Below are 144,179 nucleotides of genomic sequence, written 5' to 3' on the forward strand. Positions count from 1 at the left end.
GAGGGTTGGAGATGGATCACCCTTTACAGCCAAGAAGACTCTCTACATCAAGTCGGTGTCTTGGATCAGATCGGCTACGTCCTTCTCGAGCATTGGCAATATATGTCTTAGCTTCTTTCTGGTCTCTTCTGATAGGGCTTCACTAGGAGAAGTAGCTGATGATTTGATTTCATCCTCATCAAAATATTCCTCAAAATTGAGAGAATGGCTCTGGGCTGGAAGATTGGATGCCTGTGTACAAGAGAAAACTTGATTAGAAAGTTTGGCTCGATTTATCACAAAGTGAACAACAAAGAAGATATGGCGCCTTCTCTATAGCGGCCTCTGTCAGAGGGGAAGGGGCAGCTAATGATGCTCCAATAACATCTAGCTGAGTCAGCTCTAAACTTCTAGCGTTGGCATCTACAATGATAGGGGAAATTTTTAGTTCACGATCGTCGTGATGGAAAAGACATATAGTTTCCTTACCATCAGGTGTGTGCCAGATTGGGGGATCAACGGTCTGAACACCGACCACATGATTATTCCTAATGTCAATTGGATCATTGCCAATAGGTGAACTACCAGATTCCTGTTCTTGCATGAATGTTTCATCAAAAGATGTCTAGAATAATGAATAGCCAAATAAGAGGTGGGGATAACAATGAATCAAGAAATCAAGAAGGATGCTCTAGTAAATTTCAAAGATGGAACTTACATTTTCTGTCATTATGGGAGTATCAGTTATTTTAGCTGAGATTGGCTCCATTCATGGATCAGCCGATGAAGGTTCAGTTGGGGCTGAATCAAATGCCTAGGATAGCAATTCGGCGCCCAAAGTAGACTGTGACGCAATGCTCGATAACTATGAAGGAACGAGATTAGAAAGTTAAACACCAATCCAAGGAAAAGGCAAATTGATTACCTGAACAGCTGATGGTCTCATTCTACGCAGTCTCTTCCTAATAGTAGCCTTTGGAGTTACCCCTAGAGATGCCTTGCGCTTTGGGGGGTGACGTGTCACAATTGTGGGAGCAGCAGGGGTTCTCATCAACCTCTTCAAGGAAGGTGCGGCTGATCCCATCCTTGAAACTAGGCATGAGGGTTGGTAATCTATGGGACGCCCTCTCCTATCTAGGCTTGGAGGGTCGAACTCGACATCCTAAAAGGATCAATCAGAATGATTGGCAAAAGGATTCGCCAAGTAGTCTATCTAAAAAGGGAAATAAAAGATTACCTCACTACTAGAAGCAAATTCCTCATCCAGAGCTATACACAGAGGGTGGACTGGCCCACAGAAAAGATGGGAACGCCATTCTTACCACCAGGTGTCGAAGAGGCTAGAAGAGAAACTAGCTATGACCCAGTCGTGTAAGGAAAAAGAAGGAAGGTCTGACCCCAATTAAAAGATTCTAGAAGCTTCTAGCACATCACTGACATCTTCCCTCGGCTTCAAGATGTTTTCAAAGAACATGCAGGGGGAAGTTGGCCGAGGCTGAACTGACGGGCCACAAAAGAAGGGTTATAGAACTCATAGGTCGGAGGATTGCCTAGGGTGGAGGAGCCTTTGACCATTTTGCCACGACCATGATGAAATTCGGTCGGAAGAACACAGGGCTTGATAAATGTATTAAAGATTGCGGCCGCTATCTCGTCCGAGCAGCTGGACTCAAATCAGAACTTGAATGGAAAGATCAGTTCATCATCCTCCTTGTAAGGTAGCCAAGTCAGGACGGCTACATCAAACCCTCTATAAAGCTTTTTGAAGAAGTGGCCAATATCAAAGTCAATGGTTATGGCCGATGCAGCCTCACCATAATTCATACACTGACGGGTTCTTCCTTCTTCGCCTCTGTATTCCTCATCAAAATTGGAGGAGGGAAAACTTAGATCTTTGAGATCAGGCCTTACCGACTTATGCATGTACAGATTGAGCCACAATTGTATTAGCCACCAAGGGCCGCTGATAGTCTGTACTGGTTCATTCTTCAGCAGTTGAGCAGCCACTTGGTACATCAGATGATAAGCAGCTCCCAACAAATATTTTCCAAGAGGGATATCCTTACCTAATGCTAGGTGTTCTGCCATAAGTTTGTAATTATAAGTCGGGCCACAAGACGACCCACAAAAGATAAATTTCTCCAGCCACACATTCATAAAGGCCACGTACTCTCGTTCACTAACAGATGATCCATCCTCAACATGATTCAGAATGTAACTCGCCCATCCAGTATAGTCTGCTATCTTGGCCAGTCTTTTGGAACCAGCACTCAAGTACTCATAAGGTTGCATTGATCCAGTAGTTCTAAGGCCAGTCAACATGTATACATTGGCCAGGGTAATGGTCATCGGGCCATGGCAAAAAATGAAAGCATTTAGAGCATTGAACCAAAAATAAGAAGTAGAGATCAGGAGTGAATTGTTTCTCTCCATTTTGGACAACAAAAGTGTTAGACACTGGTTCAGATCATAAAGCTCCCAATCTCCACTCTTCTTTGCGGATACCCTACAAAACCAGTCTCTCCATCCCTTAGGCGCTTTAGGCCAGTTTTTGAAGGGAGTTTTGTTCCAAGAAGACAAGTCCACTATGGACCTTTTAAAAGGGATCTGGTGGGTTTCTTAGCAGATAAAATTAGATGGATCAGGGTCTCCCATCAGCCTGAGGAAGTAAGCATTAGGGACAATAGCCGATGGAATCAAGATCTCGTTCTTCATTTCCTAGAAATTAGATAAAATAAATTCAAAAGGAGCAGAAATATGGGGTAACGATCGACACCTGGAGAACAAAAACTAGAAACATACCTCAGGAACCTGATCATAGGTCACCATTATAGCTGGAGCAAGTTCAGATCTAACAAAGATAGCTCGAATAAATGATTTGACGGAACGGCGGATTTGCTAGGGTTTGGGTCCCCGATAACGGCAGCATCGGCTGTTGAAGTTGGCTCCAGAAAAGAGGGGAAAACAAAAAGGCTGAGTGTGTTGAAAGAGGCACTATTGATGTTATGTGAGGCTCAGGCCAAAAAGTTAGGAGTTATGCGTATTTCTCGGATAAGGACGGTTGCGGCACGGTAAATCGATGAGTCAGAATTATGGGATAAAACCATTTTATCCCAAAATTGGGGGGCATGTGTTTACACCAAAATTTGGGAGAAAGGACGCGGGAACTCGTAGGCTTTCAAGGTTGTGCTAGTCAAGAAAGATCAATGTCAGCTGATTTAAATACAACTCTAGAATCAGATATATTAGGGTGATGTCAGCAGACAACAATGATGAACTACGGTTGGCACCGAGAAATTACATGTCAGACTCTACAAAAAGGGAAAAATTAGAGTCTAAGTTATCTTAAATTAGGAATGTTTTTAGTTTATGCCAAAGTTTGTAACAAATCATGCTCGAGTAGGATTCATGTTTAGGCTCCGTGTATAAAAATACCAAACCCCGGCTATTGTAAGCATCAATCAATCAATTAAATACAAGTCAATTACTTTTTTCGGCTCCGGCCACCCCTTTGGAGTTGGAGTAGAGTAGATCTCGGCGAGTTCTTCGGCAAGTACGGATGCATCGATCTGGTCGACCTCCACTACTTGTTGTAAGTACCATCATGGTTTATACATCTGTTCATATGGCTGCATCGATCTGGTCGACCCCCACTACGGCTCTGGTATAAGCTAGTTATCGACTCTTGTCTAATTCAAGTATGGCCTGTGTGATTCTGCCTCACACCCCACTGCTTGAATTGGATCAAGGTCAAGTTATTGGCTCTATCTTAGACTGACAGTCTTTGGTAGATTCATTAAGTTACCGATATTGCTTATTGCTTTCATTGTTTATCTAATTACAGCAATATCACTCTGCCCGATTGAGATTGATCTTGATTGGCCTTATATCTTGTTTAACTCATCATTTGCTAATCTAGAACTGATCTAATCTACATCTTAAGCGATGAGTTATGTTTTTATTAGCTATTTTGCGTCAATCTTAATCATGCATAGCGTGCGGTTAAGGCATGTTCGATCTTGAGCAGATCTATCGATTAGCGAGAACAGTTTCATGGCCCATCAGCATGGCCTATGGGATTCTGCCTCTCACCCCACTGTTGGCACCGTGAAGTGGGGATCGTTGGTTGATAGACCTGGTCCTGAAAAGATAGGACCTTAACTGTGTGCTATGCCTGAATCGGCTATTTAGCCGATATCAAATGCTTTCATGAATAGTTCACATCGCGAGATCATTGAAGTAGAGATAAGTTGAAAGATGTGTTAGCCCCATGATCTTGTAATTGTATTACAGCCTGCATGATTCTGTCTCATGCCCCACTGATATTAGTAATGAGTTAGGGTCATCGAGTCTATTGTTGTTTCTACGACCTACATGATTCTGCCTCATGCCCCACTGGTCATGGCGATAGATGAGATCTAACATGTTCATTAGATTTATCTTTATTAAATGATTAAGTGATGTTGAATTATTTCTTTATATAAAAAGGAGTTCGGTTACTCATAATCATTGGCTCAGTATGGACCGATCATCATTGATATCTTATTGCCATTGATTAATATTCATTTAAATGATGTTCATCCTGAATGATAATCGATTCTCTTCACACAACCCCATGAGCTCTAACTGACTTATTCTCATGAATATACTGGAATTGGCTATTTAGCCGATTTCCTTTCATATCGGCTCTCACAGCCGTACATTCGGGACTGTCTAGCAATACCGGCAGGTTCCGCCCTTAATTACTAATGAACTTTCTCTCCTTGTCAATTGCAGGGTCAAATTGACTGGCACGCCTTGGGAGGATTGCGCAGGATTGACCACCCCTGTGCTGAAGCTAGGCAGATCTCCTCCATCGAGCGGACCCTTCCGGCTTGCTGCGTGTGTCCTCGACATGAGATGAAATTCTGTGTCGACAACACCATACGTTCACGCTTTTGATCATCGGATGGCCCACCTTTCCACCATCTTCGGCATGATGGGCTCAAGCGATATGACTCACTTTGGCTCGCTAGAGTTTCCCATGCTCCCACCTATTGGGATGTGGGTTCCTCCCATCTTTGAGCCATCCTAGACCTTCCTCTTCGAAAGTCTGGACTTTGTCGCTGACCGGCTCGACGTGCTTTGCCTTCGTGAGGAAGCACTTACCCCGACGCCCATTAGAGGAGGAGTGCCCTCTATCGGCTCTAGGCCACCCGGCAACCTCAATAATGAGATGCATGCGCTTTGCTCTGAGCCCACACTGGGCTCAAACCCTACTCTGAGTAATGTACATATTGTTCTTTACTCACTATTTAATATCTTCCGCTGACTCTCCGGAGGGACCTTGTTGTCCTCATCGCGACCACCATGCGACCGGTTCCCCTTTGGCCTCATGTCCCCCGTGGATACATATGCATGGGGGCTTCAAAAGATGCTGACGCCGCCCCCTCTCACATCCAAATTCATGGGGATGGTGGGCTATGCTCCTATCTCTTTCCACGACCTCATGGATGATGAGGTCAAAAGCGATGGCTCTAGCATCAGCGATGTTGTGGTGCCTAGCCACCCTCTATCCTAGGAGTGTGCTATGGCAGACGCTCTAGGACAGCCACCGGTGGTAGTGGAGTCTCTATAGACTCACACCCCTCTGGACCCTCATGTAAAGGCCCTCGCGCGTGCATAGGGCCACAGCGAGGAGCTATGACAAAGGTGGCAGAGCCAACCACCACCTGCGTTGGCGTGCTCAGCACAGCACGCTGCACCACATGCACATAACCTAGCAAGCAGCGACCGAGGTCGGGCCCACCTGGTCAGTGCAACATCATCGATGGGGGAAATGATCCCCCGTAGTTCACTCGGGCTGGCCTAAACATTGCCGTTGCGGCAATGCTTCTGCGTGGCCTTCCCAAGCCTGATGACCCCTAGGAACAGGTGATCCACCAGAACCTCCTGGTGCCGGTGGAAACCGCCGCCATTCAATAGGCAAAGAGCTCCACGTCGTGACACCGACTCGTGGCCTCTTTCCCTACCGGGATAATGGGAGCGCATTAGTCGAATCGCTCCATCCACTCACCACTACAGTCATTGGGCACGGAACAGGAGGGTGCAGCTACACCATAGCCTAACCCGGCACCCACTCCACACTGACCACCTATGCATGAACGCCTTGGACTAAACCAAGATGCTCGTAGCATCATCAACAATTGGCATCAAGCCTAGTGCGATGATGACGTCCACCATGCGGTAGTGAGAGCGGGCGGCACGGGCCCTAGTCGGACCATCAAGGGGAGCAGGGAAATGCACCCCAAGCATGCTCGTCGACCGAACGACCGAAGCCCTAGCCCAGATGGCCTAGGACCATGGGCCTTCGGCCGTCGCATCTAGAGAGCACCATTCCCATAGTGCTTCCGACCACCTACCAATGTCGCCAAATATACTAAGGAGATGAATCCTGGGATATCGCTTGAAGACTTTTGGCTCGCCTGCTGAGCCGAAGGAGTGGATGATGACCACTTCATCATTCAATATCTCCCTATCTGCGTGGGGGAACATGTTTGAGCATGGCTTGAATTCCTCCTACATAACAGCATCCGTGACTGGGTGGATCTCAAGAGGATCTTCATTGGTAATTTCTAGGGGACGTATGTCCATCCTAGGAATTCCTAGGACCTCAAGAGCTGCCAGCAGGAGCCCAATGAGTCCCTATAGGATTACATCCATAGGTTCTCAAAATAATGCAACTCCCTTCCTGATGTCGTTGACACGGACGTCATCAGCATGTTGCTCTCTGGGACAACCTGTGAGTCCCTGATCCACAAGCTCGGCTATCTAAAGCCTCGTACCACCCATGACCTGCTTGACATCGCCATGAACCACACCTCCATCGAGGAGGCAGTCAGAGCGGTCTTTAGTGGAGGCCGGGACAAGGGCAAGGCCAAGCACGAGGACCAATACAAGGGCCCCTCCATGCAAAGGGGGAAAAAGAACAAGATGGATCGGCGCCGACCATCCAACTCTGCATTAGTCGCTATGGCTGATCGCACAAGCAAGCAGCCCTAGCTGGGCCAGCCCGACCACTTCGACAAGCTCATGGAGGGCCTGTGCACCAACCATGCCTACCCAATCAAGCACCTCTACAAGGACTGTGAACTACTTAAGCGCTTTCTACGACAGGCCGATGGACCAAAAGAGGGAAAGGGCAAGGAGGCAGTAGCCAAGAAGGGAGGTGCAACGGGCAAGGATGGGGACGACTTTCCTGATCCCGAGGAATTCCTTATGATTTTCAGGAGATCTGATGCCATCTACTCCAAGCGCTAGCACAAAGTGCGCTACAGAGAGGCATGTGTTGCCAAAATGGCCGTCCCCTCCTTCCTTAGCTGGTCAGAATCTTCAATCACTTTTGATCAGAGGGACCATCCTTCCCACGTCACTAGACCGGGTCACTACCTGCTCATCATCGATGCCATTGTCCGCAAGAAGCGCCCCACCAAGGTGCTGATGGATGGAGGCAGCAGCCCAAACACCCTCGACACCATGCGCATCCCTCGGTCAGAGATCCACCCAGTGAGCTCTCCCTTCCATGGTGTGATCCTAGGAACACAATCATACCCGCTCGGGTAGATCGACCTACCCATCACGTTTGGTGACCGAGCCAACTTTCGCTCGGAGGTCCTCACCTTTGAGGTGGTGGATTTCCTAGGGTCCTACCATGCCATCTTGGTGTGGCCATGCTACGCCAAGTTCATGGCAATCCCCAACTACACCTACCTCAAGCTAAAGATGCCAGGACCAAACGATGTCGTCACTGTGGGTAGCACCTTTTCGCACACCTACATGTGCGACCATGAGCATTATGAGCTTGCCACTACCGTCATCAACTCAGCTGAGCTCCCTTGGCTTAGAGAATCATCGACCCCAGCAGTCCTGAACTATAACAAGACAACCTCCTCGACTACCTTTCACCCACTCAAGGAAACTAAGGCAGCGGGGATCGACCCCACCGACCCAACCAAGATGGTGCGGATCGAGACCCAGCTCCCGGCCAAATAGGAATGCAAGCTTGCCGACTTTCTATGCACCAATCATGATGTCTTTGCATGGAAACCTTCTGACATGCTAGTCATACCATAGGTGGTCGCCGAGCATGCACTATGCCTCATCCTAGGTTCCAAGCCCACCAAGCAACACCTGTGTCGCTTTAACGATGAGAGGCATAGGGCCATAGGCGAGGAGGTCACCAAACTCCTGGCAGCCAAATTCATCAAGGAGGTATACCACTTCGACTAGTTAAAAAGAAGACTAAGAAATGGAGAATGTGTGTTGATTATACTGGCCTCAACAAGGCGTGTCCATAGAACCATTTTCCTTTGCCACGCATAGATCAGATGGTCGACTCGACCTCAGGATGCAAAATCCTCTCCTTTCTAGATGCCTACATAGGCTATCACCAGATCATGATGAAAGAGTCCGACCAACTCGCAACCTCATTCATCACCCCATATGGTTTGTACTATTACATAACCATGCCTTTCGGTCTAAAAAATGCTGGCACCACCTATCAACGATGCATGCAGCAATGCTTCGCCAATCAAATCAACCTACTCGACTAGCCTAACCAAGTCGAGTGGCCAAAACCAACAATCACTGTCTATGTTGATGACATAGTGGTCAAAATGGCTTAAACTTGCGACCTGATCATGAACTTGGCTGCAACGTTCGTGAACCTCTGAAGGTTCAACATCAAATTGAATCCCAAAAAATCTATTTTTGAGGTTCCAAAGGGGAAGCTTCTTGGATAGATCATGTCCAAACGCGGTATAGAGGCCAACCCCAAAAAGACCATGACCATCTCCAACATGGGCCCTATACGCAACATCAAGGCCATACAAAGACTCATCGGCTATTTGGCCCCCCTAAGTCGGTTCATCTTCCGGCTAGGCGAGCGAATGATGCCTCTCTACAAGCTTCTCAAAAAGATGGATGCGTTTGTCTAGATAGAGGAAGCACAATAGGCTTTGGAGAGCCTCAAGGCATCACTGACATTGGCCCCAATCCTCATTGCTCCCAAATGGGGAGAACCCCTCCTCCTCTATGTCGCTGCAAGCAACCACATGGTAAGCGCCGCCCTAGTCGTCGAAAGGGAGGAGCCGGGACACCACCTTAAGTCACAACGACCCGGTACTTCATCGGGGAGGTACTCACTGACGCTAAGGTATGGTACCCCCTAATGTAGAAACTTCTATACGCCGTGCTGATGGCGACCTAGAATCTCCTACACTACTTCACCGACCATGAAGTCCTAGTCATCACTTCATACCCGCTGGGATACATCATCCGCAACCGTGATGTTGTGTGATGAATCTCCAAGTGGGCACTCGAGCTAATGGGCCACGGCATCAGGTATATCCCCCGCATAATTATCAAGTCTTAGGCTCTTATGGACTTTGTCATCGAATGGATGGAGGTCTAGCTCCTAACCCAGACGTCACCCATGAGTACTAGATGATGTACTTCGATGGGTCTATAATGGCGCCCGGCTCAGGGGCTAGAGTGGTTTTGATCTCCCTAGATGGGAGTAGGCTCCGCTACGTGATCCACCTCCATTTTTTGGCCTCAAACAACACCATGGAATACGAGACCCTCATCAACGGACTACGCATCGCCATCGAGCTCGGCACTATATGGCTCTACATCCACTGCGACTCAGAGTTATTCATCAACCAAGTCATGAAGGAGTCCTCTTGTAAAAGCCCCCTTAGGGCAGCATACTGCCAGGATGTGCGCAAGCTCAAGGACAAATTCTAGGGGATAGAACTACATTAGGGCCCCCAAAAGGACAACAATGCCATCAATTTTCTTGTAAAATTGGCTGCCAGGCAGGTTCTATCTCCAGATGGGGTCTTCATCAACGACCTTCATGAGTCATCCGCCCATATCCTAGAAGGTCTGATCTAGACACACCCCAATGCCAACCTAGTGCTTGGGGGCTCCATCCTCGGTGCCTCTATGATGACATCGCCCACTGACGTTGCCGTGGTAGCACTCAATCAAGCCAACTAGCGAGCGCCGCTACTTGCCTACTTCCTCGAGGCAGTTCTCCCACCTGAAAGGACTGAAGCGCCATAGATCGCTCGATGCACCAATACGTTCGCCACATTTGGTAACGAACTTTACAAGCGAAGTCTGTTAGGAATACTCATGAAGTGCATCCCTACCGACCAAGGGAAACAACTCCTCCTCGAGGTCCATGCTAGAATCTGCGGACATCATGTGGCCCCGAGGTCGCTGGTCGGAAAAGCCTTTCACCAAGGATTTTACTAGCCCACCGCGCTACAAGATGCAGAGGAGGTCATCCGCAGGTGCGAGGGATGCCAGTTCTATGCTCAGCAAACTCATTTGCCGGCACAGGAGCTTCAAACCATCCCCATCACCTGGACATTCATGGTCTAGGGCCTCAACATGGTAGGACCCCTCAAAAAGGGCCTGGGCAGTTTCACTCACCTACTCGTAGCAGTGGACAAATTCACCAAGTGGATAGAGGCGAAGCCCATCACCAACATTCATTCGGAAGAGGCAGTCAAGTTCTTCCTTGACATCATCTACCGTTTTGGTGTTCCTAACTGTATCATCACTGACCATGGAACTAACTTCACTAGAAAGAAGTTCCTAGACTTCTATGATGGATACGACATCAGGATCGACTGGTCCTCAATCGGACATCCATGTACTAACGGTCAGGTTGAGCAGGCCAATGGCATGGTCCTCCAAGGAATCAAGCCACGCATCTTCAATCGACTCAATAAGTATGCCAGGCGATGGGTTGTAGAGGTCCTAGCAATCCTCTAGAGCCTAAGAACAACCTCGAACCAACCCATAGGGTTCACACCCTTCTTTCTAGCCTATGGAGCTGAAGTAGTGTTGCCCTCCGAGCTCAATCATGGCGCCCCAAGAGTGAAGGCCTTTGACTGAGACCAAGCCATAGAGGCTTAGCAGGATGCAGTCGACCTACTCGAGGAGGCTCGCGAGATGACCATCATCCACTCTGCTTGTTACCAGCAAACTCTCCGTAGGTACCATGAAAGAAAAATCAGAGGAAGGATCCTTGAGGTTGGAGACCTCATACTCCGAAGAACCCAATCAACCAAGGAGAAACATAAACTATCTCCACCATGGGAAGGTCCCTATACGGTGACCAAGGTGACCCGACCAGGTGCCTACCGACTAAAGGACAACAATGGCAATGTTCTCACCAACACTTGGAACATCAAATAGTTACGTTGTTTCTTCCCCTAAAATTCGGTCTTACCGCTTTCTTTCATTCAACGTTTGCTCCTACAAGCACCCTAGCCTGAGCACTCTCGGCCAAGGTCGCTCGGGGGCTCCACAAGGGTGCGATACCACCTCTCTTTTTTACTATCATATAGTAAATACTTTTTCACCCGAACAAAAGGGTAGTCCGTTCCTTTAATTACCCTACATAACTTTATTTTAAACTCTCGACCGATCACACCCCGCCATGACCTACGGTTACGAGCAGCTGAGCCTCGTGGGCCATGTCTGGGTTCTTAAGGTTGTAGCCTATGGGTCGAATGGGTAGGTGCAAAAAAGAAAGGATAAAAAACAAAACTATGCTAGGGTAAAAACAAGGAACGAATGGGACAAGCTTGCCCTTATGAAGTGATTCCATCACAAAAACAAAATTAAAGTATTCATGAATACAAACAATTGTTCACATAGGGGCTCCCCCATGAACTTATCCTTTACATTTGCTAACTATTTCTGCCCTAAACTCTATTATAGCCACTTGGCGGCATCGGATGATGGCGCGACCGACGAAGATAAAGGCTGCTTGCTCTCTAACGTGGCGATGTTTGGCTCGGTCAGAGGTGGGACAATGCTCGCTTCCGACCCGACCTCCACTCCATCCGTGGACAGGATGACATCTTCTTGACGCATGCCTTCAGCCATGCTTGCACAGTGAGCCTCCATCACCCACTACACGAAGACTTGCTCGGCAACCATCTGTGCGCATGGCACCAAGCTCTCCCCGAGCGCATGGATGGCATTCGCTCTCTAGCTGTCGGCATACCCTCTATAGATGGTGGTGAAGTCTAGGTCCGGGTGGTGCGTCACCACTGAGGTCAGCCCCCTGACATCCCGTAGAACATCCCATTGGAGATGAGCGCCCGAACCTCGTTCGGGACCTCCACCAGCTGGATGGCAGGTGTGCTGGTGCTCGATACCGACCCGAACACCTCCAAAACAATGACCTGGGCAACATTGCTGATCTAGTCGAGCTCTTCCTCAAGAGCATGTCGATCTTCAAGGGACTTTGCTAGCACCTCCATGCTTCGACCAATCACCGCCTTGGCTATCTCCAGCTCCCGCTCCAGAGATCCAAGTTTTCCGCCCAGTTCTAGAAAAAGCACGACAAGTTTAGATGCAAGGGAAAGGAAAAACCAAGACATCAACCATAGAAGAAACATGAACATACTAAGGTGGGTGTTCTCAAGGACGGAGAGTCCTTCCTCCTGCCGGGTCACCTTCTCGAGCAGCCAAGCGTTCGACTCCTCCATCCCAAGCACCCACACCTGAAGCACGAGCACTTCTCGATCGGCCTCCGACCAGGCCTTCCACTCCATCTCTAGAGCCTCTAAGGACTTTTGGAGCACCCCTCAGTCTCTGCCAGGTGGACATTCACTGCGTCGAGTCCCCACTCAGCGGTAGTCGCTTGTTCCACAGCGAGCAGCTCCGCCGCCCACGCTCCCATCGCCTCGAGACTCACAGCGGGCAAACTCTAGCTGGTGCTCAAGCTCGTCAACCCGCTATGACATCACGGCCTCCCACTCCATCTGATCATGTTCCTCTTGGAGGAAACAAGACTTACGGATCGATGTCACCTCCAACTCCTATAAAGCGAGAAGCAGGCATGTTGAAACAAGCAATGGAAGACCAAGGAGTCAAGGACAAACACTAAAAACATAGAAAGCTTACCTCGATGGTGTGTGGCTGGTCAATTGAGACCACCTGATGGATGAGCTCTACCCGCTCCAATGCCTCCTTGAGCTTCGCCTTGGTTAGGGCAAGATCAAACTCCATAGACAATCCTCTCTCCTCCATGAAATGCCAAAGTGCCACCTCCTCCCCATCGTGTAGGATGAACCGAGCCTTCCTCGGGTCGCTAGGGAAGGGCCACACCAGCTCGTGGGTCACCCCCAACCCACTAGAAGATCCAGCCACCGCAACATCATGCGATGACCGAACCACCGCCTACTCCTATGACGTTGGGATGGCTGGCAGCTCCACCCTAGCACCTGCCTCACCAGAGTAGGGGATCTCCACTACCTCGACCCCATGGCCCGCCAGCAGATGTTCTACCTCCGGCCTAGCCGTGTCCCCTACCGACACCTCTAGCTCTGACCAAGAGGGCAAGCCATGTGCCCCCCCCATCGTGTGAGGCAGGGAGCCCGGTCTCCCTCCTCTCTTTTGCCATAGCTGGTGCAGGAGGGATTGCAAGGGTCACCTCCAACCCAGCCTCCACTATCACCATGGGGATCACCGCCATCACCGCCGCTACCACCATGCTCCCGATCGGCCAGGAGTGCGCAACCCCTAGAAGGGAAGGTCGCACCTCCACTAGCTTGCTTTCCCCACCACTCATCACAACTCGCTATAGGATGGGTCTCCACTCCTCCTGCAAGGGAGGCGGGGCGATGCTCAATCCTATCAATCCCTATCCGCTGTGAAAAAATTATAGGTCAATCACGCTCAAAGAACTCAACTATGATATCAAAAGAAACATAGGTGCATACCTAGATGAAAGGGGTAGGGCCCTAAAGCCCTAACCCATTGGCAACGAGCTCGCCAGATGAGGACCGCTCACTAGTCATGACCTGTGCCCCCTCACATCAACCGAGGGAGGACCGCACATGAGGCACTTGCCGGGGCGACTAATAGGGCATCTCCCCATTGTGGGTCACGTGCACGCACCAACCCCGAAGACGGGGGTGCGAGCACGCTCCTCCGACTAGGTGACGTGCCCCACCACGCTCGGAGCAATGGTGTGTGAAGCCAATGACACCTCCAAAGGGCACGGCAACCATGCCCACTTCACCTCTCACTCTATAGTGGTGTCTGAGCTTGTGGCGTGCTTCCTTGATGTTGGAACGTTGCCGCACCTCTCTGCATCCCACCCACCACTAGCAAACACGGCCACAGGTGCATGACACTCCACCAAGGTCACAATAAGGCCCTAGTCTCTGTCATCCTCAGAGATGCTCATGTCCCCACCTATCTCCATGGGCTCCTCCAACTCAAGCTCCGCCTCCATGTCGCTCTAGTTTTCACTGGCCCGCACCCGCCGGGCAATCTCCTTCTCCTTCTCCTTCTCGTGCCTCCTCTGAGCCTTCTCAGCTCTCTTCTTCTTCTTGGTGTTCACCGCCTCCTTTAGGGTAGCTTGCCGAGCTATGCCCACCTGCCCCCTTAGAAGATGCGGCTGGGATTTGTAACCAGCAAGTCCCTATGAAATGGATGACTCAAAGTCAAAATACAGGAGAGCAAAAGGGAAAAAGACATGGAATAAGGAGAGGGGAGCATATCAGAGTGGATAGCTTCATAGCGTGAAGGGGTTTAGGCTTTCCTTCAAGGGACTCTTGGGCCCTCAGTTGTAGCACCCGGTCGAGCCAGCTCCAGACCTCGTCCTTCTCCAACTGCTCTAGTGACGTGCGGTTGGGATCTACTAGGCCAAAGTAGTTCCACATCGGCTGCCTCCTCTCCGCTAGTGGGGTGACTCAATGGCGGAAGAAGGTGTGGAACACCCGCAGCCCATCGAGACCATGTTGCACCAGCTTCTAGAGCTCTACCTCGATGACCTCTAGCTTGTTTTGCCGATTGGAGGGCCCCCATGACCAGCTCTCCCACCTCTCTGGTCTCCTTCTGGTGAATGGTGAGAATGGCACCTCCACTGGGTTCCTAATATAGAACCACTTCCCATGCCACCCCCGATTGGAGTCACAGGGGAGTACGTGGGGTAAGAGCTTAGTGACCTTGGCTTCTTCTACAACATGAAGCCCTCAACCAGCGTAGTCTTGGGTGGCTTCCCCTCTGACAAGGCTCGCCCGATGAAGATCTGCAAGAAGAAGTCCATGTGTGGTTCCATCCTGAGGAAGGCCTCACAGACGGTGATGAAACCAGCGATGTACAGCACCCCAGTCAGATTGAGGTGCTATAGCTCTAGGCCCCACTCATTGAGGAGCTCATGCAAGAACTAGTGCGCAGGATATCTGTTGCACCCAATTTTAAAGATAAAACCAGATACACACTATATGTGAGCCTAGGAAGTCAAATCTCACATATAGCCACAAATAAGGGTAATATCAAAAGACAATACTTATTACATAATGTTGGGTTCATAAACCTAGGGTCCCTCATGGACCAGCTTCCCAACAAAGGCTCAGCCCAAGCAGACAACGCGCAACTCATGGGTCAGCCCAAGTACCTAAACAATAGGCTAGAAGGGTGATCCAATCACCGACCGGAAGGTCTGGCTAAGGAGGAGCGACACCCGTTCTCTGACTCTGGCCCACCTCTTTGACTGGACTACTCACTTTGGTCTCTAGCCTGCCTTTGGATGGCCTCTCCGACCAAAAGGCCTAGCCAAAGCACTACTTCTGACTCTGACCCCACATCTCCGACTGGGGTACGCAAAAACCCTGCTCACTGCTCTTCTTCGACTGGCGCAATCAGAGCCGACTGGGACCAACCGATCAGGGATGCCTGCTTGGTAAGAACCAAGAAACGGACGGAGAAAGTAAGGCAAGACGCACAAGTCAAACCGCAATACTAGGGACCATACTCTGTACACCTGCAGAAACTGTACTCTGCAACCTCCCTGGCACAACAGAGCCCAAACAATGTTGTAGGCATCAACATTTTCCCCTATAGTATTGTGGGCGCCATTAACTCCCATATGGTGAGGCCCCCCACATGCCTCTAGGCATCGATAGTGTTGTGGGTGCTGGCTTTTACCGTATTGGACGAACATGGTAAAACCCCTTGCATGCCTCCAGGTATCAATAGTGTGGCAGGAACCGATGTCTGCCATACCCAAAGAAGACAACACCACCTCCCAAGTGCATCTGACATTCAATAGTATTATGGGTGCCTACCATCATCCTGTACCCGTCAGCATGGCAACAAGGCTCAGTAGCATATGTACTCTCTCCCTCTCACTTGTAAGGCCATCCCCTTCATCTATAAAAGGGGATGTGCTCTCTCCCAACAAGGTAGATTCAAGTCATTCTAGATTCATTAGATTGATCAAGTTCACTAGCACACAATAGTAGAACCACCAGGTTCAAACCACGAGCACATGCTCGAACACTTAGCTCATAGTGGAGCTCTTGTCACTCTTGGCCCTTCAGACTGGAGTCCAACCGCACCTCTTGTACCCCCATCTTTCTCCTTCTCGTTTGTAACCCCACTACAAACTTCGAACACTTGGGCTCAGGAATAAAGTCACTGACTGACTCAAACTAGACGTAGGGCACATTGCCTGAACTAGTATAAACCCTATGTCATTTAGTGCTAGGCCACCTTCGATCACAACGTACGGCAAAACTATAAATATTTACTTGTTGGTCACTTTCTGCACCGACAGTTGGCGCCGTCCGTGGGGAAGATGCTGTACGTTCAACGCTTTTTGGTCATCGGATGACCCACTTTTCCATCACCTTCACCATGGTAGACTCAGGCAATATGACTCGCTTCGGCTCATTGTAGTTTCTATCACTTCCACCTATTGGGATGTGGGTTCCTCTCATCTCCAAGCCGTCCTAGGACTTCCTCTTTGGAAGCCTAGAGTTTGTCGCCGACCAGCTCGGCGTACTACACCTCCACAAGGAGGCACTCGTTCTGGCACCCATCGGAGGGGCATCCTCCATTAGCTCCGAGACACGCGATGATTTCAACAATGAGGCATCTATGCTTCATTCCGAGCAAACTCTCTACTCAAACCTCGCTATAAGTAATGTACATGTTGTTATCTACTTACTATTCTCTATTTTCCGCCAATTACCCAGAGGGACCCCGTTGTCCCCGTCGCGACCACCATACGACTGGTTCCCCTATGGCCTTGCGTCTCCCACGAACACGTACACCCGGGGGCTCCGAAGGATGCCAATGCCGCCCCCTCTCATGTTTGAATTCGTGGGGATGGCGAGCTATGCTCCCACCTATTTCCTCAACCTCATGGATGACGATGTTAAGAGTGATGGCTCCAGCATTAGCGGTGTGGTGCCTAGCCACCATCTGTCCCGGGAGTGTGCTATGGTGGATGCTCCTGGATAGCCACCAGTGGTAATAGAGTCCTTGCAGACTCACTCTCCTCCGGACGCTCATGCAGAGACCCTTGAGCTCACATGGGAGCATGACAAAGAACTACGACAACAGTGGTTGCACTAGCCATTGACTACGCCAGCGCGCTCGGTGCACCACACTATGCCCCGTGCACATAAACTGGTGAGCGACGCCTGGGGTCACACCCGTCGGGTCCAGCGCAACACCATGGACAGGGGGAATGATCCCCCATAGTTCGCTCGGGCCAATCAGAACATTGCCACTATGGCAATGCTTCTACGTGGCCTTCCCAAGCCAAATGACCCTTAGGAATAGGTGATCCACCAAAACCTCTGAGCACTAGTGGAGACTACCACTGTTCAACAGGTGGAGAGCTCCATATCGTGACACCGACTCGTGGCCTCTCTCCTCACCAGGGGAATGGGGACACAGCAGACGAGTTGCTCCACCCGCTCACTGCTACAACTGCCAAGTGCGGCACAAGAGGATGCACCTACGCCTCATCTTGACTTGACGACTGCTCCGCACAGACCGCCTGTGCACAAGCGGCTCGGGCCAAACCAAGACGCACGCAGCAGCGACTAGAGTCCTAGCCCGAATGGCCTAGGACTACAGACCTTTGTCCAATGCCTCTAGTGAGCGCCGCTCCTGCCACGCTCCAATGGAGGCCAAGGCAAAGGCAAGGCCAAGCGCTAGGATCATTACGAGGGCCCCTCCACATAGAAGTGGAAAAAGAATAGAAAAGATCTCCGCTGACCGGCCAACTCTGCGTTGGTCGCCATGGCTGATCACATAGGCAAGCAACCCCAGTAGGACCCTTCGGGCCACTTCCATGAGCTCATGGAGAGCCCATGCACCAACCACGCCTACCACATTAAACACCTCTACAAGGACTATGAGCTCCTCAAGCGCCTTTTGCAATAGGCCGATGGGCCAAAGGAAGAAAAAGGGACAGAAGCAGTGGCCAAGAAAGGGGGCATAGCGGACAAGGATCCGGACGGCTAAAGGTTGAAGTGATCCAACCGGATGTCTACTGACTGAAGGACGACAACGACGACATTCTCACCAAATTGTAACACCTCGGGTGTTAGCCTTGCATAACTTGACTTGCATAACATGAGCATGATCATCACGCATTCATAAACAAGCATTTACAATTGAAACATTTGATTGAAACATCTGCAACATTTGCTTGTTATCGCATGTTTCATTATCATATGTAACCTTTCTCGTTATTTCATGTCTCCATGTGTGTCTGCAAATGATCATGAATGAAAACATGTACTTGGTAGATGTGAGTCACAAAAACATGTAACCACAATTGGGTTAGCAATTAGAGCATTGTTCATGAAAATCACTTTTCATAATCAAGCCTTTAAGTCATGTTTCATGTGATTGCCCTAACTAGCTCTATGAGTGACTACTACATAAAATGATTGAATGACCTTGCAAAGTGCTTAAACATGCTTAGGATATCTTTATGAACAACTTTGGTATTTAGGGCTAGGGCTAATTTGGTCATTTAGTCATGGTTTGAGTAAGTATCATCATTTCAAAGTGACATGTTTGACTAAAGTTGAACTAGGTGCTAGGGACCTTGCATGGAGGAGCTCACTAAAGCAATGTTGTAGTGTTTGACATAAGGAACAACTTTGATTTTTGGGTCATTGACTGATTTAGCTTCTAACATGCTTGAATTGATCTCACAAAAATCATCAAATCACTGATTTCAACACTTAGCAAATTTCACCAAGTCTTTTTCAACTGACAGACTGACAGCCGATGTTTGAGCATGATTTTTGTCTGTTTCTATTGTGAATTAGAGCAAGTGCCTTGAACAAGATTTGTAGCTGGTACTTAGGTCTACAAAAGTTGTTTAGGTCAGTTATGAGTTGGAGCCATGGATTAGCCGTTGCATCAGCGTGAAAACTTGGCGTTAGGCTCGGTTTTGGTTCACAAAACGAACTGAATCAGCCAGCTCGGTGGTCGACCGGCTCAGAGCCTACGCGCCGCGTGGTGGCCAGCCATGGCCACGCATCGCCGGTGCCCTGCCCAGCGCAGCAGAGCCAGGCCAGTGCGTGCCTTAACCTTCCCAGCGCCCGCCCACACTCAGCCGAGCACCCCATTTGCTTCGCCTCGGTTTCCTTCGTCGTCTCATAGCGCCAGCAGCAGCCACTGAGCTCCCGTAGCTCCGCCGTCGCCATAGTCGCGCGCAAGCTCGCGCCTAGCCACTCCATCACCACCGCAGCACTTCATCGCCACCTCAGCAACCCCTGCCTCCTCCCATGCCTGCTGACAGTGTTTGGTAAGCGCCAATGCCATGCTAGTGCTCACCGGAGCTTCCCCGCCATGTCCGTCACCGTGGCCGGGGCGCGTCCCTCCACCATAGACCGCATAGCCGTGCGCATTAGGTTCGCCTGAGCCCAGGGATACTCATCCGCACCCTCTTTTGCTTCGCCATGGCCTCCACCAGCATACCGCCGTGGTCCAGCCCCGCCGCTCCGCCATTGCCGCCGCCGTCATCTCTAGAGTCGGCAATAGGTCCGGCCATCTGGCTCATTAGGCGCGCTAGGTTGAGTAGAAGGTCTGGTGAAGATGTCACCGCTGGCGAAGCTCGCTGTCGACGAGCCGTAGCCGCGCAGTGCCAAGCAGCGCCGCTGCTCTGTTTTGTCTCAATGACACGTGGGTCCAACTGACGTGTAGGCCCCACCGGTCAGCGACAGCAGTGTTGAGGGCTAGTTCAAAAAAATTCCAGATTTAAGTGTGATTTGTGATTTTTGTATCTTTAGTTTGGTAGCTACTAAAATTGTGAAATAAATTTTGTAGTGTTCCTTAGGAAGTGTATTATTTAGGAAAAATATGTTCTTGACTTGTACAGTAGAGATTTTTGGAGAATTAAATAGGGATTTGAAATGTGCTTTTGAATGCATTCAAATTTGTTTATTTTATATCTAGAGTTCTTGTGCTCCAAAAATTATGAAATGTTTGTGGTAAGCTAGTCTTAATATATATGAGCTCTGGTAAAAAATTTAGGACCAGTGCATGGGTAGATTTATAGTTATAGATTTTTCTTTTATGGATAGTCAATCCTTGCATGAATTTTCATAAATTAATTATGAGTCCAAAATTCATGAAATTTGTTGGAGGTAATCCTAGTACCATATGGATGTTAAGAAAAATAGTAAATCTGTTGCTTGACACCTTTCAATAGGATTTTCCATTTATGCTATTTCAAGCCTTGCTTCCTTGTCATTTTTGTATAGAATGTTCTACTTAATAGAATGACATGAAATTTTTATAGTAGTCCTTTGATAGCATTAGTAAGGCACTGTAAATTTTTAAGAATTTATTAAGTATATCTGATATATGTTTATTATTTAACCTAAATATCTAAATAAAATAATAAAGGTAATTAAATAAATAGTTTGGGCTTCACCATTATATTACCTTAAATGTATTTGGTGTGCTTAAACTGTTGGTAGATTCTATGTTGTCAAATTTTGAATGATTACATGAAGTAGAAGTATTATTACTTTATATTGCATATTAAATAGTTTCCGGACAGATTCTAGAGTGTGATGAGTTACATGTTGAAACTGATGTGTACTGTAAAAATAGTTAATAACAAAGTTGTAGAGAATTTGATAAGCTTTCCAGAAAGTCCAAGATCACTATTTTTGGATTAGTAGAACTCCAGTTATGAGTAAAACAAGTAGCTTCTATTTTATGATATAATTGATGCCTTATGGAAGTAGATAATTAAATAACCGAGAAGAGATATGCACCTACTCAATCAACATGATGCACTTGTTAACATATATGCATTCGTAATACTTATGCCATACTCATGCATCTAGGATTGGAGGAAGAGATCACGTTGCTGGAATTCAAAGAAGCAGAGGAAGGGAATCAGCAGGAGGATCCGCAAGCCGCAGCTCCCGAAGGCGTGGAGCAGAACCCTGAAGAGCTTTCGGAGTGCCCTGACCACCGCCCTACTTCCTTTCTATGAGGCAAGCCCCAGAGCATTATAAGTCTCCCCATAATTTGCAAATGTTTACTTACGTATTTATGATTAATGCATTAGGTTATAAGAGTTGAATGAAACCACTTGATGCATGTACATTCCTTGTCCAAATATTACACCTTTACCGGTATAGGTCCAGGATTGAATATATATGCTTAGCCATGCTAAGACCGGTAGAAGTTGGGTGATGTCCTGTCACCTGCAAGATATAGGTGGATACCGGAGCACGGTTGGCTATATTTGCTATCGTGGAACAAGAACCATGGGGTAAAAGTAAATCGAGACCGGACGGGAAGTCGATAGAGAAGCGACAAGACATGGAGGTCTTGGGTGTGGATTTATCCCCGTCTGTGTCGATTAAGGACCATACCGTTGTTGGCGCTTCTGACAAGATTGAACGCATGCCTCTCACTTAGCTGGCCGGATAACTCGTTCCGATCGCGAAGCCGAGTAATTCAACTCAGGCCGGGAACCGTTCTGTTGTGCGCTCCTTCTGGGGAACGATCAGACTGAGCCCAAGGGCAGGCTTGGCCTGAGCATCCTGGCATCTGGTGTTCCAGATTGTGCGGCGCAGTACGGACCCACGAAATGTGTATCGGAGTTGTACCAAAGGTGACCTAAGGCTATTGTGGCTAGTAGACCTAGGTTTTCTGTTAGGAATAAATTCCCAGCTGGTTGAAATTGATTCGAATCGTCGTCTCTCCTGGATAGTGAGAAACTTGGCTAGTCCCAACATCATAGCAACTGTGTTATGAAACATGATGGTTCGGATAAAAAGTGAATTACAATACCTGCTATGGTTACTATTGTATGCTTCTAAATGACATACCACCTGTTTGGCACAGGATAGTTGCTAACCTAGAAATGGATAGTTATAAATAACTTGGTAAAGAATTTGTAACTGTACCATGATTTAATTACTTTTATGCAAAAAATGTTGTCAAGTTACGTCCACTTTTACAGCCTTGCATAATCCTTGGAGTCATTTTATTTCTAGTTCATGATGGGTAAGTCTAGCTGAGTACCTTCTCATACTCAGGGTTTTATTTCCCATTGTTGCAGATGGCACTGTGTATCATGGGTATTGCAAGAGTTGCTTCTATCCTGCTGTGGATGAGGAGTAAGCCTTGGGCAGGCTTCTTTAGTAATTCCTATCTTTGCTTTTGGGGACCGTGATTTGGTTTGGCACTGTATCAAACTATATTGGAAACTTTATCTTCAAACTTATTTGCTTCCGCTTTATTTATCAAACTTGGTTTGTAATAACTTTTATTCATACTCTGATGATGAAATGTATCTGTGAACTTTATGTAATATGTGGCATATATGTTGAATCCTGTACAATCTTGGTTGTTGTAAATCGTTTATCGAGACCTGTCGTGGTACTCAACGGACTACCGGGTTTATATGGGTTCAAGTATGATAGTGCGACCGCTTGTGGATTGCCATTGTACTTGTATTCTTATAAATTGGTCGGTTCTGCGATAGCTGGTATCAGAGCAAGATTCAACATCATTTGTCACAAGTGTATTTAAAACAAAAGTTTTTGTTTTCAAAAAAAACCTTCACTAGCAACTAATAGTGATATAATAGGTATTTGAAATCTAAAGTGTGCCAATGATCACTTTCCTTATGCCCAAATTAAGGACTATTAGGTGGCTATTTAAGTACTAACATGGGGTTTTTTACTTCATCGTCCATACGACGTGCTATGGTATGGATGCCATTCACTTGAGTGGTAATGTATGGATCAAATGCCTCTACGCCAAGGTAAGGTGAGTGTATGACCGCAAGATGTGAGCGTGCGGTCGGGAAGAGTTAACTTTGGTACGGCTATGTATGCATGCTTGCATGTGTATATGGTACGTATTTAATTGTGGGTTGAAATTATTGTCGGGTAGATTGATATGGAAGTATATGTATGGGTATACATATATGGAAGTATTTACAATTACATTCTGCATATTCATTATGGGTTTAGGGCTGAAATGAAATTTTATGTAGGTACACTAACAACGAAATGTGTAGCTCGACTAGTTACGTTATTTATGAGAGAACGTATGTATGCCACTGTGTCTACCGTTAGAACCAAATTTTTTCCTAAGTTTGTGAGGACGTACGGCACGAGCATGCATCATGTTAAATTACCATTCACATAATTACATTGTTCCTCCCCTTATAAAATTCTTACTCGGTTATGTAACTCTTATCCATTATGGCATTGTCTCACCAAGGAGTACATGTTAATGGTGCAGATGGCACGCACCAAGCAGACTGCTCGCAAGTCCACCGGAGGCAGAGCTCCTAGCTATCAGCTTGCTCCACGTACCCGTCAACGTCACACGTTCCTTGGAGAGTTTGGGTTGCCTACACTCTTGTGGAGAGTGCTAGGCTATGTAGGCTATCCTGATGGAATGGAACCCCGCTACTTCTGGGCGAATGAGCGGTTGGGAGAAGGTCTCTTAGTTACTGTGGAGGCCGTTGTTCGTCCTTGAGGTGATGATTCCGAGTGGACAGGCTGGTGTTATGAGTCAACTGGCAGGACTGTTGAAGAAGCAGCTGGTAGGGTAGCCTTTGGGATCCTGAGGGATATCATGGATCATTTTCCTTAGGAGCTGTCAGCCGCTTTGGTAGGAGTCTTTCTGAGGGGCAACCCCTCCACTGACTCATGGCAGTAGGCAAGAGGAAGACCCTTGGAGATTGATGCAGCAGAAGGGTAGAACAGTGATAACCCTGCCATGAGCACCATGTTTGCAGTGATGAGAGTGTTAGATGGAGTAGAAGGTAGCCTCAGACGTGTGTCTGGTGCTCTTGGTCATGCCCACGAAGACTGACATCAGCTTCAGAGGGAGCACGATGCTGAGATTGAAAGGCTCACTGAAGAAATGACTCGGTTAACTCACCAGTGGAATGCAGCCTAGTCTAGGGAAGATGTCCTGAGAGCTCGACAGTTTGAGCTAGGACAGTAGCTGGCCAATGCGGAAGAATACAATGATAATCTGCATGAAGAGGTTCATCTACTGAACAATCAGCTCCACCCTTATGTCCCACCTGGAGCCGCGGAAATGGATCTAGAAGGGTACGAGGAAGGAGAAGAAGAAGTGGAGCCTGAAGAAGAAGTAGAACCTAAGGAAGGAGATGATCCTGCGTTTGACCTCGATAGTGATCATGATGAGGATTAGATCGCTTAGCACTTAGTGGAAAGACTAATGTATCACCTTTATTCATGTAATGGACCTATAGTTTGAAGTTGGCATTAGTAACCAGACTATCATGTAATGTTAATCGCACGTTTGGATGAACATCAATGCAATTCCAGTCCTTTGTCGGTAATTACGATTTAAATTTACATGCGATATGAGCGTGATAAGTGGTCAAATTGGTGATGCCATGTTGCGAGAATGAATTGTTATGCCTCTGTTTTTATTGTGCTTTTGAGAATTTTCTCCAGTAATTGCAGTTTGGCATGAGTACCTAATTCATCTGCAATCTCTTGACATCAACCAATAATCGCTTATTGTTGCAAATTCGCAGATGACGCGCACCCGTGCTGGAGCTGGGGGCAGCCAGGATGGCAACCATGATGACTTGCCACCCCCACCGCCACCGTCTGCTCAGGAATTCTTTACCTAGTTCCTAGGGAGCCAAAGGACAATGGAGGAAGCTTTGCACCTCATCGTGCAAAACACTGCTCATGGCCACCCACATCAACCAGGGGCCGAGCCAAATCAGCACAGTACATTCAAGGAGTTTCTAGACGCGAAGCCTCCGATCTTCAAGGTGGCTGAGGAACCACTGCAGGCCGATGAGTGGCTGAATACCATTGAGCAGAAATTCCATCTGCTGAGGGTCATGGAGCATCTGAAAGCAGAGTATGCTTCTCATCAATTGCAAGGACCAGCAGGGATCTGGTGGACACACTTCCTGTCGTCTCTGCCTGCTAATGCGTGAGTGACCTGAGAACAGTTTAAGCTGGCTTTTAGGGGACACCATATTCCCCCAGGCCTGATGCGCATGAAAGCAGCCAAATTTATGAGGCTCACTCAAGGAACAAAGTCACTCATAGAATATATGCACGCATTCAACAACTTGTCAAGATATGCTCCTAGTTTCATGGATACCGAGGAGAAAAAGATAGAGAGTTTCAAGCGAGGTTTGGGTACTAAACTGATGAAGACTATGGCAAATTCTTGATGTGCTATGTACAATGAGTTTATTAGTGATGCCTTGACCCAAGAAAACCACAACAACATGCATGCAGTTGCTAAAGGTCGCAAGAGGGCATATGAGGCCGGTGCATCTGGATCCTTCCAATCAAAAGTGCCTATCACATCTAGGCCACAATTCCATCCACCTGCACCCAAGTTTAGGCCTCCACCACCTAAAGCTTAGAATAACAGGGCACAAAAACCATTCCATAAGGCGTTCACTATTGCCTTACCAAAAGGAAATGGCAATTAGGACAGCTCCGCTGGATTCAGAAGTAATCAACCATGTTTCAACTACAACCAACTAGGTCATTGGTCCAAGGAATGCCCCCACCCCAAGAGGAATAGCATCCAGAATCAAAACAATCAGAGGCAGGTGAATGCCAGGGCATGCCAGGGACAAGTGCATTATATCGCTGTAGAAGAGGTGCCCGCTGGAGAAGTTGTCACGGCTGGTATGTTTCTTGTCAACAAGCATCCCGCTGTTGTTTTATTCAATTCAGGAGCTTCTCATTCATTTATGAGTCAAGCATTTGCATCTAGACATGATCAAGAAATAATTGAAGTAAGCAAAGGGGGTTTTAACATAAGTTCAGCAAGGGGAACTGTTACTACCAAAAAGATAGTAAAAAATGTACTCATCTTGATACAAGGGAGGGAGTACACAATAGATTTGATAATATTGCCAGGGTTGTCGATAAGTGTAATCTTAGGCATGAATTGGATGAAGTATCATGGTGCTCTTATTGACACTAGCACCCGTACTATCATGTTGAGAGAACCCACAGGAGGGAATGCTTTTCTAGTACCACTCTCCTACAATTTCGAACCCCAACATTTAGCCTATGCTATCCAAACCACCACAGTATGTGATATTCCCATGGTTTGTGAGTTTTCGGATGTATTTCTAGAAGAATTACTAGGTCTACCACTAGATAGAGACGTGGAATTTAAGATTGAATTAGTGCCAGGTACTGCACCCATATCCAGAAGGCCCTATAGAATGCCACCCAATGAGTTAGCAGAACTTAAGGTTCAATTGCAAGATCTGTTGGACAAGGGTCTTATCCAACCTAGCTCATCTCCGTGGGGATGTCCAGCCTTGTTTGTGAAAAAGAAGGATAAGTCACTGAGATTGTGTGTAGATTACAGACCACTCAATGCTGTGACCATCAAGAACAAATATCCATTGCCCCGCATCAACATCTTGTTCAATTAGCTAGCGAAGGCAAAGGTATTCTCCAAAATTGACTTGAGATCTGGCTACCATCAGATAAAGATCAGACCGGAGGATATACCTAAAACTGCTTTCTCTACTAGGTACGGCTTATACGAGTATTTGGTTATGTCTTTCGGACTAACAAATGCTCCAGCCTATTTCATGTACCTGATGAACTTGGTATTCATGCCCGAACTTGACAAGTTCATGGTCATGTTTATCGATGACATATTGATTTATTCAGAAAATGAGTCAGATCATGAAGAGCATCTAAGGATTATCCTATCTAGACTGAGGGAGCATAAGCTATATGCCAAGTTTAGCAAATGTGAATTTTGGATGAGCAAAGTACCTTTCTTAGGTCACATTTTATCAAGAGATGGAATCTCAGTAGACCCATCAAAAGTACAAGAGGTCATGGATTGGAAAGCCCCAAATTCGATTCATGAAGTTCGGAGTTTTCTAGGGTTAGCAGGGTACTATCGTCGGTTTATTCTAGATTTCTCAAAGATAGCTAAGCCTATGACCAGACTACTTTAGAAAGATGAGAAGTACAAATAGACACCAGAATGTGAAATAGCTTTTCACACCCTTAGAACTTTGTTGACTACCACACCTGTGCTAGCACAACCAGGCATTGAAAAGCCTTTCGATGTATTTTGTGATGCATCTGGAATAGGTTTAGGATGTGTACTTATGCAAGAAGGGAGAGTAATTGCATATGCCTCTCGGCAATTGAGAAAACATGAAGTCAACTACCCTACACATGATTTGGAACTTGCAGCAGTTGTCCATGCACTAAAGATATGGAGACATTACTTATTGGGCAATGTATGTCATATCTATACTGACCACAAAAGTCTCAAGTATATCTTTACCCAGCCAGAGCTAAACATGAGACAACGAAGATGGTTAGAATTGATTAAGGACTACAATTTAGAAGTGCATTACCATCCGGGTAAAGCTAATGTAGTAGCCGATGCACTCAGTCGGAAGTCCCATTGCAACACTGTGGAAGCATTATTGGAAGATGGATTCAACTTGCTACACCCTGCTGTGCTATACAATATCATGATTAGTTGTTCACTTGAGGGCAAAATCATAGAGCTACAGCAGACAGATGTAGGAATAAGTCACATCAAGAGAAAAATGCAAGAGCAGGAAACCAAACATTTTAGATTGGATGAAAGAGGTGTATTATGGTTTGAGGACCAACTAGTGGTACCAAAAGACCGTGAGCTAAGGAATCAAATTTTAGAAGAAGCTCACTCATCCAAATTGTCTATCCATCTGGGTAGTAGTAAAATGTATCAAGATTTAAGAATCCATTTTTGGTGGACTAAGATGAAGAAAGAGATCGTAGCCTATGTTGCTAGGTGTGATAACTACAGTAGAGTGAAAGCCGTCCATATGAAAACCGCTAGATTACTTCAGCCATTGCCTATTCCAGGATGGAAATGGGAGGAAATCAGCATGGACTTTATCACAGGCCTTCCAATGATGCCGAAAGGTCACGATTCAATCTAGGTCATTGTTGATCGCCTCACCAAGTCAGCACACTTTATACCCGTGAACACACGGTATATAGTTGGGAAATACACTGAGATATATGTTTCCTAGATCGTGAGACTACATCGAGTACCCAGGACTATAATCTCAGATCGAGGACCATAGTTCATAGCTTGTTTCTGGGAGCACTTACACCAGGCTTTGGGAACCAAGCTAATCTGAAGTTCAGCTTATCACCCGCAAACTTCAGGACATACAGAGCGAGTGAACCAAATCCTAGAAGATTTACTTAGAGCTTGTGTTATATCTTCAAAAGGTTCATGGGAGAAATGGTTACCTTTAGCTAAATTCTCCTATAACAACAGTTATCAAGCGAGTATCAAAATGGCTCCATTCGAAGCCTTGTATGGTAGAAAATGTAGAACTCCTTTGAATTGGATTGAGCCCGGTGAAAGGAGATACTTTGGTATTGATTTTGTCAATGAAGCCGAAGAGCAAGTACGTATCATCCAACAACATATGAAGGCAGCTCAATCAAGACAGAAGAGTTATGCCGACAAAAGAAGAAGACCACTGACTTTTGAAGCGGGTGACTATGTATACTTGAGAGTATCACCCATGAAAGGTGTGAAAAGATTTGGGATGAAAAAGAAGCTTTCACCAAGATATGTAGGGCCATACAAAATTTTGGAGCGAAAAGGAAATGTTGCGTATAAGTTACAACTTCCACCAGAGATAAGTGTAATCTTTGATGTGTTCCATGTTTCTCAGTTAAAGAAATGTCTTCGAGTACCGGAAGAAGCTATTGCACCCACCAACGTGCAGCTTCAATCGGATTTGACCTATGAAGAAAAGCCAATTCGAGTACTAGAGGAGATGGAGAGAGTAACAAGGAGTAAGATTATTAAGTTCTATAAGGTGGTGTGGAACAATCATAGTGAACAAGATGCTACATGGGAAAGAGAAGATTATCTATGAGAAGTTTATCCCGCCTTTTTCCAAGAATGGTAGGTCTTGCAAATCTCGGGATGAGATTTTTATAAGGGGGAGGGGCTGTAACACCTCGGGTGTTAGCCTTGCATAACTTGACTTGCATAACATGAGCATGATCATCACGCATTCATAAACAAGCATTTACAATTGAAACATTTGATTGAAACATCTGCAACATTTGCTTGTTATCGCATGTTTCATTATCATATGTAACCTTTCTCGTTATTTCATGTCTCCATATGTGTCTGCAAATGATCATGAATGAAAACATGTACTTGGTAGATGTGAGTCACAAAAACATGTAACCACAATTGGGTTAGCAATTAGAGCATTGTTCATGAAAATCACTTTTCATAATCAAGCCTTTAAGTCATGTTTCATGTGATTGCCCTAATTAGCTCTATGAGTGACTACTACATAAAATGATTGAATGACCTTGCAAAGTGCTTAAACATGCTTAGGATATCTTTATGAACAACTTTGGTATTTAGGGCTAGGGCTAATTTGGTCATTTAGTCATGGTTTGAGTAAGTATCATCATTTCAAAGTGACATGTTTGACTAAAGTTGAACTAGGTGCTAGGGACCTTGCATGGAGGAGCTCACTAAAGCAATGTTGTAGTGTTTGACATAAGGAACAACTTTGATTTTTTGGGTCATTGACTGATTTAGCTTCTAACATGCTTGAATTGGTCTCACAAAAATCATCAAATCACTGATTTCAACACTTAGCAAATTTCACCAAGTCTTTTTCAACTGACAGACTAACAACCGATGTTTGAGCACGAGTTTTCTCTGTTTCTGTTGCAAATTAGAACAAGTGCCTTGAACAAGATTTGTAGCTGGTACTTAGGTCTACAAAAGTTGTTTAGGTTAGTTACGAGTTGGAGCCATGGATTAGTCGTTGCATCAGCGTGAAAACTTGGCGTCAGGCTCGGTTTCGGTTCACTGAACGAACTGAATCGACCAGCTCAGTGGCCGACCGGCTCAGAGCCTATGCGCTGCGTGGTGGCCAGCCATGGCCGCGCATCACCGGCGCCCTGCCCAGCACGGCAGAGCCAGGCCAGTGCGCGCCTTAACCTTCCCAGCGCCCGCCCACACTCAGCCGAGCACCCCATTTGCTTCGCCTCGGTTTCCTTCGTTGTCTCACAGTGCCAGCAGCAGCCGCCGAGCTCCCGCAGCTCCGCCGTCGCCATAGTCGCACGCAAGCTCACACCTAGCCACTCCATCACCACCGTAGCACTTCATCGCCACCTCAGCAACCCCCTGCCTCCTCCTGTGCCCGCTGACATCATTCGGTAAGCGCCAACGCCATGCTAGTGCTCGCCGGAGCTTCCCCGCCGCGTCCATCACCGTGGCTGGGGTGCGTCCCTCCACCATAGACCACATAGCCGTGCGCATTAGGTTCGCCTGAGCCCAGGGATACTCGTCTGCGCCCTCTTTCACTTCGCCATGGCCTCCACCAGTGTACCGCCATGGTCCAGCCCCGCCGCTCCACCATTGCCGCCGCCGTCGTCTCTAGAGTCGACAATAGGTCCGGCCATCTGGCTCATTAGGCGCGCTAGGTCGAGTAGAAGGTCTGGTGAAGATGTCACCGCCGACGAAGCTCGCCGTCGATGAGCCATAGCCACACAGTGCCAAGCAGCGCCGCTGCTCTGTTTCATCTCAATGACACATGGGTCCAACTGACGTGTAGGCCCCACCGGTCAGCGACAGCAGTGTTGAGGGCTAGTTCAAAAAAATTCCAGATTCAAGTGTGATTTGTGATTTTTGTATCTTCAGTTTGGTAGCTCCTAAAATTGTGAAATAAATTTTGTAGTGTTCCTTAGGAAGTGTAGTATTTAGGAAAAATATGTTCTTGACTTGTACAATAGAGATTTTTGGAGAATTAAATAGGGATTTGAAATGTGCTTTTGAATGCATTCAAATTTGTTTATTTTATATCTAGAGTTCCTGTGCTCCAAAAATTATGAAAGTTTTGTGGTAAGCTAGTCTTAACATATATGAACTCTGGTAAAAATTTTAGGACCAGTGCAGGGGTAGATTTATAGTTATAGATTTTTCTTTTATGGATAGTCAATCCTTGCATGAATTTTCATAAATTAATTATGAGTCCAAAATTCATGAAATTTGTTGGAGGTAATCCTAGTACCATATGGATGTTAAGAAAAATAGGAAATCTATTGCTTGACACCTTTCAATAGGATTTTCCATTTATGCTATTTCAAGCCTTGCTTCCTTGTCATTTTTGTATAGAATGTTCTACTAAATAGAATGACATGAAATTTTTATAGTAGTCCTTTGATAGCATTAGTAAGGCACTGTAAATTTTTAAGAATTTATTAAGTATATCTGATATATGTTTATTATTTAACCTAAATATCTAAATAAAATAATAAAGGTAATTAAATAAATAGTTTGGGCTTCACCATTATATTACCTTAAATGTATTTGGTATGCTTAAACTGTTGGTAGATTCTATGTTGTCAAATTTTGAATGATTACATGAAGTAGAAGTATTATTACTTTATATTGCATATTAAATAGTTTCTAGACTGATTCTAGAGTGTGATGAGTTGCATGTTGAAACTGATGTGTACTGTAAAAATGGTTAATAACATAGTTGTAGAGAATTTGATAAGCTTTCCAGAAAGTCTAGGATCACTGTTTTTGGATTAGTAGAACTCCAGTTATGAGTGAAACAAGTAGCTGCTATTTTATGGTATAATCGATGCCTTATGGAAGTAGATAATTAAATAACCGAGAAGAGATATGCACCTACTCAATCAACATGATGCACTTGTTAACATATATGCATTCGTAATACTTATGCCATACTCATGCATCTAGGATCGGAGGAAGAGATCACGTTGCTGGAATTCGAAGAAGCAAAGGAAGGGAATCAGCAGGAGGATCCGCAAGCCGCAGCTCCCGAAGGCGTGGAGTAGAACCCTAAAGAGCTTCCGGAGTGCCCTGACCACTGCCCTACTTCCTTTCTGCGAGGCAAGCCCCGGAGCATTATAAGTCTCCCCATAATTTGCAAATGTTTACTTACGTATTTATGATTAATGCATTAGGTTATAAGAGTTGAATGAAACCACTTGATGCATGTACATTCCTTGTCCAAATATTACACCTTTACCGGTATAGGTCCAGGATCGAATATATATGCTTAGCCATGCTTAGACCGGTAGAAGTCGGGTGATGTTCTGTCACCTACGAGATATAGGTGGATACCGGAGCATGGTTGGCTATATTTGCTATCGTGGAACAAGAACCATGGGGTAAAAGTAAATTGAGACTGGACGGGAAGTCGATAGAGAAGCAACAAGACATGGAGGTCTTGGGTGTGGATTTATCCCCGTCTATGTCGATTAAGGACCGTACCGTTGTTGGCGCTTCTGACAAGATTGAACGCATGCCTCTCACTTAGCTGGCTGGATAACTCGTTCCGACCACGAAGCTGAGTAATTCAACTCAGGCCGGGAACCATTCTGTTGTGCGCTCCTTCCGAGGAACGATCAGACTAAGCCCAAGGGCAGGCTTGGCCTGAGCATCCTGGCATCTAGTGTTCCAAATTGTGCAGCGCAGTACAAACCCGTGAAATGTGTACCGGAGTTGTACCAAAGGTGACCTAAGGCTATCGTGGCTGGTAGACCTGGGTTTGTGTTAGGAATAAATTCCTAGCTGGTTGAAATCGATTCGAATCGCCGTCTCTCCCGGATAGTGAGAAACTTGGCTAGTCCCAACATCGTAGCAACTGTGTTATGAAACATGATGGTTCGGATAAAAAGTGAATTACAATACCTGCTATGGTTACTATTGTATGCTTCTAAATGACATACCACCTGTTTGGCATAGGATAGTTGCTAACCTAGAAATGGATAGTTATAAATAACTTGGTAAAGAATTTGTAACTGTACCAGGATTTAATTGCTTTTACGCAAAAAATGTTGTCAAGTTACGTCCACTTTTACAGCCTTGCATAATCCTTGGAGTCATTTTATTTCTGGTTCATGACGGGTAAGTCTAGCTGAGTACCTTCTCGTACTCAGGGTTTTATTTCCCATTGTTGCAGATGGCACTGTGTATCATGGGTATTGCAAGAGTTGCTTCTATCCCGCTGTGGATGAGGAGTAAGCCTTGGGCAGGCTTCTTTAGTAATTCCTATCTTTGCTTTTGGGGACCGTGATCTGGTTTGGCACTGTATCAAACTATGTTGGAAACTTTATCTTTGAACTTATTTGCTTCTGCTTTATTTATCAAACTTGGTTTGTAATAACTTTTATTCATACTCTGATGATGAAATATATCTGTGAACTTTATGTAATATGTGGCATGTATGTTGAATCCTGTACGATCTTGGTTGTTGTAAATCGTTTATCGAGACCCGTCGTGGTACTCGACGGACTACTGGGTTTATATGGGTTCAAGTATGACAGTGCGACCGCTTGCGGATTGTCATTGTACTTGTATTCTTATAAATTGGTCGGTTCTACGACACAAATGCTTGGCATAGCTATGCCATTTTTCTTTCCCTAAAATTCAGTCTTACCATTGTTTACTTAGCATTTGCTCCCATAAGAGCACCCCAACCCGAACACTTTTCTACCTGGGTCATTCGGGGGCTCCATGAGGGTGCACTACTACCTCTCTTTTTTGTTTATTATCATATGGTGAAACTCCTTCCTACCCGAACAAAAGGTTAGGTCGTTCCTTTAATTTGCCTTACATAGCTTTGCTTTAAAATATTCCGACCGATCGCACCTCGCCTCTACCTACGGTTACAAGCATCTAAGCCTCACGGGCCATGCCCTGGGCTCCTAAGGTTGTAGCCTATGGGACAAACGGGCAAGTATGGGAAAAAAATAAAAAACAAAATTATGATAATGTCAAACTAAGGAACGAAAGGGACAAGTTTTCCCGAACGGAGTGACTCCATCATAAAAAATGAAACCGATTGTAGTCATTAAAACACACAAGAATGTTTACACAGGGGCTCCCCCACAAACTTAAACTTTTTTCATCTACTAAACTACTTATACTTTACAAAGCAATTGGGGCAGCTCGGCGGCATCCACTATCAGTACGACCAGTGAAGGCATGGGCTACTCACTCCCCGGTGGGACCACATTCGGCTCGGCTAAAGGTGGGACGACGTCCACTTTTGACCCAAGCTCCATGCCATCCGTAGGCTGGGTGATGTCCTCTCGATGCATGCTTCTGACCATGTCTTCATGGCAGACATTCATCACCCACTATGTACAGACTTGCTCTACCACCAACCTTGCATGCAGCAGCAAGCTCTCCCTGAGCAATTGGATGTCCTCTATGCTCAAGCCATCGGCATACCCACTGTAGATAGTGGCGAAGTCTAGGTTCAGGTGGTACATCACCACCAAAGTCAACACCCCCATTGCTCCATAGAACAGCCCGCTTGTGATAAGGTCCTGGACCTCATTCGGAACCTCCACTAGCTAGATGGCAAGCGTGCTAGTGCTTGGTGCCGACCCAAAGACCTCCGAGATGACAAGTTGGGCAACATCGTGGATCTAGTCAAGTTCCCCTCGAGAGCACGTCGCTCTTCAAGGGACTTGGCCAGCTCCTCTGCATTCCGACCAGAAGTCGCCTTGACCGTCTCTAGGTCCCGCTCCAATGACTTCACCTTTTGGCCCAGCTCTAGAAGAAGGGCAACAAGCTCAGAAACAGGCTGAAGGAAGAAACCCACGTGATAAAAAATAGAAAAGGTACGTACTGAGGTGGAAGTTCTCAAGGGTGGAAAATTCCTCCGCCTGCCGGGCCACCTGCTCGCATAGCTAGGCGCTCGCCTCCTCCGTCCCCATCACCTGGCCCCGATGCATGAGCATTTCCTGGTCTGCCTCCAACCAGACCTTTCGCTCTGACTCTAGGGCCTTTTGCACCGACTCCATGGTGTTCCTCTTTGACACCAAGGTGCTTTGCTCTGACTCAAGGGTCTCTAGGGATTTTTGGAGTGCTACCTTGGTGTTCGCCAGGGATTTCCTCAACCCTGCCTTAGTCTCTGCCTGGCGGGCCTTCACCACCTCAAGCCCTAGCTCGGCGATGGTTGCTCGCTCTGCTACACGCTGCTCCTCCGTCCACACCACGGTCACCTGGCCGCTCAGTCTAGGGACTCACAGTGGGCGGACTCTAGCTGATGCTTAAGCTCAGCCACCTAGGTAGGCTCTATCCGGAGGAAGTAGGACTTGCAAGATGACATCTCCTTTAGACCCTATGAAAACAAAAAGCAAGCATGCTAAGGCAACTAAAGACTCAGAGGTCAAGGACAAATACGGGAAACTCACCTCCATGGCGAGCTACAGGTTGACCTTGACAAACTACTTGGTGGACTTAACCCGCTCCTAGGCATCCTCGAGCTTCACCGATAGGTTGGCAAGTTTGGACTCCTTGGAAAGTCCTTTCCCCCAAGGATGTCCTAGAGCTAACACTCCAGGGAATCCCAAAGCATGAACCACACCTTTGATGGGTCCTCGGGATAGGGCCACTCCAGATCACCCTCTGATAGCCCATTAGAGGGCCCAACCTCCGACCAAACCACTGCCAGCTCCCACGACGTCACCGGCAGCTCAACTGTGTCATTTGCTTTGTCATCGGATGGGATCTCCACCACATTGTTTGCACGGGATACCGATGGGCGTTCTGACTCCACCCCGGCCGCATCTCCCCTCGGCATTTTTAGCTCCGACCATGAGGGTGAGCTGTGTAGCCCTCCACTCAGAGAGGTAGGGGGCTCAGTCTCCTTCTCCTCTTCTGCCGTAGCTGGTGGAGGAGGGGCCACAAGGGACACCACCGGCGAAGCCTCAATGGTCACCACTGAGATCGCCGCCAGCACCGTCATCGCCGCTGCCACCATACTAGCAATCGACCTAGGGAGCACCACCCCTAGAAGGGAAGGGTTCACTGCCACCACCCTGTTCCACCCACCACTTGCCACGACATGCTATAGGGTGGGCCTCCAAACCTCCTGCACAGGAGTTGGGGCGATGCTCAACCCCATCATCGCTCAGCCGCTAACAAAGAGTATGGGTCAGTCATACTCCAAAAAAGAAACAAAGAAAAACATACCGGGAGGTATGTGGCACAACTCTGAAGCCAAGACCTAGCATCAATGGGCCCATAGGGTGATGACCGCTCCTAGGTTGCGACCCGCGCCCCTCACTTCAGCCGAGGGTGGAGTCATTGTAACACCTCGGGTGTTTAAATACTAAAACATGCCATGTCATCATATGCATAGCACATCATTCATGTGTTAGTGAAAATTTTGATATTGCATACACTAAAACAAGTTTACCTTTATGTTATATGTGTTGACTTGTATGGCTTGAAGCGAGTAAAAAAAACCTTTGTATTGATTTGAATTTCCGTAAACTCTGATTTTCAGTATTTAAATTCTACCCTAAAACCCATTTCAAAATTTAAGCATATTTTGGGGTTGAGCCTAAAAGCAAAAGTGTAGAGCTTGTCGAGTTATACAAAGTTTGTTTTTGGAGTTTTCAAAGTTGTTATGAAAATTTTGAAGTAATTTGAAAAGGCGAAATTCTTTAAATGTCCCCTATTTGAATTCAAATTTGCATTTCAAAATATAGACTGAATTAGGGGGTCATTATAAAAGAAAAGTTGTAGAACTTTGAATTTTGAACAACTTTTATTTTTGGAGATTTTTGAGTTGTTACATAAATTTGGGAGTAATTTGGATTTTAAAATGAATGACATTTTGGTAAATAAGTGGAACAGTGCCGTCGGGCAGCTGTCACCGCCGGTGATCTTTCTGCTTCCAGGCACGGTCGTGGCCATCTTTGGCGTCACGTTGGTGTGGAGAAGGCTGCGTCATGGCTTCCTCTTGCTTCCTGGCTAGCCTTTATAGCCCAGGCGTCGTCGCCGTTCTTCTTTTCTCTTCCTCTGTTTTCCAGTCGCTGCCGCCATAGCTCCGTCGAGCTCGCATCGCCTCCTCAGCGCAAACTAGCCTCGGCAAAGCCTCGTCTAAGCTTCACCTATTCCTTGTGCACCTAGTAGACCAACCCTTGAAGCTTGACTCTGCCGAGAACCCACGGTGCGCGCCTTTCTTCCCCGCGGCCGGCAACCTCACCGTGGTGTGCGCGTCGCCGTGGCTGGAGCTCCACGGTGCGTATTTGTCCCTGCTCAGCATGGCTCTAGCTTTACCTTGATCCTGTGTTGCTCTATGACCAGTTGTTTGATCCTTTTGACCACCGCAGTCGCTAGAATGCCATCACCGACGTGGTTTGCACCGCTGTGATCGCTATGACCGTCGACCCGCCTCTTCGTTGTTCCTCCGGCTTGTCCATTGCCTTCAACGTGTTCGGGGTGAGCTCCTGGTTCCTCCCGAGTTGTTTGTTTCACCGCTACCGGTCTCCTATCACCGGCATAGTGCAGCCGTGTAGTCGTGGCCGCCATGGCCGGCGTAGTGCTCGGTCCAGTCCATAGTTGGTCTAGTTAGTGTCACAAATCGATGCGCCGTGGTGTTGTGATCATGTTAGTACCTTGGTCGTCGCCGGGGACCTCGCCATCGGTGAGATTTTGCCGGTCAAAGCTGCCGTCGCTGTGGTCAGCGCGAGAGGTAGGGGATGACATGTGGGGTCGGGTTGTCAGTGACTCAGTGATTTGAAAATGAATTTTTCCTTTTTCAGAAATGAATGAATAGTGTATGCTTTTGTTATTTTTGTGTAGAATTATTTAGAGCTCCAAAAATTATGAAAATTTTTGTGTGACCTCTCTGTAATGTATATTATTTAGGAAAAATATGAAATGTTTTTTTCAGTACTTTTGGAATGTGATAAAAATTGCTCAATTAATTAATAAATGGGTTTCCATGATTTTTCTAGGCTTATTTAATTATCCAAAAATTATGAAAATTGTTTTGCCACTTACTTATCATGTGATGAACATTTATAAACATTTTGAGCTCAATTGGAATAAGTTGATATATTTCATAATTTTGAATTAAATAATTAATTCATAAAAGCAAATAGTAACCTTTGATGATTTAGGTTTTGTTTGAATTTTTTGATTGAGTGATGACCTTGGGTCATTAGTTGGTAATGATCCTTGGCAATGGAAGTAAATGTTACGAAAAAGGTTTAGTTAGTTTGACTTGTAACTGTACCATGAAGGAAAGTTGTATTCAAGTTGTTAATTTTGCATCCATCATATATTTTTGTATCTCGCATCATGTTAAACATGGCATTATTACTACATGTAGTGAACGAAGGTGAACACGTGGTAGTTAATCAAGTTGCGGAGGTGGTTAATCCGTCTATTGAGGTTGGATCTGATAATTGTGGAACGTCTCAGAAACCAGACATTTCCATCAACAAAGGCAAGCCCCGGATGCATTTAAACCTACCTTGTGTTTTACAAATTTATATCACTTTTGCTTTTCAATACTGCATTAAGTGATTAGGAGTTTAGTGAAAACCTAATTGGTGCATTACCAACCTTGTTTTTCAATATCAACCTGGTTACCCATTTAAATCCGAGAATGCTTATTTATGCTTAGCCATGCTTAGAACGATATAAGTCGGGTGATCACCAGTCACCTACGAGATATAAATGGTTTCTTGGATACGACTGGTTATTTATGTTATCATGAGATATGAGCATGTGGAGTAATAAACCTAGACTGGGTGGACTTGGTGTATGGGAGCCACAAGACATGGAGGTCTTGTGAGCAGGTTCTTTTCGCCTGTGTCAATTAAGGTCCGTTCATTGTTGAATTGCATGAGGTGAGACTTTGTAGTACTAACCACATACTCCAGTAAGCCTTAACTCGGTGATTCTATTACGAAAATGGCTACTCACGCATTGGGAGTGGAGAGATGGCAGGAATAGCGTGTACCCATGTGGCAATGGGCTAGATTGGTGGAGTACTATATTCTCGGGTGGCGCAGACCCATTCTGGTTTTAGAGGATCCGAGGGTAGGTTGGTATATGTAGGTCGGGGACCTACATATGTCATGTGGTCTAGAATTCTTAGCTGGGTTTAATTGGTTTGAATCGTCGTTGGTCCTCGGTTATGGAGACTCAACTCACTCTTCATCATCGTAGTTTAATAACTAGAACTTGAGTAAGGATTGAGAAAGTGTTGGATATGAAGTTTCATGATCTCATTACGGATCATGTCAGCTTTGTATATGATTTCTTTTGAAGATGAAAATGTTGATAAAAAGAATCTTGTTAGAGAGCTTTTATGCAAAAGAACTTTGATTATTGCTAAAGCCATACCTTGAATCTATGAGCCTACATTCCTGAGTCTTCTTAGTTTTAATTTCAGTTAAGTCTTGTTGAGTACTTTTGTACTCAGGGTTCATTGACCCTTGTTGCAGGTGAGCCTCATGAGCAGGTCTGTTTTAGACTGTGCTTCATGACTGTTGTTCAGGTCGATGACAATAAGTGAATGTGTGATCCTTGGGCAGGATACTTTTATTATGTGTCTGTATTAGGATACTTATGACACTCCACTACTACTATGGTTTGTAATAATTATCAAACTTAATTTGTGAGGTTTGAAACAACTAGTTTGTAAACTAAGTTATCATAAGACTTCCACTAATTTACTCTGATGTAGATATTTGAATAAATATTGTAATACTGCAATGACTCTGTAATGGGATCCTGCTCAGAAATCATGGATGATTCGGGGTTCCCTAAGGACACCCAACAGTCTTCTTAAGTTACCAGGAACATATGCATAGTCGTCAGAGATCGTTGGACAGTGACAGGTGCATGTGGGTCCTATAATTTAGGAGGTTCTACCACAGAATGGTATCAAAGCGATCGTTACAAAGTCTTTGTTGTATTGTTTTACAAAAAAACTTCAAAATGATTTGGAACAAATATATATAACTTGTTAATTTGGTCCAAATTGCTTCTGGCTTATCTTATTTCATTCTCACCATTCCTTATTTTGATAAAAAGGCTTTGTGTGGTGGAGTAGTAATCTTATTATGCCCTATATAAAAACAACTGTTATTTATGTACCTTATAAGCTTTGATGTTTTTGTTCGTAAGAATGATTCATGCATCATAATTAATTCACTTGTTACTTCCTTCACTCTGAGTCTGGGTTGGGTGGTGAGTCTGGGTTGAGTATGTAATCCATCATGGCTGCTCTTTAGACTTTGATTTGATTGTCTTACTTGGATTAATTTTGCTTCCTACAGTATGGCTCATACCAAGATAACACCCCGTAAGTCTGTTGGACCTAAAGGAGTTCCTCATCACTAGCTTGCCCCTAGGAATGATGGTGCTAGTAGTAGCAGCTCTAGGCCTGATCCCCAGGCAGAGGTATAGAGGCTTACAGCAGAGTTAGCTCAGGCTACTAGAGATAGGGCTGTGGATGCCATCCATGTGGGAGAGTTATGGGATAGATTGAGGTGTCTTACCATCGCTCATCAGAACTACAAACGTATGTTAGTTTGTATGGTGGAGGGAAGGAATGAAGCTTGGCATAGAGAAGATGTAGCTAGAGCTAGAACTCATGAGCTAAAATTTTATGTAGAAGATTTAGGCTGAGCAACCTCCTGGATCCAAATCATGAACCTCAAGCAGATGGAATGGACCCTAGTGTCATCATTGCTGATAATGATGAACTTGAAGAGGAAGAAGAAGAAGATCCAGAAGAATTAGTGATGGTAGATGAAAGTGATAATGAAGGCGGAAATGTTTCCGAAATGGATACTGATCACAAAGTTTGATGTGGTCAAGGAGAAGAGTAGAATTGTAAATAGTGAGATCTAATTAAGTTTAGTAGTCTTGTGTAGGTGTGGACTTGTGTTTAAATAAGTGAAACCAGTGTAATGTGTTGTAGTAAGCTCTTTTATCTTTTAATAAAGGCTTGTGAGTTAAGTTTGGTTTGTTATGAATAGATGCGTCATACGCGGGGTTCGCATATTTCTAGTACTTTACAAGATGAAGATGGTATTCCTAATCCACCACCAGTTCCTCTAAATCTGGCTGATGCTATCACCACCCTTGTCAATGTGAATATTGAAAATACTCGATTGCTTCGAGAGATAGCTCAGAGTAATTAGAATATGGTGCAAGGGAACCGAGGTCGCAATCATCCCAGGCATGAAGCTACATATGTTGATTTCACAGATACAAGACCACCAGTGTTCACCAAGGCCAATGAACCCCTGGAGGCTGATGATTGGCTTTGGACTATGGAGTAGAAATTTGATCTTATTCCATGCACGGAGATGCAGAAACCTATGTTTGTCGCCTAGCAACTTAGAGGTGCAGCCGGTGCTTGGTGGGCAAACCTAGTAGCTATGCAACCAGCTGGCATTCCAATAACTTGGGTTGAGTTCTGTACTACCTTCAGAGCCCATTATATTCCAAAAGGAGTGATGGCCATGAAGTTGGATGTGTTCCTTGCTTTGAAGCAAGGGGATCAAACAGTTATGCAATATGTGGGTAGATTCAATCACCGGTCATAGTATGCATCTAAACATGTCAACATAGATGCTAAGAAAAAGAAATGGTTTATGCGAGGTCTGAATACCAAGCTATAGACAATGATGACTACTTGTACCAATGTCACTTATCATGAGGTAGTGAATATTGCAATTGCTTCAGAGGAAAAATATCAGCAGCATAAAGAGATCAAGAAGAAAAAGAGTGCCATCTGGATCCTTTGGTGGAAATCAAAAGAGGCAAAAGATAATCTATCACCCAGTCAACCATTATCGTCCTCCTTATCGTCCGCCGCAGTTCCAAGACGGGCAACAATCAAATGTCCATCCTGCCACAACTTACCAGAATCCACAACAGACAAATGCTCCTGGTGTCAATGCTCCAACATCCCAGGGTCACAATTATCCATGTTATAATTGTGGAAGGTCCGATCATTTCTCAAGGGAATGTCCGTATCCAAAGTAGTCTAATCCCAATTATCAGAAGGTCCTTGCCAATCAATAACAGGGTCAGACACAGAACAAGAACAACAATCAGAATGCTCAGAAGGGCAAGGATGAGAGGAAGACAGGACGAGTTTTCTATATTCAAGCTAGGGAAATTCCGGAAGGGGAGCAATGATGATGGGTATGTTTCCTATCACCGATCACCCTGCTGTTACGCTTTTTGATTCTAGTGCATCTTATTCATTCATCAATAGAACCTTTGTCGTGAAGCATGAAATTCCAATTGGGGACACAAAGGAAAATTTCTTTATATAGTCGCCTAGGGGATGTTTGTGTACTAAGGAAATGGTATACCAGGTACCCATAAACCTGGGTGGGCATATTTTTCCTACTACCATGATTATTCTCAAGGATTAGGATATAGATGTGATCTTGGGAATGAATTGGATGTATCAACATAAGGCTGTTATAGATGCTTTGAATAGGACATTAAGGGTGAGTTTGCCTGATAGTAATTCTCAGCTTCTTATCCAACTTCCAACCTTAAGGAGATTAGTGGAAAGAGTTTGTTCAACTTCTGTTAAGGAGATTAGAGATATCCTGGTAGTTTGTGAATTCCCTAATGTTTTTCCTGAGGATTTACCCGGTCTACCACCAGATAGGGATGTTCAGTTTAACATAGAGTTAAAGCCTAGAATAGCTCTGATCTCTCAGAGAGCTTATAGGATGCCTCCCAAGGAATTAGCCAAGTTGAAAACTCAGTTGCAAGAGTTGATTGAGAAAGGATTTATTCAACCTAGTTCATCACCTTGGGGATGTCCAACAATTTTTGTGAAAAAAGAAAGATGAGACCCTGAGGTTAAGTGTTGACTATCGTCCATTGAATGAAGTGACTATTAAGAATAAGTATCCCTTACCTCGGATAGACTTGCTTTTTGATCAACTGGCCAGAGCCAAAGTTTTCTCCAAGATTGATTTGAGGTCTGGTTATCACCAAATCAAGATTAAGCCTAAAGATATTCTCAAAACGGCATTTACCACAAGATATGGATTATATGAATACCTGGTAATGTCTTTTGGTTTGACAAATGCCCTAGCTCATTTTATGTATCTGATGAATTCAGTATTCATGCCTGAGCTAGACAAGTTTGTGGTGGTTTTTATTGATGACATCCTAGTTTATTCCAAGAACATGAAGGAACATGCGAAACATCTCATAATTGTCCTGACCCGCTTAAGAGAACATCAACTATATGCCAAATTTAGTAAGTGTGACTTTTGGCTTAAGGAAGTATAGTTTCTTGGACATGTCTTATCAACTGAAGGAGTTGTTGTTGATCCAAGCAAAGTTAAGGATGTGCTTGATTGGAAACCACCAACACTGTTCATCTGGTTCAGAGTTTTCTAGGAATGGCGGGGTATTACCGTCGTTTTATTCTAGATTTCTCTAGAATATCCAAGTCCATTATTGGGTTATTGAAGAACCAAGCCAAGTTTGTCTAGTCATCTGAATGTGAAGAGGCTTTCCAGACTTTGTAGAGATTGTTAACCACTGCACTAGTATTAGCCCAACCTAATATCGAGAAGTCATTTGATGTTTATTGTGATGCTTCGGGTATTGGCATTGGATGTGTATTGATACAAGAAGGCCAAGTCATTGCCTATGCTTCCAGATAACTTAAGCCACATGAAGAGCACTATCCGACTCATGATCTAGAGTTAGCAGCAGTTGTCCATGCTCTGAAGATTTGGTGGCATTACTTGCTTCATAATACGTGCCATATTTATATAGACCACAAGAGTTTAAAGTATATCTTTACTCAATCGGATTTGAACATGCAACAAAGAAAGTGGTTAGAATTGATTAAGGATTATGACTGGGAAGTACATTACCATCCTGGTAAAGTAAATGTAGTTGCATATGCCCTCAGTTGAAAGAGCCATTGCAATTGTCTGACAGTAAGAACAATGGGTTTGACTTTATGCCAAGAGATGGAAAAGTTGAGTATAGGGGTAATTCAACAAGGTAGTTTGACCAATATAACTGTTGAAGCCACTATTCGAGACTAGATTATTGCTGCTCAGAAAGAAAATAAGGGTATAGCCCATATCAAAGAAAGAATCAGGAATGGGAAAGCAGAATGCTTCAAAGTAGATGATGAAGGTGTGTTATGGTTCAAGAATCACTTAGTGGTACCAAAGGTTCCTAAGTTGAGACAGTCAATTCTTGAAGAGGCACATGCTACTAGGTTATCTATTCATCCAGGAAGTAATAAGATGTACCATGATTTGAAATAGAGATTTTGGTGGACCAAAATGAAGATAGAAATTGCTCAGTATATAGCAAAGTGTGATACTTGTCAAAAGGTGAAAGCTATATATTTGAGGTCCGCTGGAGAGTTACAGCCATTACCTCCAGCTTGGAAGTGGGAGGATATTAGTATGGACTTTATTGTTGGTCTACCCAAGACATCAAAAGGTTTTGATTCAATATGGGTTATTGTAGATCGACTAACTAAGTCAGCACATTTTCTTCCAGTCAAGAGTATATATCATACTATCTAATATGCCAAGATGTATTTAGCAAGAATCATGAGTCTACGTGGAGTACCAAAGACCATTGTGTCAAATAGGGGTACACAGTTTGTCTCTAGCTTTTGGAAACAATTGCATTCTTCATTGGGTACCAAACTACTGTATAGTACAGCTTATCATCCATAGACCGATGGTCAGACTGAAAGGGTCAATCAAATACTTGAAGATATGTTAAGGTGTTGTGTCCTTAACTATTCCAATAAGTGGGATGAATGCTTACCTTTGGCCGAATTCTCATACAATAATAGTTATCAGGAAAGCATTAGAATGGCTCCGTTTGAAGCACTCTATGGTCGAAGATGCAGAACATCACTGAGTTGGTCTGAACCCAGAGAAAGAAGGTTCTTTAGAGTTGACCTTGTGAAAGAAATAGAAGACAAGGTTAGGCAAATACAAAGTAATTTGAAGATAGCTCAGTCCCGACAAAAGAGTTATGCGGATAAATGACGTAGACCATTGGTGTTTAACAAGGGAGATTTTGTATATCTGAAGGTATCACCAATGAAGGGAGTTACCTATTTTGGTGTTAAAGGCAAGTTGGCACCTTGATATATTGGACCATTTCAAATTTTAGAGAGGTATGGAAAAGTGGCATATCGTTTGAAATTACCAGAACATCTCTCAGCTATACATGATGTGTTCCATGTTTCTCAATTAAAGAAGTGTCTCCGAGTACTTGAGCAGAATGTTGAGGTTGAAGGAGTGGAACTTGAACTTGATTTGACCTATTCTGAATATCCTATCCGAGTTCTGGATCAGAAAGATCATGTCACTCGAAGGAGGACAATCAAGTTCTACAAGATACAATGGAATCAACATTCCAAAGAAGAAGCTACTTGGGAATCCGAAGATTACTTGTTAGAAAAATTTCTAGAGTTTCTTGCGTCAATATAGAATAATGTTAGTTTTGCTCTGTTGTTGCGATCATGTTTGTGAAGGGACCTTAGCTGTTCTATGAACAAGTTTTGGATGTTTTTGGATTGACACATTTCTTTTTCCATTACTTATCCTATGACTTTGAATCTCGGGACGAGATTTCTTTTTGGGGGAAGGATTGTAACACCTCGGGTGTTTAAATACTAAAACATGCCATGTCATCATATGCATAGCACATCATTCATGTGTTAGTGAAAATTTTGATATTGCATACACTAAAACAAGTTTACCTTTATGTTATATGTGTTGACTCGTATGGCTTGAAGTGAGTAAAAAAAATCTTTGTATTGATTTGAATTTCCGTAAACCCTGATTTTCAGTATTTAAATTCTACCCTAAAAACCCATTTCAAAATTTAAGCATATTTTGGCATTGAGCCTAAAAGCAAAAGTGTAGAGCTTGTCGAGTTATACAAAGTTTGTTTTTGGAGTTTTCAAAGTTGTTATGAAAAATTTAAAGTAATTTGAAAAGGCAAAATTCTTTAAATGTCCCCTATTTGAATTCAAATTTGCATTTCAAAATGTAGACTGAATTAGGGGGTCATTATAAAAGCAAAGTTGTAGAACTTTGAATTTTGAACAACTTTTATTTTTGGAGATCTTTGAGTTGTTACATAAATTTGGGAGTAATTTGGATTTTAAAACAAATGGCATTTTGGTAAATAAGTGGAATAGTGCCGTCGGGCAGCTGTCACGGCCGGTGATCTTCTTTCTGCTTCTAGGCGCGGTCGTGGCCATCTTTGGCGTCGCGCTGGCGTGGAGAAGGCCGCGTCGTGGCTTCCTCTTGCTTCCTGGCCAGCCTTTATAACTCAGGCGTTGTCGCCGTTCTTCTTTTCTCTTCCTCTGTTTTCCAGTCGCCACCGCCATAGCTCCGTCGAGCTCGCATCGCCTCCTCAGCGCAAACCAGCCTTGGCAAAGTGTGGCAGAACCTCCTAAGTTATAGGGCCCACATGCACCTATCACTGTCCGACGACCTTTGACATGTATGCATATGTTTCCAATAACTTAAAAAGACTGTCGGGTGTCCTCGGGGAAACCCGAATCATCCATGATTTCCGAGCAGGATCACGTTACAGAGTCATTGTAGTATTACAACATTTATTCAAATATCAAAACCAGAGTAAAAACAACGGAAGTCTTACGATAACATAGTTTATAAACCAGTTATTTCAAACCTTACAAACTAAGTTCTTTAATTATTACAAACCATAGTAGTAGTGGAGTGGCATAATTAATATATACATAACACACAAAATAAACATCCTACCCAAGGATCACACATTTACTTCTCATCGTCAGAACGAACGATAGTCATGCAGCACGATCCAAAACAGATCTGCTCATGAGGCTCACCTGCAACAAGGGGTCAACGAACCCTGAGTACAAAAGTACTCAACAAGACTTATCCGAAATATTAACTGATAAACTCAATAATGCAGGCTCAGGGATTCAAGGTATAGCTTTAACAATGATCAAAGTTCTTTTGCGTAAAAGCTCTTTTAACAACATTCTTTATATAGAAAACTTCTCAAGAATTATATATAAAGCTGACACGATCCGCATTGAGATCATGAAACTTCATATTCAGCACCTTCACAAGCCTTATTCAAGTTCCGGTTATTAATTCTACGATGATGAACAGTGAGTTGAGTCTCCTTAACCGAGGAGCAACGACGATTCGAACCGATTATAAACCCAGCTGGGAATTCCAGACCACATGACATATGCAGGTCCCTGACCTCCATATACCAACCTACCCTCGGATCCTCTAAAACAAGAACGGGTCCGCGCCACCCGAGAACACAGTACTCCACCATTCCAGCCCATGGCCACGTGGGTACACGCTATTCCCGCCATCTCTCCACTCCTAGTGCACAAGTAGCCATTCTCGTAATAGAATTGCCAAGTTCAGGCTTACTGGAGTATGTGGTTAGTACTACAAATTCTCACCTCATACAATTCAACAACGGACGTGCCTTAATCGACACAGGCGGAAAGAACCCGCTCACAAGACCTCCATGTCTGGTGGCTCACACACACCGAGTCCGCCCGGTCTAGATTTATTACTCCACATTCCCATATTACATGCTAACATAATTAACCAATGTTCCATTTACAACTAGCAGGTGGCAGGTAGTCACCCGACTTTCATCGTTCTACGCATAGCTAAGCAAAACTAGGCATATACAAGTTTAAAACAGGTAATATGGTAAATATGGAATAACAAGGGTGGTAATGCACCAATTAGGCTTTTACTTAAATCTTAATCACTTAATGCAGTAACAGAAAGCAAAAGCGAAATTAATTTATAAAATACAAGGTAGGGTTGTATGCATCCGGGGCTTGCCTTCGTTGACGGAAAAGTCCGATTCCTGCGACGTTACACAAGTATTCGATCCGATCTCAACAGACGGATAAACTTCTTCCATGACTTGATTAACTACCACGTGTTCACCTTCGTTCACTACATGTAATAACAATGCCATGTTTAGCATGATGCGGAATACGAAATATGATGCTTGATGATGGATGCAAAGTTAATAATTTGAATACAACTTTCCTTCGCGGTACAGTTGCAAGTCAAACAAACTAAATCTTTTTCATAACACATATATCAACTACCAAGGATCATTAACAACAAATGACCTGAGGTCATCACTCAATTCCAAAAGTCCAAACAAAAACCTAAATCATTAAAGGTTACTATTTGCTTTTATGAATTAATTATTTAATTCAAAATTATGAAATAAATCAACTTATTCTATTTGAGCTCAAAATTTTAGTACATGTTCATTACATGTTAACTAAGTGGCAAAACAAATTTCATAATTTTTTTGATAAATAAATAAGCCTAGAAAAATCATGGAAATCCATTTATGAATAAATTGAGCAATTTTTATCACATTTAAAAATTACTGAAAAACACTATTTCATATTTTTCTTAAATACTATACCTCATAGAGAAGTCACTCAAAAATTTTCATAATTTTTGGAGCTCTAAATAAATCTACACAAAAATAACAAAAACATACACTATTCATTCAAATCTGAAAATAGAAAAATTCATTTTGAACGTTGAGTCACTGACATGGTGACCCCACCTGTCATCTTCTACCTCCCGCGTGTTGACTATGACAACGACGGCGTTGACCGGCGCAAACTCACCGACGGTGAGATCAACGGCGACGACCAACGTACCAAAATGACCACATCATCCCGGCGCATCGACTGAAGACGCTAGCTAGACGAATTACTATGAGTTATGAGCTTGGCGTCGGCCATGGCGGACGCGGTGGCACGGCAGTGCTATGCCGGCGAAACGAAGCCAAAAACAGGGAAACAGAGGGCATGGGAAGGTCCAGTAGCTCACCACGAACACTACAGAGCAGAAAGCAAGGCTGGAGAAGCAGCGTAGACGCGGGTCGACGTGAACAGCAACGGCGGTGGAGCAAGGATCGTCGGTGACGGTGTGCCGGCGACTGCAGTGGATAAAACGGCCAATCAACAGCAAAATGAGCACTACGGCATCGAGACGAAGCTAAAGGTACACCAATCAAGGGCAACGGCTCACCGACAGGCTCTGTCCACGGAGATGCGCATGCGACGGTGAGGTTACCGGCCGCGAGGAAGAAGGCGATGAAACTCGAGTTCCTGGTGAAGACAAGCCAAATTGGTGGGTCAGATGGACGCGCAAGGTTTAGGCGGAGCTGGGACTAGCTTATCAGCGATGGTGGAGCACGACAACGACGGCACGGGCTCGCCGGAGATGGAGCAGCGGCGACGGGAAAAACAGAGAATGAAGAAAGAAGAACGGCGGCGGCTCCAGAGCTCTATAGGGCAGCCAAGAAAGCGCAAAGAAGCCACGATGAAGCCTTCAGCGCGCCAACGCGACGCCCAGATGGCCACGCGCGCGACTGGAAGCAAGCCGAAGCTCGCCGGCGGTGTAGTGCAAGCGGTGAACACTGTTCATCGAAATTACAAGTTTGCCATTTGCCAAAATTCACAAATTACTCCCAAATTTTCATAACAACTCAAAAATCTCCAAAAATAAAAGTTGTTCAAAATCAAAAGTTCTACAACTTTGCTTTTATAACCATCTCCTAATTCGGTCTAGATTTTGAAATGAACTTTTGAATTTGAATAGGGAAATTTACCGAATTACGCCTTTTTGATTTACTCAAAAATTTTCTAAACAACTTGAAAAACTCCAAAGATAAACTTTGTATAACTTATTAAGCTCTACACTTTTGCTTTTGGGCCCAACCCCAAAATATGCTTAGATTTTGAAATGGATTTTTCAGGGTAAGGTTAAATGTTGAAAAGCGGGGTTTCCTGGAAAAATTCAAAATCCAAACAAACATTGAACTTGAGTCAAACAATACAATGCAACACATACCAGATAAATATAAACTTATTTTAGTGCATGCATCTCAAAGTTTCACCAAATGCCAAATGCTTTGCAATGCATATGATGACATGTCAGATTTTAATATTTAAACACCCGAGGTGTTACAATCCTTCCCCCTAAAAGAAATCTCGCCCCGAGATTCAAAGCCATAGGGTAAGTAATGGAAAAGGAAATGTGTCACGAGAACACATACAAACTCTGTCCATAAAACAGCCGAGGTCCCTTTACAAAACACAAATTGCACTACCGAATTCAACTAACATTACTCTATTCTATATTGACGCTAGAAATTCTGGAAACTTTTCTAACAAGTAGTCTTCTGATTCCCAAGTAGCTTCCTCTTCTGAATGTTGATTCCATTGTATTTTATAGAACTTGATTATCCGTCTTCGAGTAACACGATCTTTCTGATCTAACACTCGGATAGGATATTCGGAATAAGTTAAATCCGGTTCTAGTTCCACTCCTTCAACTTCAACATTCTGTTCAGGCACTCGGAGACACTTCTTTAATTGAGAAACATGGAACACATCATGCACAGCTGCAAGATGTTCAGGTAATTTCAAGCGATATGCCACTTTTCCATACCTCTCCAAAATTTGATATGGTCCAATATATCGGGGTGCCAACTTTCCTTTAACACCAAAACGGTTAACTCCCTTCATTGGTGATACTTTCAGATATACAAAATCTCCTTTGGTAAATACCAATGGTCTTCGTCTTCTATCCGCATAACTCTTTTGTCGGGATTGAGCTATCTTCAAATTTCTCTATATTTGCCTAACCTTGTCTTCTGTTTCTTTCACAAGGTCAACTCCAAAGAATCTTCTTTCTCCAGGTTCAGACCAATTCAATGATGTTCTGCATCTACGACCATAGAGTGCTTCAAATGGAGCTATTCTAATGCTTTCCTGATAACTATTGTTGTATGAGAACTCGGCCAAAGGTAAGCATTCGTCCCACTTATTAGAATAGTTAAGGACACAACACCTTAACATATCTTCAAGTACTTGATTAACCCTTTTAGTCTGTCCATCAGTCTGCGGATGATAAGCTGTACTATACAGAAGTTTGGTACCCAATGAAGAATGCAATTGTTTCCAAAAGTTGGAGACAAACTGTGTACCTCTGTCTGACACAATAGTCTTGGGTACTCCATGCAAACTCATGATTCTTGCTAAGTACATCTTGGCATATTGGATTGTAGGATATATTATCTTGACTGGAAGAAAATGTGCTGACTTAGTGAGTCGATCTACAATAACCCATACTGAGTCAAATCCTTTTGATGTCTTGGGTAGACCAACAATAAAATCCATACTTATGTCCTCCCACTTCCAAGATGGAATAGGCAATGGTTGTAATTCACCAACAGACCTCAAATGTATAGCTTTCACCTTTTGACAAGTATCACACTTTGCTATATATCTGGCAATCTCTATTTTCATTTTAGTCCACCAAAATCTTTGCTTCAAGTCATGGTACATCTTGTTGCTTCCTGGATGGATTGATAACCTAGTAGCATGTGCCTCATCTAGAATTGACTGTCGCAACTCAAGAACTTTTGGTACCACCAGGCGATCCTTGAACCATAATACATCTTCATTGTCAATACTAAAGCATTCTGCTTTTCTATTCTTGACTCTTTCCTTAATATGGGCTATACCCTTGTTTTCCTTCTGAGCAGCAATAACTTGATCTCGAATAGTGGCTTCAACAATTATGTTGGTCAAACTTCCTTGTTGAATTACTTCTACATTCAACTTCTCCATTTCTTGACATAAATTTAAATCCATTATCCTCACTATCAGACAATTGCAATAACCTTTGCGACTGAGGGCATCTGCAACTACATTTGCTTTACCGGGGTGATAATGTACTTCCAAGTCATAATCCTTAATCAGTTCTAACCATCTTCTCTGTCGCATGTTCAACTCTGACTGAGTAAAGATATACTTTAAGCTTTTGTGGTCTGTATACATATGACACGTATTACCAAGCAGGTAATGCCGCCAAATCTTTAGAGCATGAACCACAGCTGCTAACTCCAAGTCATGGGTCGGATAGTGTTCTTCATATTGCTTAAGTTGTCGGGATGCATAAGCAATGACTCGACCTTCTTGCATCAATACACATCCAATACCAATACCTGAAGCATCACAATAAACATCAAACGGCTTCTCAATGTTAGGTTGGGCTAATACTGGTGTAGTGGTTAACAGTCTCTTCAAAGTCTGGAAAGCCTCCTCACAATCTGATGACCAGACAAACTTAACTTGGTTCTTCAACAATTCAGTTATGGACTTTGATATTTTTGAGAAATCTAGAATAAACCGGCGGTAATATCCCGCCAAACCCAGAAAACTCCGAACTTGATGAACTGTGGTTGGTGGTTTCCAATCAAGCACATCCTTCACTTTGCTTGGATCAACTGTAACTCCTTCGGCTGACAAGACATGTCCAAGAAATTGCACTTCCTTAAGCCAAAAATCACACTTGCTGAACTTGGCATATAGTTGATGTTCCCTCAAACGGGTCAGAACAATTCTGAGATGTCCCGCATGTTCTTTCTTATTCTTGGAATATACTAAAATGTTATCAATAAACACCACTACAAACTTGTCTAGCTCAGGCATGAATACTGAGTTCATTAGATACATGAAATGAGCTAGAGCATTTGTCAAACCAAAAGATATTACCAAGTATTCATATAATCCATATCTTGTGGTAAACGCCGTTTTGGGAATATCCTCAGGCTTTATCTTGATTTGGTGATATCCTGATCTCAAATCTATCTTGGAGAAAACTTTGGCTCCGGCCAATTGATCAAAAAGCAGATCTATCCGAGGTAATGGATATTTATTCTTGATGGTCACTTCATTCAATGGACGATAGTCGACACATAACCTCAAAGTCTCATCTTTCTTTTTCACAAAAATTGCCGGACATCCCCAAGGTGAGGAACTAGGTTGGATAAACCCTTTCTCAATCAATTCTTGTAACTGAGTCTTCAACTTGGCCAATTCCTTAGGTGGCATCCTATAAGCTCTCCGAGAAATCGGAGCTGTTCCAGGTTGTAACTCTATATTAAACTGTACATCCCTATCAGGTGGTAGATGTAACACCTCGGGTGTTAGCCTTGCATAACTTGACCTGCATAACATGAGCACGAGCATCAAGCATCCATAAATCATCATTTTACAATTGAAACAATTGATCGAAACATATGAAACATTGCTTGTTATTTCATGTTTCTTAGAACATATGCATATGATCATGTACAAATGAATGCATGTGGGTAGTGCTAGTCACTACAACACCTTAGCTACACTTAGGTTAACTAAAGGAACCTTGTTCATGAAGGCCACATTTCTTGATCAAAGCATTAAAGTGTTATTTCATGTGTTGACCTGAATAGCTATATGAGTGACTACTACATGAAATGCTTAAATGACCTTGCAAATTGTTTTAACATGCTTAGAGTATCATCATGAACAACTTTGGTATTAAGTGCTAGGGCTAGTTTGGTCATTTAGCCATGGTTTGAATGTGTATCATGATTTCAAAGTGACATGTTTGACTAAAGTTGAACTAGGTGTTAGAGACCTTGCATGGAGGAGTTCACTAAAGCAAAGTTGTAGTGTATGACATAAGGAACAACTTTTATTTTTATGTCTTGGACTGATTCAGCTCCTAACATGTTTGAAATTGGATCACTAGAATCATCAAAATCCTGATTTCAACACTTAACAAATTTTCTAAGTGTTTGCTCGACTGTCAGCCTGACAAGCCGACTTTGAGCATGATTTTACTCGGTTTAGGGGGCGAATTAGAGTATGCTGCCTTAACAGGAGTTGGAGATGGTACATGGTTCTACAACTTCTATTCAGTACATTTGCACGAAGGAGCCACCGTTTAGCCGGTACATCAATGAGAAAACGCGCTGTCAGGCTCGGCCATCACGTTCTGATGAAACTGAATCGACTGAATCGATCGGCACAGTGGCCGACCAGCTTCAGAGCAGAGCCGCCGCGTGGAGGTTCCGTCGGCCGCGCGTCGCCATTGCCCTGACCGCGCAGGCCACGCCGCGCCCGAGCGCGCCTTCTTCACGCCAGCACCCGCCCGCAACGCCCAGCGCCTGCATTTTCGTTTTCCCGGCTCCTCCTTCGCCGTTCGCAGCGCCCGCAAGCACAGCAGCAGCGCCGCCGTCGTCGTTGATGGCACAAGCCTCGCCTAACCGCTTCTCCATCACCGCAACCGCATAGCCGTCTTCCCCGCGACTCCCTGCGCCAGCCAGTGCCCGCCGTTTCAAGCTCGGTGAGCTCTAGCCCCGCACACCGGCTCGCCGGAGTTCCGCCGTGAGCCCCGTCGTCGTGGCCACGCCGCCACAGTCCTCCTCCCTGCTCCGTTAGCTAGCGCACTAGGTCCCCCAGCGTTCATAGATGCTTGTCCACGCGTTGATTTGAACCCCCGTAGCCTTCACCGGCGTTTCACCGTCGACCCGCACCTCCACCCCGCCATGGCCGCCCCGTAGCCGCTAGCTCCGATGAGAAGGCCACCCAAGTAGCTCAATCGCTCCGCTAAGTCGAGTAGGTCATCGTGTTATGATGTCACCGCCGGCGAGTTCGCCGTCGGCGAGCTCTGGCCGCGCCAGCACCGCGCAGCGCCGCTGCTCTGCTCCGTGTCACTGACGCGTGGGGTCCCCTGACCAGCGGGTCCCACCTGTCAGCGATAGCAGTAGTGTAGGCTAAACCATTTTGAATCTAGTTTTTGATTTGTTTTGTTATTTTTGTATCTGCAGTTTGGTAGCTCCAAAAATGTTGAAATAAATATGGTTGTGTTCCTTAGGAAGTGTAGTATTTAAGAAAAATATGTTCTTGGGTTCAACAGTAGAAATTTCTGGAGATTTAAATAGGGATTTCAACTGTGCTTTTGAATGCATTTAAAATTGTTTATTCTATATCTAGAGTTCCTGTGCTCCAAAAATTATGAAATTTTTGTGGTAGGCTATTCTTGTTATACGTGAGCTTGGATAAAAATTTGAGGACCAGTGCATGTGTAGATCTATAGTTATAGATTTTTCTTTTATAAATAGTTAATCCTTGCATGAATTTTTATAAATTAATCATAAGTCCAAAATTCATGAAATTTGTTGGAGATGATACTAGTACCATATGGATGTTAAGAAAAATAAGAAATCTGTTTCTTGACACTTTTCAATAGGATTTTCCATTTATGCTATTTCAAGCCTTGCTTCCTTATCATTTTTGTATAGGATGTTCTACTTAGTAAAATGACATGAAATTTTTATAGTAGCCCTTTGATAGCATTAGTAAGACTCTGTAAAATTTTGAGAATTTATTAAGCACATCTGATATATATTTATTATTTAACCTAGATATCTAAATAAAATAATAAAGGCAATTTAATAAATAGTTTGGGCTTTGCCATTATATTATCTTAACTATGTTTGGTATGCTTAAACTGTTGGTAGGTTCTAGGTTGTCAATTTGTGAATAATTACATGAAGTAGAGGTGTTATTACTTTATATTGCATGTTAAGTCATTTCCGGACTGATTCTAGGATATGATGAGTTACATGTTGAAACAAGTGTAGACTGTAAAAATGGTTAATAACAAAGTTATAGAGAAATTGATAAGCTTTCCAGAAAGTCTAGGATCACTGTTTTTGAATTTGTAGAACTCCAGTTATGAGTGAAACAAGTAGCTGCTGGTTATGGTGTAGTCGATGCATTGTAGAAATAGTTAAGTAATAATTGAGAAGAGATATGCACCTACTCAAACAACGCGATGCACTTGTTAACATCTATGCATTCGTGATACTCATACCATACTCATGCATCTAGGATCGGAGGAAGAAATCACGTTGCTGGAATTCGAAGAAGCAGAGGAAGGGAACCCGCAGGAGAATCCGCAAGTCCCCGCTCCCGAAGGCGTGGAGCAGAACCCTGAAGAGCTTCCGGAGTGCCCTGACCATCGTCCTACTTCCTTTCTGCGAGGCAAGCCCCGGAGCATTATAAGTCTCCCAGTAATTTACAAATGTTTACTTACGTATTTATGATTGATGCATTAGGTTATAAGAGTTGAATGAAACCACTTGATGCATGTACATTCCTTGTCCAGATATTAACCCTTTAACCGGTATAGGTCCAGGATCGAATATATGCTTAGCCATGCTTAGACCGGTAGAAGTCGGGTGATGTCCTGTCACCTGCGAGATATAGGTGGATACCGGAGCACGGTTGGCTATATCTGCTATCGTGGAACAGAACCATGTGGTAAAAGTAAATTGAGACCGGACGGGAGGTCGATAGGGAAGCAACAAGGCATGGAGGTCTTGGGTGTGGACTTATCCCCGTCTGTGTCGATCAAGGACCGTACCGTTGTTGGAACTTCTGACAAGATTGAACGCATGCCTCTCACTTAGCTGGCCGGATAACTCGTTCCGACCGTGAAGCCGAGTAATTCAACTCAGGCCGGGAATCGTTCTGTTGTGCGCTCCTTTCGGGGAACGATCAGACTGAGCCCAAGGGCAGGTTTGGCCTGAGCATCCTGGCATCTGGTGTTCCAGATTGTGCGGTGCAGTACGAACCCGCGAAATGTGTACCGGAGTTGTACCAAAGGTGACCTAAGACTATCGTGGCTGATAGATCTGGGTTTGTGTTAGGAATAAATTCCCAGCTGGTGAAAATCGATTCGAATCGCCGTCTCTCCCGGATAGTGAGAAACTTGGCTAGCTCCAACATCGTAGTAACTATGTTATGAAACGTGATGGTTCAAATGAATATGGAATTGCAATATCTGCTATGGTTACTATTGTATGATTCTAAATAACATACCACATGTTTGGCATAGGATAGTTGCTAACCTAGAAATGGATAGTTATAATTAACTTGATAAAAGAATCACAAGTGTACAAAGATTAATCGCCTTTTCGCAAAAATGTTGTCAAGTTACGTCCATTTATACAGCCTTGCATAATCCTTGGAGTCATTTTATTTCTGGTTCATGACGGGTAAGTCTAGCTGAGTACCTTCTCGTACTCAGGGTTTATTTTCCCATTGTTGCAGATGGCACTGTGTATCATGGTTATTGCAAGAGTTGCTTCTATCCCGCTGTGGATGAGGAGTAAGCCTTGGGCAGGCTTCCTTAGTAATTCCTATCCTTGCTTTTGTGGACCGTGATCTGGTTTGGCACTGTATTAAACTATGTTGGAAAAACTTTATCTTGAACTTATTTGCTTCCGCTTTGTTTATCAAACTTGTTTTGTAATAACTTTTATTCGTACTCTGATGACGAAAAGTATCTGTGAACTTTATGTAATATGTGGCATGCATGTTGAATCCTGTACGATCTTGGTTGTTGTAAATCGTTTATCGAGACCCGTCGTGGTACTCGACGGACTACCGGGTTTATATGGGTTCAAGTATGACAGTGCGCCCGCTTGCGGATTGCCATTATACTTGTATTCTTATAAATTGGTCGGTTCTGCGACAGTAGACCGGGTAAATCTTCAGGAAACACATCCGGAAATTCACACACTACCGGAATATCTCTAATCTCTTTGATAGCAGTTGCACAAATCTTGCCCACTGATCTTCTTAGGATTGGAAGTTGGATAAGAAGTTGAGAATTACTATCAGGCAAATTCACTCGTAAGGTCCTATTCAAAGCATCTATAACAGCCTTATGCTGATACATCCAATTCATTCCCAAAATTACATCTATATCCTGATCCTTAAGGATAATCATGGTAGTGGGAAAAATATGCCCACCCAGGTTTACGGGTACCTGGTATGCCATTTCCTTAGTACATAGACGTCCCCCGGGCGACTGTATAAAGAAACTTTCCTTTGTTGCCCCAATTGAAATTTCATGCTTCATGACAAATATTCTATTGATGAATGAATGCGATGCACCAGAATCAAAAAGTATAACTGCAGGGTGATTAGCAACAGGAAACATACCCATCATCACTGGCTCCCCTTCCGGAATTTCTCCAGCTTGAATATAGAACACCCATCCTGTCTTCCTCTCATCTTTGCCCTTTTGAGCATTCTGATTGGGGTTCTTGTTTGGTGCCTGACCCTGTTATTGATTAGCAGGGGTCTTCTGATAATTTTGATTAGCCTGCCTAGGATATGGACATTCCCTAGAGAAATGACTAGTTCTTCCACAATTGTAACACGGATAGTTGTGACCCTGGGATGTTGGAGCATTGCCACCAGGAGCATTGGTTGACTGTGAACTCGGATAGGTTATAGCAGGACAGACATTTGACTGTTGCCCAGCTTGGAACTGCGGTGGACGATAAGGAGGACGATTATGATGTACTGGATGATAAATCACCCTCTGCCTCTTCTGATTTCCACCAAAAGATCTAGACGGCACACTCTTTTTCTTTTTGAGCTCCTTATGCTGCCGATATTTTGATTCTGAAGCAATTGCAATATTTACTGCCTCATGGTAAGTAACATTGGTGCAAGTGGTCATCATAGTCTGCAACTTGGTATTCAGGCCTCTCATAAACCACCTCTTCTTCTTGGCATTAGTATTGACATGTTCGGATGCATATTGGGACAGATGATTAAATCTTCCCACATACTGCATCACGGTTTGATCTCCTTGTTTCAAAGCAAGGAATTCATCTAGCTTCATAGCCATCACTCCTTTAGGGATATAATGGGCTCTGAAGGCAGTACGGAACTCAGCCCAAGTTATTGGAATACCAGCAGGTTGCATAGCCACTAAGTTTGCCCACCAAGCACTTGCTGCTCCTCTAAGTTGTTGGGCGGCAAACGTAGGTTTCTGATACTCCGTGCATGGGACAAGGTCAAATTTCTGCTCCATGGTTCGAAGCCGGTCATCAGCCTCCAATGGTTCATCTGCCTTGGTGAACACTGGGGGTCTTGTGTCTGTGAAATCAACATATGTAGCCTCTTGTCGGTTATGGTGGCGTCCACGGTTTCCGTACATCTGATTCTGATTACTCTGGGCCATCTCATGAAGCAAACGAGAATTTTCAGCTGTCACATTGACAAGTGCGGTTATAGCATCAGCTAAATTGGTTGGAACTGGTGGCGGATCTGGAATACCATCCTCATCTTGTGAAGTTCCAGGAATATACGAACCTCGCGTACGACGCATCTGCTCATAACAAACCAAACTTTATTCACATGCCTTTATTGAATTGTACCAAAGCTTACTCTAGACACCTTACATAGAGTTTACTAATGTACAAACAAACCCATGAGTACGAAAACAGAACTACATAACTTAGCTAGAGCTACTATTATACAACTCTACTCTTCTCCTCAATTTCTTCAAACTTCAGGCTCGGTATCCATTCTGGAATTATTACCGCCTTCATCATCGCTTTCATCGATCATTACTAATTCTTCAGGATCTTCTTCTTCTTCCTCTCCCGATTCATCATCATCGGCAAGGATGACACCGGGGTCCATTGCATCCGCTTGAGGCTCATGATTCGGATTTAGTAGATTGCTAAGCCTATGAACCTCCTCATGTAGATACGTATTATGTTCTTCTAAATCTTCTACATAGAATTCTAGCTCATGAGTTCTAGCTCTAGCTACATTTTCCCTGTGCCAAGCTTCATTTCTTCCTTCCACCATACGAACTAACATACTTTCGTAGTTCCTATGCGCGGTGGTGAGCTGCCTCAATTGACCCTGTAATTCTCCTATTTGTATAACATCCAAAGCCCTATCTCTAGTAGATTGTGCTAACTCCATAGAAACCCTCAGTATCTCTGCTTGGGGATTAGGCCTAGAACTGCTGCTGCTGGCACCATCATTTCTAGGGGCAAGTTGGTGACGAGGAACTCCTTTGGGTCCGGTGGACTTACGGGGCGTCATCTTGGCACGAGCCATACTGTAGGTAGCCAATTTAATCCAAGTAAGACCATTGATCAAAATCCAGAAAGTAGCTAAGATGGTTTACATTCCTCAAACCAGACTCACTACTTAACTCCAGACTAAGAGGTGAAGGAAGTAACAAGTGAATTATTCCTGATGCATGAATCGTTCTTATGAACAAAAACATCAAAAATTTATAATGCACATAAACAACATTTATTTTTATATAGGGCATAGTATAATTACTACTCCACCACACAAAAACCTTTTTAATCAAATAGGGAATGGTGAGAAAGAAATAAGATAAGTCAGAAGCAATTTGGACTAAATTACCAAGTTAAATTTAGTCATCCAAATCATTTTGAAGTTTTTGTAAAACAATACAACAAAACCTTGTAACGATTGCTTCGATACCATTCTGTGGCAGAACCTCCTAAGTTATAGGGCCCACATGCACCTATCACTGTCCGACGACCTTTGACATGTATGCATATGTTTCCAATAACTTAAAAAGACTGTCGGGTGTCCTTGGGGAACCCCGAATCATCCACGATTTCCGAGCAGGATCACGTTACAGAGTCATTGTAGTATTACAACATTTATTCAAATATCAAAACCAGAGTAAAAACAGTGGAAGTCTTACAATAACATAGTTTACAAACCAGTTATTTCAAACCTTACAAACTAAGTTCTTTAATTATTACAAACCATAGTAGTAGTGGAGTGGCATAATTAATATATACATAACACACAAAATAAACATCCTGCCCAAGGATCACACATTTACTTCTCATCGTCAGAACGAACGATAGTCATGCAGCACGATCCAAAACAGATCTGCTCATGAGGCTCACCTACAACAAGGGGTCAACGAACCCTGAGTACAAAAGTACTCAACAAGACTTATCCGAAATATTAACTGATAAACTCAGTAATGCAGGCTCAGGGATTCAAGGTATAGCTTTAACAATGATCAAAGTTCTTTTGCGTAAAAGCTCTTTTAACAACATTCTTTATATAGAAAACTTCTCAAGAATTATATATAAAGCTGACACGATCCGCACTGAGATCATGAAACTTCATATTCAGCACCTTCACAAGCCTTATTCAAGTTTCGGTTATTAATTCTACGATGATGAACAATGAGTTGAGTCTCCTTAACCGAGGAGCAACGATGATTCGAACCGATTATAAACCCAGCTGGGAATTCTAGACCACACGACATATGCAGGTCCCTGACCTCCATATACCAACCTACCCTCGGATCCTCTAAAACAAGAATGGGTCCGCGCCACTCGAGAACATAGTACTCCACCATTCCAGCCCATGGCCACGTGGGTACACGCTATTCCCGCCATCTCTCCACTCCTAGTGTGCGAGTAGCCATTCTTGTAATAGAATTGCCAAGTTCAGGCTTACCGGAGTATGTGGTTAGTACTACAAATTCTCACCTCATACAATTCAACAACGGACGTGCCTTAATCGACACAGGCGGAAAGAACCCGCTCACAAGACCTCCATGTTTGGTGGCTCACACACACCGAGTCCGCTCGGTCTAGATTTATTACTCCACATTCCCATATTACATGCTAACATAATTAACCAATGTTCCATTTACAACTAGCAGGTGGCAGGTAGTCACCTGACTTTCATCATTCTACGCATAGCTAAGCAAAACTAGGCATATACGAGTTTAAAACAGGTAATATGGTAAATATGGAATAACAAGGGTGGTAATGCACCAATTAGGCTTTTACTTAACTCTTAATCACTTAATGCAGTAACAGAAAGCAAAAGCAAAATTAATTTATAAAATACAAGGTAGGGTTGTATGCATCCGGGGCTTGCCTTCGTTGATAGAAAAGTCCGATTCCTGCGACGTTACACAAGTATTCGATCCGACCTCAACAGACGGATAAACTTCTTCCACGACTTGATTAACTACCATGTGTTCACCTTCGTTCACTACATGTAATAACAATGCCATGTTTAACATGATGCGGAATATGAAATATGATGCTTGATGATGGATGCAAAGTTAATAATTTGAATACAACTTTCCTTCGCGGTACAGTTGCAAGTCAAACAAACTAAATCTTTTTCGTAACAAATATATCAACTACCAAGGATCATTAACAACAAATGACCTGAGGTCATCACTCAATTCCAAAAGTCCAAACAAAAACCTAAATCATTAAAGGTTACTATTTGCTTTTATGAATTAATTATTTAATTCAAAATTATGAAATAAATCAACTTATTCTATTTGAGCTCAAAATTTTAGTACATGTTCATTACATGTTAACTAAGTGGCAAAACAAATTTCATAATTTTTTTGATAAATAAATAAGCCTAGAAAAATCATGGAAATCCATTTATGAATAAATTGAGCAATTTTTATCACATTTAAAAATTACTGAAAAACACTATTTCATATTTTTCTTAAATACTATACCTCACAGAGAAGTCACTCAAAAATTTTCATAATTTTTGGAGCTCTAAATAAATCTACACAAAAATAACAAAAACAGACACTATTTATTCAAATCTGAAAATAGAAAAATTCATTTTGAACGTTGAGTCACTGACATGGTGACCCCACCTGTCATCTTCTACCTCCCGCGTGTTGACTACGACGATGACGGCGCTGACCGGCGCAAACTCACCGACGGTGAGATCAACGGCGATGACCAACGTACCAAAATGACCACTTTATCCCGGTGCATCGACTGAAGGCGCTAGCTAGACGAATTACTACGAGTTACGAGCTTGGCGTCGGCCATGGTGGACGCGGTGGCACGGCAGTGCTACGCCGGCGAAACAAAGCCGAAAACGGGGAAACAGAGGGCATGGGAAGGTCCAGTAGCTCACCACGAACACTACAGAGCAGAAAGCAAGGCTGGAGAAGCAGCGTAGACGCGGGTCGACGTGAACAGCAACGGCGACGGAGCAAGGATCGTCGGTGACGGTGTGCCGGCGACTGCAGTGGATAAAATGGCCAATCAACAGTGAAATGAGCACTATGGCATCGAGACGAAGCTAAAGGTACACCAATCAAGGGCAACGGCTCACCGACGGGCTCTGGCCACGGAGATGCGCATGCGACGGTGAGGTTACCGGCCATGAGGAAGAAGGCGATGAAACTCGAGTTCCCAGTGAAGACAAGCCAAATTGGTGGGTCAAATGGACGCGCAAGGTTCAGGCGGAGCTGGGACTAGCTTATCAGTGATGGTGGAGCACGACAACGATGGCACGGGCTCACCGGAGATGGAGCAGCGGCGACGGGAAAAACAGAGAACGAAGAAAGAAGAACGGCGGCGGCTCCAGAGCTTTATAGGGCAGCCAAGGAAGCGCAAAGAAGCCACGACGAAGCCTTTAGCGCGCCAACGTGACGCCCAGACGGCCACGCGCGCGACTGGAAGCAAGCCGAAGCTCGCCGGCGGTGTAGTGCAAGCGGTGAACACTGTTCATCGAAATTACAAGTTTGCCATTCGCCAAAATTCACAAATTACTCCCAAATTTTCATAACAACTAAAAAATCTCCAAAAATAAAAGTTGTTCAAAATCAAAAGTTCTACAACTTTGCTTTTATAACCATCTCCTAATTCGGTCTAGATTTTGAAATGAACTTTTGAATTTGAATAGGGAAATTTACCGAATTACGCCTTTTTGATTTACTCAAAAATTTTCTAAACAACTTGAAAAACTCCAAAGATAAACTTTGTATAACTTATTAAGCTCTACACTTTTGCTTTTGGGCCCAACCCCAAAATATGCTTAGATTTTGAAATGGATTTTTCAGGGTAAGGTTAAATGTTGAAAAGCGGGGTTTCCTGGAAAAATTCAAAATCCAAACAAACATTGAACTTGAGTCAAACAATATAATGCAACACATACTAGATAAATATAAACTTGTTTTAGTGCATGCATCTCAAAGTTTCACCAAATGCCAAATGCTTTGCAATGCATATGATGACATGTCAGATTTTAATATTTAAACACCCGAGGTGTTACACAAAGCCTCGTCTAAGCTTCGCCTATTCCTTGTGCACCTAGTAGACCAACCCTTGAAGCTTGACTCTGCCAGGAACACACGGTGCGTGCCTTTCTTCCCTACGGCCGGCAACCTCACCGTGGTGTGCGCGTCGCTGTGGCTGGAGCTCCACGGTGCGTATTTGTCCCTGCTCAGCGTGGCTCTAGCTTCGCCTTGATCCCGTGTTGCTCTATGACCGGTTGTTTGATCCTTTTGACCACTGTAGTTGCTAGAACGCCATCACCGACGTGGTTTGCGCCGCTGTGATCGCTGTGACCGTCGACCCGCCTCTTCGTTGTTCCTCCGGCTCGTCCATCGTCTTCAACGTGTTCGGGGTGAGCTCCTGGTTCTTCCCAAGTTGTTTGTTTCACCGCTACTGGTCTCCTATCACTGGCGTAGCGTAGCTGTGCAGTCATGGCCGCCATGGCTGGCGTAGTGCTCGGTCCAGTCCGTAGTTGGTCTAGTTAGTGTCACAAATCGATGCGCCGTGGTGTTGTGATCATGTTAGTACCTTGGCCGTCGCCGGTGACCTCGCTGTCGACGAGATTTCGCCGATCAAAGCTGCTGTCACCGTGGTCAGCGCGGGAGGTAGGGGATGACATGTGGGGTCAGGTTGTCAGTGACTCAGTGATTTGAAAATGAAATTTTCCTTTTTCAGAAATGAATGAATAGTGTATGCTTTTGTTATTTTTGTGTAGAATTATATAAACCTCCAAAAATTATGAAAATGTTTGTGTGACCTCTCTGTGATGTATATTATTTAGGAAAAATATGAAATGTTGTTTTTCAGTACTTTTTGAATGTGATAAAAATTGCTCAGTTAATTAATAAATGGGTTTCCATGATTTTTCTAGGCTTATTTAATTATCCAAAAATTATGAAAATTGTTTTGCCACTTAGTTATCATGTGATGAATATTTACAAAAATTTTGAGCTCAATTGGAATAAGTTGATTTATTTCATAATTTTGAATTAAATAATTAATTCATAAAAGCAAATAGTAACCTTTGATGATTTAGGCTTTGTTTGAATTTTTGAATTGAGTGATGACCTTGGGTCATTAGTTGGTAATGATCCTTGGAAATGGAAGTAAATGCTACAAAAAAGGTTTAGTTAGTTTGACTTATAACTGTACCACGAATGAAAGTTGTATTCAAGTTGTTAATTTTGCATCCATCATATATTTTTGTATCTCGCATCATGTTAAACATGGCATTATTACTATGTGTAGTGAACAAAGGTGAACACATGGTAGTTAATCAAGTTGTGGAGGTGGTTAATCCATCTATTGAGGTCGGATCTGATAATTGTGGAACGTCTCAGGAACCAGACTTTTCCGTCAACGAAGGCAAGCCCCGGATGCATTTAAACCTACCTTGTGTTTTACAAATTTATATCGCTTTTGATTTTCAATACTACATTAAGTGATTAGGAGTTGAGTGAAAACCTAATTGGTGCATTACCAACCTGGTTTTTCAATATCAACCTGGTTACCCGTTTAAATCCGAGAATGCTTATTTATGCTTAGCCATGCTTAGAACGATACAAGTCGGGTGATCATCGGTCACCTGTGAGATATAAATGGTTTCTTGGATACGACTGGTTATTTATGTTATCATGAGATATGAGCATGTGGAGTAATAAACCTAGACTGGGCGAACTCGGTGTATGGGAGCCACAAGACATGGAGGTCTTGTGAGTGGGTTCTTTCCGCCTGTGTCAATTAAGGTCTATCCGTTGTTGAATTGCATGAGGTGAGACTTTGTAGTACTAACCACATACTCTGATAAGCCTTAACTTGGCGATTCTATTATGAGAATGGCTACTCACGCACTGGGAGTGGAGAGATGGCAGGAATAGCGTGTACCCACATGGCAATGGGCTGGATTTGTGGAGTACTGTATTCTCGGGTGGCGCGGACCGTTCTGGTTTTAGAGGATCCAAGGGTAGGTTGGTATATGTAGGTCGGGGACCTGCATATGTCATGTGGTCTAGAATTCCTAGCTAGGTTTAATCGGTTCGAATCATCATTGGTCCTCGGTTATGGAGACTCAACTCACTGTTCATCATCGTAGTTTAATAACTAGAACTTGAGGAAGGATTGAGAAAGTGTTGGATATGAAGTTTCATGATCTCATTACGGATCATGTCAGCTTTGTATATGATTTCTTTTGAAGATAAAAATGTTGATAAAAAGAATCTTTTTAGAGAGCTTTTACGCAAAAGAACTTTGATTATTGCTAAAGCCATACCTTGAATCTATGAGCCTGCATTCCTGAGTCTTCTTAGTTTTAATTTCGGTTAAGTCTTGTTGAGTACTTTTGTACTCAGGGTTCATTGACCCTTGTTGCAGGTGAGCCTCATGAGCAGGTCTGTTTTGGACCGTGCTGCATGACTGTTGTTCAGGTCGATGACGATAAGTGAATGTGTGATCCTTGGGCAGGATAGTTTTATTGTGTGTTTGTATTAGGATACTTATGACACTCCACTACTACTATGGTTTGTAATAATTATCGAACTTAGTTTGTAAGGTTTGAAACAACTGGTTTGTAAACTAAGTTATCGTAAGACTTCCGCTAATTTACTCTTATGTAGATATTTGAATAAATGTTGTAATACTACAATGACTCTGTAATGGGATACTGCTCAGAAATCGTGGATGATTTGGGGTTCCCCAAGGACACCCAACAGTCTTCTTAAGTTACCAGGAACATATGCATAGTCGTCAGAGGTCGTTGGACAGTGACAGGTGCATGTGGGTCCTATAATTTAGGAGGTTCTGCCACAGTCATCCTGACTAGCTCCTGCCTGGCCTGTAGGCCACCGTGACCTTTTGGCTTAGGACACGCCGACCGCAGCGACAGGTGGGGCATCCTCCCGCTACGAGTCATGTGCTGGCACCGGTCCCAGCGACGCATGGGTGCAAGCTCGCTCCTCTGACCGCCTGGCTTGGGCGGTCATGACCGCGGTAGGTGGGGATCAGACTGGCGACGCCACCGAGGGGCATAGTGACCACGCCTGCTTTGCCTCCTATTCACCGGCGGCATCTGCGCTTGCCACACACTTCCTCGGCATGGGAACCTCAACGCGCCTCTCCGCCTCCTGCTCATCACTAGCGGACATCGCCGTAGGGTCGTGACGCTCCACCGAGGTCAAAATGATCTCCGAACTTTCCTCCTCCTTGGAGAAAACCATGTCATCCACATCTATGGGATCCTCCGACTCGAGCTTGGACTCGACGTAGCTCTTCTTTTCCCCAGCCTTCACGCATCGAGCAATCTCCTTCTCCTTCTTATACTTTCGCTAAGCCACCTTTTTGGGTGGCCTACCAAGCCTCGCCCTCTGGCCCCTTCGAAAGGTGTGGCCAGGACCTATAAGCATCAAGTCCATACGAAATAGGTGACTCAGAAATAAAAAAAAGTAGGAAAGCAAAGGGGAAAAGAACACAAAGTAAAGAAAGACAAGCATACCAGTTTGGACACCATAGAGGCATTAAGAGGTATGGGCTTTCTATTGACCTTCTCTTTGGGCTTCAGCTGTAGCACCCAGTTGAGGTGACTCTAGACCTCATCATCCGGCAGCTCCTCCAGCAACACATGTTCAGGGTCTGACGGGCCGCCGTATCTCCACATCGGTCATGATCTCTCCACCAATGGAGCAACCCAGTAGCGGTAGAGGGTGTGGAACACCCGCACCCCATCAAGGCCATGCCGCACGAGTTTCCGAAGCTCCTCCTTGTTGATCTCCACCTTCTTTTTCTTCCGATGGGAATAGCCCCACGACCAACTATCCTGTTTCTCCAATGTCCCACCGGTGAACGCCGAGAACGGTGCCTCCACTGAATTCTTGATATAAAACCACTCCTCGTGCCACCCTTGGTTGGAGTAATAGGGGATGTACACGGGATACAAGCCTCCCATGCTCAGTTTCCTCTATAGGGCAAAACCCTCCACTAGCACGACCTCAGACGGATTCCCCATCGGCAAAGCTCGCCCAAAGAACAGCCGTTGGAAGAAGTTCGCATGTGGCTCCATCCTGAGGAAGGCCTCACAGACGGTGACAAAGCCAACGATGTGCAGCACCCCCATTGGATGGAGGTGCTATAGCTCTAGACCCCATTCATTGAGGAGTCCATGCAGGAACCAGTGCATGGGGTATCCCAACCCATGCTCATGAAAGGTGAGAAAGGAAACCACCTCACCAAGCTGAGGTTGTAGAATCTCCTCCCTCCTAGGAGCCCTCTAGTGTGCCACCTCCTTTGGTGGCAGAAACCCCTTCACGGCGAAGGCCTTCAACACTAACTCCCTCACAGTGGATGACCTCAAGTCCAACATCTTGCTCTGGGTTTGTGAAAGGATTTGTGAGTTTTTTCCCTCCCCCTTGCTCTCTCCCTTTTCTTTCCTAGGAACCGCCGTAGCTCTCAAAGACGCTCTTGACAAGAAGGAAAATGAGAGGAGGTGACAGATGGGGAATAGGCGAAAGAATGGGGCAAAAACCTTCTCCCTTCTCCTACTTAAGGAAAAGGGCGCAAATAGTTGGGGAAGGCGCACCGATCAGGAAAGTCAAAACGGCGGAGCAAAAACCCCTCTCTCTTTCCCATTTAATGTAGATGGGACACACCCTGATCGATGAGACACGCCCTGCCCGATGGAACGGTGCCTGATCAGACGGGACATGGCCCGGGCATGGCCCACCACTATCGCATGCCAACCACTATCGTGTGCTAGGCACAAAAACAAAAGTGTCACCACACATGGGTAGCTCTCCGCATCCCCAGGAGGGACTTGGGAAAACCCAAAATGGGATCTCCGCAAGGAGAGACCATCAAGCTTCATAAAATCGATCGAATGGCTTAGAAAAACACACCAAGGGATAGGTAAGTAGCAAAGGGATGCCCCATGTAGGCCATGTTGACTTCATCATGAACGACGAGAATGGGTCCTAGTCGGACATTTCTGACTAGAGCTCTTCAAACCCTGTCACTCGAGTCATCAAGGTAACACTACCGACCCCCGCTATTTCTTTATAATCATTTCATACATCCATACACGCATTCATTCCATACGCCCATGCCCCCTTGGGTGATTTGGGCCCTGAACCGCCTGGGGGCTTGGGAACTAAGCATCGCACATGTAGCAAGATGCATCACAATGCACCGTGTTGCATCACAAAGCGGTAGTTGCCTCAATCGACATGAGCAACGATCGACCGGGGTTCAAAGGCTAGCCCACAAAGGGCTAGAGGCCACCCCACATCAAACAAAGTTAGGGGAGAAAATGTAGATGAGCCCCATGCGGCCCTCGCCCACTCTGCCCCAAAGCAGATAGGGTCATCTCAACCTTCTCATTTGATCCTAAACCTCTGCCAAGCCCACAGAATCTCCATCGAGGGGAGGTCGTCAGGCCACCTGGGTCAGTCTTCAGAATGACCTAGGCATCTATCGGGTTGCAGGTAAAGGAGCAGTGGAATGTCACAAAGAGGGCAATGCCAACCCCATCACGAATGATGGACCTGGATTCCACTCGATTATACCCGTTAGCGAGCTCACCTAGCGTGTCACTTGAGCCCGAGTGATCGAGACAAGGGACAAAACTCAGCCCCTCCGGTTGTGAGAAACCAAGGATGGGGTAATGCACACAACTCAAACTGACCCCTACCAAAAGCCCAACAGGGCTCGGGGGCATAAGACACCAAAAAAACCTAGGTCTATGACCCCAAACTCACCCCATCCATCAGCTACGCTTTGACTACACACCAAACGCCTAGGTCTACGACCCTAAACTCACCCCATCCATCGACTACGCTTTGACTGCACACCAAACGCCTGGGTCTGTGACCCCGAACTCACCCCATCAGGATCCACGAGCTTCGGCTCGCCCGATCCCTAAACTCACTAACAAACTACCTTGGCTACACAGGCTACACTGAGGCCAGGATCCACAACTCTGACTCGCCTGATCCCACGTCACGCATCGACACCAAGACCTGTGAGCTCCATCTTGACCGATCCCCAAACTAACTGTCTTGCCCGATCCCACGGCGTGCACCGACGCCAGGATCCATGAGCTCTACCTTGCTCGATCCCAAAACTAAAATGCCTCAGCTATGCAACGATGCCTTGGTTGATGACTCCATCTTAACTAAAAACACACACACACCCGCTAACAAACACCCTAGATGATTCTGCCAAAATCGCCCGAGGGCTCGGGGGCTACACCTACGGGTGCGCTCGAGCGCACCCGTTGACAAAACAAAAACCTCCCCCGCCAGCAACACAAAAAAAACCCCAGATGATTCTACCCAAATTGCCCAAAGGCTCGAGGGCTACACTCGCAGGTGCGCTCGCACGCACCCACCGTCAAGACAAAAATCCCCCATATGATTCTGCTCGAATCGCCCAGGGGCTTAGGGGCTCCTATCAGGTTCATAAACCTAGGGTTCCTCATGGACCGGCTTCCCAACAAAGGCTCGGTCCAAGCAGACAATGCGCAATTCACGAGTCAGCCCAAGTACCTAAATAATAGGCCAGAAGGGCGTTCTAATCATCGACCGAAAGGTCTGGCCAAGGAGGAGCGACACCCGTTCTCTGACTCTGGCCCACCTCTCTGACTAGAGCGCTCACTTTGGTCTCTAGCCCACCTCCGGATGGCCTCTCCGACCAAAAGGCCTGGCCAAAGCACTACTTCCGACTCTAACCCCACGTCTTCGACCGGGGTATGCCAAAACCCTACTCATTGCTCTTCTCCAACTAGTGCAATCAGAGCCGACTCGGACCAACCGACTGGGGACGCCTGCTTGGTAAGGACCAGGAAACGGACGGAGAAAGTAAGGCAGGGCGCACAAGTCAAACCGCAATACTAGGGACCATACTATGTACACCTGTAGAAATAGTACTCTACAACCTCCTTGGCACAACAGAGCCCAAACAGTGTTGTAGATGCTGACATTTTCCCCTACAGTATTGTGGGCGCCATTAACTCCCATACGGTGAGGCCCCCCCACATGCCTCTGGGAATCGATAGTGTTGTGGGTGCTGACTTTTATAGTACCGGATGAACATGGTAAAACCCCCTGCATGCCTCTAGGTATCAACAGTGTGGTAGGCGCCGATGTCTGCCATACCCAAAGAAGACAACACCACCTCCCACGTGCATTTGTCATTCAACAATATTGTGGGCGCCTACCATCATCCTGTACTCACCGGCATGGGCAACAAGGCTCAGTAGCATATGTACTCTCTCCCTCTCACTTGTAAGGCCATCCCCTTCATCTATAAAAGGGGATGCGCTCTCTCCCAACAAGGTAGATTCAAGTCATTCCAGATTCATTAAATTGATCAAGTTCACTAGCACATAATAGCAGAACCACCATAAGTCATCTGACACTGGTTTACTGCGATTAGCTTTTGATTATCACACTTTTAGCAATTGGTTGGCAATAAGTTTATCCATAAGCCCATAAACACATGAGTAGGTAAACATGAATAATGAATAGCATAAACAACAAATCATTAGTGATCATTTCTATTCCATAAGGGTTCCAAGGCCGCTCATGTCCGTGAGCATGGCAGTTATAACAGTTTTACACTCTATAGTGGTTGTACACTTTCACGGTGAGTTGTGATTTACCCCTTCGCCCGGGGTGATCAGCCCCTTGACCCACTACCAAGGAAGGTTGGTAGGGTTCACTATGAAGCCGTTCAAAGGTTTGTCTAACAAGTTAGGGCCGCTGAGGTTTCAGCTGTCTAGCCGTATGTGGCCCTCCTCTAGGAGTGGCAAGCGTGGGCATGCAGCACGGTACACACATCCTAGCAGGAAAGGGAACATACCCTCTTACGCCATAAAGGTAACCACTAACAAGCTAGAAAAGGTCCTCATACTAAGCTAAAGCCAGAGCCATATAGCCCTCATAGCTGTACTGTAAGTCCTGGATGATCACTTATAGATAAGTCCTTAGGGAGAGTAATCTAAAGCATTTAGAAAGTAGCTAAACACTCCAGCCCCCTGTTTCCATGTTGCTAAAAAGTCATGTTTTAATGTTTATTGCATATACCATTAATCAAGTTATAAGATCATTGTTTTGGTTAAGCACTAGCAAAAACTACCCAATGCAATAACCCAAAGGAATCTAGAAATTCCAAGATATCAATTAGTTAAGGAAATTACTACAGTTGCCAAGGTAGACACATGCAACATGAATTAATTGATTAAATGTGAATAGGTAATAAGGATGGTCCCATGCTATACTTGCCTTCCAAAACACATGCCGAAGGTTCCACTTCTCAAATATGCTCCTCATGTAGCTCCACTTCTATCGTCAGCAAACAACCAGTACAAGCATCACAAGAACATATAAATAGTACACCAATCATTACAAAAACGTACTATAAAGATAACTAACATGTACTACTTGTCGTTGCAAACTCGTGAGCGCAAGAACCAACTAAAACGGAGCTACGGTTATAAAGTTATAAGCTTTTGAAGTTTTAGGGATTTATTTATAATTGAAAGAACTTAGTTGTAATTACTTTTCAAAAGACAGGGTCTAAAGTGTAAATATTTGGACCCCAAAACTATTTTATAAAAGCTAAAGAGATCTTTTATTTTTTTAAGAATTATTTTATAATTAAGAACACATTAATGACATCATAAATAGAATTTTTATGGCATCATTAACAATTTTATGGAGACCAAAATACACATCTCTTTTATAATTCTTTCATAAAAGCAAAATAGATTATTTTCATAATTATTTTTATGAAGACAAGATATTGAAAACATGTCTCTAAATAGTTTTATAAAAGAAAAGTGTGGTATTAACATTTTTGTAGATATATAAAACATATATAAATTTATTTTTCAATTACTTTTACTAAGACAAAATATATTTATAAACATTTCATATAAAAGGTATATTTATACAACATTAATATTTTATGGAAACAAATATTTATAATGCCAATTTAATTGATAACATTTCTGTACTGGGCCAAAACATGATTAACTATAGCTTGTAGGGGCTAACACGGAAGATATACAAGACTCACAAAACAGTAGCTCGATTATAGATAAGTATAGCGGTTAGAACGCAAAGTGCGCATGCACTATACTGTGGACCAAATCTATAGGCTGTGGACCAGTGGAAGTGCTGTGAGAGTAGTCCACCATGGACCATGTCCACAATGGTGTATTTGGAGTGGTATTTCTAGATTTATTTTTCTATAGAAAAACAGCCACAAATGTGTGTGATGTCATGATGATGTCAACAAGCAAAACAGGGCACGCACGGCCGGGCTACTAGCTCGCCGGAGTCGCACGTTTGCGTGCGTGTGTGCGTGCCGGGCAGCAGGGCAATAGGCTTGGGACCCGGCGCCAGCTGTGGCACCATGGACATCACGGTGAGAGTTGGCCAGCGCGAACACAACTCTGAGCCACAGGGCACGGCAGACGACGGGATATAGCACAAAACAGAGAGGAGCTCACCATGAACACAATGAAGGGGTTCTCAGCGTTGGCTCTAGCATAGAGAGGCAGGGCACCAGGGGAAGGTGGATGGCGGTGGGCTCAAAAACTCCGACGAGTGGTGGCGTAGGAGGACGCGACCATGGTAGTCATGCCAGTGGTGTTCATATCGGTGGGTTCCGCTCAGAGGCCACCGATGATGTTGATGGGTGGATGCAGGCGGCGTCCTGAGGCCACGGTGACCGGCCGTGATGGCGCTCCAGCATCCGTAGTCAATGGCGAGCGTCGGAGAACGTGAAGGAGGCCTCGACGAACTTGCTGGTGGTGTTCTTGGTGACCCCAAGGGGACATTGATGGCCAGCGGCGTTGAGGAGCGGGGCTTGCCGGTGGAGGGCTTCAGATGTGCAGGGAGACACCACAGCGGCCACGGATTGGAGCTAAGAGGTGTATAGGCAGCCACGTCGTGTCTCTATGATGCCAGCGAAGGGAATGGGGAGGTGGTTGATGCAGTGTACGCGAAGATCGATAGGTCAACTCCAGCTCTGTCAATGGCGGCGGCAACTGATGGCGCTGCAGCGAGGGAGAGAGGGCGTGGAGCGGCTGGTGGACACGGGCTGCACATAGGGCCTCAAGGCCACTTATATAGGGCGGAGGAGGGAGAGGACGAGATAGTGGTGGAGCTCGGCTTCATTGCCATTAATGGTCGGCCATACATGACATGGAAGCGGCAACCAGCTTTGATTGGGGAATGGTTGTTGTTTTTGATTGCGTGATTGATTGGCCGCAGGGGAGGGGTTTGCATCTGGCCAGCTTCCTGGCTCAGTTCATCCATCGGCCATGGATGGAAGGGGAAAGGAATGAGGGCCGGGCATCCAAGGCGGTAGAGGGAGCTCTACTCGGTTCTGCAAACAGACATAGAGGAGCTAGAGGTGGGAGATGATGAGTGGGTCCCACCTGTCGATGGGAGGAAGAGGAGGAAACAAGGTGGGCTGGCTGCATCATCACGTTCACGTGAAGAGGTTGAAGTGCTTATGCTGGGAATTAAATGATGTGCAAGGAAGTAAGCTCAAAGAAAAGGGAATAAAAAGAATGTAGAAAAGGCTAAGGAATTTCTGTAGACAAAAGGAAGGAATAGATTAGGTTGAATTTGATGATCTCATTACATGGAATAAAGGTTAGGCCAGGAAGATATTTGACACAAAATGAATTTTGTATTTTTATAAATATATAATAAATAAAATGATTGTTTTGAAACTTGATTTGATAAAATAAATTGAATCTTGTTTTTGAAATTTTTTAAAATAGAACAAAACCTATTCGAGACCTAATCGAACCTTAAAATTCATTTTTCACTCAAATAAAGAAATGCGGCCAGCATGAATGCAACATAAAAGTTTCTAAACCTTATATTAATTTTAGTTAAACCAAAATTATTAGTTGACCTACATTAAATGCACAAAAATTAAATAAATGCTCAACTTAATTACTAAATTTGAGAAACCAATTTTTAGGGTGTTACAATATCCTAACTCACGCTCGTGGAAGGCGAGGAAGGAGACAACCTCGTTGGACCGAGGTCGCGGAATAGCCTCCCTCGGTGTAGGAGCCCTCTAGTGCACCACCTCCTTTGGCGGAAGCAGCCCCTTCTCAGCAAAGGCGGCCAGCACCGCCTTATCTATGTTGGATGGCCTCCAGTTTGACATTGCGCTCCAGATTCACAAATGGATCTATGAGTTCTCCTCTCTCTCGTTTTACCCTCTTTTCTCCTAGGAAGCACCGCAGCACACGAACGCGCTTGGTGAGAGGGAAGAAGGAGGAGAGGCAGCAGTTGGAAAATAGGTGAAGGAATGGGATAAAAATTCTCTCCCTTCACCTATTTAAGGAGGAAAGGCAACAGTTGGAGAAAGGTGAAGGATTGGGGCGAAAACCCCTCTCCCTTCCCCTATTCAATGCGGATAGGCATGCGGTGGGATGCATCCTAACTGATGGGACATGCCCTGCCCAATGAAATGGCGTCTAGTTAAACGAGATGGGGCCTAGGCATGGCCCACCACTACCGCACGTCGGGCATAGGAGACAAGGCGAACCACACACAAATGGCCCTCTACCTTCCCAGGCGGGGCTTGGAAGGGCCCATCAATAGGATCTCCATCGAGAAAAGACCAATGGGCTACCTGAGTCGATCGGATGGCTCAGGCGACTGCCGAGAGATAGGTAAGGGGCAGTGGGATGCCCCATATGGGCTATGCTGACTCCACCACGAACGACGGACATGGATCCTATTAGGACATATCCGATAAGAACTCCTCAAACCTGTCACTTGAGTCATCAAGGTTACTTTACCAAATGTTCTTACCTTATTTTTTGATGCATGATCATTCATTCATCCATTCTCATACACGCATTTACACATTCATTCATTCATCCCATACATCCAAACCATCGCATATGCAATTAATGCATCACAACGCTTCATGTTGGTCATGAAATGGTAGTTGCCTCATTCAACATGAGCAACGACTTACCAGGGTTCGAAGGCTGGCCCACGAAGGGCTTGAGGCCGCCTCATGTCAAACAGAGCTAGGGGAGAAAACATAGATGAGCCCCAGCGGCGCTCGCTCGGTATGCTCAGAAGCAGACATGGTCATCTCAACCTTCTTGTTTGATCCTAACCTCGAGCCATGCCCACAGAATCCCCATCAAGGGGAGGCCAGTGGGCCACCTGAGTCGGTCTCCGGAACAACCCAAGCATCTACCGAGAGGTGGGTTAAGGAGTAGTGGAATGCCACATGAGGGCTATGCCGACCCTGTTACAAATGATGGACCCAGATTCCACTCGAACTCACCCGTGAGTGAACTCACCAAGCACGTCACTCGAGCCATCGAGGCAAGCGACATTAGCTTAGCCCCTCTGGTTGTAGAAACCATAGATGGGGTAACGCATGGAACTAGACCAACCCCTACCGAACCCAATCGGGCTCAGGGGCTCAGGTCGCCTGACGCTGACTTAGGAAATCAACCGACCGAGCAGGTTGAGGGTGGGACAAACATGGGCGAACACCTCGAACGACAGAAACACATGAGTCTATGGCCCTAGGAAAGAGTGCCAAGATTCTCAGCCTCCAACTGACTCACCAGTCGGATGTAGGCTCGGGGGCTACACCCACTGGGTGCGTTCGCGCGCACCCACTGGCAAGTCAAAACCCCCTAGACAATTGTACCCAAATCAGTTGGGGGCTACACCCATCGGGTGCGCTCGCGTGCACCCGCTGACAAAACAAAGAATCCCTAGATGATTCTACTTGAATCGCCTGGGGGCTCGGGGGCTCCTGTCGGGTTCATAAATCTAGGGTCCCAAATGGGCCCACTTCCTAGCAAAAGCTCGGCCCAGTAGATGATGTTGCAAACAACGCACAACTCCTAGGCCGGCCTAGATACCTAAACAATAGGCCAAAAGAGCAATCTAGTCTTCAACCGAAAGGCCTAGACAAGGAGGGGACAACGCTGGCTTCTGACTCTGACTCGCTTCTCTAACCGGAAGGCCTAGCCAAGGAGGGGGCAACACTCGCTTTTGACTCTGACCTACTTCTCTGACTAGAAGACCTAGCCAAGGAGGGGACAACCCTCACTTTTGACTCTAACTCGCTTCTTCGACTAGGAATACACCGAACCTCTGCTTACAGCTCTTCTCCAACTGGCATAGTCGGAGCTGACTGGGGACAACCGACCGGGGATGCTCGCTCGGTGAGGACCCAAGAGACAGGCGGAGCAAGTAAGGCAGGGTGCTCAAGTCAACTGCAATACCGAGGACTGTACCTTGCACACCTGTAGGACAGTACCGCCAGACCATGTTAGAAGGGTGCTCTACAACCTTCTAGACATGTCAGAACACGAACAGTGTTGTGGGTGCCGGCATTTGTCCTACAATATGGTAGGCGCCAACATTTGCCATACCAGAAGAACACAATAGAGCCTTCCACATGCATCTAGGCATCAACAGTATTGTTGGCACTAACAAACTGTCTTGTACCCAATGGCATGGGCAACAAGACTAGGTAGCAGACATGCTCTCTTTCTCTCACACACTCTCTCTCACTTGTAAGGCCATCCCCTTCACCTATAAAAGGGGATGCGCTCCTTCCTAAGAGGATGATGGATGATAGACGGATCATTCTGACTCACTCTCTGCAAGCTTTAGATATTCTAAAGCTACATGGAGCATACATTCCAATACATAGTGCACATAGGAGCTCCCATCACTCTTGGCCCTTTGGTCCATAGTTTGACCAGACCTCTAACACCCCCATCTTACTCCCACTCGTTTGTAACCCCATAGCAAACTTTGAGCACCTAGGCTCAGGAATAATGTCACTGACCGACTCAAACTGGACGTAGGACATGTTGCCTAAACTAGTATAAACCCTGTGTCATTGAGTGCTAGGCCACATCCGATCACAACGTACGGCAAAACAACAAATATTTACTTGTTGGTCACTTTTCACACCGACATACATTCTTTTAGTCTAGGAGCATTTCTTGGTCCTTAACTATTCTCTGAAAAATTGACCACGTTGGTGTAAAATTTGTTAGAGATTTAAACTTCAAACTTAAATTCATTATAATATTGTCATCATCAACGTTGGTCAGAAAATGACAATACCATAATCTTACTTAAACAAAAACAGACTACTCCTCTAATTTAAAATTTTCCATTGGTTCCAATTTAATTAGAGGATAAATATAATCATAATTTTACTAAATATAACTCCTCTTCGAATTAAATTCTCCCGTTGGTTCAAATTTAATTAGCAGATAATAAACATTAAACTTTGCAGTGGAAAATTAAACATAATTGGTGAATTTTACCCACAGGAAAAATTCTCTTTGCTATTTTTCTTTGAGCCATTGATCATTTTCCAGGAAATAAACAATTTACTAGAAAAGGACAAAGAAATAACAGAATCATTTCTTCACTGTTGCTTGGCCTAGCGGCAAAAATCGGCCCATGACCCATGGCCACGCGCGCTCTCTCCTGCGCTTAGGGTGCAACCTGGGCCTAGGTCAGGATGTGGAGACGCGCGGAGTTAATCTACTTGTCGGGTTCATAAACTCGGGGTCCCTCATAGACTAGCTTCCCAACAAAAGGCTCGACCCAAGCAGACAGCGAGCAACTCATGGGCTGGCCCAAGTATCTGAACGATAGGTCAGAAGGATGATCCACTCACTAACCAGAAGGTCTAGCCGAGGAGAAGCGGCACCTGTTTTCCGACTCCGGCCCACCTCTCCGATTGGAGCGCTTGCTTTGACTCTAGCCGCCTCCGGACAGCCTCTCCGACCAGAAGGCCTGGCCAAAAGCACTACTTCTGACTCCAACCCCACGTCTCTGATCAGGGTACGTAGAAGCCCTGCTCACTGCTCTTCTCTGACTGACGCAACCAGAGCCGACTAGGACCAACTGACCAGGGACACCCGCTCAGAAAGGACCAGGGAAGGAACGGAGAAAGCAAGGCAAGGCGCTTAAGTCAAACCACAATACCAGGGACCATACCCTGTACACCTGTAGGAACAGTACTCTACAACCGCCTTGACATGAACAGTGTTGTAGGTGTCAACATTTTACCTATAGTATTGTGGGCGCCATTAACTCCCATACGATAAGCCCCCCACATGCCTCTAGGCATTGATAGTGTTGTGGGCACCGGAATTTACCATACTGAGTGAACATAGTGAAACTCCTCACATGCCTCTAGGCATCAATAGTATGTGCAGGTACCGATATCTGCTATACCTGAAACAAGACGATGTAACCTCCTACATGCATCCAACATCCAACAGTGTTGTGGGCGCCTACCATCATCCTATACCTGTCGGCGTGGGCAACAAGGTTTAGAAGCATACCTCTCACTTGTAAGGCCATCCCCTTCATCTATAAAAGGGGATGCCCTCTCTCCCAAGGATTCAAGTGATTCCAGATTCATTAGACCGATCAAGTTCACTAGCCCACAACCATAGAACCGCCAGGTTCAGAACTCAAGCACACGCTTGAACACTTAGCTCATAGTGGAGCTCCTATCGCTCTCGGCCCTTCTGACCGGAGCCAACTGGACCTCTTGTACACCCCATCGTTCCACTTCTTGTTTGTAACCACACTGCAAACTTTGAGCACCTGGGCTCAGGAATAAAGTCACCAGCTGACTCAAACTGGATGTAGGGCACGTTGCCTGAACCATTATAAACCCTGTGTCATTGAGTGCTAGGCCACCTCCGATCACAATGTACGGCAAAACTACAAATATTCACTTGTTGGTCACTTTCTACACCGACAGTTTGCGTCGTCCGTGGGGAAGACGTTGTACGTTCAACACTTTTTGGTCATCAGATGGCCCACTTTTCCACCACCCTCGCTGTGGTGGGCTCAGGTGATACGATTCACTTTGGCTCACTGGAACTTCCTGCACTCTTACCTATTGGGATGTGGGTTCCACCCATCTTTTAGCCATCCTAGGCCTTCGTCTTCAGAAGCCTGGACTTTATCGCCGACCGGCTCAGCATACTACACCTCCGTGAGGAGGCTCTCGTTCTGGTGCCCATCAGAGGGGCGCCCTCCATCGGCTTCGGGATGCACAATGACTTCAACAACGTGGCATCTGCGCTTCATTCCGAGCAAACTCTCTGCTCAAACCCCATAGTAAGTAATATGCGTACTGTTATTTACTCTTTATTTACTATCTCCCGCCAATCATTCGGAGGGACTATATTGCCCATGCCATGAACACCGTATGATCGGTTCCCCTATGGCCTCATGTCCCCCATTGATGCGTATGCTGGAGGGCTCTAAAGGATGCTGACGCCATCCCCCCTCACATCCGAATTCATGGGAATGGCGAGCTGTGCTCCTGCCACCTTCCACAAACTCCCAGATGATGAGGGTGCGAGCGATGGCTCCAGCATCGGCGACGTGGCACCTCGCCACTATCTGTCTTGGGAGTGCGCTATGGCAGACGCTCTAGGACAACCACTGGTGGTTTTGGAATCTACGCAGATGCACACCCCTCTGGACTTGTGTGCAAGGGCCCTTGTGTCTGTGCAAGCGCACACCAAGGAACTATGACAATGGTGGCAGAACCAGCCGGCACGCTCGGTATAGCACATTGTGCCCCATGCGCATGGCTTGGTGGGTGGCGCCTAGGGTCACACCTGCCAGGTCCAACACGACATCATGAACGAGGAAAATGATCTCCCACAGTTCGCTTGGGCTAGCTAGAACATCGCTACTATGGCAATGCTTCTATGTGGTGTTCCCGAGCCTGTTGACCCCCAGGAGCGGGTAGTCTCCCAAAACCTCTAGGTTCTAGTAGAAGCCGCTGCTATTCAACAGGCGGAAATCTCTGCATCGCTACTCCAACATGGGCCCTCTCTCCCCATCGGGGGAACAGGGATGCACTAGATGGATCGCTCCATCCACTCACTGCTATAGCCGCTAGGTGTGACTCGAGGGGTGGCAGCCGCACCATGGTCCGACCTAGCACCTGCTCCACACCGACCGCTAGTACACGAGTGGCCCGGTCCACACCAGGACGCTTGCAGCATCGTCAGCAATCGGCATCGGGCTTGGCATGATGATGACATCCACCGGGCGGCGGTAAGAGCAGGCGACATGTATCCCATTTGAACCATCGAGGGGAGTGGTGAAACACGCCCTAGGCACGGTCACCGACCGGATGACCAAAGTCCTAGCCCTAAGGGTCAGGGGCCATAGGCCTTTGACCGGCTTATCTAGAGAGCGCTATTCCCACAGCGCTTCTGACCGCCCACCAACATCACTAAGTACACCAAAGAGACAAACCCTAGTATTTGGCTCGAAGATTTTTGGCTCGCCTGTCGAGCCGGAGGGGTGGATGATGACTATTTCATCATTTAGTATCTCTCCATCTACGTGGGGGAACATGTTCAAGCATGGCTTGAATTCCACCCACATGACAGCATCCGTGACTGGGCGGACCTCAAGAGGGTCTTCATCAGGAATTTCTAGGGGACGTATGTCTGCCCTGGGAACTTGTGGGACCTCAAGAGTTGCCAGCAAGAGCCCAGCAAGTCCCTGCGGGACTACATCCGTAGGTTCTCCCAATGATGCAACTCCCTCCTAGATGTCATCTACATGGACATCATCAGCGCATTCCTCACTGGGACGACCTATGAGTCCCTGATCCACAAGCTTGGATGCCTAAAGCTCCATACCACCTGTGACCTGCTCGACATTGCCACTAACCACGCCTCTAGCGAGGAAGCGGTCGGAGCAGTCTTCAATGGGGGCTAGGACAAAGGCAAGGCCAAGTGCATGGACCAAGACAAGGACCCCTCCACACAGAGGGGCAAGAAAAACAAAAAGGACCGGTGCCGACCAAACAACACCATGATGGTCGCCGCAACTGACTGCACGGGAAAGCAGCCCCAATAGGGCCTGCCTGACCACTTCAACAAACTCATGGATAGCCCATGCACCAACCATGCCTACCCCATCAAACACCTCTACAAGGACTGTGAGCTCCTCAAACATTTCCTATGATAGGCCAGTGGGCGGAAAGAAGGGGGTGGCAAAGAGGCGGCAGCCAAGAAAGGAGGCACGGCAGACAAGGACATAGATGGTTTCTATGATGCTGATGAATGCATCATAATCTTTGGTAGATCCAATGTCGTCTGGTCCAAGCGCCAACACAAGGTATGCTATAGGGAGGCATGCGCTATTGAGACAGCCATCCCCTCCTTTCTTAGCTAGTCGGAATCTCTGATCACCTTCGATCAGAGGGACCATCCCTCCTATGTCGTGAGACTAGGACACAACCCACTTATCGTCGATCCCATCGTCTACGAGAAGTGCCTCACCAAGGTACTGATGGACAGAGGCAGTGGCCTCAACATCCTCTATGCCAACACCCTTGACACCATGTGCATCCCCCGATCGGAGCTCTGCCTGGTGGGCTCTCCCTTCTACGGGGTGATCCTGGGAGTGCAGGCATACCTGCTTGGGTAGATCGACCTGCCCATCACATTTAGCAACCAAGCCAACTTCCGCTCGGAGGTCCTCACCTTCGAAGTGGTGGACTTTCAAGGGTCCTACCATGCCATCTTGGGGCTGCCATGCTACACCAAATTCATGGCAATCCCCAACTACACCTATCTCAAGCTGAAGATGCCAGGACCGAACGATGTCATCACCATGAGCATCGCCTTCTCGCATGCCTTCACGTGTGACCGCGAGCACTATGAGATCGCCACTACGGTTGTCAATTCGGCTGAACTCCTGCGGCTTGGGGAATCATCAATCCTGGCAGTCCTAGACTACAACAAATCAACCTCCTCGATGGCCTTCCATCCACTCGAGGAAACCAAGGCGGTGGGGGTCGACTCCACCGACCTATCCAAGATGGTGCGGATCAAAAGCTAGCTCCCAGCCAAATAGGAATGTGAGCTCGTTGACTTCCTATGCGACAATCACGATGTCTTCGCTTGGCAGCCTTCTAACATGCCAGGCATACCACGAGAGGTCACCGAGCATGCGCTACGCCTCATCCTAGGCTTGAAACCCACCAAGCAGCGCCTGTGTCACTTCGACGATGAAAGGTGCAGGGCCATCGGCAAAGAAATTACCAAACTCCTAGCAGCCAGATTCATTAGAGTGGTATTCCACTCTGCCTGGCTTGCCAATCCTATTCTTGTTAAAAAGAAGACCAGGAAGTGGAGAATTTGCGTTGATTATACTGGCCTCAACAAAGCATGCCCAAAGGATCACTTTCCTTTACTGTGCATAGACTAGATAGTTGACTCCACCTTGGGTTGTGAGATCCTCTCCTTTCTAGATGCCTACTTAGGCTATCACTAGATCATGATGAAAGAGTCTGATCAGCTTGTGACCTCGTTCATCACCCCATATAGTTTGTATTGCTACATAATCATGCCATTCGGCTTGAAGAACGTTGGCACCACCTACCAAAGGTGCATGCAGCAATGCGTCGCCGACCAAATCGACCCACTTGATTAGCCTGACCAAACTGAGCGGCCAAGGCCAATGATCACCGTCTATGTTGTTGACATAGTTGTCAAAACAACTCAAGCCTGTGACCTGATCACAAACTTGGCCACAACATTCATGAATATTTGAATATTCAACATCAGGCTGAATCCCGAAAAATGTGTTTTCGGGGTTCCAAAGGGGAAGCTACTAGGATACATTATGTCCGAGCATGGTATCGAGGCCAACCCCAAAAAAATCATGGCCATCTCCAACATGGGTCCCATACGCAACGTCAAGGGCATGCAAAGGCTCACCGACTGTCTGGCTACCCTAAGTCGATTCATCTCCTGGCTCGATGAACAGGGGATGCCACTCTACAAGCTCCTCAAAAAGATGGACACTTTTGTCTAGACTGAGGAAGCCCAGCTAGCCCTAGAGAGCCTCAAAGCATCCCTAATGTCAGCCTCAATCCTCATCGCTCTTGAATGGGGAGAACCCCTTCTCCTCTACAACATGGCCAGCAACCATGTCGTAAGCGCCGCACTGGTGATCGAAAGGGAGGAGCCAGGACACCAACTTAAGGTCTAGCGGCCCATATTCTTCATTGGGGAAGTACTCACCGACCCCATGGTCTGGTACCCCCAGGTGCAGAAACTCCTATACGCTGTGCTGATGGCGACCTAGAAGCTCCTGCACTACTTCACCAACCACGAAGTCGCAGTCATCACTTCATACCCACTCGAGGACATCATCCACAACCACGACGCTGTGGGATAGATCTCTAAGTGGGCACACAAACTCATGGGCCATGACATAAGGTACATCCCCCGTACCGCCATTAAATCTTAGGCTCTCGTGGATTTTGTTGTCAAATGGATAGACGTACAACTACCAACCCTGGACGTCACCCATGAGTACTGGACAATGTACTTCGACGAGTCTGTAATGGCACCTGGCTTAGGGGCTGGAGTGGTTCTGATCTCCCTAGACAGGAGTAGGCTCCACTACGCCATCCACCTACCCTTTTTAGCCTCATACAACACTGTAGAGTAGGAGGCCCTCATCAATGGACTACACATCGCCATCGAGCTCAGTGCTACGTGACTCTACATTCGTGGTGACACGGAGCTAGTCATCGATCAACTCATGAAGGAGTTCTCCTACAAAAGCCCCCTCATGGCAGCATACTGCTAAGAGGTGCGCAAGCTCAAGGACAAATTCTAGGGGATCAAGCTACATCACGTCCCTCGAAGGGATAATGATGCCGCTGATTTTCTTGTGAAATTGGTCGTAAGGTGGGATCCATCCCCAAGCGGGGTCTTCATCAACGACATCCATGAGCTGTCCGCCTGCATCTTGAAAGGACCGATCCAAACACACCCCGACGCCCAGCCAGCACTCGGGGGCTCCGACCCCAACGCTAAGCCAGCACCCGGGGGCTCTGACCCCAACGCCAAGCCGGCGCTCGGGGGCTCCAATCCCAGTACCCCCATGATGACATCACCCGCAAGTGTCGCTATATTGGCACTCAATCAAACTGACTGGTGAGCGCCGCTACTCGCCTACCTCCTCGAGAAGGTTCTCCCACCCAAAAGGACTGAAGCCCAATGGATCGCTCGATGCACCAAGACCTTCGTCGCGCTCGGTGACAAGCTCTACAAATGGAGTCCATTAGGGGTGCTCATGAAGCGCGTCCCCACCAACTAGGGGATGCAGCTTGTCGGTGTTTCATATGAGCACCAGCAAGTAAATTTATAGTAATGCGCATTAGGCTCGGATGGTGTGCTAAAGGACACAAGATTTATACTGGTTCGGGCCAAATGTCCCTACGTCTAGTTTGTTGCTACTCGTGTTATTAGCACCGGGAACGGTCTGTAGTAAGGGGTACAAACGATCGAGAGAGGGACTAGTCCCAAGTCTCTGATGGAAGGATTGAAAGGAGGTCAAGAGCTTCGTAGCAACTTGATTGTGTGTATGTGTGTCTTCCTGTTCGGTTCAAAGTCCGTCCCCTTTGATGGAGGAAGCGCATCCCCTTTTATAGAGGAAGGGGCTAGCTTTTACAAGGGCGAGGGTTTAGGATGTATACTCTACTTAGTCTTGTGGCTCATGTCTACCTGGCTTCGTTCTTCATTCTGATGAGCATGAAGGAAGATAAGCGCCTACAATACTGTTGATGTCTCTATAGAATGTCAGGTTGATTACAGAATGCTGCCCTGCGTAGGGTGTGGGCTATAGTATAGTGGTTTTGACTTATTGGCCTCTCCTAGCCTTGCTCCGCACGCCTTCTGGTTCCTATGAGTCTTCGTCAGAGGGACGAGGGGTCGGGGTCTGGAGCGACGCTGTGGTCAAGGCCTTCTGACTTGGCGGACCTAAGGGGTCAGGAAGCGGGTACCGCTCCCTCGAGTCCATAGCATGGTGACAGAATGTTCATCATGCATGGAGATAGTAAATCCTTTTCTGGAGCATAGCGGTTGTCATATATCTTCATCGGGTTCTATGTCCCAGGGCTGAAGGCGGCGCCTACAGCTCTATAGGGCGAGGAGCACGCACCTGTACAACCTTTTAGGCTCTACGGCGCCCGAAAGGGTCTAAAGCACCTATCCCATCATCCCCTGGCAGTACTTTTCCTGCCAGGGCACAGGGTATGGTCCTTGGAGCCATGGTTGACCTAAGCATCTTATCCTGCCCTATACCTATCATCTTGAGGGAACGGGGAGAAGTTGTTAGGTAAGATGAATCTAGTCTTTAGATATGGAGCAGGGTGAGGCTCGTTCCTTGCCGTCGAGTGAAATGGAGACCAATCCCTATCTCTAGGGTGAGACTGTCCCTACCCCTCTAGGGTCGAGCGAGGTGGAATCTATCCCTCAGCCCTCAGGTGAGACCGAGCCCGCCCTAAAGGCGTTGGGCGAGACAGAGACTAGCCCTAAGCCCTTGGGTGAGGCAGAGCCACCTCAAAGGCGTTGGGTGAGACGGAGTCTAGCCCTGAGCCCTCAGGCGAGGCCAAGCCACCTCAAAGGCGTCAGGTGAGACGGAGACTAACCCTGAGCCCTCGGGCAAGACAGAGCCACCTCAAAGGCATCGGGCGAGACAGAGACTAACCCTGAGCCCTCGGGTGAGGCAGAGCTATCTCAAAAAGGCATCGGGCGAGGCGGAACCAAACCCCAGTCATTTGAACAAGGGACAAAATAGCGCTCTTGTGTGTCCAAAAGTTTTTAACATTCGGTGGTTTTTGGTTCCACCTTCTGGGGTACCCCGGTATTAGGTCCCCGACAGTAGCCCCCGAGCCTCTAGGTGATTCGAGCAGAACCGCCTAGAGGGTGTTTTTTGATTTCGTTGGAGTTACTTTGCCGAAGGGTGCACGCGAGCGCACTCGATGGGTGTAGCCCCAAGCCCTCGGGTGATTCGAGTAGAGTCGCCCAGGGGGTTGTATCGGTCCCTTCGCGGGTAAGGCTGAAGGACTTAGTTTTTCATCAACTGGATGTTTTTCCAAGAGGGTCGTGGCATCCCGTTTGTGGGGAACTCATTTAGGGCTGACCTAACTAGTGCTTGTGCCCTTGATTTCGGATCGTTCGCAGACCCTTCCTTAGTTGGGCCGGCCGTCGAGCTTCTGGGCCCTAGGTGGGCCAAAGAAAAAAAGGGCCTTCGTGGCTTGCGTTTCCCAGGTGGGTAGAGAGTCCGGATTCACCTGGGGAAGGTGAATCATCCACCGAGATTTTTGGGGTGAGAGGATAGGGACTGTGGGTGCATGCCCCATGATGTGACATGGTGGTGCATGTGGCAGGCCCAGAGATCGAGGCGGACGGTTGCCCTTCTCATGTCCGTCGCCCCCTATAAAACCACGGGGTTCACCCCCAAGGTTCTGTATTTCGCTCCCCTGCCTTTGCATTCTGAAACATCCACCGCCAATCGCCCTAGCCTCCGACGCCCATATCATCACCATCAACCAGCTTGCGCTTGTGTTGCAGCCACCGTCAAGCTCGCACCTGCCCTCCTCCCTCATTGCTTTAATGGAGTTGTGGGGCAGATCTAGCATCACCTCACGGCGTTTGGAGGGCCTCGTCCGCCATGGCCTTCTCTGCCCACTGTCCGCCATCTAGGAGTGGCTGCTACCTGGTGATGAGGGTGAGCCGGTGCCACCCAAAGGGTATGTTGTCTCTTTCGCCATCTTTCATGAGCGAGGATTCATGGTGCCCGCGCATAGATTCCTTCGGGGGCTGCTGGATTATTACGAGGTGGAGCTGCAGCATCTAACTCCCAATGGGATTCAACACATGGCAGCGTTTGTTGCCCTGTGCGAGGGTTTCCTAGGGATCGATCCCCATTTTGATCTATGGTGATATTTCTTTAACATTAGTTTGTCAAAGAGGAAGATTGGGGGGAAAGATGTGAACGCGCCGATGGGATGTGCCAGCATTCATCTGTGCCATACCTGGTCGAGGGGTTACCCATACATGTGTCTGGCGACATCCAACAAGGGATGGCACTCGCAGTGGTTTTATGTTAGGGATGATGTGAGCGCCACCCTTCCGAGGTACACTAGACGCCTTATTGTAGATGCTTCGGAGTCATGGAGCTAGGGCATCCAGTCCAAAGACAAGAAACACCTCTCCAACCTTCTCTCTGCCCTCCAAGCCTTGAAGGATCGGGGTGTAAAGGGGATGGGGATTATTGGCGCCTATCATGCGAGGAGGGTGGCGCCACTGATGGCGCGCGTGCTTCCCCTGCATCGGATGATGCCCGGGATGTCGTTCGAAGGGACGGTGCTCGTTGATGAGGTGCTCCCTTACTCGGAAGTGGCACAGCTCATCAAGGAGGCGACGGAGCCAACGAAGGATTCCACCGGCAGAGTCCTTGACATCATGTATTCGGTGCCCGGACATCCCCCAATGCGGCTAGAGCCTGGGTTCTTTGAATTCGTAAGCCTTCTCTCGTGCTCTTTTTTTCTTTTTTCTGAATCTCTATTTTTTGATACTCGCCTTCATGGTGTTGGAACCAGCCGAGGGGGCTAGTCTTCAAGGACAGCCTGGTTCTGCTACCCAAGGATAAGGCCGTGGTGGCAGCGAATCGACTCGCGGCCGAGCAGTACAAGAATTCAAGAGAGCAGATGAAGAAGGCGAAGCAACTAAAGCAGGAGGCACGGGATCAGGGAGAGGATGTGAGCAGTGAGGATGAAGACGACAACGATGATGATGACAATGAGGTAGCTGTCAGCGTGGATTGGGACATCCTGGAGGATGAGGACACACTGACAAGTGGCCACCCATCCATGCAGGGACCCTTCCCTTTCCACGCGGAGGGAAGTGAATCGATGAGGTCGGTGGAGGCCGGCGAGTCCGCCACTTTGCACGGCGTGCCGGCCAAGGACTGGTGGGTGGAGGAAAGCGGGCCTACCACTGCTGACCCCAAAGTGATGGGGGAGGGGAGTGGCTCTGGTGCCGTGCCCCGTGAGACGATGGTGGGGAGCGGCTCTAGTGCCATGCCCCATGAGACGATGGAGGGGAGCGGCTCTGGTGCCGCGCCCCATGAGACGATGGAGGGGAGTGGGTCTGGAGCCACGCCCCATGAGGTAAGCCTCCCTGCCCCAGAGCAGGGGGTAGGCTTGAAACGGTCCCACCCAGATGAGTCGGGGCAGGGATCTGGTGATCCATCCCCAAAACGCTTTCACCGCCCGAGGACGTCAACGTGAGCTGCTGATTCCCCTATTTTCATCCTTTTTCCATTTCTATTTTGGTCTAATGATTAATACTTTTGTGTAGGTTCTTGCGGATGGGTCACCCCCTGGGGCTGGCATCGAAGAAGAGTCTCGCCATTCAAGTGGGACAGATGGTGTCGCCTGGCGTCACCCCTGTTTCAGGCAGGAGTGATGCTGACGTCGGGGCCACGTTGGCTGACCCAACAGCGTCCGTGGTGGCTCCCACGCCCACAGAGGTTACTGAGTGGGCAGCCTCCTCCATGGCGGACGTGGAACAGCCGGCCGAGGGCCGCATACCACTGGTGGAGGTGGTCGTGACCGCGCCAAGCTAGGATCAGCCATGCACGGTCGTGGTGGTGCTCGGGGGCGTAGTGCAATCCATGCCACCAGGGGCCTAGGTGGATCACCCGTGGCGCTCGAAGTGACCCAGATGGAGGAGGGTCTAGCCAGAGGGTCCTTGAGTGCGGTGGTGGTGCCGCACAGGGTTAGGAGGGAGCCGCCCCGGCCCCTTTGTCGGGAGGAAGCTGCTCCCCCACGCGGGGGGAGCCGCCGCTTTAGTGGATGGCCGCCCAGGACCCGACGTCAGCTTTGTTCTTGCTCGATGATCATTCTGAGAGCATGGAGCAGGAGGGTCTTGACATCAGAATTTTGACCATGCTGGAGGCCCTGGACCAGGCCAGAGGAGCCCTGCGTGAAATTGTCGTTCCTACTACCCAGGTATTCGCTTGATTTTCTTCTTTCTCCGCATGTTTTTGTGTTTTCGCATTTCTGATTCCAGTCTTCTTCCTCTTCAGGTTCTTGTTGCTCATAGCCAGAATAAATCCCGATTCCTTCGCGAGCAGAAAGCGGAGTGGGATCGCCTCTCCAAGGAGGCCTGACTACGAGTAGACATGTCCGCACAGCTTGCTACTGCCCAAGAGCAGGAGGCCCAGGCGCGTCAAGACATGGAGGAGGCCCACAGGATGTTCGAGGATTTGTCTTCAAGGTCCAAGCTAGATGGGGAGGAGATCGCCTGGCTCCAAAAGGAGCAAGACGAGCTGCTGCAGAGGAATGCTGCGGCTAATGAGAAGGCCAGCGAAGTCCTAAAGGAGCTGGAGATGGAGCGAGACCTCCGGTGGAAGGCCGAGAGTAGGGCCACGGCCCTTTAGTAGAAGGTGGACGAGGATGTCGAGGTGGTCTGCTCTCTCTGGGCGGAGCTCAGTGACGCGGTGAGCCAAAGGTTGAGCGTCGAAAACGTCTCCGTCAAGCTAGAAAAAGAGGCTGCCTATGCACGAAGGTTGAGAGCGATGAACACGATCTTCTGCAAGCTGTGGTCAGGGTGGTCCTTAATGCCCTGAATGTGACAGAGCCAGTGGAGACCAGCCTGCTCGTGGCTCGTGCCGTAGGTATCATGGCTCGGGTGGGCTAGCTTGAGGAGAGTGCCTTTCACGCCGGGATCACCTAGGCCTTCACCGTCGCCCATGCTCATTATGAGAAGGAAATCAACCTGAAGGTGATGAGCAAAGGCTTCCTGTCCACCTATGAGGATGAAGAGCTAGAGGAAATGGAGAAGATGGTTGCTCCCCTTGCAAAAAACCTGGCAGATAGTCTGAAAGAGATGGTTCTCCCTTCGCGGGAGTAGTTAGTCGAGTAATTTTGAGAACAACTTATATGTAATATGTGGACAAGCGTCGGTGTTTTTTGAGTCTGGACGCAGTTTCATGATTTTGCGTCGTAATTTCGTTTTGTTTGATTTTTTGCGATCTTACCCATCTGTTCCTATAGCACCCAGTTTTAAAGATAAAACCAGATACACACTATATGTGAGCCCAGGAAGTCAAATCTCACATATAGCCACAAATCAGGGTAATATCAAAAGACAATACTTATTACATAATGTATTAGTAAAAGAAAAGTACCCTCAAAGTAAAGACAGTGGAAAGTTGACTCCGATCTTCTGGCGAAGACTCCGAATTCATAGGGACAACTGACTGGTTGACCACAAGCCTAACTCCTCCAAATCAGCAATCTGGTACCCATCTGGGATTTTTATCCAAGTATAGAAAAGTAAAGCAGGTGTAAGTACATGTCGTACTTAACAATTATATCATGGGGTTCATGAGGCTCAAAAAGGCTGACACTGGTTTAACTACGATTAGCTTTAATAGATCATCTTTTTAGCAATTGGCTGGCAATAAGTTTATCCATAAGCCCATAAACTCATGATCAAGTAAACATGAATAATGTATAGCATAAACAATTGATCATTAGAACCATTATCCATTAGTGACCATCTCTATTCCATAAGGGTCCAAGGTCGCTCGTGTCCGTGAGCACGGCTGTTATAACAGTTTTATACTCTGCAGAGATTGTACACGTTCACTATGAGTCATGATTTACCCTTTCACCCGAGGTGATCAACCTCTTGACCCACTACCAAGGAAGGTCAACAGGGTTCATGAAAGGTCCTAATGGCTAGAGGGGGGGTGAATAGCCTAATAAAAAATTTCTACAACAACACTTAACCAAAAGGTTAGACAATTATGAGGCGAAGCGAGTGTTGCACTAGCCTACTTAAAATGCAAGCCACCTACCACAATTCTAGTTTAGATAGTGTCTATTCACACAATAGCAAAGACACTATCCTATGTTAGTGTGCTCTCAAAGACTAACTAAAGAGCCACACCAACCAAGCAAGCAAGCTCTCACAACTAGCTACACTAAAGAGCTTGTCAACTAGTTTGCAGTAAAGTAAAGAGAGTGGTTAGGATAGTTATACCGCCGTGTAGATGAAGAACCAATCAATCACAAAGATGAATAACAATGAAGACCAACCACCTCGGAATCAATGATGAAGACAATGATTTTTACCGAGGTTCACTTGCTTGCCGGCAAGCTAGTCCTCGTTGTGGCGATTCACTCACTTGGAGGTTCACGCGCTAATTGGCTTCACATGCCAAACCCTCAATAGGGTGCCGCACAACCAACACAAGATGAGGATCACACAAGCCACGAGCAATCCACTAGAGTACCTTTTGGCGCTCCGCCGGGGAAAGGTCAAGAACCCCTCACAATCACCACGATCGGAGCCAAAGACAATCACCACCTCCGCTCGACGATCCTCGCTGCTCCAAGCCGTCTAGGTGGCGGCAACCACCAAGAGTAACAAGCGAAACCCGCAGCGAAACACGATCACTAAGTGCCTCTAGATGCAATCACTCAAGCAATGCACTTGGATCACTCCCAATCTCACTAAGATGATGAATCAATGATGTAGATGAGTGGGAGGGCTTTGGCTTAGCTCACAAGGTTGCTATGTCAATGAAAATGGCCAAAGATGTGAGCCACAGCTGGTCATGGGGCTATAAATAGAGCCCCAATCAAATAGAGCCGTTATACCAATTCACTGGGCAAAACGCGCTCTGACCGGACACTCCGGTCAAACTGACCGGACGCTGGCCCTCAGCATCCGGTCGCCCGATGGACGCCACATGTCATCACCTTCAAATGTTGTTCGTCAGATTCCAACGGCTACGAAGCTGACCGGACGCTAAAGCCCCAGCGTCCGGTCGTTTCCAGTAAGCTCCCCGAGGCATGTTTTTCCGACCGGACGCGTCCAGTCCACCTTGACCGGACACAGCCAGCGTCCGGTGCTCAACCCTAGCCTACTGTGCCATCTGACAGCTCGACCGGACGCAGCCTTTCAGCGTCCGGTCGCTGAGTGACCCAGCGTCCGGTCAGTAGACCGACGCCAGCATCATTTCGACCAACTCCATTTCAACTCTAACTTCTTCACCCTTGCTCAAATGTGCCAACCACCAAGAATTTTGCATCCGGCGTAATAGAAAATAGACATTTCATTTTTCCAAAAGCGCTGAATCCTGCCTCGCAAGCTCGGCGGGAGGGAGAGAGGGACCCAAACCCATCTCAACCCTGCAAACACCTTGTGCACATGAGTTAGCATATTTTTACAAATGTTATCAAGGGTGTTAGCACTCCACTAGATCCTAAATGCATATGCAATAAGTTAGAGCATCTAGTGGCACTTTGATAACCGCATTCCGATACGAGTTTCACCCCTCTTAATAGTACGGCTATCAAACCTAAATGTGATCACACTCTCTAAGTGTCTTGATCACCAAAACAAAATAGCTCCTATGGTTTATACCTTTGCCTTGAGCTTTTTGTTTTTCTCTTTCTTCTCTTCAAGTTTAAGCCCTTGATCATCTCCATGCTATCACCATTGTCATGTTATGATCTTCATTTGCTTCTCTACTTGAAGTGTGCTACCTATCTCATGATCACTTGATGAACTAGGTTAGCACTTAGGGTTTCATCAATTCACCAAAACCAAACTAGAGCTTTCAGTTCACTATGAAGCCTTTCAAAGGTTCGTCTAACAAGTTAGGGCCGCTAAGGTTTACCCATCAATAAGCATGAACCCCCCTCCAAGTAGTGACTAGCAAGTGCACCTACTTGGCAGACTGAGATCATACCCGTTGGAGCCCCTCTTGCACCACAAAGGTAACCACTAACAAGCTAGAAAAGGTCCTCATACTGAGCTAAAGCCAAAGCCATATAGCCCTCATAGCTGTACTGTAAGTCCCGGATGATCACTTATAGATAAGTCCTTAGGAAGAGGAATCTAGAGCATTTAGAAAGTAGCTAAACACTCTAGCCCCCTGATTCCATGTTACTAAAAAGTCATGTTTTAATGTTTATTGCATATACCATTAGTCAAGTTACAAGATCATGGTTTTGATTAAGCACTAGCAAAACTATCCAATGCAGTTACCCAAAGGTTTTCAAGGAACAAGATATCAAATATCTAGGATATCCTTAATGGTAACAAGGGAGACACATGCAATATGAATTTAGTGATTAAATATGAATAGGTAACAAGGATGTCCCATGCTATACTTGCCTTACACACCGATCCTTCGGTAAGCTTTATTCTTTGATGTCTTTCTTCTTCTTTTGGATCACCACGTATATCTCACCGACTGGACAATCGTAGAACACCACACAACACATCCATACACATACATGCATAGCATATAGTTGTATCTATATTAGAATAGTACACCAATCATAGAAAAATAAGTAAAAGAGATTGATATACGATTCTACGCATCACTACGAACACATAGTCGCGAGAGGCACGCTAATCGAAGCTATGGTTGAAAAGTTACAACTACCGAGAGATTTGCCTTATATGTGGAAAAATAAACTATAGGCTTCATTTATGTTAACTTTATGAATTCATATACAAAAGATATTTTATAAATGATATGGATAGAATTAAGTCAATCTTAGATTTAAATTATAAAGCAAAAGTAAAACAAATCATATTTTATGTATAAAACCTAGTTGCATAATCTTTAATCAAGATATGATTTAAACTATGATTTTTATGAAATAGTAATATAGTAAACATCATTACTAATACGTAGATCTCGTTGTTACGAAACAAACGCAACTTGTACGGACTATTTCGGAGTTGAAATGAACAAGTTATGATTTAAACAAGTTTTACTTTAATTAAATAATAGATTAAATCTACTCATGTATTTCAAGTGTTGAAAACATGCCTAATAGTAGTATAAACATGTAGATAACGTAAATACGGTCCTAACCCAATTCGAATGGATCAAATCGGACTTAAAACGCAAAAGTTACGCATAAAATAAGATCCAGTGGCATTTCTGTAATTAACTTGAACCCAAATTTGAATTAAAACAATTAAAATCTAAATTTAAATGTACTTTGGACTGGGCACACTAATTCTAGAAAATACAGGGTCTAAAGTGAATAAAAATAGGGCGGATTTGTAATTATTTTGAACTGCTTTGGATCGCGGGTTGATTCACTAAAAACCGAGGGGCTATTTTGTAAAACAGGCACGGCTGACTGCTGGGTTGACTCGGCTGCTGACCGGGTAGCCAAGTGGCAGCACACTATTGGCGCGGTGTGCCATGCGTGCAGTGGATGCACGCTGACTTGGCGCGGTGGACCGAGTCCACAGTCCGCGGTGAACCGAATCGTTACGTTCTAATCCGGGCCGTCCATGCAAGATCGTGTGGCGTAGGTGAGTGCAGGCGATTGACCGGCGCTGCTCCTCGTCTTCGATGAGGGCACCATGGCCGGCGGTGAGCCGAGCACGGCGGCGGGGCATTCTGGACCTCCTAGATCAAGGCAACATGCACGGGGATGATCTACACAAGCGCGCGAACATGTTGGGGGCGCTACTAAGGCGAGGAAGACGTCGGGGCGCTAGTTCCGCGGCGGCGCCATTGTTGCCGACGGTCCGAGTTCGTCGTATGCGGCGTTCTAGTGGGCCAAAAGATTAACTGGAAGCATAGGGGGGAGGAGAAGCTCACTGTGAGTCGATTGGAGCGGAGCGCGACGTCCGGGAGAGCTCCGAAGCGGGTCATCGACGGCAGCCGTGAACTGGAGAGAGAGAGGGCACGGTGAGGGCGAGCTTCGAGCGGACGGGAAAGGGAGAGAAAGAGGGGTCCGGCTCGGGGCTTTATAGGAGGGACGGGGCGCGGAAAAAGGAAGGGTAGTGGGGCGTAGGGAATATTGGTTGGCTTCCTTGCATGCTCGACGGCGGCGGTGGCTTGCCATACGGGGCTACGCCATCGGCAGGCAGAGGAAAGGAAAGCACGCGTGCGGGGAAGGAAGGAAAGGGGCCGGCTGACTGGCGGGACCTGCGGGCAGTGAGGGGGAAGGGGTGAGGCACGCGGGCGGCTAACGCGTGACGTGACTGACGCACGGGGCCAGCAGGCAGCAGGGAGAAGGGAGAAAGAGGCGGTGGCGCTGAAGGCTAAAGTGGGCTGGGCGCTGCGCGAAAGGCGCGGGACTAGGCCAGGTGAGCAGAGCAGCCGAGCGGGCCGCGCAGAGGGTGGGCGTGGAGCAGGCCGACGTGGGAAGGCCGTGCGCTGAAGAAGGGAAAGAGGGGGAGCACGGCTGGGCTGGCCAGCAGGCTAGGCCAGTTGCTGGGCCGAGAACACGAAGGAGGCTAGGAGTTGGGCTGAAAGAAGATGAGGTTTTTCAAATCAATTTCTTTTTTTCAATTCTTTTTCTTCTCTTAATTCAAAACAATTTCAAATGTGATCCAAACAAGTATAAATATGATTTAAAATACACTTTCTAATTCCAACATAGATGAACCAATTTTTGAGTAAGTTTTCCAAAAAATAACTTTTTAAGTTCTTATATTTTCCAATTCCTTTTCTTTTTCTAATCTTTCAATTCTAAGCTAAATTCAAAACCAATTCGAGTATGGTTTCAATATACTTTCCTATTCAATAAAAATGGTCAATTCCATTAGGTTTTCTAAGATAAACTTTACAACTTTAAAAATACTTTTATTTTCTAATTTTCTTTTCTTTCTTTTCTTTTATTTCAAAGCCATTTTCAAACTCTTTTCAAAAACACTCAAATTTACTTTGGAGTATTGGATCAACACCATCCATCACAATGAATAGGATGCAACAGCATGTATGCTCACACATGTTACTACCTTATGATGTATTTTAATTTAATGAAAATTTTTATTTTCCTATATTTCATGAGCACAAAAAATCACAAATAAATTATTTTAAATCCTATTTTCAAAAGAGGCAAATTTTTAGGGTGTTACAATTCTACCCCCCCTTAAGATGAATCTCATCCCAAGATTCGAAAAAGGCTAGGTACAAAGAAGGGAGACAAAACCAGGAATAGAACTCAGATAAACTTTTCAACATTTCAACTTGCATTGTAAACCAGCTTAACAAGTTACATCTGTATCATCTACAAAGCTTAAGAACAAAAGATTTGGCTGCATGGACTACCCCTTTAAGTCAAGGGATACAGCTGTCTTGAATACAGAAATCTTAAACTCAAGGGTATAACTAACTTCATATGACACCCCCATCTTGACTTCTAACATAGTTGTGTTACACCTCAAGCACTTCTCCCTTAAGAGTTCCCTAGGCTCTTTCTAAGATTCTAACTAGATAATCACCATCTGTCGGATGGAGCTCCTCTAAGGGTGTTTGTTCCTCTACACCATCATCTAGAAACTCACAGTCCACTTTACTATCCTCAGTATTCACACCTTCTATTAGATCATTTCCATTGTCATATTCCTCAGGTGCAGGTTGAAAACCCTCATACTCAATTCTTTCTCCTGACGGTGTGGTTAGAAGCACCGAATGCTGGGCATACTTGATGACTCCTTTACATGCAGACATCCATCCCATTCCAAGAATAACATCAACGTCCACTAACTCTAACACAATAAGGTTTGCTTCAAATTTTACCCCCTTTATGTCAAGACTAACTCTTGGGCATATGCGGTTTGCCTTCATTTCTCCTCCTGGGGACTTAACTATCACTGGTTTCCTCATTGGTAGCATAGTTGTCTTATGTTCTTTTATGTATGCACTAGAGATAAACGAATATGACGCACTAGGGTCAAACATCACCATAGCATTGGCTGAACCTACTACAATCCATCCATAAACGACCTCCTTAGCTCCATGAATGGTAGTCATATTCACATTATTCAATCTTCAAAGGATGTAATTCCGTTTTAACTTATTTCCATGCACCTGCTTCCCATGGACATTCTGTTCTGGCTCTTGAGAGCTGACCTGTTGCACTTCATCATTGGGTTGCTGATACTAATTCTGATCCGTTCTCACAAGTAGATTCATAGGAAGTGACTGATATGTTGGTTGCGTAGCTATCCAAGGATGAGTGTTCCTTAGCTGGCATTGAAGATCATGTTTTCTCTTCTTCTCTTCCATCGGTTGAGTCTGCGTCATCAAAGCTTGCTCTTTAGTTGGGGAACTTGATGGCGATGGGTTAGAAGTGGGAACATTCCTTCCAACATCTTGTGAAGCATTTCTCTTGGTAGAGGCCATCTATTTCCCACATATGTGCATTAGGATTTAGTCATTCATAGCATTCTTTATTATAGTTTCAAGAGATGACAAGAAAGGATTGATAATATAAAAGACTAGAGAAAACCCCAACCATCAGGATATCCAATTCTTCCACATGAACATTAGAATGCAAGAAAGCTTCATCTTGCAAACCCTTCAACTTGGCTACCCCCTTAAGAAAAGATAAACTAGGGGACACCAAAGTATAGCTTGCATCTTCTTGAGATTGAAGTCTACTGTTGTCCAAAATTTTTCTCATGACTTCATTTTATCGTCCAAAATCAGAGATATTAACCAATAAAGACAGGCTGCTCCAAGGACAGGATAGGAAAAACAAAAGAAAACCATAACCCAACTATTTATTTCATTAATCCTTATACCTTAGGCCTATAAACTAAATGAAATTGTGGGAACACCCAACAAGATCATTGAAATCATTACAAAGATGCAAAACAAGCATAATCATAATGACAATTCAACAAGCAATAAAGATGCATAGTTCAATCATTGACTCAACTTGTGATACTATCATTTTTATTACATAAGGGGCACAAACTCCTATTCCCTAACTAAGGATCTTGAGTAGTCTAGCATGACTTCTCCATTCATCATTTTCACCAAATGCTTCTTTCGGGTTGGGTATCACTAACACTTCCTAGTGGAAGTCCGATAGTGATCTCACTTTGGCTACTTCCATGGTGTACTTGGTGATTCTTCTATGGGTAAGATTTAACATAATGTTCTTCATGTTGGCAATGATGACACCTTCTCTTAGCTAGGTCTTTTGTGATGTCATACTCTATGGAATTGTTATTTGGTGTTTTGTCAGCTTTCTGACTCTGAAGATTCACCTTGGTTTGACTGATCTGTTTTCTAGCTTGCTTGGTCTTTTGGAGTTGAAACTCCTTATAGGTAATAGTCCACCCATCTATGCATACCTCATGTGAAGTAGTTTTAGTTTGAGAAGCTTCTAACTCTTTACAGTTTAAATTCCTCTGACTAGGGATCAGAGCTAGATGTGACAAATCCAAATGTTGATTGCTTCCCAATACTTGCTCTGTTGAGACCTCCTTTCTCTTATTATCCATATTAGCTTCACAACTCAGGTTCACCTTAACTTCCTTCTTATTAGACTTGTCCTAAAAATAGGGAAAACCAAAATGTTTATAGCACTGACTTGGATCCCAACCTCTAAGAGACTTGTTATGAACGCCCTCATTATTTAATACTTTGAGTTATCTCTTACATCCTTGAGTACCACCACGCTTCCGCTACGCAAACTAGAATGTAGGACACTTCATCTTCTTCCAAGCTTCAGCAACTTGTCTCTTCACTAGTCCCTTTGGTATGTTAGTTTGACCTTGTAACAAGCACTGTTGAAACTCCTATGTTGAGTTATTCCTTCTAGCACTTGTTGTTGCATAGCTACAGGCTTCTCCTTATCAAATGCAGTCACAGATAATGTAGCTTGATCCTCCTAATTTCTGATGCTAGTGGTTTCTTCATTACGACCCATCTATTTAGATGAAAAGAGAGGATTCAGGATAGAGACAAGGTTTTCATAATAGAACAGAGGCAGAAGTGAGCATAACTTTTTGCAAATAACAAGGTTAGAGAGAGTAAGAAGTAAGCAGAGATGAAGGCATGCTAATACATCTAGTTCTAACTAGGCTTGCGTCCTCTAGTCAACGTTGCTCTGATACCACTTTGTAGCACCCGGTTTTAAAGACAAAACCAGATACACACTATTTGTGAGCCCAGGAAGTCAAATCTCACATACAGCCACAAATCAGGGTAATATGAAAAGACAATACTTATTACATAACGTATTAGTAAAAGAAAAGTACCCTCAGAGTAAAGACAGCGGAAAGTTGACTCCGATCTTCTGGCGAAGACTCCGAATTCATAGGGACAACTGACTGGTTGACCACAAGCCTAACTCCTCCAAACCAGCAATCTGGTACCCATCTGGGATTTTTATCCAAGTATAGAAAAGTAAAGCAAGTGTAAGTACATGTCATACTAAACAATTATATCATGGGGTTCATGAGGCTCAAAAAGGCTGACACTGGTTTAACTGCGATTAGCTTTAATAGATCATCTTTTTAGCAATTGGCTAGCAACAAGTTTATCCATAAGCCCATAAACTCATGATCAAGTAAACATGAATAATGTATAGCATAAACAATTGATCATTAGAACCATTATCCATTAGTGACCATCTCTATTCCATAAGGGTCTAAGGTCGCTCGTGTCCGTGAGCACGACTGTTATAGCAGTTTTATACTTTGCAGAGGTTGTACACGTTCATTGTGAGTCATGATTTACCCTTTTGCCCGAGGTGATCAGCCTCTTGACCCACTACCAAGGAAGGTCGATAGGGTTCACTATGAAGCCTTTCAAAGGTTTGTCTAACAAGTTAGGGCCGCTAAGGTTTACCCATCAATAAGCATGAACCCCCCTCCAAGTAGTGACTAGCAAGTGCACCTACTTGGCAGACCGAGATCATACCCGTTGGAGCCCCTATTGCGCCGCAAAGGTAACCACTAACAAGCTAGAAAAGGTCCTCATACTAAGCTAAAGCCAGAGCCATATAGCCCTCACAGCTGTACTGTAAGTCCCAGATGATCACTTATAGATAAGTCCTTAGGGAGAGGAATCTAGAGCATTTAGAAAGTAGCTAAACACTCTAGCCCCCTGATTCCATGTTACTAAAAAGTCATGTTTTAATGTTTATTGCATATACCATTAGTCAAGTTACAAGATCATGGTTTTGATTAAGCACTAGCAAAACTATCCAATGTAGTTACCCAAAGGTTTTCAAGGAACAAGATATCAAATATCTAGGATATCCTTAATGGTAACAAGGGAGACACATGCAATATGAATTTAGTGATTAAATATGAATAGGTAACAAGGATGTCCCATGCTATACTTGCCTTACACACCGATCCTTCGGTAAGCTTTATTCTTTGATGTCTTTCTTCTTCTTCTAGATCACCACGTATATCTCACCGACTGGACAATCATAGAACACCACACAAACATCCATACACATACATGCATAGCATATAGTTGTATCTATATTAGAACAGTACACCAATCATAGAAAAATAAGTAAAAGAGATTGATATACGATTCTACGCATCACTACGAACACATAGTCGCGAGAGGCACGCTAATCGAAGCTATGGTTGAAAAGTTACAACTACTGAGAGATTTGCCTTATATGTGGAAAAATAAACTATAGGCTTCATTTATGTTAACTTTATGAATTCATATACAAAATATATTTTATAAACGATATGGATTGAATTAAGTCAATCTTAGATTTAAATTATAAAGCAAAAGTAAAACAAATCATATTTTATGTATAAAACCTAGTTGCATAATCTTTAATCAAGATAGGATTTAAACTATGATTTTTATGAAATAGTAATATAGTAAACATCATTACTAATACGTAGATCTCGTTGTTACGAAACAAACGCAACTTGTACGGACTATTTCAGAGTTGAAATGAACAAGTTATGATTTAAACAAGTTTTACTTTAATTAAATAATAGATTAAATCTACTCATGAATTTCAAGTGTTGAAAACATGCCTAATAGTAGTATAAACATGTAGATAACGTAAATACGGTCCTAACGCAATTCGAATGGATCAAATCAGACTTAAAACGCAAAAGTTACGCATAAAATAAGATCCAGTGGCATTTCTGTAATTAACCTGAACTCAAATTTGAATTAAAACAATTAAAATCTGAATTTAAATGTACTTTGGACTGGGCACACTAATTTTGGAAAATACAGGGTCTAAAGTGAATAAAAACAGGGCGGATTTGTAATTATTTTGAACCGCTTTGGATCGTGGGTTGATTCACTAAAAACCGAGGGGCTATTTTGTAAAACAGGCACGGCTGACTGCTGGGTTGACTCGGCTGCTGACCGGGCAGCCACGTGGTAGAACGCTGTTGGCGCGGTGTGCCACGCGTGCGGTGGACGTGCGCTGACTTGGCGTGGTGGACCGAGTCCACAGTCTGCGGTGAACCGAACCGTTACGTTCTAATCCGGGCCGTCCATCCAAGATTGTGTGGCGCAGGTGAGTGCAGGCGATTGACCGACGCTGCTCCTCATCTTCGGCGAGGGCACCATGGCCGGCGGTGAGCCGAGCATGGCGGCAGGGCATTCTGGACCTCCTAGATCGAGGCAACATGCACGGGGATGATCTACACGAGCGCGCGACCATGTTGGGGGCGCTACCGAGGCGAGGAAGACACCGGGGCGCTAGTTCCACGGCGGCGCCATTGTTGCCGACGGTCCGAGTTCATCGGATGTAGCGTTCTAGTAGGCCAAAAGATTAACTGGAAGCACTGGGGGGAGGAGAAGCTCACTGCGAGTCGATTGGAGCGGAGCGCGGCATCCAGGAGAGCTCCGAAGCGGGTCATCGACGGCAGCCGTGAACTAGAGAGAGAGAGAGAGAGGGCGCGGTGAGGGCAAGCTTCGAGCGGATGGGAAAGGGGGAGAAAGAGGGGTCCGGCTCGGGGCTTTATAGGAGGGATGGGGCACGGAAAAAGGAAGGGCAGTGGGGCACGAGGAATATTGGTTGCCTTCCTTGCATGCTCGACGGCGGCGGCGGCTTGCCATATGGGGCTGCGCCATCGGCGGGCAGAGGAAAGGAAAGCACGCGTGTGGGGAAGGAAGGAAAGGGGCCGGCTGACTGGTGGGACCTGCGGGCAGTGAGGGGGAAGGGGTGAGGCGCGCGGGCGGCTGACGCGTGACGTGACTGACGTGCAGGGCCAGCGGGCAATGGGGAGAAGGGAGAAAGAGGCAGCGGCGCTGAAGGCTGAAGTGGGCTGGGCGCTGCGCGGAAGGCGCAGGACTGGGCCAGGCGAGCAGAGCAGCCGAGCGGGCCACGCGGAGGGCGGGCGTGGAGCAGGCCGACGCGGGAAGGCCGTGCGCTGAAGAAGGGAAAGAGGGGGAGTGCGGCTGGGCTGGCCAGCAGGCCAGGCCGGTTGCTGGGCCGAGAACACGAAGGAGGCCGGGAGTTGGGCTGAAAGAAGATGAAGTTTTTCAAATCAATTTCTTTTTTTCAATTCTTTTTCTTCTCTTAATTCAAAACAATTTCAAATGTGATCCAAACAAGTATAAATATGATTTAAAATACACTTTCTAATTCCAACATAGATGAACCAATTTTTGAGTAAGTTTTCCAAAAAATAACTTTTTAAGTTCTTATATTTTCCAATTCCTTTTCTTTTTCTAATCTTTCAATTCTAAGCTAAATTCAAAACCAATTCGAGTATGGTTTCAATATACTTTCCTATTCAATAAAAATGTCAATTCCATTAGGTTTTCTAAGATAAACTTTACAACTTTAAAAATACTTTTATTTTCTAATTTTCTTTTCTTTCTTTTCTTTTATTTCAAAGCCATTTTCAAACTCTTTTAAAAAACACTCCAATTTACTTTGGAGTTTTGGATCAACACCATCCATCACAATGAATAGGATGCAACAGCATGTATGCTCACACATGTTACTACCTTATGATGTATTTTAATTTAATGAAAATTTTTTATTTTCCTATATTTCATGAGCACAAAAAATCACAAATAAATTATTTTAAATCCTATTTTCAAAAGAGGCAAATTTTTAGGGTGTTACAGTTCCCCCGAATCATGCCGCTGGTCTTGATGCGAGGAGATTGTTTCGAAAGAAAGAAAGGAAGGTAGCTGTACCTTAACCAGCCCCCGAGTAAGGTCCGACCCCCTGCATTTACTGGGGTCAGGGGTTATTGGAGATCAGAACTGTGGTTTTGGTGATAGGGTCGATGAAGTCCTTGGATGACATTGCAATATTCCCTGCCCTGTCTTCCAACAGAAATCCCCAACTAGGGATTCTATGGGCTTGGCAAGGTGGGACCTTCGAACCTGTGTCCCTGTATTGTTTGGCTTGAGCCCCTAGGCCTTGTTAGGGTCTGATAGGGGTCGGCCGTAATTTGCGTGTTACCCCGTCCTCGATTTTCGCAATCGGAGGGGCTGAGTAAACGACACTTGCCTCGATGGCTCGAGTATCACGCTCAATGAGCTCACTAACGGGTACGTTCGTATGGAATCCGGGTCCATCATTTGCTGATGGGGTCGACAGATGCCCAAGCCGTTCGATAGGCTCAGGCGGCCCGATGGCCTCTCCTCGATGGAGATTCTGTGGGTTTGGCTCGGGGTTAGAATCGAACAAGAAAAGGTCGAGACGTCCTTATCCGCTTCTGAGTGGAGTCAAGCAGGGCCGCTGGGGCTTGTCTCGGTTATTTCTCCCTGGCTCTGTTTGGCATGAGGCGGCCTCGAGCCCTTCGTGGACCAACCTTTGAACCTTGGCCTGTGGTCGCCTATATCGAATGAGGCGACGGCCATTTCGTGATGCAACACGAAGCGTTGGGATGTTTTGCATATGTATAATATAATTGAAATGAAGGCTCAGTAACGTTACCTTGGCGATATGAGTGACGAAAAGCTCCTACCAGATGTGTTCGTGCGGGGTTCGGACCCTGATGTTTGCGATGAGGTTGGAGTAACCTACATAAGAATCGCTATTCTTTGTTTTTCGTATCTCGGTGGTGATTTGAGCCATTTAATTAACTTGGGCAACCTGACAGCTTCTCCTTTGGGAGAGACTCTAAGGTGGACCCCTCCGAACCCTTTTTTGAGAAGGCAGACATTGAAGCTGGAGACACAAGGGGCGTTGAGCATGATTTTTCTGGTGAACAGAAACACCATAGCTACCGAGGCGTAGGGTCTGCTAGTTCGTCCAGTTTTTACTCAAAGTTTTATGCCCATATTTTGCATCCTTAGTTTCAAGTGTATGGAGGGGGTCGGGTGAGGAGGAAGTCTAGATTGGTAGACATCCTCGGCAGCCCCCGATTGATGTTCGTATTCCTACCGTTTGACGGGGTCGGAAGCCCAAGAATGAATTTTTAACGCGTAAAGTAAGAAGGCAGAGATGCTTATCTTTCTTTGGGTGCTCGTTCGTCGTCTCTTCTGGGCCAGATGGCTGGCCTAGGAGATCTGAAAGGTCCTATCGTCAGATCGTCCCGTGGTCCTGCATGAGGAGGCAAAGGGTTGTCTACCTATGTGGGCGCCTTAATTGTCGTGTTCGGAGTGGGTCAGTGGCAGACCATACCCAGGTAGTGTTCAGTTTGACCAAGGGGGATGCCTCGTCGACCGGGGCGCATCCCGTCAGTTTCGACGGTCCCCTCAGGTATCAATCAGTATTGATTCCGTATTTAAAGAGGGGAATAGAGAGGGTTTTTCGTCCAACCTTTCGCCTTTCCTTAGCAACAATGCCTCCTCTTTAAATAGGGAGGGGAAGGGGAGTTCTCATCCCACCTCCTCTTCTACCTCCGAGTCGCTATCTCTCCTTCTTCTTCCTTTCTGCCGAATGCGTCCGTGCGTCGCGGTGGTTCGTGAGTGAGGAAGAGTAATGCTAGAGAGAGAGAAAACTTATAGATTCGCTCGTGAATCTAGAGCGTGATGTTGAGCCGGAGGTTATCCAACATAGATGAGATGGTGTGTGCCGCCCTTGCTGAGGAGTCGCTGCTGCCGAAGGAGAAGAGGCGCCGATGGGCGTCGTATGTCATCGACTGCGTCGTCGTCCACTGTGCTCCTCCTTTGGCGGGAGGCATTTCCTACCCATACGCCGTTGTTAGGATTATGGCTAGGGATGATGGCGTAGTCCCCGGATGCCCTAGCGGAGGCATCGTTGTCGAGGTTGCGGCTGACGACGATGGCGTAGTCCCCGGATGCCCCAGTGGAGGCATCGCTGTTGGGGTTGCGGCTGACGACGATGGCGTAGTCCCCGGATGCCCTGGTGGAGGCGTTGCAGATGGCGGCGCCTTTGAGGATCCTGCAAAGTGGTGGGATATCAGGATGTCGCCAATGGAGAGCATGGCACGGCGACCATAGTAAATGAGCTGGCCCGTGTACACGCCCCGGGCGTCGCCGATGGAGAGCGTGGCGCGGCGACCGCAGTAGACGAGCTGGCCCATGTACATGCCCCGGGCGTCACCGATGGAGAGCGTGGCATGGCGACCGTAGTAGTACTTGTAGTAGAGCTAAGCAGAGACTATAATTGAATAACTTTGTGGGGAAGCCCCTGAGTAAACAGTCCTTTGAATTTATAAGTATATTGTTCCTTTTTGTAATGAAATCGCTTTGTAAGTGACGAATTTGTGCAAAAAATGAACAAATTTACATCTTTTGCTTATGGCAAGCAATTTTTTATCTTTCTCCTTTTGGTAGAAAAGATTCTAGTGCTTTCCGACCCTACTCACGATCTAAGTCATAAGAAACTAGGAACATGGGCGAACTAATTCTGATTGAGCTGGTGAGCAAAGAGGTTGCAGCCGCTAGGGTGTGGGTGTCCCATAGTCCTACCAGTCGTATTCAGAATTGGTTCCCAAAATCTTAGCCCTTAGGACTCGTTTATGAGAGGAATGGAAAACTTAGAGAATGTTTATAACCATAACACAGGAGGTTTTTGCAAGCATAATACTTGTATTACATATGTCATATGTTATGATGACATGCCAGCCCCCGAGTGAGGTCTGACCCCTCGCGATTTGTAGGGGTCGGAAGTCACTAAGGATTGGGGTTTTGTTATGACAAAATCTGATAAGGAAGAGTGTAAGCTTATTTTAAGGATAGAAACAACGTAGCTGCTCGATGTTCTAGGCGTTGGTGAAGACCTCGCCATTGATGGTTTTCAACCGGTAGGCGCCTAGGTGAAGTACTTCTGCGATGACGTAGGGCCCTTCCTAGGGCGGGGAGAGTTTGTGGCGGTCCTTATTGCTCTACACAAGATGGAGGATGAGGTCTCCGATGTTGAAGGCTCGACCCCACACCCGTTGGTTGTGGTACCGTCGCAACGCCTGCTGGTACTTAGCCAAATGGAGGAGGGCGACGTCGTGGGCTTCTTCTAGCTGGTCCATGGCGTCTTGGTGGGATGCCTTGGCTCCTTGTTCGTCGTATGCTCTGATTCTTGGCGCTCCATAGTCAAGGTCCGTTGGAAGAACGGCCTCGGAACCATAGACCATGAAGAAGGGTGTGTAGCCGGTGTCCCGGCTAGGAGTTGTCCTAAGGCTCCAGAGCACGGCCGGGAGCTCAGCGAGCCAGCGCACGCCAAACTTGTTCAACTGGTTGAAAATTCTGGGTTTGAGGCCCTGAAGGAGCATGCCGTTTGCACGTTCGACCTGCCCATTCGTTCGGGGGTGTGCGACGGCTGCCCAATCGATTCGGATGTGTTCATCACTGAATCGAACGAATTTCTTGCCAATGAACTGCATGCCATTGTCTGTGATGATGGAGTTTGGTACTCCAAAGTGATGGGTGATGTTGAGGAAGAACAGCACCACTTGCTCGGATTTGATTGTGGATATTGGTCGAGCTTCAATCCATTTTGTAAACTTATCTATGGTGACAAGCAGGTGGGGGAAGCCCCCAGGCGCCTTTTTGAGTGGCCCAACTAGGTCGAGCCCCCAGACCACGAAGGGCCATGTGATGGGGATCATCTAGAGAGCTTGGGCCAGGAGGTGTGTTTGCCGAGCATAGTACTAGCACCCCTCGCAAGTGCATACAATTTGCTCGGCATCGGCTACTGCGGTGGGCTAGTAGAAACCTTGTCGGAATGCATTCCCAACCAAAGTTCTTGGTGCGGCATGATGACCACAGACTCCACCATGGATGTTGCCCAGCAGGAGTTTTCCCTGTTTGCCAGGGATACAGAGTTGCAGAATCTTGATGTGACTCTGTTTGTAGAGTTTGCCCTCTACAAGAACGAAGGACTTGGCACGTCATGCGAGCCATCAGGCTACCGTCTTGTCTACCAATAGTATGTCGTGGAGGAGGTAGTTGAGGTACGGCGTTCTCCAGTCATCGGGAGGGTCGGACTCCACTACTGGGTCCTCTTCGAGCTCCATGACCTCAAGGTCGGGCAGAGCGGTTGGAGGATCGGCCCCTAGGGTCGGACTAGATGGTCCATCGTCGGCTTGTTCCGACCCCGTGTAGCATACCGAGGGTTTGTGTTGGTCGTTGGCAAAGATGCCTACCGGGACTGGCTCTCGGCTAGATGCTGCTTTCACAAGCGTGTTGGCTGCTTCGTTGAGGCGCCTTGGGATGTGATTGAGTTCGAGGCCGTCGAATTTGTCCTCCAGCCATCGGACCTCTTGATAGTATGCCTCCATCTTGGCGTCGTGGCAGCTTGACTCCTTCATGACCTGGTTGACGACCAACTAGGAGTCGCCTCTGACGTCAAGGCGTCAGATGCCCAGCTCGATGGCGATTCGTAGGCCGTTGACGAGTGCTTCATATTCTGCAGTATTGTTTGATGAGGGGAAATGGAACCGAACCATGTACCTCATGTGGACCCCAAGGGGAGATATAAAGACTAGTCCTGCTCCGGTGCCCTTCTTCATCAGCGATCCATCAAAGTACATTGTCCAGTACTCTTGATCGATGGGTGCTGGTGGCATCTAGATCTTAGTCCACTCCATGATGAAGTCAGCTAGTACCTGAGATTTGTCGCTGTTCAGGGGGCATAAGAAATGCCCTGATCCATCAGCTTGAGTGCCCACTTTGTGGTTCTTCCAGTAGCGTCATGGCTATGGACAACCTCACCAGGGGGGGGGAATGACGTCACTACAATCACGGGGTGTGACTCAAAGTAGTGGCGTAGCTTTCTCTTGGTGATGAGGATGGTGTAGAGGAGTTTCTAGATTTGGGAGTAGCGAGCTTTGGAGTTAGATAACACCTCATTGATGAAATATACAGGGCACTGCACCTTGAAGGCATGCCCCTCCTCCTCTCGTTCTACCACTAAGGCAGAGCTGACCACTTGGGTGGTGGCCAATATATATAGTAGGAGGGATTCTCCGTTGCATGGAGGAACTAGGACCGAAGGTTTAGTAAAAAATCATTTAACCATGTCAAGCGCTTCCTGAGCCTCGGCTGTCCACTCAAAGCGGTCAGATTTCTTTAGGAGTCGATAAAGGGGGAGTCCTCATTCGTTGAGGCATGAAATGAATCGGCTGAGAGTGGCAAGGCACCCTATGATCCACTGAACCCCCTTTATGTTTTGAATCGAGCCCATCCTTGTGATGGCTGATATTTTCTTTGGGTTGGCTTCGATGCCACGCTCGGAGACGATAAAACTGAGCAGCATGCCCCTCGGGACCCCAAAAACACATTTTTCAGGATTGAGTTTGACGCCGTTTGCCCGGAGTTTCACAAAGGTTTGCTCAAGGTCGGCGACAAGGTGGTCAGCTCATTTGGATTTGACTACGATGTCGTTGACATAGGCCTCAACGGTTCGCCCGATGAGGTCTCTGAAGCAACTGAGCATACAGCGCTGGTACGTTGCCCTAGCATTCTTCAGACCGAAAGGCATCAAAATGTAGCAAAATGATCCGAAGGGGGTGATAAAAGATGTCGCAAGCTGGTCGGACTCTTTCATCGTGATTTGGTGGTAACCGGAGTATGCGTCAAGGAAGCAGAGGGTTTCGCACCCTGAGGTGGAATTGACTATTTGGTCTATTCGTGGCAAAGGAAACAGATCCTTTGGACATGCTTTGTTGAGGCCGGTATAATCGATACACATTCTCCATTTCCCGCTCTTTTTCTACACAAGGATGGGATTCGCTAACCACTCTGGGTGGTATACTTCCTTAATGAATCCTGCGGCCAATAGTTTGGCTATCTCCTCGCCGATGGCCCTGCGTTTCTCCTCATCAAAGCGGCATAGGCGTTGCTTTACTGGCTTGGAGCCCAAGAGGATCTAGAGAGTATGCTTGGCGACCTCCCTCGGGATGCCTAGCATATTCGAGGGTTTCCACGCAAAGATGTCTTTGTTGTCGCGGAGGAAGTCAACGAGCGCGCTTTCCTATTTGGAGGAGAGTACGGTCCTGATACGAACTTTTTTGCCCTCAGAGCTGCTAGGGTCCAAGAGGACCTCCCTGGAGCCTTCTGCCAATAAGAATGACCTGGTTGATTTCTTCACGTCGGGTGCCTCTTCAACGACCTCTTCCCTAAGGGTGGCGAGCTCTTTGGAGGCGATGACTGTGGATGCGTGTCCGCAGCATTCGACTTCGCACTCGTAAGCACGCTGGAAGGAGGTGTCGATGGTGATGACCCCGTGGGGACCCAGCATCTTTAGCTTAAGGTACGTATAATTGGGGATGGCCATGAACTTCGCGTAGCATGGTCATCCCAAGATGGCGTGGAAAGTCCCCGAGAACCCTACTACGTCGAAGGTGAGGGTCTTGATCCGGTAATTGGACCGATCCCCAAAAGTGATAGGCAGATTGATCTACCCCAGTGGCATGGCCTGCCTACCAGGCACGATGCCATGGAAAGGCACTCGGATGGGGCGGAGGTTCGTTCGATCAATGCCCATCTCATCAAGCGTCTTGGCGTACATGATGTTGAGGCCACTGCCTCTGTCCATCAGTACTTTCGTGAGCCGCTTAGGTCCGATGATCGGATCAACAAGCGGGTACCTTCCCGAATGTGGGACGGCATCCGGATGGTCAGTCCGATCGAAGGTTATGGCAGATTCCGACCAATGGAGGAAGGCTGGCGTGGCCGGTCTGGCTGTATAAACCTCATGGCGCGTGAGCTTCTGGCGATGCTTGGAGTCATAGACCGTTGATCCTCCAAAGATCATGAGGGCGTCGGTCGGTGTTGGGAAGGTGTCGTCCTTTTCCTCTGCATCATCTATGGCAGGAATAGGTTCCTTCCCCTACTCCCCTTTGTTGAGGCCCCCGGCCAAGTATTTGCGCATGAGGCCACAATCCTTGTATAGATGCTTGTCCGGGAAGGCGTGGTTTGGGCATGGCCCCTCAAGCATTTTCTCGAAGTGGTTCAGAGTGCCCTCCACGGGCTTCCGGCCACCTTTGCGGTCGGCAGCGGCCACGAGCGAGTTGTCGCGCCATTGCTTCTTATTTTTCTTTTTGGCGAGACGGTTGGAAGCCCCTTCGCCAGCGTCCTTGTCCCACCTCATCTTTTCGTCGGAGCGATCAAAGATGGCTCCGACCGCCTCCTCTCTAGAGGCATGACTGGTGGCGATGTCTAGGAGTTCCATGGTAGTCTGCGGGCCCCTGTGTCCTAGCTTGTGGACTAGGGATTCACAGGTTGTTCCAGACAGAAAGGCTCCTATCATATCGGCATTGGTGACATTAGGGAGCTTGTTGCACTACCGAGAGAAGCACTGAATGTACCCGCGAAGGGTTTCATTGGCCTTCTAGCGGTAGTTCTTAAGGTCCCATGGGTTTCCAGGGTGTTTGTACGTGCCCTGGAAGTTGCCCACGAAGATGTCCATCAGATCTGCCCAACTCTAAATAGTATTGGACGGTAGGTTCTCTAGCCATGCTCGCGCTTAATCGGCCAAGAACAGCGGGAGATTGTGAATAATGAAATTGTCATCACTCACCCCACCAGCCTGACATGCAAGCCGATAGTCTTCTAGCCAAAGCCTGGGATTTGTTTCACCAGAATATTTAGGGATGTTGGTAGGCGGTCGATACCTTAGGGGGAACACGGCATTGAGGATGTGCTGACCAAAGGCCTGAGGACCTCGCAGGCCGGGGCTTGGGCTTCGGTCTTCATTGCTGTCGTAGCGTCCGCCACGTTGGGAATGGTAGCCGTAGCATGCTGCTTCTCCATCGTTGCCATGGGTGCGTTTCCGAGCATCGATGATGTTGCGTACGTCATGGCCATGGCCAAGGCATTGATGTACTAGGATGGTGGAGGGCTACCTGCCGACTAGAGGTGTTTGGTGAATGGACGCGTCCCTAGTGGGACATACTGAGGGCGAGCGCTAGCTGGTGTCAGGTTCGCGTCGTCGAGACAATGAACTTTCCGCCTGCTGCGCCACCGCACGCTCAAGCAACGTGTGAATCTCCCTGTGGGCCCGGCAATCTTCGGCTGTCGCGGCCTCTGGAAGGCCATGCAGCAAGGCAGTTGCTACGACGATGTTCTGGCTGGCTCAGGCAAAGTGAGGAAGGGTCCCATCATCAGTGAGGATCCTCTAGTGTACGGTGCAGGCCGTGGCACACGCGCGCCCCCCGTCTTTGTGGCGTTCAATCTCGTGATTGATGTCCGCGTACTCCCGGATGAGCCCTTGCCTAGCCTCATTGATCTCTTGCTGACAGGCCCTCAGCTGCTCCATCCTTAGGTGAGATGGGGCCATTGTCTCTTCCCCGGATCTGCTGTCAGGGTTGTTCGTAGGGGTGACCTCTTCCCTGGAGACACTTTTGATGTGACCCTCGGGGGTCTACGTCATGAAGCATTCCTAGGAAGGGTGGTGGCTCCCCCTACTGGAATCTGAGCTAGAGAACGATCTTGGCTCCTCGTTGAGGAGCCCGCAGAGGGTCTCCGTATCATGCTCAATCGCCCCCACGAACTCAATGTCCATGGGTGACTGAACCATACGTAGCACCTAAAGGCGGCCAGCGGTCGCTGCAACGTTGCAGAGACCGAACGGAAACGCTATCGAGGCGCTCCGTATGGACCCTCCCGGACACAGGGTGGCATTGTGAGAGGCCTCCCTTGATGACTGGACTCCAAGGGAGTTGCCCGACATGCCCTCAAGCCTAAGACAGCTGAGGTTGATGGAAGGGAGAGATGGGGTGGCTGAGTGAGTCAGCGCTAGCTCTCCTCCTAGTGTGACGATGAAATCTAGGTCACCGAAACGCATGTGTGCGCTCGGGGCCCAGGTGATTGCGTGGGTGGCCATCCGAGGCCTGATTTGGAACGCACAAGCTCCCTTACCTGGCACGCCAACTGTCGGTGTTTCATACGAGCACCGGCAAGTAAATTTATAGTAATGAGCGTTAGGCTCGGATGGTGCGCTAAAGGACACAAAATTTATACTGGTTCGGGCTGAATGTCCCTACGTCCAGTTTGTTGCTGCTCATGTTATTAGCACCGAGAACGGTCTGTAGTAATGGGTACAAATGATCGAGAGAGGGACTAGTCCCAAGTCTCTGATGGAAGGGTTGAAAGGAGGTCAAGAGCTTCATAGCAACTTGATTGTGTGTATGTGTGTCTTCCTGTTCGGTTCAAAGTCCGTCCCCTTTGATGGAGGAAGCGCATTCCCTTTTATAGAGGAAGGGGCTGACTTTTACAAGGGCAAGGGTTTAGGATGTATACTCTACTTAGTCTTGTGGCTCACGTCTACCTGGCTTCATTCTTTGTTCTGATGAGTACGAAGGAAGATAAGCGCCTATAATACTGTTGATGTCTCTATAGAATGTCAGGTTGATTACAGAATGCTGCCCTGCGCAGGGTGTGGGCTGTAGTACAGTGGTTTTGACTTATTGGCCTCTCCCAGCCTTGCTCCGCATGCCTTCTGGTTCCTATGAGTCTTCGTCGGAGGGACGAGGGGTCAGGGTCCAGAGCGACGCCGTAGTCAAGGCCTTCTGACTTGGCGGACCTGAGGGGTCGGGAAGCGGGTGCTGCTCCCTTAGGTCCATAGCATGGTGACGGAATGTTCATCGTGCGTGGAGATAGTAAATCCTTTTCTAGAGCATAGCGGTTGTCGTATATCTTCGTCGGGTTCCGTGTCCCAGGGCTGAAGGCGGTGCCTACAACTCTACAGGGCGAGGAGCATGCACCTGTACAACCTTTTGGGCTCTACGATGCCCGGAAGGGTCTAAAGCACCTGTCCCATCATCCCCTGGTAGTACTTTTCCTGCTAGGGCACAGGGTATGATCCTTGGAGCCACGGTTGACCCAAATGTCTTGTCCTGCCCTGTACCTATCATCTTGAGGGAACAGGGAGAAGTTGTCAGGTAAGATGAATCCGGTCTTCAGATATGGAGCAGGGTGAGGCTCGTTCCTTGCCATCGGGCAAAACGGAGACCAATCCCTATCTCTAGGGCGAGACCGTCCTTGCCCCTCCGGGGTCAGGCAAGGCAGAATCTATCCCTCAGCCCTTGGGCGAGACCGAGCCCGCCCTAAAGGCGTCAGGTGAGACAGAGACTAGGCCTGAGCCCTCGAGCGAGGCAGAGCCACCTCAAAGGCATCGGGCGAGACGGAGTCTAGCCCTTAGCCCTCGGGCGAGGCAGAGCCACCTTAAAGGTGTTGGGCGAGACAGAGACTAACCCTAAGCCCTCAGGCAAGGCAGAGCTATCTCAAAAAGGCATCGGGCGAGGCGGAACCAAACCCCTATCATTCGAACAAGGGACGAAATGGTGCTCTTGTGCATCTAGAAGTTTTTAACATTCGGTGGTTTTTGGTTCCACCTTCTGGGGTACCCTAGTATTAGGTCCCTGACACAGCTCCTCCTCGAGGTCCATGCTAGGATTTGCGGACATCATATGGCTCCAAGGTCGCTGGTCAGAAAAGCCTTTCGCTAAGGTTTTTACTGGCCCACCGTGCTACGAGATGCAGAGGAGGTCATCCGTAGGTGTGAAGGATGCCAATTCTATGCTCGACAAACCCATTTGCCGGCACAGGAGCTCCAAACCATCCCTATCACCTGGCCATTCACGGTCTGGGGCCTCGACATGGTGGGACCCCGCAAAAAGGGCCTAGGTGGCTTCACTCACCTACTCATAGCAGTTGAAAAGTTCACCAAATGGATAGAGGCCAAGCCCATCACCAACATCCATTCGGAAGAGGCAGTCAAATTCTTCCTCGACATCATCTATCGATTCAACGTTCCTAACTATTTCATCACTGACCATGGGACTAACTTCACTAGAAGGAAGTTCCTAGACTTTAGTGATGGATACGGCATTAGGATCGACTGGGCCTCGGTCGAACATCCATGACCTAATGGTCAGGTTGAGCGTGCCAATGGCATGGTCCCCCAAGGACTTAAGTCATGCATCTTCGACCGACTCAACAAATACGCTAGACAATGGGTTGCAAAGGTCCTAGTGATCCTCTAGAGCCTGAGAATGACCCAAACTGATCCATAGGGTTCGCACCCTTCTTTTTGGACTACGTAACTGAGGTTGTACTGCCCTCCGACCTCAACCATGCTGCCCCAAGAGTGAAGGCTTTTGACCATGACAGAGCCATGGAGGCTCAGCAAGACACAGTCGACCTGCTCGAAGAGGCCCATGAGACGACCATCATTCATTTCGCTTGCTACCAACAATCCCTACGCCATGGGAAGATTAGGGGGAGGATACTTGAAGTCGGCAATCTCGTACTCCAGAGGACCCAATCAATGAAGGAAAAACACAAACTCTGTCCACCATGGGAAGGGCCCTATACGGTGACCGAAGTAATCCGACCGGGCACCTACCGACTAGAGGACAACAATAGCAACGTTCTCACCAACACTTGGAACATGAATAGCTACGTCATTTTCCCCCTAAAATTTGGTCTTACCGCTTTTTAGTCAAACTTGCCCCTGTAAAGCACCCCAGTCCGAACACTTTCAGCCCGGGTCACTCGGGGGCTCCATGAGGGTACAATACTAAATACTACCTCTCTCTTTTACTCTCTTTTTTACTATCACATGGTAAACAACTTCGTCCCCGAATGGAAGCACATTCCTTTTCCTTTGATTATCCTATATAACTTTGTTTTTACTCCTAACCGAATGCACCCGCCATGACCTACGGTTATGAGTAGCTGAACCCCGTGGGCCATGCCCAGGTTCTTAAAAAGCCGTAGCCTACGGAACTAACGGGCAGGTGCGAAAAAGAAAGGACAAAAACATTAGCTATGCTAGGATAAAACAAGGAATAGATAGTGATTCTATCATAAGAGTAGTACTAATGTATTCATCGATACAAAAAACTGTTCACACGGGAACTCACCCACAAACACAACTATTACATTCTCTACTACTACTCCAAATACTATTATTGTCGCTCGACGACATCGCTTGAACACCATCGGACGTAACCACCGCTGCTGGGCCCCCACCCGGTTCCACTCCCTCTACTTTAGTGAACGCAGTGGATAGCTCAAGGGACCTGCCCGGTTTCGCTCCCTCGACTTCAGCGAGCACATCGGGTACCTCAAGGGACCTGCCCGGTTCCACTCCCTCAACTTCAGTGAGCACAACGGGTACCTCAAGGGTGTCACACCCATAGATGCTCAGCAGAAGAGCATGGAGCTCTTGACCTTCTCATGCAGTCGAGGTAGCTTCTAGGTGGGGATGCGGCCACTGGGGGTATGGCCACCATGGCTGGAAGAGATCTCATCAAACTTTATTAACTAGCCAACCCGAGCAGCTACAGGCGTGGAACCCTCCACCGGCATGATCCTGAGCAACTTCCCCTCTGACAAGGCTCGCCCAATGAAGATCCACTAGAGAAAGTCCACACACAGCTCCATCCCAAAGAATGCCTCACAGACAAATCTAGCATGCCACCCTCTTTGGCGAAAGTTGCCCCTTCTCAGGCAGAGACGGCCAGCACCGCCCCGGGCAGCCTCTAGCCTGACATCGCACTCTGGATTCATGAAAAGATCTATAAGTCCTCCCCCTCGCTCATCCCCTCTCTCACTTAGGAACCATCATGGCATATAGGCACTCTCGATGAGGAGGAAGAAGTAAGAGAGACAATAGTTGGAGAACAGGCAAATGACTACGATAGAGAGCCCTCTCCCTCCCACTGACCAATGGGATGCATGCTGACCAATGGAACAACGCTTGGTCAGGCGGAACACTGCCTGGTGAGACATGATGTGGCCTAGGTATGGCCCACCACTATCGCATGACCAGGCATGAAAACCGAAGCATCACCACATGCAGGCAGCTCTCTGCATCCCTAGGCGGGACTTAGAAAAACCTAAAGTGGGATCTCTGCCAGGAGAGACCATCAGACTTCCTAAAGTTGATCAAACGACTTAGAAAACACACCAAGACACAAGTAGGAAGTGAAGGGATGCCCCATATAGGCCATGCCGACTCCATCACAAACGACGAGCATAGATCCTGGTTGGACATTTTCGACTAGAGCTCTCCGAACCCCATCACTCGAGTCATCAAGGTAACACTACCGACCCCCTCTATTTCTTTATAAATCATTTCATACATCCATACACACATTCATTCCATATGCCCATGCCCCCCGGACGATTCGAGCCCTGAACCGCTTGGGGGCTCGGGAACTAAGCATCGCATGTGCAGCGAAATGCATCACAATGCTTCGTGTTGCATCACGAAGCATAGTTGCCTCATTTGACATGAGCAACAATAGAGCTAGGGAGAAAAACACAGATGAGCCCTGTGCGGCCCTCACCCAGTCTAGCAGATAGGGTCATCTCAACCTTCTCGTTTGATCCTAAGCCTCTGCCAAGCGCATAGAATCTCCATCAAGGGGAGGCCATAAGGCCACCCGGGTCGGTCTCCAGAATGACCCAGGCATCTGTTGGGCTACAGGTAAAGGAGCAGTGGAATGTCACAAGAGGGCTATGTCAACCCCGTCATGAACAACGGACCCGGATTCCACTCAATCATACCCGTTAACGAACTCACTAAGCGCGTCACTCGAGTCCGAACGATCGAGACAAGCGACAAAACTCAGCCCCTCTGGTTGTGAGGAATCAAGGATGGGGTAACGCACACAACTCACATCGACCCCTACTAAAAGGCCTAATAGGGCTCAGGGGCTCAAGACACAAAATGCCTAGGTCTGCGAACCCAAACTCGCCCCATCCGGCTATGCTTCGACTGCACTCCAAAAATACCTGGGTCTATGACCTCGAACTTGCCCCATTTGGCTATGCTTCCACCGTGCTCCAAAACACCCAGGTCTGCAACACTGAACTCGCCCCATCAGGATCTACAAGCTTCGGCTTGCTCGATCCCAAACTAACTAAACTAACTGCCTCAGTTGTGCGGGCCACACCAAGGCTAGGATCCATGACTCTGACTCACCCGATCCCACGGCGCGCACTGACGCCAGGATCCATGAGCTTTATCTTGTCCGATCCCTAAAAGACTAACAGCCTCGCTCGATCCAATGGCGCACATCGACGCCAGGATTCACGAGCTCCGTCTCACCCGATCCTAAAAACAACTAACCGCCTTGGCTGCACAATGACGCCTTGGTTGACAACTCTGTCTTGACTGAAAAACATGCACGCACGCCTGCTAAATAAACACCCCTAGACGATTCTGCCTAAACCGCCCAGGGGCTACACTTGTAGGTGCGCTCGCACGCACCCACCGACAAAACAAAAACCTCCCCCGCTGGCAACACGGAAAACCCCCAAATGGCTCTGCTCGAACTGCTTGGGGGCTCGGAGGCTACACCAGCGGGTGTGCTCACATGCACCTGCCGTCAAGATAAAAATCCCCTAGACGATTCTGCCTGAATCGCCCGGGGGCTTAGGGGCTCCTGTCGGGTTCATAAAACCAGAGTCCCTCATAGACCGGCTTCTCAACAAAAGGCTCGACCCAAGCAGACAGCGAGCAACTCATGGGCCGACCCAAGTATCTAAACGACAGGCCGGAAGGATGATCCAATCACCAACCGGAAGGTCTGGCAGAGGAGAAGCGACACCCATTTTTCGACTCTGGGCCATCTCTCTGACCGGAGCGCTAGCTCTAACTCTAGCCGCCTTCAGATAGCTTCTCTGACCGAAAGGCCTGGCCAGAAGCACTACTTTCAACTCCAACCCTACATCTCTGACCAGGGTACATAGAAGCCTTGCTCACCGCTCTTCTTCAACTGGCGCAACCAGAGCCGACTAGGACCAACCGACAAGGGATGCCCGCTCGTAAAGGACCAGGGAATGAATGGAGAAAGCAAGGCAAGGCGCTCAAGTCAAACTACGATACCAGGGACCATACCCTGTACACCTGCAGGAACAGTACTCTACAACCGCCTTAGCACAAATAGTGTTGTAGGCGCCGACATTTTACCTACAGTATTGTGGGCACAATTAACTCCCATACGATAAGGCCCCCCACATGCTTTTAGGCATCGACAGTATTGTGGATGCCGAAATTTACCGTACCGAGTGAACATGGTGAAACTCCTCACATGCCTCTAAGCATCAACAGTATATGCAGGTACCGACATCTGCCATACTCGAAACAAGATGACGTAACCTCCTACATGCATCCAACATCCAACAGTGTTGTGGGCGCCTACCATCATCATGTACCTGTCGGCGTGGGCAACAAGGTTTAGAAGCATACATACTCTCTCCCTCTCACTTGTAAGGCCATCCCCTTCATCTATAAAAGGGGATGCGCCCTCTCCCAAGGATTCAAGTGATTCCAGATTCATTAGACCGATCAAGTTCACTAGCTCACAACCATAGAACCGCTAGGTTCAGACCTCAAGCACACATTTGAACACTTAGCTCATATCGGAGCTCCTGTCACTCACGGCCCTTCCGACCGGAGCCAACTGGACCTCTTGTACACCCCCATCATTCCCCTTCTCATTTGTAACCCCACTGCAAACTTCGAGCACCTGGGCTCAGGAATAAAGTCACCGACCGACTCAAACTGGATGTAGGGCACATTGCCTGAACTAGTATAAACCCTGTGTCATTGAGTGCTAGGCCACCTCCGATCACAACGTATGGCAAAACTACAAATATTCACTTGTTGGTCACTTTTTGCACTGACACTACTTTTTAGAAGCATGTCTTGGTCCTTATCTACTCTCTGAAAAATTATCTCGTTGGTTCAAATTTTGACAGAGATTTAATCTTCAACCTTTGAGTGAAATTCATTAAATAAATTGCTTTTGAAAATTGAAAAAACTCAAAAAGGTAGTGCATTGCAGCCCAAATTTGCTCACAGCCCATGCACGATGTGCGAGCTCCCGCATGCCCAGGTGTGCAGACCGGCCCATCTACGAGAACGGCCTGCTGGCCCACTCGCGCGCACATCCATGCTCTGACCCGTAGCCCATCAGGGATTCACGCGCGCCTCTAGTCTTCGCGCCCAGGCCGCAACCTGGGCCTGGTCGCACAAGCCGCTACGGGCCATTTCTTCCTGTAGGCCCAGCTAATTGGCGAGACGATCCAGGCCGTCGATCAGCATCGGACGGCTGCCCTTCATTTTCGGCTGAATAAAAATAGGTAGATAGCCGATTCCAAAACCCTAGCTCATTTCATTTTCCCCACCCCTGACCGTCGGCGCCGGTGAGGAGATGGCGCCATAGGAGCTTGTCCCGATCGGCTCTCCTTCCTCATTCCTTTCTCTTCCCTATCCCCTTTCTTCTCTCAGCGTCATAGCCGAGCGACGGAGGAGCAGCGGTGGCTGCCTGTGACCGCTAGAGGAAAAGTGTTGGCCCCGCCGTGGGGCCCCTCGCTGGCGTGCGAGCTGAGCTCACCATCGTCGAGCGGCCTTGTGGCGATGCCCTTGACCCCGAAGCCCGAGGCGTAGGCTGCGCGGTGGCGTGACCTCCCGGGTGGCGGCTTGGGTGGTTCTTCCTGCGCGACATCTTAGCAACACCGGCGGTGGTGACTACAACAGGTGAGCCCCAGGTAGGCCCCTATGCCGTTCGTCCAGTTTCTTGGAGTTAGGGTTAGGGTTAGGGTTAAACCCAATTTGCATTCTTTCGATTTGTCCATCTTCTTTCTAAAATCGTTCTTCTTTTCTACCCCAAGACCTAGATCTACACCCTAGTAACCTGTCTCTTATAGCAATGTTAGACGGTTAGGATTCATCTAGGTGTAGTACTGAGGGTGAATTGCTTACTGGTTGATTCAAATCGAGTAATAGTGAACTTGGGACAAGGAGGCAGAGAGAGTAGAGGGGCCATACCTTCGGGCTTGGCAGAGGAGGTAGAGGAGAAAGTAGCCAATATGGCAGCGGGTACGCAGTGCGGGCGGTGAAGTCCAGCGCATTGGTGGCAATGCAGAGACGATGGTGAAGTCGGTGGCGGCTTCCCGTCGCTGGCAGCACCTCCTCTCTAGATCGGTTAGGGTTAGGGAATGGTCGGTGGTGGCTCCTGGTAGCTCTGGGGAACCTCGTACCTTGTGCCCTGGCCCCCACCTCTCTTTTATGGTGCTGTGCGACGGGGGCCCACCAATCATGGAGTGGTTGGACGCCCCCGATCAGGACACGGATCCAAGGGTCCAATTGGTCGTTGGGCCAATTGGTGGAGAACAAACTAACAATTATTTCTCAGTAGTCACTAGAGATTATAAGTAAACAAGCTTTATTAACTAATTCTAGATTGTTTTTCTTTCAAATGCATCTCTTAGTTGTCTAATCTTAAGTGACTATATAAAATAAATATATGGTGTGACACTGATCTATGAGCAATGCCCCTTCTTATCTTCAATTTTGACATTAGTATTTTTTCTAAGCTATAAAGAGGTTAAGGATAATTTATTATATATTTTTTAAGCCAACATCAAATTCTATGGGTTTTTTAAGTCGACATCAAGGTCTGGCGGTGGTATGTCGAGACGATGGCGTTCATCCTGGCTGTTTCCCCCAGGAGTCGTCCTTCTTCGATGTTGGCTTAAATCTTTCCATTTTTTTTCTGTGCAATCATATCATACATGACAAGAATTGAATGTGGATTGTTCTCAGGTACGGGTAGGTGTTCAAGTCGCATGGACGGAGACTATGTGGATGAGCAACTAATTTGTAGTACAATCTTTCAGTGCGAGTAAATTGAACATATCAATTCGACCCTACGGCTTTCGATCCAACATGTTATCACACGATTCCCATTAATGTGCTATGGTTATGCCAACATGCGTCTGATTTTTTTTAAAAAAAAAACATGCGTCTGATGACAGGTATGACCCTATATAAGCACCTCAGGCCTTCCGTTTCTTTCGAAGGAATACATTTGTGAGCACCGTCTTGGACTACAGCGACATGCACATGATATCCAAACCCTTTGCGTCCTTGGTTTCCTCCATGGGAAGCAGCAGGTGCTGTCACCTATTGATGACGATCACTTATATCGGATGCCATCAGTTGACATCGCCGGTGGTGACATGGCGGAGACACTACCACCAGGATTGCCAGTGTCGACCTTGGTGACATCCGGGTCAGTTTAGAATTTAGCCTATAGTAGCCCATGTGTATGTTAATGAGATATTGTGACGGAAGCGTAAGTGGGATAGTAATAGGTGTGTGGTTCACTCAGCGTGCAGAGTGGATCTGGGGCGTTACAAATGGTATGAGAACCGACCTCGTGTGTGCTAAGAGGGATCTGAGCCGTTTGGACTTTGGGGCGTTACAAATAATATTGAACCAACCTCGCGTGTGCTAAGAGGGAAGTTCCCGGTTATCATTTGCGGACGTGGGCTCATTGCGAAGAACGAGAACGTCGGGAGAGTGGGTTAGACCAATATATAAGGCTTATAGAGTCCATCCCATCATCACCAGATTAATCCTGCCCTGCGAGGTGCATGGCGTGGCACAGGTGGAATGTTCCTGATCATTGTTTGTCCAGTTGTGGCTACGTTGACCAGCAAGGACATCGGGAGAGTCGTTAGACTAACATATAAGGCTTATAGAGTCCATCTCACCATCACCGGATTAATCCTGCCATGCGGGGTGCATGACATGACATGTGTGGCACTAGATGCACGGTCACGTGTGCTAAGAGGGAATATTTCTGGTCATCGTTTGTCTAGTTGTGGGTACCGTGTGCTAAGAGGGAACGTTCCTGGCCCAATTGTGGGTGTGTTGGGCCGATGTGGTGTATTGGGCCGACGAGGACGTTGGGATAGTGGATTAGATGTGGCAGAACCGACCAATTTATAAGAACACAAGTACAATGTCAACCACCGGTGCGGTCGCGCTGTCATACCCATATAAACTCGGTAGTCCGTCGAGTGTCGCAAAGGACCTTGAAACATAACCAACATACAACCAAGATCGTACATGATTCAACATACATGTCACATGTTACATAAAGTTCATAAGTAGTTCAACATAAATCGGAGTACGAATAAAGTTATTACAACCCAAAGTTCAAATTTATTAGTGGAAGCAACATAATTTTGAAACCATCACACACACGGTTCAGATACATGCCAGTTTCATGATCATTTTCAACAAAAGCACATAGAGAAGCTACTAGAAAAGCCCATGCCCGTCGGCCTCATTCCTCGTCCACGGCGAGAGAGAAACAATTCTTGCAATAACCATGATACATGGTACCATCTACAACAGGTGGGAATAAACCCTGAGTATTGGAATGTACTCAACTAGACTTACCCGTCATAAACAAAAAATAAAGAGACACCAAGGATTATGCAAGGCCGTGAAAGGTAGAGCTGGTTTGACAACATTTTGCATAAAAACAGAAGTAATACACATCTTGACCTGTTCAGTTATTATAGCAACAAGTTATACCTATTAAAATTAAGCATGTCTAGGTTGGGCACCTGTACTAGAGCAATCATTTGATTTAAGATGAAGCAAACAATAGTAACCATATCCAATGTAATCTCTTCACATTCATCATAACCATCACATTTCATCAAGTTACTATGATGAAGAAGCTCAGTCAAGTTTCTCACTATCCGGGAGAGACGACAATTCGAATAGATTGCAACCAGCTAGGCAAAAATCCTAACACAAACCCACACTTTCCCCATCGGGGTCGTGTCGGGTCACATTTGGTACAACTCAGGACTCAACTTCGCTGGTTCGATCAGCGCTGCACCCTCAGGGACTGACCAGCTGCCAGGATGCTCAGACCCAGCCTGCCCTTGGGCTCACATCCGGCTCCCCGTACATCTTTACTACCTCCAGTGTGCACACTTGGACAGAACGACTCCCGTCCTAAGTTGAGCTAGTCGGCTTCACAGTCGGAACGAGTTATCTGGCCAACTAAGTGAGAGGTTGCGTTCAAAATGACAAGAGGGCATCCAACGATGTGGTCCTTAATCAGCACAGATGGAATCACATGAATCAACCTACCACATAGACTCCGTACGGCCTCTATTTACATCATCACATGGTTCTTTTCCATGATAGCAAATATAGCCAACTGTGATATGGTATCCACCTATATCTCGCAGGTAACAGGAAATCACCCGACTTCTACCGAGCTAAGCATATATTCGATCCTGGTCCTACACAGGGTTCAAGGTATATATTTCTAGACAAGGAGATTATATGCATCAAGTGTTTCCAAACAACTTCTATAACTTAATGCATCAAACATAAAGAACTCAAGTGGATATTTATAAAACATAGGAGACTTAGAATGTTCTAGGCTTGCCTTTCAAGTCGGCTGAGGGTCGGTGGTCAGGGCATTTGGGCAACTCCTCCTGATCCTATCCTTCTCCTTCTCCTTTGGGAACCTCCTGCTGTGAGAGTTCCTCTAGGGTCTCCTCTCCTTCAAGCTCGAACTCCATCAGGGTCACTTCCTCTGTCGATCCTATATGCATGAGCACATAGATAAATATATAGAATGCACTAGGGATGATATGAATGATATGGTGCAATACATATATTATATATGTATATATATATACATTCTTAACAACATGATGACAAGGTGATAATATGATTAACTTAATTTTACTGAGTAGGTGCATATCACTTCTCTAGTACAAGAAACATACACTCACCACTTTCTAGCAACCTAAGGTAAAGTTATTCATCATTAGTAAGAGGCCTAAAACCTACAGCTAACAACTTGTCTTAATTAGCCTAAGCAGCTAAAAAACATCAAGCTCACACAAAGCAATCAAGTCAAAAAAACTAGATGCAAGTGAATTATAGAGCAATAAATAACTAAGTGTGTCGGGTTCATAAACCTGGGGTCCCTCATGGACCTACTTCCAAGCAAAAGCTCATCCCAATAGATGATGATTGCGAATGACGCACAACTCCTGGGCCAGCCCAAAAACCTAACGATAGGCCAGAAGGACGATCCAATCTCCGACTAGAAGGCCTCTCTTCCGACTCTGGCCCGCCTCTCCGACAGGAAGGCCTAGCCGAGGAGGAATAGCGCTCGCTTCTGACTCTGGCCCACCTCTTTGACCAGAAGGCCTGGCCAAGGAGGAACATTGCTTGCTTCTGACTCTAACCCGCATCTTCGACTGGGGCTATGCCGAACCTCTGCTTATGGCTCTTCTTCGACTGGCGCAGTCAGAGCCGATTAGGACCAACCAACCGGGGACGCCCGCTCGGTAAGGACCCAGGAAATGGGCAGAGCAAGTAAGGCAGGGCACTCCAGTCAACCACTATACCAAGGACCGTACCTTGTACACCAGTAGGACAATACCGACATGACATGTCAGAAGGGTGCCCTACAACATTCTAGGCACGTTAGAACCCGAGCAGTGTTGTGGGCGCCGACATTTTGCCCTACAGTGTTATGGGTGCCATCAATTCCCATACTAGGCAAACACGGTAAAACCCCCCACATGCCTCTGGGCATCAACAGTGTTGTAGGCGCCGCCATTTGCCATACATGGTGAATACGGTAAAAACCTCCCACATACGTCTAACATAAACAGTCTTGTGGGTGCCTACCATCATCTTGTACCCGATGGCGTGAGCAACAAGACTTAGTAGCATACGTACTCTCTCTCTCTCGCTTGTAAGGTCATTCCCTTCATCTATAAAAGGGGCACGCTCTCTCCCAACAAGGAGGATCGATTTGAGAGGATGCCAAGGACTCTCCAATGACTCGAACAACCAATGATCGATTCACCCTCTATTAGCTTTAGACACTCTAAAGCTACACATAGCACATGCTCGAATACTTAGCGCATGCAGGAGCTCCCGTCACTCTCAGCCCTTCGGTCCTAAGTCTGACCGAACCTCTTGCACCCCCATCTTACTCCCTTCCATTTGTAACCCCACAGCAAACTTCGAGCACCTAGACTTAGGAATAAAGTCACTGACCGACTCAAACTAGAGATAGGGCACACTACCTAAACTGATATAAACCTTGTGTCATTGAGTGTTAGGCCACATCCAATCACAACATATGGCAAAACTACAAATATTTACATATTGGTCACTTTCTGCACTGACAGTTGGTGCCGTCCATGGGGAAGACGCCGTACGTTCACGCTTTTTGTCATCGGATGGCCCACCTTTCCACCATCTTCGCCATGGCGGACTCAAGCGATATGACTTGCTTTGGCTCACTAGAGTTTTCTGCACTCCCACCTATTGGGATGTGGGTTCCACCCACCTTCGAGCTATGCTAGACCTTCCTCTTTAGAAGCCTAGACTTCGTCGCCGACCCGCTCGGCATACTACACCTCTGCGAGGAGGCACTTGTTCCGACGCCCATCGAAGGAGGCGCGTCCTCCGTCAGCTCTAGGACTCATGATGACTTCAATGATGAGGCAGCTATGCTTTGCTCCAAGCCTACGCTAGGCTCAAACCCCGCTGTGAGTAATGTACATACTATTATTTACTCACTATTTACTATTCTCCACCGATTCTCTAGAGGGACCCCATTGTCCCTACCGCGATCGCCATTGGACCGGTTCCCCTATAGCCTCACATACTACATGGATGCATATGCTCGGGGGCTTCAAAGGATGCTAGCAATGCCCCCTCTCGCATCCGAATTCGTGGGGATGGCGAGCTACGCTCCTGCATCTTTTCACAACCTCATGGATGAAGATGTTGAGAGCGATGGCTCCAGCATCAGCGATGCGGTGGCACCTAGCCACCCTCTATCTTGAGAGTGCGCTATGGCGGACACCCCGGGACAGCTACCGATGGTAGTGGAGTCTCTATAGATCCACACCCCTCCAGACACTCGCGTAGAGGCCCTCACATGATCCTTGGAGCACGGTGAGGAGCTATGACAAAGGCGGCAGAACCAGCCACCAACTGCGTTGGTGCGCTCGGCACACCATGATGTGCCCCATGTGTGTAACCCAGTGAGCAGTGCCCGAGGTCGTGCCTATGGGGTCTAGTGCAACATCATCAATGGGGGGGAACAATCCCCCACAGTTCACTCGGGCTGGTTAGAACATCGCCATGGTGGCGATGCTTCTGCGCGGCCTTCTCGAGCTGGTTGACCCACACGAGTAGGCGATCCACCAGAACCTTCGGGCACTAGTGGAAACCGCCGCCATTCAATAGGCGGAGAGCTCCGCATCGCAACACCGACTCATGGCCTCTCTCCTCACCAAGGGGTGAGGATGCACCAAACGCATCGCTCCATACACTCGCCACTGTAGCCACTAGGCGTGGAATAGGAGGGTGTAGCTGCGCCATAGCTAGACCTGACACTCGCTCCACACCGACCACCTATGCGTGAATGCCTTGGGCCGAACCAAGACGCTCGTAGCGTCATTAGCAACCGGTGTCGGGTCTGGCATGATGATGATGCCCATCAGGCGGTGGTGAGAGCAGACAACATAGGCTCTAGCCGGACCATTGAGGGGACCAGTGAAACACACCTAAGGTGTGGTCACCGACCCAACGACCAAAGTCCCAGCCCAGATGGCCCAAGACCATGGGCCTTTGGCCGGCGCATCCATAGAGCATCATTCCCACAACGCTTTCAACCACCGACCAATATCGCCAAATATACCAGGGAGACGAATCCCGGTATATGGCTCGAAGAATTTTGGCTTGCCTGTCGAGCCGATGGAGTGGATGATGATCACTTCATCATTCAGTACCTCCCTATCTGCATGAGGGAACATGTTTGAGCATGGCTCAAATTCCTCCTGCATGACAGCATCCGCGACTAGGCGGACCTCAAGAGGGTCTTCGTCGGGAATTTCTAGGGGACGTATGTCTGCCCTATGAACTTCTAGGACCTCAAGAGCTACCAGTAGGAGCCCAGCGAGTCCCTGTGAGATTACATCCACAGGTTCACAAAGTGGTGCAACTCCCTTCCTGATGTCATTGACGCAGACGTCATCAGCACTTTCCTCTCTGGGACAACCTACGAGTCTCTGATCCACAAGCTTGGCTACCTGAAGCCCTGTACCACTCGCGACCTGCTCAACATCACCATGAACCACGCCTCTGGTGAAGAGGTGGTCAGAGCAGTATTCAATGGAGGCTAGGACAATGGCAAGGCCAAGCACGAGAACCAAGACAAAGGCCCCTCCATGCAAAGGGGCAAGAAGAACAAGAAGGATCGACACCGAATGGCCAACTCCACGTTGGTCGCCGTAGCTGATCGCATGGGCAAGCAGTCCCAGCTGGTGTAACACCCTAGGTGTTAGCCTTGCATAACTTGACTTGCATAGCATGAGCATGATCATCAAGCATTCATAAACAAGCATTTACAATTGAAACATTGGATTGAAACATATGCAACATTTGCTTGTTATTGCATGTTTCCTTGTACATATGCAAATGATCATGAGTGTAAACATGTACTTGGTGGATGTGAGTCACAAAAACATTTAACAACACATAGGTTAGCAAATAGGACATTGTTCATGAAGGTCACCTTTCATGACCAAACACTTAAGATTTCATGTGTTAACCTAGATAGCACTATGAGTAACTAATACATGAAATGATTGTATGACCTTGCAATTAGCTTGAACATGTTTAGAGTATCATTATGAACAACTTTGATATTCATGGTTAGGGGTAAATAGATCACTAAGCCCTAGTTTGAAGTGTACCACCATTTAAATGTGACATGTTTGACCAAGTTTTAACTATGTGTTAGAGACCTTGCATGGAGGTGGTCACTAAAGCAAAGTTGTAGTATTTGTTATAGTGAACAACTTTTATGTTTGGGTCCTTGACTGGTTTAGCTCCTAACATACTTGAATTTGGATCACAAAAATCAGCAAACTCACCTTTTCAACACTTACCGAAATTTTGCTAAGTCCTATTAACTGGTAGCACTGACAGCCCTACTTTGGGAAGATATAACTTGGTTTTGGTTGCGAATTAGAGCATGATTCCTTAACAAGAATTGGAGCTGGTACTTCGGGCTACAAAAGTCATGAAGATCATTTACGCTTTGGAGCCACGGATTTTCAGTTAATTCGATTGCAAAACTCGCTGTCAGGCAATGCATGGCTTCACTGAATCGACTGAATCGAATAGCTCGATGGCCGACCGGCTTCAAGCATCGCGCGCCACGTGGAGGTCTGCAGCGGCCACGCGTCGTCGGCGTCCTACCCCATGCGGTAGAGCTAGGCCCAAGCCGGCTTTAACACTCCCAGCTATCGCCCGCACTCAGCCGTGCACCCATTTTTGTTTTTCTGCCTCCTCCCTTGCCGGCCAAAGCACCGTAGCGGTAGTCAAGTTCTTCCTCACCTCCGCCGTCGCCATAGCCAGCACAAGCTCGCGTCTGGTCGCCCAACTACCACCGCAATAGCTTCTCCGTGATCCCGCCGTCACGCCACGCCCGCAATTGCTTCCTTAGCCACACTGGTAAGCTCCAGCGCCGTGCACAAGCTCGCCGGAGCCCCACCGCCAAGTCCGTTGTCGTGGCCACGCCATCATAGTCCACCATTCTTGATGCTATCGTGTGCGCTAGGTTCCTTGTAGTTCAGTGATGCTTGTCCGAGCTTTAGGTTGGGCCACCGAGGTCGTCACCGGTGTACCGCCATCGTCCCACCTCGCCGTGCCACCATGAGTGCCGCCACCACACGTAGCTTCGTCGAGAGTCCCAGCCAAGTAGGTCAAGGGGTCCAGGAAGTCGTAGGGGTCATACCATGTAGACATCACCGCCAGCGAACTCACCGTCGATGAGCACTGGCTACGCCAGCAGCGTGCAGCGCCGCTGCCCTATTTCGAGTCACTGACATGTGGGGTCGTCTGACTCACGGGTCCCACCGGTCAGTGACAGTAGGGATTAAGATAGTTCATTTTGATTCCAGATTTCATGTGTTTTGTAATATTTAGATCTCCAGTTGTATAGCTTCAAAAATTGTGAAATAAATTTGGTAGTATTCCTTAGGAAGTGTAGTATTTAGGAAAATATAGTCTTGACACTTACAATAGAAATTTTGGAAGATTTAAATAGAGATTTGAAATGCGTTTTTGAATGCATGCAAACTTGTTTATTTTATATCTAGAGTTCCTGTGCTCCAAACATTATGAAATTTTTGTGGTAAGCTATTCTTGACATGTATGAGCTCTGGTAAAAATTTGAGGATCAGTGCATGTATAGATTTGTAGTTATAGATTTTTCTTTTATAAATAGGTAATCCTTGTATGAATTTTTATAAATTATTTAGGAATCCAATATGCATGAAATTTGTTGGAGGTTATCCTAGTACCAAAAGGATGCTAAGAAAAATAGGAAATTTGTTGCTTGACACTTTTCACTAGGGTTTTCTATTTTTGCTATTGTAAGCCTTTCTGTCTTGTCATTTTTGTATAGAATGTTTTACTATATAAAATGGCATGAAACTTTTACAGTAGTATTTTGGTAGCATTAGAAATGCACTGTAAATTTTTAAGAATTTATGATGCACATTTGGTATATGTTTATTATTTAACCTATGTATCTAAGTAAAATAATAAAGGCATCTAAATAAATAGTTTTGGCTTTACCATTAAGTGTTCTTGAATGTTTTTGGTATGCTTGAACTGTTGGTAGGCTTTGTGTTGTAAAAATTTGAATACTTATATGAAGTAGATGTATTGTTGCTTCATAATGCGAATTGAAATAGTTTCCGAACAGATTCTGTAGTTTGATAAGTTGCCTGATAAAAATGATGTTTGCTGTAAAAATGGTTAATAACAAAGTTGTAGAAATCTTCATCATATGTCTTGTGTTAAAATTTCAGGACCATAGGTCAAACGGTTTAGGAGTTACAGCTGTTTAAAGTTAGCTTTTCCGAATTTACTTGCTCTCTGGAATGTCTGGACAGCACTGATATGATTGTCTGTTTTGGCTAAGATAAGTTGTGAATTAGCTTTTGTGAATTAAATAAGAGTTGTAGGTAATTTTATAAGCTTTCCAGAAAGTCTAGGATCACTGCATTTGGATAATTAGAACTCCAGTTATGAGTAAAACAAGTAGCTGCTGTTTGTGAAATAGTAGATGCATTGTTGAAGTAATTAATTACATAATCAAGAAGAGATATGCACCTACTCAGTAAACGCGATGCACTTGTTGTTACTTAAACCACATGCTGTTAAGAATTTTTGCAAGAATGCATTCTTCATGTATCATCATACCACACTTGTTAACATATATGCATTCACAATATCTTATGCCATATTCATGCATCTAGGATCGGAGGAAGAAATAACGTTGCTAGAATTCGATGAAGTAGAGGAAGGGGACCAGCAGGAGAATCCTCAAGCCATAGCTCCCCAAGGCGAGGAGCAGAACCCCAAAGAGCTTCTGGAGTGTCCTGATCACCGCCCCACTTCCTTTCTGCGAGGCAAGCCCCGGAGCATTCTAAGTCTCCCAATATTTTACAAATAATTACTTAAATACTTATGATTGATGCATTAGATTATAAGAGTTGAATAGAACCACTTGATGCATATGAATCCCTTGTCCAGATATTAAACCTTTAACCGGTATAGGTCCAGGATCGAATATATGCTTAGCCATGCTTAGACTAGTAAAAGTCGGGTGATGTCCTGTCACCTGCGAGATATAGGTGGATACCGGAACACGGTTGGCTATATTTGCTATCGTGGAACAGAACCATGGGGTAAAAGAAAATCAAGGCCGAGCGGAGTCTATGCGTAGGTTGGCTAATGTGATTCTGTCTGTGCCGATTAAGGACCGTACCGTTGTTGGCACTTCTAACAAGATTGAACGCATGCCTATCACTTAGCTGGTCGGATAACTCGTTTCGACCGCGAAGCCGAGTAGCTCAACTCAGGCCGGGCCCCGTTCTGTTATGCGCTCTTTATGGGGGGGGCGATCAGACTGAGCCCAAGGGCAGGCTAGGCCTGAACATCCTGGTATCTGGTGTCCCAGATTGTGCGGCACGGTACAGACCCGCGAAATGTGTACCTGAGTTGTACCAAAAGTGACCTAAGGCTGCCTTCGCACGGTATGCCTGGGTTTGTGTTAGGAATAAATTCCCAGCTGGTTGAAATCGATTTGAATCGCCGTCTCTCTTGGATAGTGAGAAACTTGGCTAGTCCCAACATCGTAGTAACTATGTTATGGAACATGATGGTTCGAATGAATATAGAATTACAATACCTGCTATGGTTACTATTGTATGCTTTTAAATTGATATACCACATGTTTGGCACAAGATAGTTGCTAATCTAGAGATGGATAGTTATAATTAACTTGATAACGGGATCATAATTGTATAACTGAGTCAATCGCTTTTATGCAAAATGTTGTCTAGCTATCTCCACTTATACAGCCTTGCATAATCCTTGGAGTCATTTTATTTCTGGTTTATGACAGGTAAGTCTAGCTGAGTATCTTCTCATACTCAGGGTTTTATTTTCCCATTGTTGCAGATGTCACTGTGTATCATGGTTATTGCAAGAGTTGCTTCTATCCCACCATGGATGAGGAGTAAGCCTTGGGCAGGCTTCTTTATTAATCCCTATCTTTGCTTTTGTGGATGGTGATCCTACTTGGCACTGTACTAAACTATGTTGGCAACTTTACCTTCAAACTTAATTTGCTTCCACTTTTATCCATCAAACTCGGTTTGTAATAACTTGGTTTCATACTCTAATGATGAAAATGTATCTGTGAACTTTATGTAATATGTGGCATGTATGTTGAATCATGTATGATCTTGGTTGTTGTAAATCATTTATCGAGACCCATTATGGTACTCGACGAACTACCGGGTTTATATGGGTTCAAGTATGACAGTGCGATCGCTTGCGGGCTATCATTGTACTTGTACTCTTATAAATTGGTCGGTTCTGTGATAGCCGGGCCTGCTTGACCGCTTTGACAAGCTCATGGATAGCCCATGCACCAACCATGCTTACCTCATCAAGTACCTCTATAAGGACTGCGAGCTCCTCAAGCATTTCCTGCGATAGGCCGGTAGGCCGAAAGAAGGAAAAGGCAAGGACGTAGTAGACAAGAAAGGAGACGCGGCGGGCAAGGATGGGGACGGCTTTCCTGACCCCAAGGAATGCATCATGATATTTGGGGGATCTGATGCCGTCTACTCCAAACACAGCATAAAGTGCGCTACCAAGAGGCGTCCGTCCACGAAACAGCCATCCCCTCCTTCCTTCACTGGTCAGAATCTCCTATCACATTTGATCAGAGGGACCATCCATCCCACGCCACCAGATCAGGACGCTACCTGCTCGTCATCAACCCTATTGTCCACAAGAAGCACCTCACCAAGGTGCTGATGGACAAATGCAGTGGCCTCAACATCCTCTACATTGACACCCTCGATGTCATACGCATCCCCCAGTCAGACCTCCACCCGGTTAGCTCACCCTTCCACGACGTGATCCTAGGAGGGTAGGCATACCCTCTCAGGTAGATCGACCTGCCCGTCACATTTGGCGACCAAGCCAACTTCCGCTCGGAGGTACTCACCTTTGAGGTGGTGGACTTTTCGGGGTCTTACCATGCCATCTTGGGGCGGCCATGCTACACCAAGTTCATGGTGGTCCCCAACTACACCTACCTAAAGCTGAAGATGTCGGGACCAAATGACATCATCACTATGGGTAGCACCTTCTCGCATGCCTTCACATGCGACAGCGAGCATTTTGATCTCACCACTGCCATCATCAACTTGTCCGAGCTCCCATGGCTCAAGGAGTCATCGACCCTAGTAGTCCTAGACTGCAACAAACCAACCCCCTCGATGGCCTTCCACCCACTCGAGGAAACTAAGATGGTGGGGATTGACCCCACTGACCCAACCAAGACAGTGAGGATCGGGACCCAGCTCTCAGCCAAATAGGAATGTGAGCTCATTGACTTCCTACGTGCCAATCGCGATGTCTTCGCATGGAAACCATCTGACATGCCAAGCATACTATGGGAGGTCACTAAGCACACACTATGCCTCATCCCAAGCTCAAAGCCTGCCAAGCAATGCCTGTGTTGCTTTGACGACAAGAGGCATAGGGCCATAGGCGAGGAGGTCACCAAACTCCTAGCAGCAAGCTTCATCAGAGAGGTATTCCACTTCAACTAGCTTGCCAATCTTGTTATTGTTAAAAAGAAGACCGGGAAATGGAGAATGTGCATTGATTATACTGGCTTCAACAAAGTGTGTCCAAAGGATCACTTTCCTTTGCCACACATAGACCAGATAGTCGACTCCACCTCAGGATGCGAGATCCTCTCCTTTTTGGATGCCTACTCAGGCTATCACTAGATCGTGATGAAAGAGTCTGATCAACTCACAACCTCGTTCATCACCCTGTATGGTTCATACTGCTACATAACCATGCCTTTTGATCTGAAGAACGCTGGTGCCACCTACCAAAGGTGCATGAAACAATGCTTCATTGACCAAATCAACCCGCTAGATTAGCCTGATCAAACCGAGCGGCCAAAACCAACAATTGCCATCTATGTTGATGACATAGTGGTCAAAATGGCTCAAGCTTGCGACCTGATCGCAAACTTGGCCGCAACATTCATGAACCTCCGAAGGTTCAACATCAAATTGAACCTCGAAAAATGTGTTTTTAGGGTTCCAAAGGGGAAGCTGCTTGGATACATTGTGTCCGAACATGGTATCGAGGCCAACCCTAAAAAATCATGGCTATCTCCAACATGCGCCCTATATGCAACATCAAGGGAGTACAAAGGCTCACCAGCTCTTTGACCCCCCTGAGTCGATTCATCTCTCGGCTCAGTGAGCGAGGGATGCCTCTCTACAAGCTACTCAAAAGGACATACACATTCATCTAGACTGAGGAAGCACAACATGCTTTGGAGAGCCTCAAAGCGTCACTGACGTTGGCCCCAATCCTCGTCGCTCCCGGACAGGGAGAACTCCTTCTCCTCTACATCGCGGCAAGCAACCACATTGTGAGCACCACCCTAGTCGTCGAAAGGGAAGAGCCAGTGTAACAGAATTGACCAATTTATAAGAGCACAAGTACGAAAGCAATCACCGGAGTGATCAAACTGTCATACTTGAACCCATATAAACCCGGTAGTCAACCGAAACCACAAAGGATTTCAAACCAACTTGCATACAACCAAGATCACAGTAATTCAACATAACAAGCCACATGTTACATCCATTTCACAAGTAGTTCACAAGTACCTCATACATCAGAGTACACATAGTTATTACAAAATGAGTTCACAAATAGCGGAAGCAAAGTAGTTTGAGACCATCACACACACTTAGTTCAAATACTAGCCAGCACCATAGTCATATCCAGCAAAAGCAGTAAGATAAGATAACATAGATGATCATGCCCATGATCTAGTCTTCATCCCCCATAGGGTGGAGACAATACTTGCAGTAGCCGTTATAGAGCATGTCATCTACAACAAGGGGGAAATAAACCTTGAGTATGAGAATGTACTCAGCTAGACTTACCTGTCGTAAACCAGAAATAAATGACACAAGGAGTATGCAAGGCTTTATCGGTGGATCTTGCTTGACAACCATTTTTGCATAAAAGCTTTAGTGATAAGAGAGCATAATTTAATTTATGAGTAAGCAGCAAGTTAACAATATTAACCTATCAACTAGATTAGCACCTGTACTAGAGCAAGCAATTGATTAACTCCAAACATTAGTAACCATATCCGGTATAATGTTGTATCATCATCATCAATTTAACCATCAAGTTCAATTAAGTGCATCTATGTTGCCGCTGCTCAGTCAAGTTCTCACCATCTAGGAGAGACAGCAATTCGAATCGATTCCTATCCAGCTGGAGGGGTATTCCTAACACAAACCTAGGCACACCGCACGAAGACAGCCTTAGGTCACCTTTGGTACAACTCAGGAATCACGGTTCTGAGCAGCGTCGCACCCTCAGGGAGTCCACTCTGCCAGGTGGTCAATCTCACCTCAGACTTACGCCAATAGCTCCCCGCACATCCTTACTATCGCCAGGGTGCGCACTTTCACTTCCTAGACTCCGACCTGAATTGAGCTACTCGGCTTCGCGGTCGAAACAAGTTATCCGGCCAACTAAGTGATAGGCATGCGTTCAACATGACATGAGGACGTACAGCGAATCGGTCCTTAACCAACATAGACGGGGATAGATCCACACCCAAGACATCCTTGCCTTGTTGCTTCTCTATCGACATCCCGCCCGATCACAATTCATTATTAACACATGGTTATCTTCCATGATAGCAATATATAGCCAACCATGACCGGACATCATCCTAACTTGTAGGTGATAGGAAATCACCTGACTTTTACCGGTCTAAGCATGGCTAAGCTTTGATTCGCTCCTGGACCTAAATAGGCTTCAGGGTACGTATACTGGCCAAGGAATAGATATATATGCAACAAGTGTTTGCATCCAATTCCAATCACTTAATGCATCAATAAATAAAGATACTCAAAGTAACCATTTTCAAAACATAGGAGACTTAGAATGCTCTGGGGCTTGCCTTTTAGAAAAGACAAAGGTTGGTAATCGGGACACTCAAGAACTTCTTTGTTGACTCCTTCTTTGGGGGCCTGCACCTCCTGCTCCTGAGCTTGCTGCTGCTCCTCCGGAAGTACTGGCTCGAATTCTAGAAGCGTGACTCCCTTCGGAACACCTATTCCATGCATATGCATAGTATAAGAATCATGCATGCACACGAGATGGAAGGTGATGATGAAATGTACAGCCATGTATGAATGGACGCATGAACAATATGATAATACAAGCTTTACATCTATTTTACCGAGTAGGTGCATATCTCTAAAAACAAGAACTGCACACTCACCAAGTTCTAATAACCTAAGATAAAGTTGTTCATCTTCAGTAAGAGGTCTAGCACCTGCAACTAACAATTTATCTTAATTAGCCTAGCATCTAAATCATCACATCAACTCATATAAAGCAAACAAGTCATTCACTGCACTCAACAGTTTTCAGGCTGCAAACAGCAGCTACAAGTTTGATCCATAACTGGAGTTCTACAGATCCAAATACCATGATTTAAGACTTTATGGAAAGCTTATAAAATTATCTATGACTTTCATTTAAACACCAAAGTCTAATTCAAACTCAAACTAGGTCACCCAGACTGATCTTGTAAAACTATTCGTGGATTCCAGAGAGCAGGCAGTTGGGAGTGTTGTCTTCCAACTGAGATAACTCTCAAACTACTAGGCCAAATGTCTTAAAATTTTGACACAAGTTATATAAACATGTTTCCTACCACTTTGTTAGTGACCAATTTCACAGCAAACATCAAATTCACCAGTTAATCTGCTTAACTCTAAAATCTATCCAGAAAGTCACTATAATAGAATTATAGTGAAAATAATACTTCATTACGTACACGCATAGCACCACGAGTACTACCAAGGTTACCAATAGTTAACATACATCAAATGAACATAAGCAAACATAGTGGCCCTTCCTAAATAAATCATTTTCATTCCTTTATTAATTTATTTAGATAATTAGGTTAAATAATAAACACATATCCAAATATACAAAAAATTCTACAACAATTACAGTTGCTTAGATATGTCTCCAATAGGCTACTACATAAATTTCACATCAACTGAACAAGTATCACATCCTACACCAAAATGACAAGGCATAAAGGCTTCAAATGGCATAAATAGGAAACCCTAGTGAAAAGTGTCAAGAAATAGATTTTATATTTTTCTTAGGTTCATTATAATACCATAACACTGTACAAAAAGTTTCATGCTCACTGGATACATATTTTTACCATGAAAAATAGCACAAGAATCTCCTAATTATAAAAGGGAAATTAATAACTCAAAAACTATCCATGCAATGACTCTCAAATTTTTATCAGAGCTTCTACTCATCAAGAAGAGCTCACCCACATAATTTCGTAATTTTTGGAGCAAAGAAACTCAAGATATAATTTAAACAAGTTTGCATGCTTTTAAAAACACATTCCAAGTTTCAAATTAATTCATCCAAAACTTCCACTACAAGTGTTAATGTTATATTTTTCCTAAATACTACACTTCACCATGATCCTAACAAAATTTGAACCACACAATTTGGATCTACCAATTTGGAGATACAAGTTTTACAAATCAGCATCAAAAACTGGATTTGAATCTAAACCTAAAATCCTACTGCACCATTGACAGGCGGGACCCGCGGGGTCAATGGACCCACGTGGCAGCGGGAGCAGGGATAGGGGAGACGGTTTGACTGCAGCAAGCTCATCACCGGCAAGGATTCCGGTGAGGCCGAGGTCACCGGCATGCTCTACTCATCTATGTGCATCGATAGGGGTAGGTGATGGGAGGGTGGAGCCACCGGAGGTAGCTCGCCGACGTTCATGGCGGCACAGTGGAGGAGCCTGGTGGTGCACCGGCCATCTCCGGCTAGTAGAGGTTTGGCTAGGCCTGATTCAAGCATTAAGGTGCCATGGGAAATGAGAAGGGAGAGAGCGGAGGTGACGAGGTACTCCAGGTGGGGCTGGGCACGGAGCACCCAACTCCGGCGAGGTTGCGACGGCACGGAAACACCGAATGCGGCCTCACTTGAGGTCGATTGACTATGCAGAGATGATGATGAGCAAGAGGATGTCTCAGCAGAGCTATGGGAGTGATAGAGCGAGGTGAGGTATGGTGGTGAGTACATGGGAGCTCGTCGGAGCTCACGGCGGTAATGGCGCTCCGCTGCGGGAAGAAGGAAATGTGGCCTCTACCTCGACTCTCTGGCTCAATGGCGAGGTGGACGAGCTACAGGAGGTGATGGTGGAGTGGTGGGCTAGCGGGAGTGACCAACGACATGATGGCGAGGGTGGCCAGGCTCGACGGAGCAAAGGCGATGGCGGCGGCTCTCGGTTGCAGCTGCTGCGCGAGGAAGGAGATGAATGGAATGAGGCTGAGACGAGCGCGGGTGTGTGGAGCCCTTGATGCCACTCTAGCCTGACCAGCAAATCTGCAGTTGGCATGTGGTTGCCATGGCCTGGCCATGCAGTGGCAACGGCCTAAGGCCGGTCGGCCACCGAGGCCAGTTCCTCAGCAATTAGAGTCCGATGAAGCCGACTGACAAAGCAACTTTGGCGATCCATATCTCCCAAACTGTGGTGATCTGGTTCATGGTGTAGTTGACAAAGTTGGAGATCTAAGTGAGGACTACAACTTTGTCAATTAGAGCTCGAGCTGGCTCAGCTTGGTTAGGGAGATACAAGGCTCCAAACATTGAGACAAGAAACTAAAAATCAGTTTTCATACTTAGGAAATTTCTAAGTGTTGAATCCAACCCCAATTCTGACTTGTGGGCCATGTTTGGGACTATTCCACACATTTTCATGACTTGACCTCTAAACAAAATTTGTTTCATATAAAATTTGCTACAACTTTGCTTTTGGTTGCTCAGACATGCAAACACTCTAAGTTGTACTTTTTAAATAGTTAAACTTAGGAGCTCTAGTGTTCTACAATGGTCAAACCATGAACCCTAATTAGGCAAAATGATCAACATGAACATGGTTCCTAATGACATTCTAAGCATAACTAAGTTATTTTAGTTACCCACATTCATCACTTGCACTCAATCACCCATGATCATAAAGCATACATACAATGAATACAATGAAACTTAAAAGAACAATAACATGTTTCACATGTTTGATAGCAATGTTTCATATAGAAATGCTTATGCATGAATGAATGATGCTTATGAATGAGGTGATGATGCACATGCTCATGTGATGCAAGTGTTTTAGTGCAACCATAACACTGAGGTGTTATAGCCCTCCCCCCTTACAAAAATCTCATCCCGAGATTTGAAAAGCATACCATTTTGAATAGAAGGTAGGGTATACATTCTTTAAATAATCTTCCTGTTCCCACGTTACATCGCTTTCACTACCCTGGTTACTCCACATAACCTTGTAGAACTTGACCACATGGTTCTGGGTTACTCTCTCTCTTATGTCGATAACCCGCACTGGCCTTTCTTCATAGGATAGATCTAATTTCAACTTGATATTTCTAAGCGAAACTCTTTCTTCGAGAACATGGAGACATTTCTTCAATTGAGAGACATGAAAAACATTGAAGATAGCTCTCATCTCGTAAGGTAACTCTATCTTATAAGCTACATTCCCACTCTTCTCTATGATCAGATATGGACCTACATACCTAGGTGCAAGCTTCCTTTTTACTCTGAATCGCTGCACACCTTTCATTGGTGATACCTTCAGATAAACATGATCACCCACTTCAAACTCAATGGGCTTTCTTCTTTTATCCGCATAGCTTTTCTGCCTAACTTGAGCAGCTTTCATATGTTTTTGTATAGTACAGACTTGTTGTTCAGCCTCTTCAACGAAATCAATGTTGTAGTATCTCCTTTCTCTAGATTCGACCCAGTTCAAAGGAGTTCTACACTTATGGCCATACAATGCTTTGAAGGGGGCCATCTTGATGCTTTCTTGATAACTATTATTATAGGAAAATTCAGCCAAGGGTAACCACTTATCCCACGAACCTTTGGATGATATGACGCAAGCTCTTAACATGTCTTCCAATATTTGATTCACCCGCTCCATCTGTCCGGAGGTTTGTGGATGATAAGCAGAACTTCTAACTAAGTTGGTCCCTATCATCTTATGCAATTGTTCCAAAAAATGAGCAGTGAACTGAGGTCCTCTGTCGGATACAATGGTTCTAGGAACACCATGGAGACGTACTATCTGGTTAAAATATAACTCAGCATAGTCACTTGGTCGATAATCAACTCTAACTGGTATGAAATGAGCAAACTTTGTTAAACGATCCACTATTACCCATATGGAATTAAAATTCTTTTGGGTAGGAGGAAGTCCAACAATGAAATCCATACTAATCTCTTCCCACTTCCATCCTGGTATAGATAATGGCTGGAGAAGTCCAACAGGCTTCATGTGAATTGCTTTGACTCTACAACAATTGTCGCACCTTGCAACATAAGCCACGATTTCTTTCTTCATCTTGGTCCACCAAAATCGAGATTTCAAATCTTGATACATTTTGCTACTTCCTAGGTGGATAGATAACTTGGATGAGTGAGCTTCTTCTAAGATTTGGTTTCTAAGCTCTTTGTCCTTGGGTACTACCAGTCTATCCTTAAACCATAGAACCCCCTTCTCATCAACTCGAAAGTGTTTTGTTTCTTGCTCTTTCATCTTCCTTTTGATATGGTACACACCCACATCGGTTTTCTAAAGCTCGATGATTTTACTTTCCAGAGAGCAACTAAGGGTAATACTGTGCAACATAGCAGGATGTAACAGATGCACCAAATGATAATCTGCTTCCAAGAGAGAATTGCAGTGAGATTTTCTACTCAAAGCATCAGCAACAACATTTGCTTTACCCAGATGATAATGGACTTCTAAATTATAATCTTTAATCAACTCTAGCCATCTTCTCTGTCTCATGTTCAATTCTGGTTGGGTGAAAATATACTTGAGACTTTTATGATCAGTATAGATATGGCACATGTTACCGAGCAGGTAATGACTCCAAATCTTTTTATGATCGGTATAGATATGACACACGTTACTGAGCAAGTAATGCCTCCAAATCTTCAAAGCATGAACAACAGCAGCTAACTCAAGATCATGAGTTGGATAATTGACTTCATGCTTCCTTAACTGACGTGAGGCATAAGCAATAACCTGGCCTTCCTGCATAAGGACACATCCTAAACCGGTACCTGATGCATCACAAAACATATCAAAAGGTTTTTCGATATCCGGTTGTGCCAACACAGGAGCTGATGTCAACAAGGTCCTTAAAGTGCAAAAAGTAGTCTCACACTCCAAAGTCCAAACAAACTTCATATCTTTTTGAAGCAACCTGGTCATGGGCTTGGCTACCTTAGAGAAATCCAGGATAAATCGATGATAATATCTAGCCAAACCAAGAAAACTTCTAACCTCATGCACTGAAGTTGGTGCTTTCCAATCTATGACTTCTTGCACCTTAGACAGATCAACCGAAATCCCTTCATCGGACAACACATGACCGAAGAAAGGTACTTTCTTAAGCCAAAACTCACATTTATTGAACTTGGCATAAAGCTTATGCTCTCATAGCCTGGATAAAACAACTCTCAGATGCTCGGCATGTTCTTCAGCATTTGTGGAAAAGATCAAGATGTCATCAATGAAGACAACTACAAACTTGTCCAGTTTCTCCATGAATATAGAATTCATCAGATATATAAAGTATGCAGGAGCATTGGTCAGGCTGAAGGACATAACAAGATACTCATACAACCCATATCTGGTGGAGAAAGCGGCCTTAGGCACATCCTCTAGTCTAATCTTTATCTGATGATAACCAGACCTCAAATCATTTTTGGAGAATACCTTTGCCTTAGACAACTAATCAAACAAAATATCAATGCGAGGCAATGGGTACTTGTTCTTGATTGTCATAGCATTGAGTGGACGATAATCCACACACATGCGCAATGACTTGTCCTTCTTCTTCACAAATATAGCAGGACAACTCCAGGGAGAAGCACTAGGTTGGATAAGACCTTTCTCTAACAGATCTTGTAACTACACTTTAAGCTCTGCTAACTCATTAGGCAGCATCCTATAAGGCCTCCTAGAAATAGGTGTAGTACCCGGCCCTAACTCGATCTTGAATTTGATATCTCGATCAGGCAGTAAACCAGGTAAATCATCATGAAATACATCTGGAAATTCACACACTACTGGAATGTCCTCAATTCTCGGGGTTTGGATAGCATTAGCAGTGTTGTGGAATTCCAACTCTCTAGGAAGTGGCACTAGAAAAGCCGCCTAGCTAATAGGATCCCTCAACATAACAACCCTAGTGGAAGTATCAATGAGCACTCTATGACCCTCATCCACTTCATCCCTAAGATTATATCTATACCAAGTCCTAGCAAAACTATCAGATCGGCCATTGTCGACAAAATATGGTCGGCAGTCTACCTAGGGTATGCCCAAGGTAGTAGATTATCGGCAGACAGATGCGCAAGCCCCAAACAAGATGGTGACGCAAGATAGACACAAGGCTTTATCTAGGTTCGGCCGCCGAGAAGGCGTAATACCTACGTCCTGCGTCTAATTTTGTATTGTTGTATGTCAATGAGAGATGTTTTTTAGAGAGGTCCCCTGCCCGCCTTATATAGTCTGGGGAGCAGGGTTATAGATCTAGATACTAATCCTAGTCAGTTACAATTGCCATATGTGGCCGGATAAGGATTCCTATTCTAACTGACCAGGATCCTGCTTAGTCACCAAATCCGTCTTGATTCCTTGTGCGGGACTCCGATCAGGTTAACTGGGCCACACGTCGCCTTTTGGGTGGACCGAACTCATCGATCCGGGCCAGCCCAAGCTTAGCCATAAGGGTATAGGGGTTAATGCCCCCACAGCTAGTCCCCGAGCATCATGTATTATGCTGTGACATGCCATTTTAACCTTCTCTGACAAGTGAGGCTTGAGCCCTTGATGCCTCCGACCACCGTCATCACCGGAGAAGTAGGTTGTCCAAAGAATGTATGGTGCTCTTCCGAAAAAAGAAAAAGATTTCTTGTCCTGAGAAGTGTGCCCACTTGTATTTCTGAAAAGAAATGTAAGTGGTCTGGAAGCATAACGTCCTTGACCATCAGAAGCGTAGGGGTCGAGTAAACAAACACATTCACCGCAAGGTGAAGTGTGCCCACTTAGTCCCCGAGCCTGGTAGTAGGTGACGTAGACACGTAGTGCCAGGGTCTAAAAAGAATTCCTAGTTTAGTTGAAAACTAAATTGCTGTACAGGCAAAACAAGATGCACCGGTAGGTGCATCGTACCGACGTAGTCCTTGAGCTTGCTGGAAAGCGAAGTATGAGCCTTGTAGCAAGGTCTAAAGAAATGTCTCTTAACTGTATGTGAGTATAAATCACATGTAGCCAAGGAAAACCATTATTCAAGCAGTGGTCGGGGGAGTCCCCTGAGCACATTAATAATCCTTACAATCATTCAAAGCACAGAGGTCGAGTGGACAAACACATTCACCACAAGGTGAAGTGTGCCCACTTAGTCCCCAAGCCTAGGTAGTAGGTGACGCAAGGCACGTGGTGCCTAGGGTCT

The sequence above is a fragment of the Miscanthus floridulus genome, chromosome 2, assembly GCF_019320115.1.
Source record: "Miscanthus floridulus cultivar M001 chromosome 2, ASM1932011v1, whole genome shotgun sequence".
Lineage (NCBI taxonomy): Eukaryota > Viridiplantae > Streptophyta > Magnoliopsida > Poales > Poaceae > Miscanthus > Miscanthus floridulus.